Below are 107,663 nucleotides of genomic sequence, written 5' to 3'. Positions count from 1 at the left end.
TCCCCACAAGAATAGCCATGCAAACTTGTGTGTGTGTGTGTTTAATCAGACAGAAAGGGGGGATTAAGGGCCAGGCACCTGGCAGGTGGAGAGACACTCTGTACTCATCAGAGCCAGACTGCCTGTCCTTCTGTCCAACACAATATGTCACACAATCAGAATCCTGCTATTACTGTTACACTACTGTAATAGCAGTGTGGCAGAATCGGACAAATATATGGTTTACTCTGTTACTGCTCGCACAGGATGCTAACGTATTAGCAAGTCTTGTTTTCTATTGTTTTTCTATTGTCTAACCGGGTCTCCTGGTAAACAGCCTCTAAGTAACAAAAACTGCAACCACAAACTCCACCCTTAAAACTACTATAGCCCACCCCAACCCCTGTCCCTGTCCCTGACTCATCCCTCAAAAACAAGTGTGCCATCTGCTTCAGACTATCCAAACACAGTATCTCAAGCAGCAGTGATCAGTGTTCTGTTAGAGCAAACACAGCAATTAGGCTAATTAAGATCCTACAGATTCACCAGGATTTATAGCAAGGAGGAAAGGAGAGGAACCAAGTGGGGTGGAGAGGAAAGGAGAAGAGAAGTGAGGAGAGAGAGAGGAAGGATGGAAGGAGAGCCTCTGATGGGCTGGCTGTGTGAAGCCACGGGAGTAAATGGCTCTGCAGGCCCCTGTCACCGTTGAGGCCAGCATGGGACGATCAGTGATGATGACGGGGGCATGGACTGATGTCAACACGCTGGCCCCAGCTGTCAATCATCCAGAGCTGCCCACTGTGAAGTGGAGAGCCATTCTGAGTGCTGTTCAATCACTGAGAGAGGGAGAGAGAGAGAGAGAGAGAGAGAGAGAGAGAGAGAGAGAGAGAGAGAGAGAGAGAGAGAGAGAGAGAGAGAGAGAGAGAGAGAGAGAGAGAGAGAGAGAGAATAAATGGAGTAAGAAAAACAAAGATGGAAACAAGACAGAAAGAGAGAGAGAGAGAGAGAGAGAGAGAGAGAGAGAGAGAGAGAGAGAGAGAGACAAAAGGAGGAACAGACAGACACGGAAAGGGGACATAGGGACAGAGGGAGAAAGTGTCCAGCTTTGTTCATGAGGAGGACACGACATCTTCATCCACTGGCTTTCACTCTGTGTGACCCTGTTCTTCCACAAGTGATGCTGTGTGAACTAAGCTTAGTGGTCAGTTGTTGTGTTTGTGCTGCCAGAAGTTCTGTGTGTCAGAGCTGGGCTGCAATCTAGGACCAAAAAGCAGCAGCTCTCCGGGGACGCAGAAGAAATGACCAGAGGGGTTCAGACGTAGGGAAAGACACGCAATAACAGAAAGTTTTCTCTCTCTCCCACAGTTTCAAACTATTACATTCCAACAAGCTGTTTTCAATTAGGGTGGATTCTAACTTTAGGTTGACTGTGTTTCTGCTGCTTCAGTTTGGAAACCTTTTAGTGCAGTGAAACGTCGTTTTATTCAGTGTAGTTTAGCGTGACACCTGGCTGTGCTCTTCTCTGTCTCTCTATCTCTGTGTTTCTCTTTTCATCTTCCTTCTTTTCTCTTATTTTTCTCTGTCTCTCTCTCTCTGCTCTTTATTTCTCTCTCTCTCTTTCTCTCTTTTTCTCTGCCCATCTGTGTTCCATGATCTTGCCCACACTCAAAGTCTAGGCCACACCGTGAGCAGCTAGCGTGGACCAGTCAGGTGGACCAGTCAGGTTGTTCCAGTCCTGGGCCCAGCTGTGGCGTCAGGGCCAGCGCGAGCGGGGGTGAGGCGGGCTGGACCTGACCTTGCACTCCAACATCCCAGCACGCACGCAGATGTGGGTCATCTGACATCTGTTTCTCACCAGTGCCAGCCCCACCCATATTCTCTTTAATAACCACCCCTACAATCACAGGGATTACTCCAATATTAGTGAGCCAGCTCAAGTGGCCCCGCCCAGCCCTCTCCCTGCTCTGATTAAGGTACAGTGCTACATATGGTTGTGGAGGCTTGCAGGGAAAAAAGCCTCCAAAAGAGCCAGATTAAAAGGCTAAATGCAAGCCCTCCATAAATAATATTAGAAAATAGCTATGAGGAAAAAGAAGGGGGTTGGGGCCAGCAGAGGGGCCAGGATGACAAAGAGACTGCTGTGTCTGGAGGCTGGAGGCTGGAGGCTGGAGGCTGGAGGCTGGAAGCTGGAGGCTGGAGGCTGGAGGCTGGAGGCTGGAGGCCTGGGGCCGGAGGCCGGAGGCTGGAGGCTGGAGGCTGGGCTGTGTGGAGGTGAGGTGATGAAGGGTGACATTGAATGGCAGCTTGCAGGACGTCGGCCTGTCATCGTAAACATGGATTATTGGCCATAGACAGGCCGTTTAAATAAAGATGGTGCATGCATACACAGGCATTCACACACAAACCTCACCGATATGTGAATTTGTACATACACATACATACACTCACACACACACACACACACACACACATACTCTCACATAGATGCAGGGCTGGCATCATACATGGGAATGGGTTGAGAATGGGTTGAGAGGATTAGCACGCTGTCATCCTCAGCATGGAGAAGCATACTTTTGCACTGTGGGAATGTGCAGGGTCCATTGTTGCAAATAACTGAATATATTATCATTCCAATTCAAGCTGATTTCAGAGGATGAGTCTAAAAATGCATACCTAATCTAGTAAGAAATGCAAAACATTTAATGTATTCATACTCATACACAAAGAAGTGTCTCAATATTTTTCAATCACGTCTAATCTGGGAATTAGTCATTTTTCCTGTCTTTTTCCATCTGTTTTTCTTTTTGTTTCTTGTGAAGTCTATTGCAATTTTTCTTTTTTCCTTCTGATTCTCTCTCTTTTCTCCCTCATTTCCGCTGTCATGTTTCTATTTTTCCTTCCTGCTCATCCTCCCTCTTCCTCCTCATTCTCCATCTCTTCTTCTCCCTGCTCCGTTTGACTCACTCTTAGAAGGCTATTTGTGGAAGTCATGGCCCGCTGCTGTTTACGAGCCTCAGAGGGCCCCAGTGCTGTCATTCTACCCTCTCCCCTCCCTTTCCCTTCTCTCTTCTCCCCTCCGCTCCTACCCTCTCCTCTACCCTACTCTCGTACCCTCTCGTATACTACCTTCTCCCCTCCCCTCCTCTCCTACCCCCCTCCCCTCCTCTCCTACCCCCTCCTCTCCTCTTCTTTCCCCTCATCTCCTCTCTTCTCCTATATCCCCTCCCCTCCTGCTGCCTCCCTCTCCTCTCTTCTCCTCTCCTCTCCTCTCTTCTCATCTCTTCTCTTCTATTCGCTTCTCCTGTCCTCTCCTCTCTTTTCTTCTCCTCTCCTCTCCTCTCTTCTCCTCCTGTCTGCTACAACTTGCCCCTCTCTCCGCTGCAGCTGCATCTGCATCTGCTGTCACCATGGAGACCTTGTTTATTACTTAAACCCCCCTCAGACATACACACATTGCACGCACATGCACACGCACACTCAAATACGCACACATACACACATCCACCCCCCTCTCCGTCTCCTTGTGGACAGAGGGTGAGGCAGGCAGCTCCTTGTTCTGGGTTTCTCTCAGGCATATAAAGCCCCCCGGATAAGGGACCTGCTGGATTCAAGCCCATATGCTGGCACACACATACACATACACACACACACACATGCTATATTAGCACGTAGCCTAATCACCTCCAGACTGGACAGCTAATGACCTTTGTGAGGGCTTTTGACTGGCTCTGGATGTGTGCAGGCAGGCTGGCCTTCACTGACACACACACAGGCATACATTACATGCACACACACAAAGATACACACGCAAATGCACACACATAGAGACGCACACGCACACACAAACAATAGTGAAAGGCCAATCCTAGCGGACGGCAGCAAACGGTTTTCATGAGAGAGGGATCTGTTACGCAACATGTGAGGAGCTGTAATCTGCATAGCTCCTACTAGCTTTTCAAGCCTCTTCCTGGCCAGACCAGCGCTCGGCCACGCTTAGCCCCACACCCAGGTGGCCTTAATGGGCTTAAGAGTAGCCTACAAGTCCCTCTTACCTCCTAACTTCCAGTCACCAGCCGCCAGCCTTCTGTTCCTGCATGTGACAGGAGACCTGCCCGTGAAGAGGTGTGTGTGTGCTTGATGATGCTCTGCTGGGCTTTTTAGACTTTCACTACCTGGACTGAAGAGCTTAGCCCCACGTGTCTGATGCCTTGTCTCCCTCTCTCCATTCACTTCTAACCCCTCTCACCCATTCTTATTTCCCCCTGTGCCTCTCTCTTTCTCTCTCTCTCTCCCTGTTTTGGTCCCTCTCTCTCTCTTTGTAGCTCTCTCTCTCTGTGTTTTAGTCCATCCCTCTCTCTCTCTCTCTCTCTCTCTCTCTCTCTCTCTCTCTCTCTCTCTCTCTCTCTCTCTCTCTCTCTCTCTCTCGCTCTCTCTCTCTCTCTCTCGCTCTCGCTCTCTCTCTTTCTCTCTCTGTGGTGTCTACAAATACAAATATCCGGTGATCTGGGCTGAGGCCATTAGCGTCCATGCTGCCCGTACAGGATTACTTAGCCTAGTAGCATATGCCAGCGCCAGGCTCCAGGTGAGGGGGCCATGCTGCCACGATGCTGTCTAATACCTGCCCTCACATGGGGCCGACACATGACAGGGCTGCTGGCCGGCTGCTCCGAGTAGACTAGTGGTCACTCCCATTGCAGCACAGGTCATCAGAGATTACACCAGTTGGTTATGTCCAGGTACAGTACAAACCGGACTAAACCTTAACCTTATATTTTGTGTTGAGATGTTTTATCTATTTAATCCATTCATCTTTCAGGTGGAAAAAGTTGGGTTTTGTAAAAGGAAATACAGCAACCAGCTGGCCCACATTAGCTGTTGTCTATCAGCATTGTGCTGTTGATGCCTTTGAAAAGGACAGCAAACCGATTGTTTTTTACCTCTTCCATATTTGCTCCCGTTTTGCCTCTCTAAATCAGCGGAATGCTCCAGTCATCCAGATAGGTGCCGGGCTTCACACTCTCTCTGTCATAAGAAACACACTGCCTGCACATGACACCATTAATACTTTGATACCAGACCATTTGTAATTTAAGCAAAACAAACATTAAAGTCATCCTCACAAGAGGTCTTTGTGGCCCATCCTCTCAAAGCAAGACCAGAACGGAACGATTGGTTCCAGATATGACTGCTTGCTCCCTCAGGCATCTAAAGGAAGATGAAGAGGAGGTAAGGGTAGGCATGTGAGAAGATTTAGTAATAAATGAAGAGAAGAGATAGACTGTTAAGGAGAGAGAGACAGAGAAAAAGAGAGAAAGAGAGAAAGAAAGAAAGAGAGAGAGAAAGCTCTGGAACTGGTCGCCTCTGGTCTCCTCTCTTATCTCTTTCTCTCTTTCTCACTTTGTCTCCCTCTATTCCCCTCTGTTGCTCCGTTCTTCCCTCCTCCTCTCCCTCTCTTCGACATCCCTCAAGTGAGTGCTTCATTCTCAAGAGGACCAGCCAAAATGGACCTGTCAAGGGTTTGGCTGGTCTCCAGCTCCTCACAACACCGCCGCACACACACACACACACACAGACGTACACACACCTACACACATCGGGCACACTCCCCATCTAGGGTGATTACATAGCCTTCCAAACTAATTTACACACACAGGCAGTCATGCTGAAAACTAATTTGTCCCAACATACACACAGCAAGACGAGGTCAGGACAGGAGAGGAGGAACAATCAGAGAACACCCTGGAAACATATGTCAACACTTCTGCACAAACAATCTTCCTGAGTCACTGCCATGCTCATTTGACTGGGGTGATAATTGTATTCATTAGGATTTGACAGTCAGGAAATCGTAAAATTGTACAAGACATTCCCAGAACATCTTCAATCGAGGCACGGCCGTCTAGACTTGGTCTTGATTTCCTTCGTAAAAGCGGAATGTATAAATTATGAGTGTATTTCTCCCTTCCTCCCTCCCTCTTTCTCACAGCTCCACCCCACCCCACCCCAGCCCACCCCACCCAGCGCTACCCCTCTGACACAGCCACAGTGCTAGGCAGCTCCAATTTGGCTAGTTAATTAGTCATTATTAGAGTCCCATTATGTGAGCGTGTGTGTGTCTCTAACAAGCCAGCAGATGTATACAGGGAGCGGACACTCTCAGTAGGAGGAGAGTGCCTGTCGGCTGAGCATCCATGCAGGGCGCCGGGGGAAATGAAGACAAACTGCGAGTGAGTGTGTGTGTGTGTGGCAGACAAAAAATGAAGAAGAAGAGACAGACACATCTACAGTTGTGTCCCAGAGATACTTCCTGAAGCCATCTGACACCTCCTTCCTGTTTGGAGAACACAGTCCCCTGAGGCGACATCCAGCTGGGGACACATAACACACACACTCACCTAAACACACACACACCTACACACACACATACACTCACACTATCACACGCACTAGCATGCAGTCACCAGCAGACAGACAGCTACACATGTGTGATGACACACAAGATCACAGACAGGCTCACACACAAACACACACACACACACAAGGAATCACATACGAGGTCTCCTGGGACTTCAGTCTCCTATCCGGTAGCCTTGGTGACACAGTTACACTGGAGACATCCAGGCTCATGGTACGGTTGCATGAGTGTATGTGTGTATGTGCATGTGTGTTTGTTTGTGTGTGTGCATGTGTGGGTGTGTGTGTGGGTGCAAAATGACTTGTGTCTGTGCATAATAGTGTGTGTGCATGTGTGTGCCAAACAGCTCCATTCCAGCAGCGCCTTGTCACTTCAGTGAGACTATGTGCATGACGCCCATAAAAGACCAAGTGGAGTGCTGGAGACAACAGCTGCAGCTCTTGGGAGGAGTCAACAGTCAGAGCAGAGAGAGAGGAAGAGAGGAGAAAAGAGGAAGAGGAAGAGGGAGGGGAGAGAGAGAGAGACAGAGAGAGAGAGAGAGAGAGAGAGAGAGAGAGAGAGAGAGAGAGAGAGAGAGAGAGAGAGAGAGAGAGAGAGAGAGAAACAGAAAAGACAGAGAAACTGTGAGAAACAGAGAGGGGGAGAGAGGGGGAGAGAGAGACAAATAGAGAGGGGGGACAAAGAGAGAGGGGGAGAGAGGGGGAGAGAGAGAGAACCGCAATAGTCCAGTAGACTGGACATCGTAAGATGCTTCAATCAGCTTAAGAGCCCTTAAGCGACACACACACACACAGACACACGCTCACACACACATAATAAAAGCTGGGTATACCACAACACCACAAAACCGTGACATTTCCTTTAGGATTTGCCGGAGGATTTCACCAAAAAGGGAACATTTCACTCAGGCCTACCACTTTGCTGTCAGCACACAAACCCAGCAGCACCACCTGCATTGTCAACCAGTACAGGAAGCGATTAGCCTAGCATAGCATAACAGCCAGTTCTGCCAGTTCTGCCATCCGTGCTCCAGGCCTGGAGGTGAGGAGAGATATGAGAACCTTCAGGACTCTGCTCCCAAATCTTGTGCAGTAGGATTAGACTCTGTTTATACACTAAAGTCTTTAGTCACGGTTCAGGTTAAGAGCACACACACACACATGTTTACGTGCATACACGCACACACTAGCTAGTGCCGACCCAGTTGGTGTGGATGCTGAGGTCTGCACCCATCTGCTCCTGTGTGTGTGTGTGTGTGTGTGTGTGTGTGTGTGTGTGTGTGTGTGTGTGTGTGTGTGTGTGTGTGTGTGTGTGTGTGTGTGTGCGTTTGTGTGTGTAATCTGCAACAGCCAGGCCACGGAGCTTAGAGGGGCAGACTGCAAACACTGCACAGGGATGAGACACCTGCCACAGGGCTAAGACCAGGGCACTCACTTACACACACACACACACACACACACACACACACACACATACAGATGGTTATGTTGTTCGGTCGGTCATGATTAAAATGTGATTTCTCTCAATGTTTGTTTAGCTTGTCCAACTCTCCAGTACACCATTTGCTTACAGTGGATGAAGAAACTTTATGGAGTTGGATAGCAAGAAGTTAGCTATCCTCCTGTGCTCTCGGTAAGAAAGCTTTCGTCTTTGAATCAGACTTGGGAGAGCATCTGTTGTTGGAGTGTCATGTCTGAATTTAGAACGTGTCCATGCACAAGGTGGTGGCTGAATTCAAAAACACCAATGCTCAAAGGAGCCTCTGTCGTGCTTCAGCACGGCATGCCAACTCCGAGCTGGCTAGCAGCTCTCCATAGGAGAACAGATGGCCATTACTATCATTTATAACTTATTAGTGCCTATAATCCTACCTGCGTCAAACACAGACGAAACGGGCTGCTTTTCCCCGCTTAGTTATTCCAAACAATCTCTTGTGCCAAATCATTCACCACGATTTAACGTCACTTTTTTTTTTTCTTGTCGCATTGATATGTATATATGTAGGATAATGTATGGTTATCCTGTCCTTAGATCAACAGCCCACACATGGCCCATGTGTGTTAAGCCGGAAGAAGCCATCATTTCGGAAACTTCAGACGTGGTGTAGCATGTGGCAAACGGAGCCCGAGGTGCTGTAGGAGAATGGATGGCTTCATTACCTCCTGAACAGAGTGCGGAGAAGACTGTGCTAATCTGGGAAGCCTGATAAACTACGACCCTGCTGCATTAAATGAGGGGTGTTCTCTTGTCAGAGGCACTCCCAAAGGGGTATTCACGTATAGAACAATAGTCGAATGGAACAGAATAGAATGGACTAGAATGGATTTTGTTTGCTCCAGGTGTGTAGAACCTTGGTGCTCACCGATAGAATAGAACGGAATAAAAACACAATCGAATCCAAAAGAGTCGAATAAGTTTGAACAAACAGAACGTGAACCCTTTCTTTTGCTTACAGGTATGTGGCTTGCAGAACCTTTAACAATCACCCAAATAATCCAACAGAACAGGACAGGATGGAATGGAATCGCTGCCTCCTGGCTCTCAGTGTGTAAACCTATGATGGGTGCAGCAGCATGTTCAGTCAGCCTGGCAGATGTGACCATCAATGTGTCTGTCTGCGGTGAACACGTTGCATCTGCCATGTGGCCAAGCAGAAATAGCACCAATCAATGTCCCCCCTCGGACACACACACGTGGGCACACACACGTGCAGTCACACCAACACAGGAAGACACACTCGGCCTCCCGTAGGGCAGGATCAATCAACGCAGGTGGACGGGGATGCCAGTCTAGCCTGCACATCTCCCCTGTACTGCTGTGAGACTGGAGAGCTCCACAACAACAGCCTACACTGATATGTGGTTACACAACGCATTCAAGGAAGATGCACAGTAATGGACAGTTCCTATCCATGGTTTGATTGATAGAAAGGTAACAGGCGAGCTGTCTGACAGACTTGGAGAAGGTCATACAGAGCGGTGGGGGCGTGTGTGCGAGCGTATGTGTGTGTGTGTGTGTGGAAGCGGATGTCAAAACAGGTTGTGTGTCCCTGCAGTGGCAGAGAATGAGAGGATGGAAGCAGGAAGCTCTCTGCTGGAGACAGATGGAGGCCCACGCTGAGGAGAAAGAGAGAAGCAAAGCCACAATCACACTAGACTCCCTTCTCCCTACCTATCCCACTCAAGCAGCACACATGGTACAGCACTGTCGTGCGCGCGCTTACACAGACCAACGCATTCTCGCACACAAAATCATCCGTGCGATCCCACTCACACTCAGGCACACACAAACGTTCGCTCCGCACACACAAACACGCATGTGGCAAGTGTCAGGTATGATGACAACCTGCTCACACCGACAAAGAGAGAGAGCTCCCTGATCTGCACCATGGATAGTTGTCATGCCAGGTAGACGTACACACACACAAACACACACATGTACATACTTACACACACCTCCGTGTACAGTTTGCAGGTAGGGGCATGGTAGGTGGGCATGGGAGAGGTGGGGGAGGCTTTTCAGCAGCTGCACTAGCAGTGTCATACCGTGTGTGTGTGTGCGTGTGTGTGAGACACAAAGCAGTAGGGGTGTGTGTGTTACTCAAGGTGTGTGTGTGTGTGTGTGTGTTTATGTGTCTGTCTGTATGTATGTGCGCGTGTGTCGGTGTGTGTGTGAGAGTGCTTAAGTGTACATGGGTATGAAAGGTGTGTGTGTGTGCTAGGTGTGTGTATGTGTATGCTTGTGTGTGCGTGTGTGTGTGTGCGAGGTGTGTTTCACAAGCACAAGATTGCCAACACATTTCTGCTGCCTGAGACCCCCGCAGGAAGACAGACATCTGCAGTGTGAGAGCAGTCCAGCTTGCAGCTCCATCTCCTCAGGAGGAAGTGTATGTGTGCGTGTCTCTGTGTGTGTGTGTGTGTGTGTGTGTGTGTGTGTGCGCGGTGTGTGCAGGTGGTTAGGTGGCGGGGGCGGCTGGAGGCAGGGACATGTTCACAGGAGTCCTCAGAAGTTCAAAGTTCCACCCCCCAGCTTGGGACTGGTCTAAAAAGGGCTAGGAAATGATGTTCCAGTTTTGCAAATGTAATACAATAAGATATCCTTGTGCATGCTCTCAGGTACCCACTCATACAGATGAGCTCTCTCTAATCTCTGATTGGTTCCGAAGACAGGCCGCAGTTGGGTTTGATGTACAACTCGTACATTTGAACCAATGAAATGAGGACTATGATTCTGAGAGATGTGGCCCTCAGGCACAAATATGACTCAAGGATGCGCTTGCTCATGTCATCGCAGTCTGAACAAATAGGCCTCTCTCCATTGTGTAGTCAGAGCTATTCACTCGAGCTTATCTTCCAAAGACATCCGATGGCAATGGGCTAGGCTGAATCTCAAACTATTTGGCCAGAAAAGGCATTCTTTCTGCGACGTGTGTGCCAGCTGAGAAGTCTGGCACTGTGTTCTGATGTGATAAGATACAGTAGAAAGGTTTGCTGCTCATAACGGTGAACAGGCACATCTTCTTGTATTGTGGGACACAGAAAGAGAGGAAGACACATGGACACATGGACAGAGAACGAACTGGGGGAAGAGAGAAAGAGAGGGGGGGACGAGGGAGGGAAAAAGGGATTGAGCATTGCTCTCTACAGCTGGTAGAGGGATTCCCTGAGCCAACTGCCAGTGTTGCAGATCTTAACAACTTCACAGGCCAGAAGGAGGGGGGGGGGGGTTCTGAGGAGAAAAAGAAAGTGAGGAGAGAGACACAGAGAGAGAGAAAGGGGAGAGTTAAAGAAAGAGATAAAGAGGAAAAGAAAGAGAGAGAGGGAGATAGGCAGTCTGAGAGGGTGAGGGGAGCTTGGGCTGCAGAGTGGCAGCTTTACAGAGGCTCCTCGGCCCTCACCACCAGCTGCTGCCAGGGTCTGGAGAGAACACAGCCATAAATCTGGCTGTGCGGGAGTGTCTGTGTGTGTGTGTGTGTGTGTGACGTGTAAGTGTCTGTACTGTAAGTGTGGCTGAGATCGACAATGAAAGAATGAACAAAGGAGAGGGAAATTGGTTTCGTTTATAAGTTCCACATACATGGGCAACACACTCTATGGAGTGTAGAAGCCATTCACAAGAGATAAATTGTATTTACCCTCGAACTACTGCCACTGTTTGCTCATTAAACTCATCAGACATTTGATACTGTGAGGCACCCAGTCTTTGACTATTCTGTGGCCCAGTGACATCTCTGCTGTGGGAAACAGAGAGAGAGAGACAACAGGAAGAACTAGACTTCAAAAGCATGCATATTAGCCTTGTCCTTGTTTATATGTACTGTACATCCAGAGTGCATCCACAGGTCGAATTACAAACTGTCTCAGGCAAATACTTGTTTGTTTGTTGTCTGGCGGCCTTGTAAATAGAAGTGGGAAGTAGGCTGGGGATGATCAAGGCTTGCTCATTATGCAGAGGGTTTAAAACCTCTAATTCAGGTCCACCAGCCTGATCCTCTAAATGCAGATGATTTAATATGAAATAGTAATTGGTTCTTTTCCTCTATTCAGATTCTTAATCATTATTATCCCGCTTTTCAACTAAACCCTGGATGGAGTGGTGGCGGTGTTGGGGGGGGGGGGGGGTGAAAGCAGGATGGGAAGGCGGAGAATGCGGGGGAGGGGCAGGGGGTGGAGGGGTGGAGGGGTGGGGATGGAGGGGTGGGGGTGGGTCAGTTGTGGAGGAGATTCCATTACAGTTGATCTGCGTGTGTGGCGGGACTCGGTCCAGAAATGTTTTCTTGCTCTTTTGTCTCTCTTGGCTTTTCTCCTCTCTCCAGTAGCCTCTCCCTGTTGGAGCGCTCAGATGTGTGCCCCGGTCCAGCATGTTTTCAGGGGTCTCTCTGACAAAAGAGCTCGGTGAGGATCAGAGTCCTTTCCCACCATCACTATGCGCACTAACAGACGGCATTAGCATTTCAAGGAGCCTTCATTAGAGACGGCAAGAAAAGCTGCTCTCCGTGGGGGGAAATCCATTTTGTCCTCGCTCCCAACATCTGTTCCAAACAGAGCAGCCAGAAGGGGAGCCAGATACAGCCAAAGAGGCTGCTGATTTACAGTAATGACATCGCTGACCATCTCTCTGCTCCGAGGCCTGGGGGGTGGGGGGTGGGAACAACATACAAAGACAGAAAACAACTTTGTGTGCTCGATAAGTCCCCCCCAAAGGCTATCACGGTCATATATTTTTTACTTAAGCTGTGTTTTACCTTTAACCCATTGTAAGAACAATATTTTAAATCTGTAGGATTCCAGAGAATGAAACAAATTACATCTCACTGTAGAGCTGTAACGTATGTTCTTGTTTAACTGTAGATGGACATGCAATGCATATGCTTTCAATATCATTGTGCACTGCTAATAATAACAAAATAACCTTGCTGGCAATGCAGAGAGACAGAAAGAGAAAGAGAGGAAGAGAAAAGATAGTGGGAAGTAGAACCTTAATCTCGCTCCCGTGTGGCCTCCTTGGAGTGCTCTCTCCATTTATCTCTCTCCCTCTCTCTTTCTCTCTCCAGGGGGTCCGTGTGACGTGGCTGACCCTAAACCTCCCCGGTCGTCTAAAGCCTGAACAGCATGAAGGTGATTTCTACCAAGCTCCAGCCTGTCAGCCCACTGCCCTGCCAGTCAGCCGGTCAGGTGTCCAAGCCCCTAGCAGGCTTCTGTACACCAGGCGTCTCTGGCCTCCAGAGGCCGCAGAGATAGGGACCTGGGAGACTAGGGTGCTGGGAGACAGGGACCTGGGAGACTAGGGTGCTGGGAGACAGGGACCTGGGAGACAGGGGTGCTGGGAGACAGGGGTGCTGGGAGACAGGGGTGCTGGGAGACAGGGACCTGGGAGACCGGGGTGCTGGGAGAGAGGGACCTGGGAGACCGGGGTGCTGGGAGACCGGGGTGCTGGGAGACAGGGTTCCTGGGAGACAGAGAGTGTCCGGAGTGGAGCTACCTGGTGAGTGCTGCTCTATGCAGGATCAACACTGGCAAAGGAGGCGGATGGCTTAGCAAAAATATTTGATCTTTCCTAATTGCATGTTGCAATATGTTTGGGCACATTGAAATAAATGTTGACGGCTTGAGCAAAGAATAAACAGCACCAGGCATAATGATAGATGTTATTATCTGCTTTCTAAATGTAATACTTGTATTGCTTTGGATAAAAGCCTTTGGTCAAATAATAAATTGTGTTCAGCTGTCTGCGAGCCAGATCTTCTGTGTGTAGAGTCCTTTGCTAGGCTGTGGTGACACGGCCCTGGGGACGAACACAGCACTGCAGTGTCTTTGTGATGGTTACCTATTAGCCTGTTGCTGTGTAACATAACAACACGTACCAGAACTGATAAACACTGCTTTGCTGTATGCAGCCTCATCCACCCATCTGCCTGGCTGGCTGGCCGGCTGATTGGCTGGCTGTCTGGCTGGCTGGTTGATTGGCTGGTTGGTTGGTTGGCTGGCTGCTGCATATCAGTTGGGTAGAGGTGAGCTGAGCAGACACAGAGACAGGGTGTCTGGCTGAGTCTAAACAGATGAGGGCTTGTGCTGAGCAGTGAACATTGAGGGTGGCTTTTAAGCCACTAACACACAACTCATTTACCATAACAAGCTTGTCATGGAGAGTGATGTCATCAAGCCGAGCCGGTGGGTAGCGTGGTGCGGGCGCCTGTGGAGAGCACCTGGTTGCTTTCATGAAGAGAGCCATTATTTGTCAGGGGGGGGGGGGGGGGTACACAATCATTATGACAGCTGCGGTTTGTGTGACTGGAATAGGACAAACAATGAATGCGTCCGACAAGACTGCGTACACACACATATCAAGGCTCTTTTAGGTCCCGTGAAAGCTCCAACTGAATAGAGGATCTCTGGGTAAAACGTAGGACCCCTGGCTGGTGTATGCACGGCTGGTAGAGTGTGCCAAGCCAGGTGCCATCTTGTCTGAGTGCGCTGTCTGCCGTGCGCAGGAGTGGCTGAGTGATGCCGGAGCCTGTGTGGTCCAGACGTGCGGCGTCCGTGCAAGGCTGGCGTGGTGTTTATGACTGGGCTCCATCTGAAGAACATCACTCCTAATGATTATCTTAGGTGCTGGAACACAGAGACAGCAACGCACAGGCTCAGGCCCCAAACAGTCACACGCAGCAGCAACCACACACCTCTATTTACAGCAGGCCCTTGGCCAAGTGTGTGTGTGTGTGTGTGTGTGTGTGTGTGTGTGTGTGTGTGTGTGTGTGTGTGTGCCATCAGAGTAAGTGCAAGAGGCCAGTGCAGTTCCACAGTCAGCATAACTTTAAAAGGAAGGGCTGTGCAACCAAACCTTGTCCTACAGCCCTCCCGACACATCACCACACACATACACACACACACATACACACACAAACACACATTCACGTCCAGATGGACTGCTGTGCTAAGGCTTAGTTTAATGACAAAGGACCCTCAATCTGGACAAGCAGGGAGGGATTTATCTCTCGCTTTAAAGTACATCTGTGAGACGTTTCGACTCAAACGCTAACTGCTCAACCTCCCAGCCTCAGCCCCGGCCTCAGCCCTGGCCTCAGCCCTAGTGTCACACCATACACAAACAAAAATAAATACCCTGACACACAAAGAGCACTACACTAATCCAAACCTGTTTGACTGTTTGCCGTGTATCCATGACTATACGTGACTGGATTCTTACTGTTTGGCCAAGGGGCAGAGTTAGTCACAGAGTAGCATGTGATGCAGCCAGCTACCAGGGACTTGTAATCACTGATCAGAGCAGAACAGAAAGGAGAAGAACAGAGCGAAGCAGAACAGAGCAGAGCAGAGAAGTAGCAGAGTAGAACAGAGCAGCGCAGAGAAGAGAAGTAGCAGAACAGAGCAGAACAGAGCAGAAAAGAGTAAAACGAGATGGCTTGGAGCAGAGTAGAACAAAGTAGAACAGAGCAGCACAGAATGGAGCTGAGCCCAGCCTGGGAAGTGGAGAGAAAACCAGGCAGAGGCAGAGCAGAGTACAGCAGAGTACATCAGGGAGATAGGCAGGGTTGGCAGCAGGGAGATAGACTAGCCACCTATTTATAGCCTGGGCCATCTGCAGAGCTCCCTGTTGTTTTTGGTCATCCTGTTCACAAAGGCCGCAGGCAGATTCCAGCAGCAGCCGACCCATTCACTATTCATCCCAGAGCCGGGGGCACCATATGGATCCGGCCCACTGCTGGGCTCTGGCCGGGGCCAGCCTCTGCCAGGATTGACATGGTAATGAAGTCTTGGTTTCAACCAGCGCCCCCCTGAAAGGCACTGGGCACCAGCTCTCCACGCCTCCTTCACTGCTTTTTTTTTCTCTCTCCAAATGCTCAATCCTTCTATAGAGGGATTCCAGTCTAGCCTCTTCATTCTCTCCTCTCTATCATTCCCTCCCTCCATCCCCCACTCCTTCTCTTGGCCATCTAAATGATCTCATAATTCACTCGGGTCTGTGAGGGGCTAATTTGTCCTTTGGAATGTGGCCTTCTTCTTCATATTATTACTCTCCTTCCATCCACCACGGGAGTCCCACATACAACACCAGCATGCCACTGGCTAGCAAGGTCCAATGACCAATGAGGATCTTTCTCTTTCGATGGAACATTTACAAGCTTGCCTCGTAAATGAGCGGTGGCACAATGAGGTAGCTTAGGTCTGGCAGGGCAGTGAGAGGCCCTGTTCTCCACCATCATGGGGATCTGAGAGTTCAAGCTGCAGCCAGAAGCGTCCGGAACCACCATGTGACAGCAGAGAGGTGCAACTGGACAGGCAAGAGAGGCACCGCCCACATCCCCTTTTCACATCTCACTTCCTCTTTTCCATGATGAGCTGGTCAGCCTGAGATTGCAGCCAGGGAAACTGAGACTGTCATTTAGCACACGCTTTCATTGAATTTACATTTTTATCCCAAGCGACTTACATGGGGGATTTGAACCAGTGGCCTCTACCACTGTCAGTAGTTGGGTAACAGTGTTCTCCCTCAGAGTTTAGGCAAAACGCACAATGTAGTTTTGAAGCATAGTGCCTCAATAAACATAATAGAGGGAGCGTTTAGCAGGGTAGCTGTGTGGTGTGTGAGGGGGGTGGGGTGGGGGGGTGACATGCTTCAGTCTCTGCAACAGTCACCTTGGGAGCCAGCGAGAGCCCCAGGCCCAGGCCAGCCTAGTTAACCATGCATGCTGAGCAGGGCCCAACCTAATTAGGTACCAGTGCAATGTCAACACTGCTGCTCTCACTGATAAAAGACTGGCTTTTATCCCTTGTTTCACACAGAGAGAGGGTTACACTGGGGAGGGGAGGGGGGGGGGGGGTGGGTGAGGGTGAGGGACCCAATACTTTTGAGTGCTTTCGCAAACTGAAGCTAACTTGGATCTATAAACGTTGTGAAATGCAACCAGACTCATCTGGAGGAGTAGCTCTGCCAGGGAACATGCCCCTATAGCTCCTCTCCTCCTCAGCTCTTAGATGTTGGATTTCATGCTGTGTGAATGTTGTGAATCCAATCAAAGGTCTATCCACATAGGCTCTTGTTTCCAACCAATATTTCCCCTTTATCCATGGAGATGTTTTATCCCACTTCAGCATCATTACGCCACATAAACATTTACACAAAGATCTCAATTAGAGCCAATCCAATATGCCTCCCCTGAACTTGCAGGCAGGCGCCGCTTGCTTTTAATGCGTCAAACCATTCCAGTAATTCCATTTATACGGATAAAACACTCTCACAAATAGATTACCTGCTACATGTGATCCTCTTCTCTGTGAAATTGTGGCACAGAGCCACATCCTCCCACTGCCTCTAAGTCCATTAAAATACAGATGAGAGCGTTTTACTACACGGGCCAACAGCAACGCCTCCTACCTAATCCACTAACAAATACAAACATCAAATGAATTATCTGTAATCGAGAAGAGTAGTTCTGGCACGCGCAATGGGGAACAGAAACAAAATGAGGGTTTATTTTGGTAAATATTTGGATTTCATTTGATTTTGCTTTTCATGCACATAATTAGCTAGTAAATATGAAGAATGCTCGAGTTAGGGGTTCTTCCAACTGTCATTTTTGGAAGTGCTGGAAGGGTTCTGCTCCCTGTGAGAAGAAAAACAAGGAAGCTGCATATCTTGAAGGTTATTCTCTACTTTCCATTTTCAAGAGTTCTTTTAAAGTGTGCAGAGAATCTTTTCAGATGCCTCGATCCAGCCGTATCCACCAGAACACCTGAAACATTCAGTAGATGCAGAGCCCAGCCAAACTAGAATGCTTTGACATGCCAATCTATCCTCAGTTGGAATCTCATCTACTTGAAGCACTATTTATTCAGCACACATCCTTTTAATGCCCAGTCTTGGCAAGCGCACATGAAACCCAGCACCTTAATTCCATTAGCTTGTTACTCTAATAAGTTCCAATAATATAAAACTAACAGGAACACACACAGGCTCGTCCCCAACCACACAGACACTGCCTGCATTCTCTACTGAGCATTTTAATATCACTAATGGTCTCAAAAGTTTAATAGAATTGCTGATATGAAGTAGTGCTTAAATTACTGCCTGAGCTAGTCTGCTGGCTTGCTGTGTCTCTAATCAGTCGAAGAATATACAAGTGAGCTTGTTTGTGTGACAATGTCCGACAAACTTCTTGAATATTATGCAAATGTGTTTCGACAATACCCTTAAAGTGCCTATGACAAATAACTGTTGTGATTGAAATGGGGTGTCCAGTTAAATCAATGTCCCTCTGCACAGTTTCCCTCCCCCTTCATGGTTAAAGGACAAGCGGTTAATTGTGACGCTCTTGTGGAGCGAAGCTATTGTTGATAAAGAGACTGAGGCTTCACTTCAAATGGGGTTCATCCACAGAGGCTCAAAGACTGAGATCTTTATTTCAAATGTGACCGTGCTATTGTTGCTCAAAGACTCCAGAGCGCTTTGAGCCCCAGATACCCTTGGTGAGGAAAGGGCAAAGAAAAGAGGGACAGAGACGGAGAGAGAGAGAGAGAGAGAGAGAGAGAGAGAGAGAGAGAGAGAGAGAGAGAGAGAGAGAGAGAGAGAGAGAGATGGTGATGTGTTGAGACAGAAAAGAGAGAGAGAGAGAGAGAGAGAAAGTAATAGGGTGTTGAATGCGTGCCAAAGGAGAAAGGCCTGAGAAAGTGTCTCAGCCTTTCCATCTGATCCTGCTGGAGCTGGGGAAGAGGGGGAGGGAGCGGCGGAGATGGGCGAGGAGAGGTGAGGAGGGGTGAGAAGAGGTGGGGGAGTGAGGAGGGTGTGGAGGGCTGAGGCTTAAGAGGATTAGGTACATGAGACCTGTGTTGTTGTGATCAGATAAAAAGCACTGGCTCACAGTCACCCACCTGATCACCTGAATGTCCCACGCCAGCACTTTGGCTGAGTGGAGAGGAGCAGCGGGAAACCTTGGGAGAGCTTCCGCAAGACAGACGACTAACTGGGCTGTACGTGGAGCTTGCAGCTGGATAGCTTAAGCAGGGTGATAACATACAGGTCATAAAGAGAAACAGATTAACCATCCATTGCTCTCGCTGTATTGCATTAAACATGCTTTCGTCCTCACATTATTCATTGGGGCGTCATGGGATGTTTAGTCAGAGAGGATACACACATTCAAATCACTTCACCTCAAAACATGGTACGAGAACCAAACACATGACAGAAACCAATGACACACAAATGGCGACGAGGCCGTGAATTTGTGTCGGTTTGTCCTGACCTGTTCTCTGTTCCCTGCTGGTCTCACACACAGCCAGGCTTGTTTCCTACATTAACTCTCTCTTCCTTCTGGCCTGTATAAATAGATACCGATTGAGTAAGAGCTACATGACTGCGGGTGAGCCCCAGAAGGAAGTAAGTTGTGCTGCTGCAGAGAGATAGGCTGTCGGGGAAGGGAAGCGGAGACTGGCCTGGGGAGGCTGCAGTAAGACTCCAGCCTAAGATATGGAGCCGGTTACCGCAGTATCCACAAAGGGCGGGACAGAGGGTGAGGCAGAATCACAGGCTGGTTTCAGGTCTCATGCACACTCTCAATTCCCCTTGGAACAGAGGAAGTTGAGAGGAGACATCCTGGGATTGAAATGACATCGGCATCACAGATTCACCAGGCAGATACTAACGTTTGGGTGCGCTCATGTCAGGAAGGTGACAAGACAAAGGTCACGCAGGAAAGGTTGTGGTCGTCACCACCATTGAACCCACGCAACTGAAAGAAACCAGCGCACACATAAGACACACGCGCAAACGCAAACACAAACACACACCAGCACACTCGCGCCAGGCCTGAGAATTGTTGTTATCAAGCTTCGCTATCTCTCCGTTCCTCAGACATCCCAGCAGTGTGCCAGTAGCAGTGAGGATGTGAAGGAAGACTCTCGAGTCACTCAGGGGCTGGAGTGGCCTCTCCAGGCTCAGCCAGAAGGCTGAGCCTCATGAAGCCAGGGGCCTTTTGTCTCCTCTCCAATCTGGCCACATGTCTGCAGCTCTGCTGCGCTCAGAGCATCCTGCCTGCCTCTGTGTGCTGCCTGCTGCAGGCTCTCACATGTCAATGGAGCCAGGCCTGAATGGCTGGTCAAACAGAGACCCCCAGCTGGACCAGAGAGAGAGAGAGAGAGAGAAAGAGAGAGGGAGAAAGGAAGGGGGGGGGGCGGAGAGAGAGGGGGGGTGTCTTTTCCAAACCAGCAGCTGTCTCTATGGAGCTACAGGTCTGCTTTCAGAAAGAGAGTAGTGGAATCAAATATCATTGGAAAGCAATGTGAGTTTACTAAGTTTTATTTTTTTCAACTTTGAAAAGGATAGGGGGTGTAGTTTAATTGTTAATTGCCTGAATGATACTGTTCCTCATACAGGAGACACACATTAGCCATATGAGAATCCTAAACTGCTGATTTAATGTATTTGAGAAAAGCCAACAGTCCCGCCTTTTTCTTTAAATTCTCTTAAAAGCATCATGCGCGTCACACGATACTGAAGCTACTGAAGTTTGAGGGTACTTGGGGTAATACCCTTTTTTATAGGTCGAACAATAGAAACACATGAAAGCCCCGCCCCTAGGGTCGATGTTGCTACAAGAGTCGCGCGCCACTGTTTTATGTACACTGCAGCACGCGACAGGAGCGTGGTACCCTCTTAACCGACAGCGCACTATGATTTTACAGGCAACTTATCGTGAAGGGGAATGAAACTTATTCGCAGCAAACCGGTACCGAGGGGAAATGGATCCACATTTCAGTAAGCGATGGGAATGGAGAATTTGTTCAAAGCCAGTCAGCTCTGGTTACTAATTCGCGCTGTCGGGATGAATGAACTAGGAGTAACAGGTTTTGAACAAAGGCACAGCTTAGACTTCCTGAAGTCTTGACACATTTTGAATCAGGATTAGTTTTGAGTATTAAATTGTATATAAGAACTTCTTTAAACAAACGAATTATTCTAATATACTTGATCTATAGTAATATGGTAAGTGTGGCCAAAAGGTTCTTTAAAAAGACTGGCAACTATTCATGCAGGTAATCATCCTTCTCATTTCAAAACTTGTAAAAGTAGGCTAGTGTATTCAGTCAAACTTTAAGTAAGATGCAGACAAAATAGCTGTGCATTTAGGTCTCCCAAATGAAGATATACAAATTTCGGACCTCATCTTATATGAGGGTATCTGAGTGAAACAAAACGTTTTGGGAGAACATGCTAGTGTGGTCGTGTAGATAGTACAGCTGCAAGGACGTGCAGCTGCGAAGAGCTGGATCAACAGTTGAAGTAGGAGGCACAGACTTTCCGACGCCGGTCTGCAGGGCTCACTTCAACTAGTTGGCAAGCTCTCTTTGTTTCCCAAAACCTTATCTCTTTAACCCAAACCCATAGGTTTGTGACCGAGAGATGAAAGTTGAAACTTCAGCTTCGGTTTGTTTTAGCGCGGTGGGAGAATACTTTTGGGAAGACATGACAAATAGCCTACTACTTCAGTCCGAGGGAAAATGGCTATATGCTAATAGCCTATTTATTAAAATAAGCGGACATTAATTTGCTGTCGAACTCTCGAATGTTGCAGGGATTTCTTTTAAAAGTAACTTTTATGATTTTGCAAAAGAAAAAAAAAACTGCACTGATCTAAACGGGACAGCAGTTCTCCTATCTCTTAACAACTTTGTTAGGCTACGCTGTAGGAGTAACCTAACTGAGCCTGTTTATTCATACACATCTGCAAAACAAGGAGATACTTTTCCAAGCAAAGTGAAACTTTAGACATGTTAATCGATGCAGGTGTGCGGGGCCCGGAGCACAGAAAGACCGAGGAGACGAATCAAATTCCGATCTCCCAGTGTTCGGCCCCATTGATCAGCGGAGACCTTGCGCTGACTGACAGCTCCCGTCGCCATGGTAGCCGCCTGAGCGGCGCCGTAAGGACTGCCCGGAGGACTGCTGTGAATGGGTGACGTCACGAGGCAGGCGCCAGAGAGTCTGCGAGAGTATGGGCTTGCGGCGCTGCTCTGTACTGCCGCCCGCTTGGTGCCAATTCATCACCTGTCAGGGATCAGTCAGGGTGTCATGCGAAATGTACACAGCTGGGGGGACAAAAAGAAGAGGAGAGAAAATGGAAAAATCCGATTGCACCAGATGTGGACACCACTGGGAGAATTCGTGAACACATTAGAAATGCATAGAGGGTGTCAAATAGGCAGACCAGTGTCTGAAGCTGCAAAACTGTTTGCCACTCTGTGCGTAAAATTGGACTGAAGGACTATTCAACTGCGGTCTAAACCCGAACATAACCCACCCGTTGTACAGGGCGTTCTCTTTGCAAGAGATATAAATTCAGGCTACTGTATTTACATTACAATATTAGCCAATTATAGGCTTATCAAGTCTGCTATTCTTTCTTTTTAGGCGAACAGTGTTTTGATGGCAATAACGGTTTGTCTTATTTTCTGCAAGACGCAAAATTCGTCTAAAATGCCCGTAGGCACACTAATGTACAGTGGACCAATACGTGTATCTTACTCTGCCTACTACATAATTCAACATTGACGCTTATATTACCCCGATGAGCACCAGATTTCCCAGTAGGCCTTTGGAGGTTTAATTTTGCGACCGCTCACGTCTGCTGTAGAAATGCAGTTTGTTATGAACGCATTTCATCCGCAAAGCAATAAAAGCATCATGACAGACCGAAACAGCCCTGGAGCAACCGGAATGTGCTGCATCCATTCGCACTCCAAGGAGTCCCGATGTGCGCCGCACCAGAAAAAGAATGCAGCGTGTAATTTATACGAATAACAATGCAGGGTCAATGGTGGCCAATGTATTCCCATTGTGAAACGTAGCCTACAGAGATGGAGGCCATTCTTTCACATATCCGTGATGTTTCCAAACCATGACACTTCCAAGTTGCTCTAAGCACACAATGTCGTTCAATCATGCCCATATTACACCCTTTTAAAGATAATTTTAGTGATATCCTGTCACCTTTTCCAGAGCCGGATGATACATTACATTCACTCCGCAATCAGTGGTCCAGATGTGTGGAGAGCCATTTATTGTTCCCAAATCACGCAAATCATCCATTCAGCACACTGATAAACAAACTTGTCAGAAGCCAAATTTAAGGCTGAGCTAAATAATTAAATGAAAACAACATATAGGCTACAGCTATTTTGTAGATGCACTAGTCATAGTCTACATAGTTTTGTAGTCGAATAAACAGTTTTCAGATTAGAGACCAAATTATTATCGATACAGCGCCATTGCACAACCACACACGAGTGTTTCACTTAAACTAATGGAATGTTGGAGGAAGCCGTATTAATCTTGGTTACATTTGCTTCAATTACAATTTTACTAATCACATAAATTAATCAGTGGGTAGTGACTGGCGTATGGAAGCGTAGATGTTATTCTTTTTATAACTTTCTTAAAAAAATAAAATAAAAAAGGAATCTGCTTTTGAATTGAACTTTTCCACCTTATCTTGAAATTCCATCAGTCTTCCGGAAAGTGCACGCTCCGGCTTGACATTCGCCTGGTGCAAAATTAGGAATCATTAATTTTCTTGATCAGAAACAGGTAAGGGCTCAATTTTCCGTAGATAAGGGAGGGATTTTACGTGTCGAGCACGATAAGCCAATAAGGCAGCTTGAGAATGGTGACTGACGTCGTCTGTCCATCCAATCAAAATACTCGAAAGCCCTGCGTAGCGAGCCTGAGCGGTTGCTATATAAAAAGCAATGACAGCGCTGAAAGCCAGTCAGTACGCTGAACGATCGTCTGGAAGGAATAGGAACGAGCATTGATACAAACCTTTCAACGCCAGCACTGACAGCCTTGTACGAAGTGTCAACATGAAAGCAATAAGCCCAGTAAGGTCTTTCCGGATAAACAGCGCGAATCTGTCTGATCACACGCTCGGAATCTCACGGAGCAAGACCCCCGTGGACGACCCGTTAAGCCTGCTATACAATATGAACGACTGCTACTCCAAGCTGAAGGAGCTCGTGCCCAGCATCCCCCAGAACAAGAACGTGAGCAAGATGGAAATCCTGCAGCATGTCATCGATTACATTCTGGACCTGCAGATCGCACTTGACTCCAATTCCGCAATAACAAGCCTCCATCACCCACGGCCGGGGCAGGCGACGTCCAGAACACCGCTGACAACTCTTAACACAGATATCAGCATCTTGTCATTACAGGTAAATCTATCTAACAAAAACATACGATGTAGGTTGTTTACGGTGCACACATTAGTGGCTCAGTTTTCCTTCAATACAAAGGACCTGAATATTTTAAATGCGTTTTGTTCTGGTCTTATGAGAGAATGGCATCTTGTCGATCGACGTTGAGAGGCGGAGACATTTTCATTGTAGCCTACATGATCACATACATCTTCTAATGTAATGCAGTTGTTTATAAATTAACGTTTGTTTGTTTGTTTGTTTTCAGTCCCCGGAGTTCCCGGGAGAGCTGCTGACAGATGACAGCAGGACTCTTCATCGTTAAAGCGGTAAGTAGGCTGTCCTCCTGTCCGCTCTGTCTGCCCAGATTCTCGTCTGTCAGCCCCCATCGGGCACAATAATAGTACATAAATACGTCAGTTCGCCGAATGTGTTTCCATCTTTCGATGCTAATCGATTCAGAATGAGCTATACGTGCATTGCAAATGAATATTTTTGCTTCAAAGAAGGCCTCTTGTTTTATGCTCTGTATATGAAAATAATCGTTATCTTCGTCGTAATAGCGCCATTAGACGGAGCCGCTCCTGTTTCATTAGGCCTATAGCTTCTGTAATAGAACACATAATAATAGTTGTTTGGATTATACTAGATGTCTGCAAATAATTGGTGCAAGAAGAGGGTAGGCGCCGACTGAGCAGCAATTACGCAGATTCTTTGCCAGATTGTAGGCTGAAGTTGTGAGAGAGTGCCCAGTGCAGCGTTAGTGTGTGTGTGCCTGTGTGTACATCTGGAGCCCAGGGTTTGCTCAGTATTTGAGTGTTTGGTTAAATGTTAAAACTGCGGCTTCCTCTCTGGCGCCAGCCTGTCCGGATCTCTGCCCTGTTTGCATTTTCTAAACACGCCTCTCTTTCTCAATCTTTTGCAGGTGTTTGGTTAAGACGCAGAACACACGGGACCTGGGAACAGGCCTTTTCTCTTCAGTTTTGGTCCTCGGGTCTGGATTTTTTCTTTAACTCAATCAAGAGACTTTGCTTATAAAGGACAATCTATGTGATGTGTTTTCTGTTCGGGCACTCATATTATTTATCTTAAGACTTTTTTTTGTCCTTTCTTGAAATGGAAGGCGTGCTATATTCCCGAGAATGGGAGAAAACAGAAGAGATTATATTGTCACAAGGATTTCCCCCCTCCTTGAAGTCTTCGCTTTTTTTGCGGAGGTGGAACGTGAATAGAATACAAGTTGGTTAGTTGCTGTAAAAAGCTGAGTCTGTCTTGTCAGAATTGTTACTCTTTTGGCACATGAAGGACTGGACGTTGTAAAAAAAAAAAAATGAAAAAAAAAAAAAAAATGAAAAAGAAAAAAAAATGAATGAGTGGAACCTTGTTAACTCCTCCGGAGTTTTATCTTGTATCGTTGCAGGAATTGCAAATTTCTGCAAAAGTGTAATGCTGTACTTAATTATGCTGAGACTTTTTATAAAAGTAATAATGTAAATTGTACCTTTTTATACAAAAAAAATAAATCAAATGCATTATTTGAGCATCTCATTGCAGTCCAGAGTCTTAAGAGAAAGTGAAGAAAATTGGGTTTGAGACATATCCTGTGACGAAGGATAGTCTACAATCAAAATGTGATGACAGTATCCAGTACGTAAATCATCATGCGTTCGAATTGCAGAAGTGACACTATTTTCTTATTAGTCTACTGTAATTTAAGATTCTTACTGGCCAATATAGGCTATGCTTTATTATTATCTCTTGAGTTGCGCTGGACAAAGAACGGGTCGACTTCAGATCTACGGGAGGGGACATTTGATAGGGTTCTTAATACATGAAAGGTGTTGAATACATGAAAAGTATACATGAAATGTCTTCCACATTTCACCGCAAATAGTGATGGGCAGCAGGTAAAGTCTTGGTTGATATCTGACAGAATGCCACCCAGTGCCATGGCAAGTGTCAATCCTGTTAATTCTGGGTGAGCATCAAAGCTGATTGTCAATGCAGGCCTATACTCACTTCTGAAAGCTCTCAACGCACTGAATACATCGATTCTTAGATCCTTCGCCTCAATTAAATATAAAGCTATTTGTACTCAGAACCCATAGGCCGATGTAGGAATGCCATTTATGACCCGTTGTCAGGCTGTTGCCTCAATGGACATGAAATAAGTGGCGCTTTAAGTTGGAGGAACAACCAGTTTGTTCTGACGAGGTCAAGAAAGCTATAAAGGGGGGCTACCTTTTCATTAGTCAAGGCACACTAGTTGTCCCTCCAACTTTCTTCTTAATCGGATTACCCTTTTAACTACGTCATCAGAAACTATTGCTCTTAAAGCAACAGGGGATTTTCGAAACGACTATCACATCTACAGTGACTTACAATCAGGTGCATTCATTTCCCACTAATGGGTCCCTTCAGAAAAGTTCAAAGTCACGAACTCTGCGATAGATGGGGCATTCGTATGTCACAGATTTGACCTCAATGCTAACAACTTGTGGCTAACCCCAAAACAATGGTAATCACTTGCTGTTCGGGGAATACTTTACGCAAAACAAACACAAAATAAATGGTGACAATACCTCACAATCATCCAAAGCTTCCATCCTCACCGACATGCTAAAGTTAATACCCACGACGACGATCCAAAACCATCTACAGTTGCCGGCCTTCCCGTCTATCACGGGTTTGTATGGATAGTCTGCCACCTACTGGAGAGAAAAGCATGTCCCTAAGAGCATACCACCCCTCTCCAAGTTGTGTGAGCCGTTTGTTGACTATTAGACATAGTTAATACACTATATAACAATGTCGTAAATACAGTATATAGTTGACTACACTTATTTCGATTTAAATGAGCCTTCGATTTAAATACGTCTTCTCTGTAATCATGTGTGTTCATGGAAGTTGATGTTTAAAAGGATGTTGACAGTTATTCAACCCTTGTCAGCAACACTGTTACGTTATGTGCCTTCTGTTATAGGAGTAAGAGATCAACTGTAGATTGTATCTGGAGGTCCAATAGGTTTATTTTCATTCACAAAAAAGAGTAATCACATTGCACCTTGAAGAAAAGCACTGTATCAGTCAGGGCACTGTATGAAGAAACCCTTGTGTTTTCTACCAGTCACAGTAACACACAACACCACGGTTTACAACTGAACTCCCCATCTTCAGCTGTCTAGCACAGCACTAGCAGCAGATCTAGTTTCATTTGAGTAACAAGGTGGAGAAAGGTGTCGCAAGAAAAAGATGCACATTGCTAGACTACAGAACATGACCATTTGAAATGGCACTTTTTTCAGTTGATCTTTTTGTCAATATTTTGTTTGCAGTAGTTAGCAACACATGGATCAAATGAAGCACAACACACTGCACAACATGCACACCACTGTACATTTACCACTAATGCATAAATCCACAAGCCACCATGGAAAACACAGCACTCCACAAAATGTTTTCTACAGATACACCACAACATTAAATTGCAAATGTGAACTTGACAGCAGAAGGGCCAACTCAATAACTAAAGTTTGAATTTAGAGATGTTTCTAATTAATATAACCTCCTTGGTTGTTAAACTTCATTAACTTACAATTAAATAATCAAATTATTTTAGTTTTAGGCTTTTTCACAAAACAGGCAGTTATTTCTTCATCCCCAAATTAAACATTTTCATGTCAGACTGAAAAAGAAGGGACATTTTCTCTGATACCAACCATTACTGCTTTTTTCTGATTAAATTGTTTAAAAGTAGCTTACTTCCACTTAATCAACTTCAGATACATTTTTAATAATCTTAACATTCAGGAACAACAAGGGGGGGGGGGGGTCCTACCAATGTAACTGCTACCGATTTCTCTACATCCACACTTAGAAACACTTCACAACATCCAACATCATCAACCCCATCAACCCCATCCTACAAAGTAGAACTCCCTGCCTTCCTTACAGGACGCTCTCTCTTTCGTCCCCCAGGGCCTCATCCGTGCCGAGGCCCCTCTTTAGAATGATGCCCCTCAGGTTTTGGTTGCGGAGGCCCACGGTATCAGTGCTGGAGCCTGAGGTGATGATGACCGAGGGGTTGAGGGGTGAGGAGGTGGTGGACGTCTCCTGGTCTGGGATGATGGCCTGCTGACTGGTGGTGGTGGAGTTGTTGGTGTTGTTGTTGAGCGTGGTGTTGCTGGGGGTGCGGTTCAGGTTGGTGAGGCCTCCCCCAGGCGTGGCCGGCCAGGTCTCGTCGGGGCTGCTAGCCATGAGGCTGGCCTCGGAGGCTGCCTCAGAGCAGATGGACATGCGGGCCACGGCTGGGTCCTGGAGCCCACTCAGGCTGCTGGGCAGCAGGCCGCGCTTCTTCACCAGCCCCTCCAGCTCCAGCTCTATCAGACTGGGCTTCACGGCTTCCTCCTGCAGATCCTCTTCCAGGGAGTGGACCGAGGAGCTCTCCTCAGAGCGCACCCCAGAGTCGGAGGAGTCCTTCTTATCCATGGCTAAGTCGGGGAGCAGGCTTACCTTGGCCAGGGGACTTGGGGCCTTGGTGGTGGAGGAGGGTGTGTGTGTGCCCTGGTGGAGAAGAGGGGTGCTGTCAGAGGACTCATCTGGCCCAGAGTCCTCATCGCTGGGCAGCTTATGGTAGAGGGGCCCAGCCCCCTTGGCCTTGGAGCCTGGCTTAGAGGAGCTGTGGTCCAGCTTCTCGTCCTCCTCGCTGATGGGGTCCAGGGGGAGGCCGTCGGCTGCACAGGGGAAGTCTGGAGTGTCAGAGGGCTTGGTTCCTCGCTTGGGGAAGGGTTTACGGCCCTCCTGGTCAGCACCTTCCTTTGCCTGAAGAAGACACGAGTTAGAATTTCTCCACGCCTCAGATGTGAAACCAACACATTAAAAGAGTAGACAGACAGAAGGTACTAGATCAAAATCAAGGCAAGATCATTAAGCTAGTTATTACCTGTCTATATAAACACCTAGACGCCTTGAACCCCCCCCCCCCCCCCCCCCCCCGCTCCAAACACACACACACACACACAAGACCCAGTGTATTTATATGGCCTTTTATAGAATCGAAACCTTCCTGATCACAGGCTGTCTGCAGCCACCTACCTTGTCGTCGGGGGCTGGGTTCTGGAGGAACAGTCCGGGGAGGGGCAGGACAGGCCTCTCCCCCCCGCTGCCGGCCAGATCCAGCTGGGCCATCTGGGCCACGTATTCCCGGTAAGCGTCACGGTACTCAGCCTGGTGCTTGTCCGTCAGCTTGCAGATGTCGTTGGACGACTCCTGGGAATTGAGACTGGACATGCTGGAGGTGCGGTGGCCGGGCGCCTGGGAGAGAAGGGGGAGGAGGGGAATGGAGAGCGGGGGAGGGATGGAGGAATTATTTGATTTTGATGTGGGATGTTATCAGGGGGGTGGGGAACTTACATGTATCATTTGTTTGGAGTGAATTAATTACAAGTGCTGTGCACTGAACATGACCTCACCATACAACCTACTGTGACACTGAGTTGTTCTTGAGAATGTGGCCTGGTTTGTGTGTTAAGACAGTTGAGAACATAGAGGGCAAAAATAACAAGCGTGAGGCTCTCTAACACCTTGTCTTTTGGTGGTTGGTGTTGAGTGTGTGTGTGTGTGTATGGGTGTGTGTGTGTGTGTCGGTGTCGGTGTGTGTGAGCAGGCACGTCCAAGAGCTCCATTAACTTCCTGCACCCAAAGAGGTCAGTGCAGCCATGTTCTCATATCTGCCCAAACCACATGCTAATAGGCTTCTGTTGAGGTCACAACCACTGACTAAAACGGGTTCTAGTAACTGCTTGACTGAGCGTGTATACATGTGCGTGTTTAACTGCTTCACACTACCCCGGGCCGACAAACCCGGAGCAACTGTGCGTGCCTGTGCGTGTGGAGCCATATTTCCGTGCAAAAAACGTGTGAGCTGGTAGTTCGCTTTATGCAAATGTATATACTTCTGCAGTGTGTGTGTGTGTGTGTGTGTGTCGAACTTCCCCACCGGCCAGTGTGTGTGGCTGGTGTTTCGGGGGGGCTCCTCCAGGCCGGCGGTGCTGAGCTCCTCGAAGCTGAGGTTGAGGCTGAAGCCCGTGTCGTGGTGGGGGGGGGGCCCCGGAGCGCCTGGGTCCTGGGTCTCCATGGAGCAGGCTGCTGCCCTGCTCGCTGCCCGCCCGAGAGTCCTCCTGCAGGGCCTGGCTCTCAGCCTGACGCAGGTCCATCACCTGGAGACACGCACAGGGAAAGACACACACTCAAACACACTTGGTTGTGACAGCGTCGCTTTTTGTAATTGGCCGAAAACAGACCGGAGATATGAGATGTAAAGGGGAAAGAGCAGGGCAGTTATAGAGCATGTGACTGCAGATCCTGGGGTTGCAGGTTCGAATCATTCCCCTGCAACATTGCTTTGGGTTGAAGCGTTTGCCTCATGAATACATTATTCTATGATTAGGATTAATGGTAATGAAATAGGTGCGTTTAACCCATGTGGTCAAGAGGTGAAAGTTGCTGGTTTTAGCTAGGCCTTGGGGAACCTGCAGTGGAGCCGACACAGGAAGCCAAACAACTGCAGCGATGTCTGTTCTGAGGAGGCAGACAGGCAGTCACTCGTAAAGTTAAGAGTGATTCAGATCCCTGGGCTTGGGAGGTTGCTCGCTCTTTTCCCCTCTCTCCCTGACAATACCCCTCCTTCATCCTCCTATCAGCCATCTTGGACCAGATGGCCCGGCTCGCCGCATCCTGGCAACACAACATCGTCTTGTAGAGGCACAAACGGACATCTGATCAACCCAGCTACATGTGCTCCTGATTTCAGGGCCGCCAGCATACCGCCTTCTCGTAATGCGGATTATAAAATCTCCTTATAACCCCAGAGGGATCTGGACGGAGACGATCGCAAGATGACGGATATTTTGGCATGAAAGAACAAAATAAAAAAGGAAGGACACAACCCCTGAACTGCACACAGATATTACGGGTGGTGAGAGATGAGAAGAGGAGGAGGAGGGTAAACACACATGGGAACCAGGACTAAAGCTTCAACAAAAGAGGGGGGATGTTTTTAACGAGTTGGGGGGGGGGGGGGGGGGGTGGTGGGGGGTTTCTTACCGTGGCTCTGAACAGCTGCCAGTCCCCAAAGTTCATGTCCATCTCCTTCTTCAGCTCGTCCAGGTTACACTGGGACAGAACGCGCCCATTCACGTTGGCCTGGGCAGGAGAGCACAGGTTCAGAAGACGCAGGGACATGTTAGCGGCTCGTGGGTCAAAGGTCATACAGTGACAAGTGTGGTGGAGAGTGAAGGCAAGACGCCGGGACAAGCTAGGATATCGATACAGATCGATTGTAGGCGGATCTCTCACATAGGACCTTATACTGAGTAAAAAAAAGGTGATGGGGGGGAAGTGTTTCCTCTGACGGACAGGGAGAGAGCCCCACCTTCTTGATGGTGGTGGTGTACTGACACAGCATGTTGGGGTCCATGCCGTCTATCTGCTTGACGCACTCACACACCGCGTCCACGTTCAGAGAGCTCAGCAGGACCACGGGGGCCCCTGGCACCCCGGAGCCACCCTGTCACACACACACACAGACACACACACACACACACAGAGTAAGACACTGAATTACAAATACCTTTGCGTTAATGATTTAGTCAGGTTTTCCAAGCTTAAAGTCAAACTGTTAGAACACTGGGAACAGAACAGTCTGTTATGGGCTCCTAACCAGAACCTACTCACTACAGTGACATTCAGCACTTCTGGTTTTACAGGCGGGGAACAAACGAGGCGGCGCACCACTACAAAACCAACAGCCTTTGTGAGAGCAAGCACCTGCGGAGAGGACCTGTGTGTGGGGACCAGCACCAGGTGTGCTGTCTGCAACAGACTGCCGTGGTTCGGATTTGAATTCCCTTCAATACACATGTATTGATTTATTGACCTCAGTGTGTGTGCGTGCGAGAGTGTGAGGCCTGCTTTCACTCTTAAAGGCTGCCGCTGTCCTACAATTCAACTTTTCTTCCTTCACCCATCCATCCATCCATCCGTCCCCCCTCCCTCCCTCCCTCCCTCCCTCTCTCCCCCCACGTGGTAATACGACATGGAGACAGTCTCAGCCTGGGCGGCAGCTTTGTTTGTTGACTCAGGCCAGACTGCGGCGGCTTAAGGGACAACTTCTGTGCTCCCACACTTGTGGCCGTGCTGTGAAGCTTGTTGGGGGTACAATAGGCTTCTCATTAGTGAGCAGACGTGGTAATCTGTTTTCTAATGCATGCTGGGTAGCGGAGGCAAAGGATGGGTTAGTGCTGGTGGTTGAGTGACGCATGGGAAGAGGAAAGAGAAAGATGGATGGAAAACCCACAGAACTCCATGTGTACCTGCTTGGCTTTGTGAGGCAGCAACTTGAACTGCTTTAGGGGAAAGAGATAGATGGAGAAACAGAGACAGACAGACAGACATGAGCGGGACATTAGGTCACATGCTGAACTCATCATCCGAGCTCGAACAGGAGACATATTGACATCAGACCAGACCAGCCCAGAGCACACATAAGACATTTATCTGTACACAGCAGGGAAAAGCTCTTTTACAGCTGAACGACTTGAGGCTATTTGACGAAGAATTACGACAGAGGGAGATTGAGCTTCTCTGGAAACAGTGAGCGAGCATTCAGAAGATAATCTTTACAGAGAAAGAGAAAAGAGCAGAGCCGAGAGCATGATATTTGGAGAGGGAGAGCAACAGAAAGCAAAGAAATGGAGTTCAGACACCCCCCCCGACACACACACACGCACACAAACAGACACACACACACAGACTCCCCCCCCCCCCAAAAAAAAAAAAGCAGAAGTTTCCATTCTAAGAAAGCCTTTAAACGAGTCCTCCCCCCAGACTGCCTGTGTGATAAGGCTGTAATTACAGCTTGCTGCGGCGACAGAGTGGAGGGATGGGAAGGAGGAAACAGAGGCCAGGGAGGGAGGAAGCGTCTCAGGGAGGAGATAAGCCCTGCCTCATTGTGCCCTACCGCCACACACCCTCCCATGCTAATCCTCCCTGCCAGAGCAACACACACTCACACCATCGGCCAGCCAATTACACTGGGCCGCCCACTGCAAGCACACACACACACAGAGATACATACAGAGATACACACACACACACACACACACAGATACACACACACACACACACACACACACACAGATACACACACACAGACAGAAACAGACGTAACTATACCAACATACTGGGAGGGTGGGATTCAGACAGAGGAAGGGCGAGGAGATGGGAAGAGACGAGAGAGAGAGAGGAACAGAGTGGGAAAAAATGGAGTCAAAGATGGAGGGAAAATGGAAGAGGAGACGGAAGGAGGTAAGGAGAGATTGACAAAGCACATTGGGAGAGAAAACATTTTGCCTGAACACTTTGCCTCCCTTCCCAAGTCCTTATAACCAAGCAAGTAGTCTGAGAAGGAGGTGTGACAAAGGTCTGCAGTGAACCCAGACTCCCAGAGAGCTCGGTCTGTGGGTCTCTCTGCACGTGCTGGGGCTCTGGACAGGGAACCTTCTCTGCAACAGATACCCCTCACCACAGCACGCCATGTGAAAGGTCCTCAATGTCAAGTCCCTTCACACCGACCACAAGGAGCCCCTGTCAGACAGTGCACCTCTTTTCCAGTGTGTATCCAGTACTGATGACTGTGTTAATGACACCTGGGTTCACACTGGCTCTGCTGTTCTAAGGGTGTGTCTGGGCGTGGGCGTGGGGTGGAGGGGGAGAATGGGAGCAGTGGCACTCTGTGTGGCTGGTTCCCTCCCAGCATGCTGCCTCCACACAGGCCACAAGCTGGAGGCCGTGGCTGGGATGTGGGGCTTGGGGGGTTTACACATGCTACATTTCTGTTGTGTGTAAATGTTGAGATAGTGTTATGGTGAGGCGTTAGTAAATAGGGGAATTCATGCATAATCGGTTGTGACAGAAAGTCACGACAGCTGAGACGATAATCTTAAACTTCACAGCTGCCAGTCCAGCCAGTGTGTGGTTCAGTGTTAATTCACGGGGATGCCGGTCAGTCATTCAGCTCATACAACGGTTATCTGGGTTGCTGTGTGTTTTGTGGGTTAGTTGCGTTGTGCATAGAACTAATCACAGAGGAACAGAAGCAGCAAAACACACAGGACACTGCCGGGCCCGTTAGAAACTTCTAGATGGCCAGTCCACTTCAAGTCCAAGGCCGAGAGTTAGTGATCTACTGTGTGTGAGCTGGCAGGGTTACCATGTGGGGCTCTTGGGGGGAGGAGGGAGAGGGGGGGAGCTCCTCTCTGGCATCCTCTGGAATAACATCCTGACACAGGGCCCAGGGCCCGAACAACACAGAACGGGGCAGAGAACACAAGAGAAGGGGGCAGAGGCAGGGTGTGGGTTTGGCTGCTGGCTGCACATTGAGGGCTAGGCTAATCACAACTAGGGTTGACAGGAAGTGGACCACTGGGATGATAACACATGACTTCATCCCTTCTGGGGGAGGGGGGGGGGGGAGAGAGAAGGGGATAGTGCATGTCATTTAGAAGGTTTTCACCATGGCCTGTGACATTGTTAAGAGTCGGTATTATAATCTTACAGTGACCCTGAAAGGAGACGGACACAGTTCACAAGACTGTCAATCCTTAACTGTTCACGTGGCTCATTCGAGGAGGAACAAAGAAAAACAACAATGTCGAAAGTACAGACCTGCTTAATTAAAGCCATACAAACAAACACAAAGTTGAAAGAAAAAGACCAGATGTAAAGTGTACATGTGACTGTATTGACTACTACAGCTACCATCTAGAGTATCACTACACATGACCATGAACACTTGTTTGGCTGATTGACACGTCTGTACTTACAAGTCCACCGCTGGCTTCCCTGGGCTGGCCGGGTTTAATGAAGGGGCGGGAGGAGGGGGCATGGAGGAGGGAGGGGCCGGCGCACTGCCTTGGCAGGTGATAGACATGGTGGGGGAAGTATGGCTATGGGGAACACAGCCAGGACAACACAACACAACCAGGGAGAGGGTTAACAACCACAACAACAACACCGCCACTACATGCCATGGAGGTTGTATGAGAGAGCTCGCACACACAGAGAATCATTCACAGTGAACCATCAATGAGCCATCACTCGATGGGGAAGAACGTGAGGTAGGTTCGTTAGTTTTTCTACGTAAGGACACTGGACCCTAGTCCACGGTGAAGCATAATGAAGTCTAGTGTCTCACAAGGGAGCATTGTAATGTTAACCGTCATTGGGGAACATTCTAGAAGGCGTTGTTGTTTCCAAAAGCCACCCGGTGCTTAGAGGAGTCTTACATTATGACTAGGACACAGTGAGCTACGTTCAGGAGCAAGCGGGGAACTATCTGAGGCGGGGTGCTGCTGAAGCCCTGCGGAGCGCCTCACCCGGTTGTAGAAGGGGTGCTGGGGTCCGGTCATGCCACTGAAATAGCTGCTGTGTGGCTGGGGGGGCATCACCCCTGGAGGGGGCATGGAGCCCACAAAGGAGCCGGTGGGGGAGCAGGCCGACGAGTGCTGGCCGTAGATGGAGGGGGCGCGGGGCGGGGCCTCCTGCAGGGGCATCGTGGGATAGGTCACTCCAATGTGCATCTGCTCCCTGGCAGCGCGGACGTCTGGAGGGAGGGAGAGAAGGAAACGAGAGGGGAGAAAGAGATGGAGAGAATGAGATGGAGGGGGAAGAATGAGGGACAAAGAGAGGGGGAGAGGGAGAAAGAAGGAGGGCGAAAGAAGGGAAGTGAGTGAAAGAGAGAGAATGAGAGAGAAAGAGAAGAGAATGAAAAATAGTATTTCATGTGAGACGCCGATGTTGATCAGAACTTGGCCAGAACTATAAAGCCCCTCAGATCCTCCTACTCCAATCTGATTTAGAAGAACAACTCATCTGATCACTCTGCTGAGGGGCTTTAAATCACACAACAGACAAGCTTGCACTGAACTGAGATTTGAAGGAGGACTACAGGGAGTTAAGTGGAAAAGAACAACGCCAGCATTGTTGTTAGCAGCAGAATTAAACAAGACCATTTTTTGGTAGCCGTCCAGGAATGATTCTACTCTGAAAACTACTCAGCTGGATAGACATAGAAATGAGAGTAAGCCCATCTCCTAAACGTTTAGTCATAATTGTTTTCTTCCGTCTCCCTGTTGAATGGAGCCCGGCTGAGTGGCAGAGCCAGCAGGACAGACTGGATCTGTGTGGCCCGTTAGGAACAGGCACCAGAATGTCTCAGTCAGAAGTGTGTGTGTTGAATGACGTGCCGAGTGAGACCCAATCCTGCCGTGAACACAATGAGGGCTTTATGACTGACTCAGGCTCAGGGGCGGGTATCACTGACTGGGCCTGCCCACTGGCTGGGCACTGGGCTGGATGACTAGGCAACCACGCTGCTCACCTTCTGCTGAGCTCACAGACCTGCACACACACACACACACACAGACCTGCATACACACACACACAGACCTGCACACACACACACAGACCTGCACACACACACACAGACCTGCACACACACACACACACAGACCTGCACACACACACACACACACACAGACCTGCACACACACACACACACAGACCCGCACACACAGACCCGCACACATGCAGACCTGCACACACACACACACAGACCTGCACACATGCAGACCCGCACACACATACGCAGACCTGCACACGAGCACATGCAGATAAAAATACCTTCCTGCAACCAGATATGCTAACGGTCAAAAACAAGCTAGTATGGAGTAATGCCACGCACACTCATAAATACAGTCTAGCTCCTCTATATTTACGTCTGGTCAGAGGCCTTGGTGAGTTGTATTTTCTGTGGTCAGCATGACTAAGGCCTGGACTGGTGAACAGACGGCATGTGTATGTGTGTGTGTCTGTGGATCTGGAAGTGTGTTCTCTGTGGGGGACAATAACAGCATGGTACTGCAATCACGCTTCAAGTCACTCACAGTTCTTTTTGACACATGTGACATCCCCGCTTTGGCCCATAAAAATATGGTGGTTGTTATGTCACACATACACACGCGCACGCACACACACACGCACTGTACTACAAGTTTGAAACTATGAGGATAGTGTTTGATACTTGGAAGAGGATTTGGGAAGCGTTAAACAGTGACATGCAGTTGAATAGTCATGTCATCACTTCTGTGTGACTGTGAGAGGACTGTGATGTTTTTACGGACGGATGTGGCCTTTGAGGTAAAAAGAAGAACTGGATGACAGTTGAGATGGTAAGTGATAAAGTGTGCGCGCGCGTGTACATATGTTTGTGAGTTTACGTCCACGGGTCTGCATCGTATTCAACGTCTATGTATCTGTGTTGTAGTCGTGTGTGTTGGTGTCCGGATGTGTGTGGTTGCATGGTATGCAGTGACTGTGCCTATGTTGTGGTGGAGAGTCTAAGCATGTACGAGGGGCGTATGCGTGGGGCGCGCGGAGCGGCGCGTGGAGCGCGGGGGGCGTGTGGAGCGCGGGGGGGCGTGTGGAGCGTGGAGGGGGGGGCGCGTGGAGCGGGGGGGGCGTGTGGAGCGCTAGGGGGCGTGTGGAGCGCGAGGGGGCGTGTGGAGCGCGAGGGGGCGTGTGGAGCGCGAGGGGGGCGTGTGGAGCGCGAGGGGGCGTGTGGAGCGCGAGGGGGCGTGTGGAGCGCGAGGGGGCGTGTGGAGCGCGAGGGGGCGTGGGGAGCGCGAGGGGGCGTGTGGAGCGCGAGGGGGCGTGTGGAGCGCGAGGGGGCGTGTGGAGCGCGAGGGGGCGTGTGGAGCGTGAGGGGGCGTGCCCCACCTGCGATGATCTCCCTGAGCTTGGGGTCCAGGTTGACGGTGCAGGGCAGGAACATCTCCACGTCGCGGGCCGTCAGGACGGGTGTCCGGGAGGACAGGAAGACCTCGAAACTCCGGATGTCTCCGTCGATCTCCAGCAGGGGCTCCACGTCCTTGGTGGTAGGGATGTTCTTGGAGATCCTGCGGGTCACAGAGGAGGAAACGGCAGAGGGGCTGTTTAGATGGCAGAGATTACCTGAAGTGTAAAGGTCAGTTCCAAGGAGAGGAGGCGACGCGGGGAGAGGAGACAGAAAGCAGAGGGGAGAGATAACTCGATTAAAAGAGGGAGATAAGCAGAGTGCCTTATCTTCCCTCTGCAGCAGAGGAAACATGAAAAGATGACAATCAGGAATGAGAGCGAGAATGTGTGTGTTTGTGCGTGTGTGTGTGTGTGTGGGGGAGTGCAAGCTAATTTGTCCATCTTCAAAACGGAAGCTCAAAAGAGACAGCTGCTTTTAGTTGACAAGGTTTGTGTTTGCGCACTCTGCATAAACATCCGGGCTTGAAAATGGTTTTGACAAACACAGTTTTCACTTCTAAAAGGTACATTAACAGCATTCACACATTACACTGTGACAACTCCACTGTGTACATATTCAACAGATCTTCATGCACGAGAGCCCAAAAAAGGGCCTACTATGTTTCCTCATAGTTTCCCTCTTTAACATGCTGCTTCTGATGAGCGGCTCCGATGAGAGGGCGTTGCAAAACCCTATCATCCACATCTAAATGACGTTCGCTCGGAAATATGAAAGGAAGCAAACAGGAACAACACGTCGCACTAATCTGTAGATGCGACCGTGATAATCCTCTAATTCAGACATGAGCATATGAAGCAGTCCGATTTAGGGTTTAGGACATTCATCACTAGGGTGGGCCGGTCTTATCTGATGAAGGAGGGGACCTCTCCAGAATGCAGACATTTGGGGCTTATCGCCTCTCGCTCTTTACATCTCTCAGCCAGCTCCAGCTCTTGCTCTCTGCGTTTCTGTCTCTTTCCCCCCCCCTCGCTCCTCTGCCCACTGCCTGTCCTTCCCTCCCTAAACTGAGGGCAAGCTGGAGGTCTGCTCCCTTTCCTGATCGGTTTAAGAGGGGACTTGAGACCAACACAGCACCACACTAGCCCAGGCTGCAGTATGATACCAGTGATCTTGGATCAAACTTGAGAGCTCGGTCTATTAGGTCAGTGTGTGCTACCATGCTCACCTAACTAGGACAGGGTGTGCTGCCATATTAGTGAGGTACCTAGCTAGACCAGGGGGAACGACCTAATGAGCTGGTGTGCTACCATGCTACTAAAGTAATGGACTATCGTGCTAGTGAGCTACCTAGCAAGGCCGGGGTGAGCTCAGCACCCAGATCTAGGGATCAGCGTGCCGCTGGGCTAATCAGATTTATACCGACCAAATGGCCTCAATTTAGAAGAGAGTTTGACACAATGACCCTCAGATTCCTTAATGGCCAGCTGAGGTAGATCTGCAGGGTAAACAAAATGCAGCAAAGACCTTCGACTCTGAGGGCATCACACATGCACCCACACAGTACACAGTGTTCCAAGTGAAAATATACCCTTATCTGCTCTTATAACCAGGCACTTATCTGTCAGAATCTGTTTCCTAGGGAAGCTCATGTGCTGACACTGAGAATCGAGAGAGGAGAGAAGAAGAGGAGATGACAGGAGAGGAGGAAAGGAGAGGAGAAGAAGAGGAGACAGAAGGAGAGGACAAAGCCTCCTAGTGTGCTGCAGCACAACCATCTATCAGAGGGTCAGCCAGGGCTGCTGGGAAATACCGCCATGTTGACTGTTAACTGACCTCTCACATGAGGAGCATTACACACACACACGCTAGCCCAACACCTGGCCAGTGAGGATGGGGATTTCCATGGACGAAGGGCTGGCTGTGAGGGAGTGAGGCTGACGTTGTGTTTCCCACGCGCTGCAGCAGGCTTGTGATGCGCCGGAGCTCCAGCTGTGTGCTTGTTTATTTGCGTGTGTACGGAAACAGACCAATAAGAGACAGGCCCAGTTCACGCACGAGCCAGAGCGCGCAAACGCAACAACAATCTATCCGGGAATTTCCTCTGTTGGCTATCTACAGAATCTAGACTCTTCATATGGAAAACTCGTACAGCCATAACTCAAACGGCTGTCTTGATGGGTCCCAAAAACAATTCCATAACACTGGCCATTAATAACACAATCTGATCTAATCAAAATCTCAAGAAACAGATCATGTCAGGTTTTATTTAATCAAAACATCACAACACTCCAGGATTCCTTTGCACAAACAAAGTCTGGATTTATGATTAAATCATTTAATTGTATGACTCAATTAAATGACCGAGTTTGTGCTGTCCTGTCACTTTGAATGATGTGTATGACCTTTCACTACCAAAATGCCATAACTAATTCACCGGAAAGGGACAAATGATCCAACTGTTCAAAAAGGAGGCTGGTCGAAGACGTTTTCAGGAAAAACACTTCAAAAACTATAGTTTATGATGATATATGCCTGTGTCAGAATCATATAGAATATACACACACGCAAAGATTGATGAAGCCTCTGATGTCTCATTCTGGTGGGTTACATAGTATAATAATGGTAAGCATGTAAGATTGACTTCTAATATCCCAGCTACCATTTAACCTGGGCTGGCCAAACCTTTGTGTACGTGATGATCCATCTACTCCCCCTGGTATGCAAACACACAGTCACATTAGCGCTTTCCAAAGACAACTGGAGCGCAGAGTGGAGTTAGCATAGGCATCTATCAATGTGGCACCCGGACGCCGTGAGTCCATTCCTAACATTCACGTCAGCACGGCCGGTCAGAAACATCTGCAGGCTCCGTCAGATGGTCGCCCGAGGCCTGACTGGTCCAGATCCAGAATGCAGGACATCCCCTACGTCTTTATTACCGGCTTTGTTCTCAGAAACAGACACAAGGCTGGAGGTCACTCCAATCCCATCCATTTAAATGATGCTAATCAAGAGCCCAAGCCCATCAATTGGTGTGGTGTAACAAAGTGCTCCCTGTGAATGACTTCTCTTGCCAATGGCGCTCAGCCACTTCAAATGACAGCTTTTTGGGGTCAATTGATGAGAAGAGGCTGGTAATTGTCACCAACAGCCTCCTCATAGTGAAGGAGATAAAAGTGAACAATGAACAAAGTGAACAACCAACAGCCATCCTTCTCCTCAGATGGGTTTCCCAGGACTGCCTGGCCGATCCTACCATTTAAGGAAGCTGGTGTGCTACTCCGTTTAAAAGGCAGAAGGGCAGTGGTCTCTTCTCATACAATAGTCCCCATTGATGAAGCTGGTCTCTGCTAGCTGGCTAGCGGCAGAGAAGATAATGATACTGCCACAGTGTGTGTGTGTAAGGCTGCTGGGTTAGCTAAGTGCTCAGGAGGTTTCTGGACTTCTCCATATGCTAATGACTTGCAAAGCTGGCTGGGTTCAGGCCTTTCTTCTCCTCCAACACTTACTCCCACACACTGCAGCTGACAGGAAGAAGGAGAATGTATCCCCCTTTTTTCACTCTTTTCATTTTCAATCCCTCTCTCTTTCTCTCTCTGTCCCTCTCTCTGGCTGAATGCGCTACTTGAATTTGCTTACAGCCACCCTCTGTGCAGCCGAGCGCCTTGTGTATTTGTCCAGGCTTGCTTCACAACAAGGCACTGCTGACCATGTCCATAAACGGCCTGGAGAGGGCTGCCCAGCTAAATGCCAACACATTTGTTTTCAGAGTCTCATAAAGAGAACCAATGTTCCTCAGTGCGAAGAACAACAGAACGTCACAGTTCGGGACCAGCTCCGGCACATTCCGTGGGTGAACCCAGCTGGGGCGCTCTCAGGGCCAATGCCAGGCTGGCTGACGTGCAGACAGTCAGTCAGGCAAGCAGGCGGGTAGGCACTCGAGGCAGGCAGGCAGGCAAGCAGGTACTCGAGGCAGGCAAGCAACCAGAGAAGGAGGCTGAGAAGCAGGGAGGGAGAGCAGGCCAACATCGGGCCTCCGTCTGGCTGGCATGGACCCCAAGCGTCAACACTCCAAAGTGAGAGGGTTATTGTAGAGGGAGGGGAAGCTGCCAAACACTCAGCAACCCAAAGGCGGCCCGAGGAAATATGGTTCCACTTTAGACTCCCGACGCCATGTTCTAGTCTGCTAAAAACCAATGCCGTTCTTGGAGCGAATGCTTCCAGTTACACTCTGGTCTCGTCTTCTCTGTGCCATGCCAGCGCACATTAAAACAAACTCTGCTTCCTGTATACAACCATGGCCGGGCTGAGGCCAGTAATTGTCATTCCTAGGTAATAAACTGGACTTTAGCATTGCAAGGGGACCACAGACCAATGCTGAGTAATGGGAACCATATCGTGCTGCTATAAAGTAAAGCCGACGGCCTCAGAGTGGCCTCTCTGAAACACGGCTTGTACATTTCTCTAAAATGATGATCAAACTCATGTGTAAACAACCCCCGGCCGCCCAGAGTCCAAAAGCCTCAGCTGAACTACACTCAGAGAAGCTCAATCCTTGGAGCTATGCTGAGGAGTGGGGCTGGATACTTATGGATGGAGAGACAGGTCTGACTGAGGTCGGGATGAAGAGAGGTGTCGGTCGTAGTCGATGTGGGGTTGGAAGATTCATGGATAAGAAGCTGCCTGAGGAGTCCCTCTACTGCTGAACTAAGAGAGAGGTTCAGTCACCCATGGAGTCCTCCCAGGTCAGTACAGGGTGTTATTTAGTAGCATACAGAGAGGATGAGACTTGTAATCCTGCCCTGAAACTCATAGAGGGGGTATAGAACACACACTGTAGAAGGAGAGAGCGAGGGAGAGAAGGAGAGAAGGAGGAAGAGAGAGAAAGAAAGAAAGAAAGAAAGAAAGAGAGAAGGAGGAAGAGAAAAATACAAATATGGAGAGCATTCTGTTTCACTTCAGTTTCTCCTTCCTGCCTACAATGAGAAGGGGAGTGACCTATTGTAGGGTGATAAAGTTCCTGAGAACTACTTTCAGAATTTAGAATGTGTCATTCAAGAAGTCTTGTTTAATCTGATAGGAAAAAAACCTCTCCATAATCACCTTTAGAATTAAAAGCTGCTTCTAAGGAGCTGTGCAGCGAGAAAGGAAAGGACGACTTCTCCTTGACGCCTCAGAGATAATTCCTTTGTCCTGGCTGTCGAGGGCTTTTCCACAGGAGAGCTCTGCTTTCAGCCAGCTTGGCATTTTCATTTGTAACCTCTCACTTTCCACACGTGCACCCCTTTTAATCTCTCCCATCGCTCCCTCCATCCTTTCCCCATGTGCTGACTTGACCCCAGTTGACCTTCATGGGCCCTGGATGGCACATCAAAGTCAGTGTGGGGACCAGTGTGGCCTGGGTCCCGTGACCGGGTTACCAGACTCTCTGTCCACTTAAAGGTCACTGCTGACCCCTGCAGCCTTACCATGCTATTTATACCCTCTTTACCCACACACCCACACGCCTCCCAGTCAAAGCATGAAGGGAAAATAGAAAGACATCACTGATATGCCTTTAGGCGCATCCAGTGGCAGCTTTCTGTGTCTGACTCTGTACATTGCCCTCTCTCTCTCTCTCCATCTCGGGGTCTCCCTCCATTTCCCCCAGTATTTCTCACCCAGACTTGCATACACCAATTTTTCTCTCTACAGGAACAAAGTAGTCTGCTTCTCCTGTTTCAAAGTATTTAACCTAATCCCTAAACTTCAGCTTATTAAAAAATGAAAGGGCTTAAGGATTTGGTAACAAGGAATGCTACATAACGTTCTTTTTTCCCCCCCATCACATGCTTGACCACAAAGGCACACACACACACGGGCGTACACGTGGGATGAAACTGGGTTTGGTGGACAGTGCGTGTCCATGTTGCTGGAGTAGCTGTGGAGCTTGCGTGGTGGATGGGGTCCCCTGGGACTCCAGTCTTAGATCATGTCCCACACCTGAGGAGGGACCTGAGGCACGTTAGGCTTAACGAAACACACACACACACACACTTACCAAACACACACGCAACTTCAGGCCCTAGTCGTCTTACTCAGCTACAGTTAACAGATTGGCAGAGCCAGGACAGCCCAAGACCGCTACCTTTGGACAAACATGACCATATGAAAGGCACCAGGGTGGAGGAGGGAGGTGTGTCTATGTGTGTTGGTGTACGGGTGTGCTCATGAGCACCACCTGGACAGACTACCACCAAACTCCAAGATGCAACACCCGAGGCACATGACAACATGTGGACACTCCAGACAATGAACTACACAATCTGTCAACATTCATCCCACCCTTCTCTCTTCTTCTTGCTCTCTATGGCACTTTCTCTCCTTCTCATTTGCCCTCTTCTCTCCAATCCTAACCCCATTATTCCTATCTGCAGGTCAGACCGTTTGTCACGGAGTATGTTGACTCAATAGAGCCCCCAATCACAGAGAGAGAGAGAGAGGAGGAGAAGAGGTGAAAGAGTGAGATAGTCTTCACTGTGGGGAAAATAGAAGGCTTTTCAGCAGCTTTATCATTTAGAGAGCTTTAGGGCCTCCTGGTAAATAACGACAGCAGCTATTGAATTACAAGTTGTCTTGTTCCTCCCAGCGAGCTGGCTCCTGGAGGATTTAGCCGAGGGACAATGGCCCTCCTCTGAGGAGGAGAGGCGACGAGAAACGGCACCACTGTTAACCGCCACTCATCGAGATCGTACAGACAAGTCTCGTTCGTACGTGACGGAAATACAGATAAACTACAGAGGCTACAGAGAGAGAGAGAGAGAGAGAGAGAGAGAGAGAGAGAGAGAGAGAGAGAGAGAGAGAGAGAGAGAGAGAGAGAGAGAGAGAGAGAGAGAGAGAAAGTTGTTTAAGACTTCATTGCAGGGTGAAAAAGTTCAGAAGTATTCTAGGGATAAAAGAGATCTTTTCTTTCGAGGCAAAGCATTTCAGAGCTTATTAGGATTTTACATAAAGGGAATCACCCACATGCGCTTCAGAAAACGCTTCTGTTTCAACGCGTAATTGAGACCAAATTACAATAATTGTACCAATTAAAGTAATCCAGAATGAACAGTGTGTCATCTTAATGTTTCAGTACTTGGGAAAAGAGTCTACCTAATTAGACCAAATTGCCTTGCACGTATTCATTTCAAGTGTCATTAGTTAAAAGTTTTGAGGTGGCCGTGGAAGGGCTTGTAAAGCTGAAGAGAGAGCGAGACAGAGAGAGAGACAGAGAGAGAGACGAACACTGAAAGAAAGGAGAAAAGCTGATTGTTCTCTGGATGAATGCAGGAGGGACACCGAGAGAAAGCAAGGGCCCGAATAGACAAGTTATTTCATCCCTCACTAGACACTCCAGTGACAGCACACTGATAAACATTCATGGTTCCATTTCTGAAGCCAGAGTTAGTACAGTGAAATGAGTACAGTACTCATGTAGCTGTTACAATGCAAGATATGACTTCAATCAAATCAAACTTGAAATTCCAGTAATATTAACGTCAATGTTTTGTGAATATCTGGACATTAACACTAGCCAATTGGGAAAGCCATGACTGTGCTGTCAAGCTAAAGGCCCAAACATTTTGCAGACCCATTTGGATGGAATGAGACAGTCGTGACCGGTGATCTACAGCCAGCCCACTACAACCATATGGTTAGAGCTTAGAATAAGTAGCTAGAGAGGAAAATAATTTCTCAGGTTCTACCAAGCCTTCTGCTTCTTCAGAGGAGTGTGTGTGTGTGTGTGTGTCTCACATCTCAGGGTCTGATAAATTACACTGATACCTAGAGGAGCAGGGGGTGACATATGCTCCTGTGCCGGAGTGAGAGCTTGAGGTGTGTGTCAGGTGTTGGTGTGTGTGTGTGTGAGAGAGAGGTGTTTGGAAGTGTGTAAAGTATGTTTGTTTGAGCAGTGTGTGTGTGTGTGTGTGTAAGGAGCGAGGTTCAGGTACCGCGCCAGGCACACACGCGTACCACAGAGGGGCATCTTGGCACAGACAGGGCACCAGATGTCAGAACCAGACCAGAACTTTCTCTGCGAACCAACAACACTTTTCACGCTGAAAATCTCGGATCTGAGCTCCAGAAATAGACTCCCCCGAGGCCCTGACAGGACTCATCCTGCCCCGAACATCCTGACCAGCACCTGACCGCCAGCCAGCCTGAGATCTCTGCTCCTCTTTTCTCTGTCATCTCCAAAGCAGGCTGTGTTAGCGCCCCTGGTAGCAGGGACAAGGTGGAGGGTGCGAAGACGCTGAGCGCTGACGACGTGAAGTGAATCCTGAAGTCAAATCTGGTTTTATAACAGCATCCATACAAAAGTACAGTATCTACACTTCTAAAATATAATATTTAGTGAAGCATAAATGTACTTGTATACAAACCACGGGGGTAGGGAGGCTTTGACCTTTTGTCACTGCGTCACACAACTCTGGACTCTTAAATTCAATTGACCCAAGATAGAAACGACAATTCCCACCACCGTGTTGAGCGGGGCTCTACACCTGACAGCTAGAAATGCAGAGCTCTCCGTAACACTCGTCATCTGTTTGGCTTTCAATTTGTCTAAGTGTGTTAGGCAGCCCGCTTGTCTGGCTCCGTGCTCGAGGTGTCATTTGTTAGTTTTCCCTGAGGTGCAAGTGAGACAAACAAGTTAGCCGTGCTGTGTGCGTGTGTGTGTGAGAGAGTATACACTATATATAGTGAACATGTGTGTGATTTGGACCAAAATCCCGCACAGGACATAGTCATCTTTGTTTGACCAAAAAAAAACCTCACCCATTAGACCATCTTGGCAACACCGTCGGACTGTTAATGGCAAAATGGCTGATATTATTAGCAGATTATACACATTCTGTATCAGATTAGACGGAGGGCCTATTTTGGCAGGGGTATAATCTGTACAATTCTCGCTGTGCTCTGAGAATGACACTTCCAATATTTCACACACGCAAGCTGCTGCCACACAAGTTGCTATAAACAGCTTTTGACTGCCTGTCGGTGTGAGATAGAGTTTGTATTGATTTCGTTTTCTGCTTGGTACTTGTGCAAAGCGGGGCTACACTCAAGTCTTGTGGTGGGGATGGATGGTCTTTTCTCTCCCGTCGAAACAAATGCAGCGACGTCACCGGCTGGGCCCCGTCTTTGGCTGCTGTCTGATGTGGTGGGAGAGAAAGAACGAGAGAACGAGAGAGCGAGAGAGGAAGAGCGAGAGCGATTGGTCCCTGTGACTGAGATATGGGTCGACAGTTGACCTATAAGGGGCTGACTCACCCATCCACACACTTCATCAGTAATATATTCCCTTCTTAGTGCTGGTGGCGGTGGGAGGAGAGAGGCAGGACACTGGTGTACACATAAATGAACATCACACCCCCCAGCCCGTTTCTCGTGTGTCGCACTGGCAACAACACGTCCCACTATAAGGCTCTGGTACAGCACAGAACACGCTACGGGGAGCTGGCCTCGCACGCAAGGGCAAACTTAGAAGTCGAGATGGGGTTATTCGATTAGGCCTTTGACAACTACCTAAATGACCATGGTCTGACAGGCATTAGAACAAGAAGCCTGGTGCACAACTGGATCAGAGAGGGGGATCTGGAATGAATGGGAAGGAGGGGTGGGGGTGCAAAGGGGAATGGGAGGTCAGGTGGAGTTACATGCTGCCCGCAAGCAGACCGTTTGGAGGGGAGAAGCCCCTACGTCCTGCAGCAGGCACGCACCATCAGGGCCTGGGGTCGAGGGAGGCGGGAGGAGGTGTCTGTCCGACGCAAGGAGACCCATGCAGTGTGAGTCACACAGCCAGCTATGAAAAGAGGCTGATGGGACCACGTGACAGAACCCCAGCTAGGGGAGGAAAGAACAGCAACAAGAAAGAGAGGGGGTTGGGGGGGGAAGGGGAGAGAGAAGGGTGGGGAGAGATAGTCGAGGGGACGGATACAAAGAGGTAGACAAAGAAAAGATGGAGACCTGGAGGAAGATGCAGACACAGAAACAGAGAAGAGAGAGACGCCTCAGTGTTATCAGGGAGATGAGTCCTCCAGATAAACACCTCTCAGCACTGCGTCTACATTCATCTGCAGCTTCCTGTCTTCACCTAACTATAGATACACCAGAACACACACACACACACACAATAACACTAGTGGGTGGTGGTTAAGTCGGCAAGGACAATGCCACTATGCCTATATTTGACCAGAGACTAAGCCAAACAGGATCCACTGTTTTACTATGGCTGCTGAGCCGATGAGTGGGATGTTTCTGACTATATCAAGTCCCTAGTATCTACCATCATTCATTACAGCATTCATAAAAGGCTGAATGTTCAAAGAAAAAAACAAAACAACAAACACATTTCTGTCTGCATCCAGCCAACAGCAGCCCTGCAGCAGGCTAGGATCTGCTAAGTGTCTTAGCCAGGCCAAGTACTGCTGTGTGGTAGGGCTAGCTCAGGCACTGCTGTGTGGTAGGGCTAGGCTAGGCACTGCTGTGTGGTAGGGCTAGGCTAGGCACTGCTGTGTGGTAGGGCTAGGCTGGGCACTGCTGTGTGGTAGGGCTGGGCACTGCTGTGTGGTAGGGCTAGGCTAGGCACTGCTGTGTGGTAGGGCTAGGCTGGGCACTGCTGTGTGGTAGGGCTGGGCACTGCTGTGTGGTAGGGCTGGGCACTGCTGTGTGGTAGGGCTGGGCACTGCTGTGTGGTAGGGCTGGGCACTGCTGTGTGGTAGGGCTGGGCACTGCTGTGTGGTAGGGCTGGGCACTGCTGTGTGGTAGGGCTAGGCTGGGCACTGCTGTGTGGTAGGGCTAGGCTGGGCACTGCTGTGTGGTAGGGCTGGGCACTGCTGTGTGGTAGGGCTGGGCACTGCTGTGTGGTAGGGCTGGGCACTGCTGTGTGGTAGGGCTGGGCACTGCTGTGTGGTAGGGCTGGGCACTGCTGTGTGGTAGGGCTGGGCACTGCTGTGTGGTAGGGCTGGGCACTGCTGTGTGGTAGGGCTGGGCTGGGCACTGCTGTGTGGTAGGGCTGGGCACTGCTGTGTGGTAGGGCTAGGCTGGGCACTGCTGTGTGGTAGGGCTGGGCTGGGCACTGCTGTGTGGTAGGGCTGGGCACTGCTGTGTGGTAGGGCTGGGTGACACTGAGTCCTACTGACACATCCATGCCCCAGGAAGGCCAGGCTCTTGTGGACTGTAGCAGGGGCCAACCTTTAAAGGCCAGCTTTAGATGAACAGCAGCTTCAATCCTAATGACTCAGATTTAGGCTCTCCTCCTCCACCCTTCCTCATCTCATCTTCCTTTCCCTCTCACCTCCTCCTTCTTTACTTCCTCTCCTCTTGCTTTAGGCCTGAACCTGGTCTGAAGAATCTAAGCACCACTCATTGTTACTTCCTCATATCGTTTAAATTTTAAAACGGTCTCTGACCCATTTATCATGGATAACACTAAATAATTGAATGCACGAGAATAACTTAAGATACGCTACTTTTCATTTAAATCCCCTACACAACATGATCAAGTACAGAACTCTGCCGGTATTGTTGCTCAGTGGTTTAGAGAGATGGTTCAGTATTCCTCGTCGTAAGAACGTGTAAATGAAGATTGCCTACTGCCATCTAGTGGTCAAAATCATATGTATAGAATATGCTGTAGTGTTCTCTTATCGACTCTTTTTGTCTCATGCCCTCTAGAGCAACTCCCTTTAATAGCTGTGGCTGCCTATTTATTCGCCATCTTGATCTACACCAGTCAATTCATGCAGTGAGAGAGTGTGTTTTGTACACGTCGTTTGCTGACGATACGCGAGAGTCTTCGGCCTGAGTTTGCTGACCTCTCGTAGATGGTCTTGAGGGTGATTTGGTCAGAGATGCCGTCTGTTTCCTCCAGGAACAGGATGAGCCAGGATGTCCTGTACGGCCACTCCTCTGTCAGGTTGATCCACGACGCCAGGCGGTCCCAGTTAAAGATGATCTGATTGGCTCTCAGCAGGCGACCTGGAATCACAGCCAGTAGCAAACACTGATGCACCGTTGATCTAGCGATAGAAATCTGCACTTTGGAACTTAAGCTTCCCTAGTTCACATTGTACTTTACCTTTAAGTCTATTGCTAAGGGCTTGAGAGGAGACCTGCATATAATGTAGCTCCAAAGAAGTATCGTGGCCTTTGAGTAATACAAAGCATTTTTCTTTGGATGAAAACATTTGCTGTCGCATTTAGTTATTTGGCCGTTTATTTGGAGGAGTATTTGGTGTATTTGGATTACTATTTGGAACAATACTGGAAGCAGTGTTTCGAGGAGTCTCTGAAAAGTACTTGAAGGTGTATTGAAGGAGTATTTGACAATAAAAAGGTCCAAGTCTTGATGTATGTTGCGCAGTGTACCTGTGACAGAGACGATGTTGAGAAGCCTCCTCATGGTTTGGGGGCTGATGTCACTGAACCAGTCCTCCGTCACCAGCAGCTTGGTCAGGTCAAACGACATCTGTCTGGTCACCGTCCTCTGCATCTGACGACGACGATACGTGTCCTGCATGTAGGCACACACACACACATGCGTTCATGTCACCAGGACAGAGTTAGAGGTCAGGGTTACACCTAATGGTTCTTCTCAGTTTGAATGTTCTGAGATCCGGCATTCATCACAACACCAGTATTTGTGTATAATAGCTTTGGCCTCATCCCCCCCCCCTGTGATCTGCATTCCGGTTGACCCTGACTGAGTTAGTGACCATGACATCATTGCTGCCTGCTGGGGGCTCCAGCATGTGACAAGTCTTCTGAAACGGAAATGTTGTCTCACATTAGAACAAACTCATCCCCCCCCCCTCCTCCTGCTCCTCTCATCCCGTCTGCCACCCTTCCTCCTCCCCTTCCTTCACCCATCTCATCCCTCCCTCCTTCCCTCCCTCGCCAGCACGCCGGCAGGGGGTTACCACAGCCAATTACCACGTGGAAGCACACGCTAATGTGCAGGAAATGACCATATTTGGACATAAGGACACACTTGTAACCATTGTGGATGACAATGAACCCCCTGTCTGCAAGGCCCCACAGCCATCAGCACACTATAGGTTGTGGACAATCAAAATGATCCGACAGAATGAAAGGCCCTGTTGTGTACCAGCGGACACGCTGACAGTTTATTCATCCTTGGTTAGTACTCATCATTCGACGACAACAGCTGTGATTGCAAAAGGGTATTCCCATAGGAATTATCCATAGCAAAATGTTGCTGATAAATGAATAAATGATAAATCTATTTATCAGCAACATAAATCTATTTCTTTCATTGCTCATTTATTCATGTGACATAAAAAGGTTTATTATAACTGTAAACTTCCAAAAGCCTGGAATTTTGCTCTGCTAGTAAGAGCTCTAATTGATACAGTTTAGGTGTCACATTCTACTGGGCTACAGTAGACTAATCTCCAGTCAGGTTACCCAGGCTCCAGTGTGTGTAGACTGTGAGCTGTCTGGAATCCAGGGCTGGCAGGTACACTCATGGTACAATGGGAGAGGGCTCCCTGAGTCACGGGAGGCTTTAGGCTGTCTTGGAAGCTGTAAAGCCTGCCTTGTGACCTACCTCTCTGCCCAGCCAGGATGGCCCTCGGGGCCCCCACCAGCACCGCCAGCTGGACTGGCCCTGAGTCAACTCCCCTACTCCGGGCTCTGACTGGGCTCTGCATTATATGGTCTCATCTGGGGATGGATCTGGTTGTCCATATTGTGCTGTTTGAAGTCAACATGCACAGCATCGGAAGTGCTGACGCAGTTCAAGTGCTAACGCAATTAGACTTCTCACGAGTTCACATCAGGCTAGAGAGGAGCGCCCAGACTGTTTACAGCTTCCCTCCTCCTCTCTCCTCCATCCATCCCATACCATTGAGTAAAGATAGACTCTGGTGCGGCAATCAACGACTCTACAATTAAAGGATGCTTCCCTCCTCCGCTGTTAAGCAGTGCTCATAAAGAGGCTCCGCTGAGGCGTCCTGCGAACGCCGGGGAAACAAAGCCCTTGCTCCACAACGCAGCCACACAGGCCACGACAACAGACCAGAAACGAGGGGATCTAAAAAGAAGGCCGATAAATCAGGAGCTCCCAATAAACAAACACGGCAACAAACAGGCTAGCTGGGCGTCGCGGGGGGAAGATAGCGAGCCACTTAGCCTCCTGCCGGCAGACCTGGTGCCAGTGTTTTGTCACAGGGACCACCGCTGCTCCGCCCTGTCATTAGGCAGTGGCATCGCAGCAGGAAGGATAAACACATATTACATCAATTATCCAGGCTCCTCTGGGACATTCTCTCTCTCTCTCTCTCTCTCTCCCTCTCTCTCTCTCCCTCCCTCTCTCTCGATCTCTCTCCCTCCCTCTCTCTCTCTCTCCCTCTCTCTCCCTCCCTCCCCCTCTCTCAGTCTCCCTCTCCCTCTTTGTTACTCCCTCCTCCGGCTCTCTAACCCTAACCACACTTACCACCGCAGTGCCGGGGGGGAACTAGGGCTGGTGTTCGTAGTACATTGTGTCATCCATTATGTGTCGAACTTATTACATGAGGCCTGTTCTGTGTCACCGTGGGAAAATCGAATCTGTGTTTCGCTGAAACTAGATTGGGAACTTCTGAATTATAGAGCTGGGCATTTATTTTAACCATCCGTCACTGTTGGGTGAGCTGGGTGTAACATGCAGGGAGAATCAAAGAGTAATAGGGGGAACATTGGGAAAAGCCAGGGAGGGGTAAGATGGAGACAAGGGATAAGAAGGAGAGGATGAAAGCCTAGTTAGAAGGGATCTTACCCTACGGTTGAGGGCATTCTTGCTGCCAAACTTGGCCTGATCTCCCAGGCTGTTCTGGGACAGCTTCCTGTCAAAGTCCTCGTTCCAGCCTGGACAGAGAGCAAAAAGGAAATGACACACAAGAGATGAAGGTCTTTTTACACATTGTCTAGTTTGCTTTCTTTAATGAATCACTGTAACTACTATAGGCTGTACCTATCCCAATATGTCTATTTGTGAGTATCTGTGTGTGTGAATGTGTGTGTGAATATGTGTGTGCACGTGTGTATGTGTTTGTGTGTTCCTGTCGTACCCTCTGCTCCGGCCAGGTCTCCGTTGGTGGAGGCAGCCAGACACAGCTTCTTGGCAGTGCTGAGGCCCCTGCTGTTCAGGAACACAGGCAGGTGGACGATGTTCCTCATGTAGTCGTGGCCGTTGATGTTGGAGTCACGCAACACGCTGTTCAGGTTCTGGTTGATGGCCTTGATGATGATGTGGGGGTCGCTGGCAAAGATGGAGATGAAGGGCCCCTTGGAGAACAGCACCCTCACCTGGTGGCGGAGGGGAACAGCAGGTTGGTTTGGTACAGGGGTGAATTAGGACAAAATGCCTCCAAGTCAAGAAAACTTGAGTAAATTTGTTGTATGATTGGGGCTGCCTGTATTCATTGGCTGGTCAAGGGACCAAAGACTGATTTGAGTTCCTTGATCATTTCATTAATTAACTCTATTATTTGTTAATGTCAAACAATTGTGTAATAAATGAAGAAAAATATGCATTGACGAATAGTGTGCCAAGAGTCCCAAATAACTTGACAGCTGCTTAACAGACCCGGTGTTTCCAAACGACATGACTACACTAGTGCACACACTGGGGGTTTTCCACATCTGTGAATCCAGATCTAGAGGGAGAAATGAGGAAGACTGCAGAGGGCTGAAGGGCAGTGTGAGTTATCCAACAGGGGACTCTTTCTTAGGTGGAGGGAGGGAGGGTGGGGGGAGGGAGGGGGGAGGGTGGGGGCTCATCTTGTGGAGAAAGAAGATTGCATTAACACACACATCAGGCAGCCAAACACAGGGGGATTACCCCCTTAAAATGACATTTGGACGAAAGGAAATTCTATTTCCCCAAGCTGGGGTAGAAGAATCTTAGTGAGGAGTCGTAAGAGGCAGCAGGCAGGGACAGGAGGGCTACTGTGTGGACTGTCTTGGAGAGAAGTCCCTTTGAGAGGCGAGTCCTACTTTCCCCCCTCCCTCAGCCACTGTAAAATCACCAGATGGGCACTTGACCATTTAAGTTTGAATATTGAGTAAATGAAAGATGCCTTGTGTGTTTTGATAAGTGATAACGGCTAAATTGGCCATTTCCCCAGTCCCCATGGAAGCGTACATGTTTTGTGTTCTGTTGTGGCATCTTATGCATGTGCAGACACACACACATCCACACACACACACCGTGTCAAGCATCTGCAGAACTTTGTCCTGTTCGCAGGCATCCAGTCCATCAATGATGACCGCCATGCGTGTTTGGTTCTGGGTGAAGCCGTCGATGGTCTTGGCCATCTTGGACATCAGCTCCACCTCATGCTTCAACACCTGGAACAGGAACACCCCATGTCAGTCCATCTAAACATATCAATACAGATTGATTGTTGTATCTATCACATGAAGAGCGCTGTAGAGGGTGAGGTGACAACAGTTCATACTATTTCAGATAAATGTCTGTGCACAGTGGGATTTCTTGTCCTTGTCATGTGGTGTGGTGTGCTGTGCTGCGCTGTGGTGCGCTGTGGTGCGCTGTGGTGTGCTGTGCTGTGCTGTGGTGTGGTGTGCTGTGCTGCGCTGTGGTGCGCTGTGGTGCGCTGTGGTGTGCTGTGGTGTGCTGTGCTGCGCTGTGGTGTGCTGTGGTGTGCTGTGCTGTGGTGTGCTGTGGTGTGCTGTGGTGTGCTGTGGTGTGCTGTGGTGTGCTGTGGTGTGCTGCGCTGTGGTGCGCTGTGGTGTGCTGTGGTGTGCTGTGGTGTGCTGTGGTGTGCTGCGCTGTGGTGCGCTGTGGTGCGCTGTGCTGTGGTGTGCTGTGGTGTGGTGTGGTGTGCTGTGGTGTGCTGTGGTGTGCTGTGGTGTGCTGTGGTGTGCTGTGCTGTGGTGTGGTGTGGTGTGGTGTGGTGTGGTGTGGTGTGGTGTGCTGTGGTGTGCTGTGGTGTGGTGTGCTGTGCTGTGCTGTGGTGTGCTGTGGTGTGCTGTGCTGTGCTGTGGTGTGCTGTGCTGTGGTGTGCTGTGGTGTGCTGTGGTGTGCTGTGGTGTGCACGTAGACGTGAGATGGCGAGGTGTCTACCTTCATGAAGCCCTCGCTCTTCAGCTTGTGCATGTTGTTGGCGGCGCTGTGCAGCCTCTTCCTCTGGGAGTTGAGCACCGAGTCAGCAACCTGCCACCAGGTGCGGAGGTTCAGCACCAGCGCCAGCCCCACCACGCTCGCCATGGCGATGAGCACGGCATTCACCGTCAGGTTGGCACCGTCCACCTGTGAATTTATATTAAAACAATTGAAATATCATGATATATACACACACACAAATGATTGTATTCAAAAAAGACATGGGGATAATGTATTGAGATGGTGGGTATGGCAGAGTGTATCAAATGGTCGTACTTTGAAGATGGCGAGGAGGGCCATGCCTGTGATGAGACAGCCCAGGGTGACCACGAAGAGCACGAAGGACGGAACGCAGCAGGTCTTCTTCCACTTCTTACCTGAAGAGAGAAGAGGGAGGGAGATAAGTTAGGTGGGCTGGGGGGGAAGGTAAAATAGGCTTTACATGAACACTGTGTGAGGAAAGGATAACAGTACCTTGGTTCTCATCGTTCTTGAAGACTCTGAAGAGCCTGGTGGCCATGAAGCCAAACTCCCTCTCACAGGCATCTGAGAGGGTGGCCACCATCTCTGCCATGGACGTCTCCCCTCCCACACTGGACAGACGGTTGTAGTCTGTGAACAGGAATCTGACACACACACCACCCACACCATTAGAGACAAACAGAGAAAGAACAAACTATCCCACATTGTGTAAGGCAGTGTTTCTCAGGCCGTTCTTGTTCTTTTCTGGTGTACCTGTGTGTGTTTGTGTGTTTCTCTAGTGTGAGTGTGTCCTGTATCCTACCTGACAGGCAGGGCGCGGGTGGTCTGCTCCGGCAGCTCGGGGGCGTTGACAAACATGAGCTTGAGCAGCAGCTCCAGGTATCCCACTTGGCGAGCCAGCCGGGTGCTCAGCACCCAGGCCCAGTTCCAGCTCTCGCCCTCCCGCCGGCCCCCGAAGTACACCAGCACTGGAGACACACACACACACAGGGAGAGAGGCTTCCAATAAGCGCCAACAACAACTAACAATGACACACGTGACAGAACTAAAAGGGAGCTATCGCACCCTGCGGTGTCACCTTGAATGTAAGCACACCCCGGTTGAGGTCTGAGGGGCTGTGTTACTCTCAGGAAAACCAAGGTGTTGTTGTAAACAGTCACTCTAGCTGTGTTGAGTGGACAGGTGTCTGAGCGAAGGAGCGGCCGGTTTCTCACCAAAGAAGATGTAGATCAGGGCCAGGAGGCTGAGGGAGACGGCGATGGTCAGCTTGGGGTCGACGGTGAAGCCGAGGACCAGGGCCACACTACCGCACAGGAGCATGGTGAGGAACACCACCAGCCAGGAGAACTGGAACAGTGGCTCCACCTGCTGGCCCGCAAACGTCTTCATCTCATCTGGAGGAGGAGGAGGGTGAGGGTGGGAGAGGAAGAGGAGGGGAGAGGAGGAAAATAGAGGAATATGGAGGATGGGGAAAAGGAGGGAACAAAGAGACAATTTAAAAAAAAACCTGACCTTTCAAAATTGACGTTTTTCTCCTTTTCTACAAAACAGAGGAAAGACTGGGTACACGGTTTTAGCAGTCAGCAGGGATGCCAAAGGTGGATCTATACACAAAGCCAGTCAGCACGACTCTCTCACCCTCCAGCTTCTTGAGCAGGAAGGACTTGCCGCTGCCCCACTGGGCGTACAGGCCCACGCAGATGGGAGGCTGCATGGTGGGCTCACTCAAGATGTCCGCCAGGGCGCTGCTGTACAGGTCATACCCCAGCATGTCCCCATCAGACTCAGAAGGAGACAGGTGCTCTGGGAGAAGGGAGGGATGCAGACAGAAGGGGAGGGGGTGGACAGAAGGGGTGGAAAGAAAGACAAAAAGCAAGAAAGAGTGGTGGTGGATGGATATGGAAAGACAGAAGACAGGGAGAAAGAGAGAGAGAGAGATTTCATAGATCAGTTGTGAGGCCACAGACTCGCAGGCTGAAGTGGATAGTGGAAATGGCAACACTTGGTGGTCTGATGCATTAAAGAGTCATGTCTCACTGGCTCCAAAGATCTGGGTGAGGATGCTCTTCTGGTGGGTGCAGTCGATGTTGTAGGGCGTCTCCCCGGCCTTGTTGGGCCGGTACAGCAGACGGCCATCTTTAGGGTTACGCAGGAGGAGCTCAGCTAGCTTGCGGCTCCGCCCCCGGATGGCGATGTGGAGGGCCGTATCTCCTTTCTGAAGTGGAGGAGGCGGAAGAGGCGCGGGAAGAGGAGTTGGAGGAGGATTGGAGGAGGGGGAAGATTCATTCATTTTGAATTAGAAATGTTACAATAACATGGTAGTTCATGTAACCTTACAGTCAAATGTTGCCATAACCGTTTCTTAATGTCATTCATTTATACTAATGTTATCCATGTTGGTCATTTTCAGATGAAGGTGATGGTTCTCCACAATACCTTGTCCACAGCGGATACCTTGGCCCCTTTGTCCAGGAGCAGCTCCACAATCTCAATGTTCCTCATCTTGGTGGCTTTGATCAGAGGGGTCTCTGCATCCTGAAAACAGAACCAGCATTCGGGATCAGACTTCCAAGTACTGAAGCAGGTAAAGCAGAGATTCTTTATTTTATCTTTTACAATTCAAACCCTCCACATTGGAGATTGATGGCAGGTGTTTGGAGTGGACAGCTCCAAGCTGCTGGGTTCCTCACCTTGGTGCAGCTCTCAGTATCGGGGTTACACAGCAGGATGTCTCTCACCATGGTGGCGTTGCCCTTCTCCACCGCCCAGTAGAGGGCAGTCTTACCATCCTACAAGACAGAGTGTAATGTCATGCGTTTGTTTAGGAGACACTTTTATCTAAAGCAACGTACAGGGGGAAATTTGAACCAGCATCCTCTTGATCTGCACTAAAATGCTCTACCCCTACCCATCCCCAGTCAAAACATGCATAGCAATCACTGGCAATAGATACAAATGATAAACTATATATAATTGTGATTTCATATTTACTTTCATTTAATTATTAATATTATCCAACTAAAGAGCCAGTGTTTGGCCGGCATGCAGTGTTTGTTCTCAATACCGGTACGGCTCAAGACTGTGGTTTCATGTTTGGAGGATATTTGTGCACCATCTGATCTGCAGCTATCCGATGTGGAGAAACAGACACAGGGTAAGCTGAGATGGACCACTACCTGTCCTCTGACGTCAATATCGGCGTATTTGTTGAGCAGGGCTCTGACGATCTCCACATGGCCTCCTCTCACGGCTCCGATCAGCACAGTTTCTCCACTCTGGGAAAACAACACACACCATTAGCACACACAACACACACACACACCATTAGCACACACAACACACACACACACACAACACACACACACACAACACAGGGGAGAATACTGTGTCTACGCAAAATCTTCTTCGAATATATATATTTTCTTTATCTAACACTAACAAACCCTTGACCCTGCTGAGAACTCCTTTAAATTGGGGTTTTCCCCCCCCCAGACCCAGTAACATGTTTCGGACCAATTCAAAGGCCAAGGCTAGCCCAATGAGAGCCACTGTTTAGATCAAAAACAGTCTTGACTGCCTGGGTAGCAGTGCTTACCCTGTCTGGGATGTTGACGTAGGTGCCTGCGTCCAGCAGGTCCTGCACGATCTCCGTGTAGCCCTCTTTAGCAGCGATCATCAGGGCTGTGTTGCCGTCCTTGTCGGTCATGTTGACGTTGGGGTTCCTCTTCAGAAGCTCCTTCACCACCTCAGTGAAGCCCCCCTTCACCGCCACAATCAGAGCCGTCATCGAGTTCTGAAAGGATTACCAGACTTGCTGACTTGGGGAGAAAGGATGTTCACCCAGTGCTATTGACTGACAACCGTGGCCTTTTTGTTTTATATGACAGTGCAGGTCAACAATGTGTCAACAATAAAGCTGGCAGACAACTCCTGCATTTGTTATAGTGTAGATAGTTTTGTTTGTGAAGTCACTTAGGATGACAGGATGAATATCCCAGGTCATGTATGAGAGAATGATGTCGCAGGTCACGTATGAGAGGATGATGTGGCAGGTCATGTATGAGAGGATGATGTCCCAGGTCACGTATGAGAGGATGATGTCCCAGGTCATGTATGAGAGGATGATGTCACAGGTCAGCACTGACCGCTCCCTCCTGGTCCACATCTGCGCCGTTCATCAGCAGGTGCATCACACTGTCATAGTGACCCTTCCTAGCGGCCCAGATCAGAGGAGTGGTGCCGTACTGAGGGGGGGGGGGAGAAGAATGGACAGAGATGGAGGGAGAAAGGAAAGGAAGGGAGGGAATAAAGGGAGAGAGAGGAGGAGGGAAGAGAGACACAGGGACTTAATCATTCCATTGAATAAACACTAGTCAGGTGCTATGGTATCTTATTTTTGTCTTTAGATTTAGGAAACACCAACTATAAATTTAGGAAAACACCTACTTATCCTTACATTTAGGAACCACCTACTAATCCTTACATTTAGGAACCACCTACTTGAATTCAGGAAACACCTACTACCTACTTTGTCAGAGCAGTTGACCTTGGCGCCGTACCGCAGCAGGAGGTGGACGATGTCCGCGTGGCCTCGTCCTGCAGCCCAGATGATGGGGTAGACACTGTACTGCTGGGGCACAGGGCGCTGGTCAACACACGGCCCCAGGGAAAGCTCTACAGCAGGGTTAGATAAGAGCAGTGCACTCTACCGTACTTTACCTGGCCAGTGATGTTGGGGTTGGCTCCCTTCTCCAGGAGGATCTGGGTCACGGTGACCCGGCCCTTGTAGGCCCCCCACATGAGGGCACTCCAGCCCCCCTGGACAGACACACACACAGGGACACATACTTGAAGTATGAATATGCATACTTACTGTAGGCAGAGCCAGGCCGCCAGGAAGCAAGCAAACTAGTTATCCATACAGACAGGAGAAGGAACAGCTGCACGCACACACAGAGACTCATGGAAAAACAATGCCCACTCATATGCACACAGGGAGGTAGGTGATATTCATACTTTCGTATTTATGGGACTACAGATGTGAATTGGTTTGAAACTATAATCTGGTATGGTAAATTAAATGGTTACATTTATGTTTTAAACAACATGGTCCTTTTTAAATTTAAAATCTATATTTTTTGAATATATACATATATATATATCTTTCCCTAACACCATGGAGTTATATATACTGCATGTCATACTGCCCCGTGTAATCTAATCTAACAGCACAGTAGCCAACCTGTGGCTCTAATCTCATCTGTCATTATAGATAGTACAGACAGACAGGCTGGCACCAGGACAGCTTAGACACACAGTTCTGTCCTTACTGTCTGCCTACCAGTCCGACTAATTGACTGACAGGCCGGCTGGCTGTGTCTTTCCTGCCTTGACTCCTGCCTGAGTCACAGTTTAGGAGTATGAGGTCCTAAATAAGAACATAGGCTAGTATATTAGTCTTTTTCAGACTGCTGGCCTTCATCAAGACAGCTTTTTCCACCGGGAAGAAATGCTGTACTGAGAGTGATTTTAGTCGTCGAGAGGACTCATTCACAGTCTGCATACAGAAGTCAATAATAGGTTTGAATTCCCCTCCTGTATAATTCACATAAAATTCAAACTTTCAACCGTTTGAGAGAGGGATATACTGACGTTTTCCTTTCCAGAGATGTAGAATTAGCCTCACTCATTAGCATTTACTGAAAACAAAGCACTTCATGTTCCTGAGTGGGCTAGCATATAGATTCAAGTTAGAACAAACTAATGGATTCATGCAGTCAGCCATCCAGAGAATGGCAAATGCAATTTCCTAAGTAGAGGAGACATCATATTGAAAGTAATGTGATTTGTGTCTCTTGTGTATCTCACTGGCTAATGCTTGATTCACTACAATCCAGCCTAGACTGAACAGACTGAACATGTGCACTATTCCACACAGAGGGAACATAATATATCGCATCCTGTGGAGACCATCTAGGTCCGATCGACAGTCTCCTATCTTACCTCCTTTCCTCCCTACTCCTCACCCTCTCTTGTCCTTATCCTCTCTCCTTCACTCCCTCCATCACCATCCTTCCATTTCTCCCTTCTCTTCCTCAATCCTCTCAACAGGTACGGTACTTTCACCACTTCCCCCCCTTCTCCACCCTCCTCCTTCTCCCCCCGTCCCAAGCCCCTCTCACCATGTCTCTGTGCTCCAGGTTGGCATGGTTCTCCAGCAGCTCCTTCACCACCTCCACGTGTCCTTCCTTGGCAGCCGAGATCAGAGCCGTCCAACAGTCCTGTAGCACACCAAAATAACACCACCACTTGGTCCGTTACCACGGACACTCCAATCAACGGGAGCGCACGTCGCCGTGGACGACCACCAATCACAGCACTGTCCTGGTAGGCGCTGTACCTACCAGCTGGTCGTACCAGGTGCTCATGGATGCGGGGTAACGGAGGCAAAGAGACGTGTGAGACAGAGAGACTGTACGCTGGTCTGACTGTCTTCTCTCACTACAGGCTAGTGAGAGTCACAGTGGGTGTGTTTGGGAGATGTAATAACAGGTTGACTGTGGGTATGAGGTGAACAGAGTTTCTTTGTGTATGTGTGTGTTTTGATGGATAAAGGTGTGTGTGGGGTGGGGACAGATTGAATACCCTGTATTTACACCAAACTAGTGGCATATGGCCCTCAGAAGGTGATCATTATAGAGATAAGTATCAACCCACAGGGGTGAGTTCAGCAAGCTAGGAGTTCTAAAGCCTATTGGTCAGCATGCCCCCCTCTATACCATGCGTCTACAATGACCCTGTTCTAACCTGCGGTGTTGTGCTTTGTGCATGAAAAAGAGGAGAGCAGACAAGATTTTAAATGTTGAGCTACCTGACCTGAGTAGTCCTGAACCTTGTGGTTGTGATTGGGAAAGTACAAGGTCTGACTCTCAATAGAAAAACAAAGTCTTAGGTTTGGTTTCATTTTGGGATTGTCTTTTGTTTGGTGTGTTGTGGTGTGTGTCTGTGTGTGTGTGTGAGCGTGTGTGTGCATGTGTGTACATGAGAGAGAGAGACAGTGTGTCTGTGTTAGCATGTGTGTGTGTGTGCATGTGTGTATGCTCACCACGTCATCCAGGTTGACATTAGTTCCTCTCCTGATGAGCTCCTTCACTATCTCTATGTTTCCTTGCTCTGAAGCCACCATCAGAGGAGTCTGGCCGTTCTGACAGGAGAACAGAGACTCCATCACCAATCACACCTCGCTCATAAAGCACCATATGCAATATAGAAAGCTGTCCCATGCTGACAATGGTTTAACACAGAGAAAAGTTACCATTCAAACTAGAACTATATGAAGTGATAGTGTACAAAGCCATTGTGTGGTAGTGTAATCTGAATTGGCCTATTGATTTGGTGTACTTGTAATCCCAGAGAAAGGCACAAGGTGCACCATCTCTACAGGGCCTCACCTCGCTGCGACTGTCCACCTCCCGGAACTTGTCCAGGTGGAGCTTGATGGCGGCCAGGTTCTCATCTTCCACGTAGCTGAACAGGCTCTGGATGGCCAGGGTGGTCATCTTCAGAGAGGTTGTGGTGTCCATGATGACGGCAATGGGTCACCTACCCACCATCAGGTACAGAGAGGATACAGGGGTTTTGTTTGGAAGGGGGGGGGGGGGGGGGGGGGGGGGGGGGGGGGGATGAATGAATGAGTAGTCTTAAAAAGACATGTTTTCAGTCTGGTCCATTATGTGGTGCAGGGACAACTTCCCGACCAACGTTCTAATGGTGTTTCACATGTGTTTAGTGTTATTTTCTCTTTGATGAGTTGGGCTTTCAGATAAAAGGTTTTCCCTATCCATCAGATCTGAATCAAGTCATGCATATGGCCCTGTGAGTTAATAAGGACTGAGGCTACGTAAATACAAGCAGAGCAAAGCAGTCACGTAAAGTCGGGCTGGGGGACAAGACACAGAAGCAGACAATAGGCTAGGAAGAAGGCAAATGACTGTCCTCATTTTGGAGCTCTAGACTAGATCTAGTCTAATCTAATCTATGGTAAGAACAAAGATTAGCCTAGCTATATAATTGGTGTTAAGGCTAGGGCAGTGTATATGCTCCCGTAGTCTCATGACATGGCTGAGCCTAGTTAACTATAAATTGGACTTTTATTGGAAGATGCACAGACATAGGCCATCAGACTGAAGATAAGTTTGTCAATGGTTCAGTACATCGTCTTACAGCAGGGGGCAGTATGCTGTCATTTAGACAAAAAAATTAGAGGAATAAGAACATTGAGCTGTCGGGAGATTATGGGATTCTTAGGGCATCGTCAGTGTTGAGTTCAACGGGTCAGTAATCATAAAATGAAGGTTTTGGATCAGCCTAGACATTTTGATTTCCAGAGAGATGGGTTTGGTTTGACATTTTATCCATATGGCAGATGCTTTTATCCAAATCAAAATACAACATTATCTTGCATATAGTGCAGCAGAAGATCAAGGATGAGTGCAAAGTTCTCACAGTGCTTTGGTGGTCTAAAGGACAGGCTTAAGCTTTTAGATCCATCATTTGATCATGCTTCTAAGCTATCACAATAGACACAGGGCTATCTTGGCTAACTCATGATTATGTCTGGCTAGGCATCCAGACAATGCCTTACTCTTTGCAAGACATCATCAAAGATTCATGAATGGTTTGCTCATGTTAGGCCAGTTGCCAGCTACACTGCTCATCATCACTCATCATAATCTGCAAACTCTCCTGGTCCTCAGCCAAATTTGCCATAATATTCTGAACTGCGATTCTTCAATTTATTACAAACCTCTTGCAAGAAAAGTGCATTCCTCTCATGACAGAAGTATTACAACTCAATCAAATCACTGTGTCATATTGAGGCGAGGAATATTTTAAAAGAACGTGACAGCAAGAATGGAGGTCTCTCCAACCGTTTCCTTTAGTTCACAGATTAGGTTTAGCAGAGAGCCAATCAAATCCATCAAAGCCAATCAACACTGACAGAATCAGACAAGGCTAGTTTGCAGAAACATATGCCAGTAAACCTTGACCTCAACATAGACAACTGACATTAACTAAAGCTCTCATTATCTCTATGTGACAAAGAGGCTCTTCTGAAAAATCCCAAATCAGACCAATCACAATGGGCACATAACATGAACCCAGTGACACACCCATGTCTGTGTCCTTACCGGTCTCAACACAACTCACTGGACAAAGACCATTCAGATTACAGTGTCATCAATAAATCAATCGATCAATCAACCAATCAATAATCCTGTCCCCTCTCTGCTCAGCATTGATCTGAAGGACGCCACACTTACACATCAAACCTTTGATACAAAACACACAGTGAGGATGCACACACACCACCAACAAAGAGAACAGCTGAGATGGAGCCAGTGAGTAAAGGAAGCAATAATTCAAGCACAACTAACATAGCAAAACTCTAGCAATCAACATATTCATGTGAAGCTCACCTCCGCAGATGCGATGTCTGAATTGGACTGCACTGAGTGACACTGGCTTGTTTTTCGATTACTGTCGCTCAAATCGTCTGTAGGATCAACAAGCGCTCCTGGGCTACACATCCCCCTGCCTATAATGAATAATGGATGAGGAAGAGGCAGAACAACGCCCCAACCCACTCCCCCAACCCACTCCCCCAACCCCCCCTCCCTCAACACAATAGAGGCACACAACTAGATTACCAGACATAAGCCTTTACGTGTTCAGCTCTTGTTGCTTGACTGTTTTATTATAAGCTCAAGGATGAGGGAGTTGTTGGAATAAGTCTGGGCAGTGTAGGGCTAGGTGACAGGGACCTTTTGTTGGACTGTACAGTGCTAAAAAATTTGTTGATAGGTAGCCCAGCTTTAAAGTACATCTTTGAGAGCACTTTGGTAGTATTTATGCGAATAGACTGCAGGGTGATACCTAAGGGGGGGCTCAGATCCAAGACGGGTCTCTCCACACTGTTGACAGCAACAACGTGAAATTCAATTCGGACTTTTTATTGGGACTTTGCTGGGGGTACATTGGGTTTAGTACTTATCTCTAAAATTAAACAGTCAGCTCGTAAAACATGCGGGTGTGAAACTGCTGAGAACACATTTCCATGGAAAGAGTTGGTCACAACAAGGTGGAGTCTTAATTTCAGTAGCTAGCCTGTACATAAAACAACAGAACAAGCAATGGTGACAGGTCACGTCTGTTTCAATGACACTGACGCAAGCAAATATATACGCAAATCACTAATACTAAGCTCAATACCAAAAACATCAACTTACGTCCTATCCATATTGAATGATTATATCAGACATACATTGACAGCAAGTATTTAAGTGCAAAGCCTGGCCAAGAGTCATAAAACACCTGGTACTGTAGTCCAAATTAATGGGTAACGCGCGTTAGCTCGAGCGACCACAACTTTTTATTTTTCAACAAGACCCCCCAAACTATAGCATTAACAAGTATGTCTAGACAGTTAGGTATGGATTCAACTAAGCATTCGTCAGACATCGCAGCGAAAGTCTAGCTACAGTAGCTAGACTATCTAGACTATCTAGCTACCACTGTAAATTAGCAATTAAGCAAACAAGTAGCAAGCAAAATGTTCTGGGTAGACTAGCTAGCTAGCTACTAGTTTCGCGTTATTGCTTACCTTTTTGGTTTAAACTTTTAGAAGTTAACACAATGGCGTCACAAGTGCCAATGCTGTTTGCATATATGTTTAATAACTGGATTAATAATGTCCACGACATGTGTTAGGTGTCCTCTTCAAGCCATCGTGTACAATGTGTTTTTGCCTGGCAGCTACACTGGCTCGTACTAGCTGTTGATTTGATTGGTTTTCAAACCCCTCCTACCTAAAAAGGCCGTGCGTGCCATGGGATTTGCCCCACACTACAGTATCTACAACAATATATTCAGTCATATCGAATTTATAGAGGTCTTAACAAAGTGAATAGAGAGAGGTGTAATGTTGGACTTTTCAAACTAAGCCCATGATATCTATTTCTCAGTAACACACACAGCTTCTACATGTATCACTGTGTAGACACATTCCCTAAGTGCGTGACAAATGAGGCAACTTCTGTTTTCAAATCTCTCTGTATTAGTGTTTAAAAATAATTCTCTTTATTTAACGACATAAATCAGATTTCAAAGTACTGTTATACAAATCTTTCCATAAGTTTCCTTCTGACACAAAAATAACAGTTTTTCTTCACACAAACATAAAACATATATGCGCCATTTATGATATGGCACTTTGGACATATGGAGCAGTTTGCATTGTTCTGCTGGTTTGGGTGGCCATGCAGTGCAAAAGTTGCCATGTTGGTAAAATGACATTCCTTCCCTTCGTCTGGGCTTACATGCCCTAGCTACAAATACAGTGTACTCTGACACCACACCAACATCTAAGAATCACAGAAATACACACAATTATGGCAGGAGTATGCACATGTTAGGAAGAAAAAGGTAAAAGTTTTCAGTTAGAACAATTGTGTCTGCTACTTTGCTGTTACTCTTCATTAAAAAAAACTTCCCCCAAAATGGTTGATATAGACTGCCATCAGATTCACTGCCTCATCTGCTCCTCTGACTGCCCAAGGTTAGAATAGTGTGCTTTGAAATCCAGAAAAGCCTCCCTAATATCCCTCTTTTGTGTGTGCCAGAATACTGAGGCCAGGAGTAGTTTATTTTCCCTAACAATGGTTTTTGTTACTATAGAGGGTTATAAGGTGATACAGAAGGCGATAGGGTGTTTGGGTCACAGTACACAACAAGACTAGGAACCTGTCTTATCTTACACCACAGGCAGTCCCAAGAGATGGTTACCTACCTAACCCTAACATAACAAACCAACAAACAGAGCAAATTATATACAGCAGGTTTCCCCACAGCCAAATTGTTGGCATAAAAATCTTCATTTTATGTTTCTAGTCTGGCTGATGAATGACTTCACCTTGACAATATGAATGTAAGTCTTTATCATTGACTTTGTTATGAAGCGGTAAGTGACTAATTTTTACATAGATGTTATAACACATACATGTTATAACATACTGTGAGCCACATCCCACATTCATTTACTCATACAGTATGGTTACATATCATATGTTCATCTCATGTCATCATACAACTCAAATTACACAACCAAACTGTACATAGACTTACAGCTGGATGTTATCAACAAACAGTATTTAAATACTGTAAAATCATGTTGTAAACAATTATTTATCACCCTGATCATAGCCTAAATGTAGATTTTTAAACAAGTGTAGCTATTCACGATATTTGATATTGCAGATTATTGATTAATAAAACATTTGAACTAAGAGGAAACCTACTGTTTGTGGAAGAAGAATAAAGACAGAGTATTAACTTCACCTAAAAGCCCTTCAAACAAATACAAAACTAAAACATAAAAAGCAACTGTCCCCATAATTACCCTCCCTTTCGAGAATCAATTGAAAGCAGCAGATATGAAAAACAGATGTGAAATCTCCACCCAAAAATAAGTAAATTGAAACTAATTTTAAAGTAAGTTTAGAGTGTCCTAAGGCCTGTTTGAAATTGGCAACTGACAAAAAATGGTATATTTAATTTGCACACATTTTTGTGTTCCGCCTCATTTAGAGGCTTTCAGACAATGACAAAAACCCTCTACTGTACCTTGATCTACAGTGCCTGTCTGTCTGTATAACCCCAACTATTCCACTGTGGTAATACTGCATCACATTACCTAAAGCTACAAGCCACCCGATGCCCTCCACAACCACCACACCCTGAAATATCTGCACCAGGCCACTAGCCTACTTCTGAGTACAGAGAGGGTTTAAGGCAACTTCAAACATTTAGCATTCTTCTGCATCCTTTCATTTAACAACTCCAGGCTCAATGTAAGTATTATTCCACATATCCTTTTATAGGGCTAAAAAACACCAGTCTAAATGATCCTTTCTCTGTGTCCGAGTGATTGCTGTTGTCCTTGCTACTGGAAACATGTTGTAGACGCCTGCATGTTGAATCTGTTTATTTGGTTCTCTGGGGGTGAAAGAACCCACAGTCACCACACTTGTCTCTGTGTCCGAGGTCTCTGACTGGCTCAGCCTGTGTCAGCCTGTGTCAGTGTCTGTGTGGCACGGTGGGCTGCTGTCCGTGCCTCATGTGCTTTTGTGTTTCTGGTTGCAGTTCTTGTCTGTGGCCGAGTGGTGGTTGTGTTTCCCGCTGTCTGCCTGCTGGCTGTCGCCTTCCAGGCTGTTGGCCTGCTGCTCCTTGGCCCTCAGGTGCCGGGGCTTCACGGGGAGGACCAGCACCAGAAGCAGACAGAGCAGGTGTATGCAGAAGTACCAAGACCTGAGGGGAGAGAAGAACGGACAAGTTTAGTTCACTGAAGGAAGGCTCCGTGGTGAATATAAATGAGGAGCTGTTTGAGGTGGAGAAATGAGATAGTGCCCATCTGATGTCATTCTTTACTGATTATTATGAATGGTCTGGTTCAAAGGAGAAGGTCATCCTGTCATTGACAGCCTCAAATATAGAAGCTAATGCCACAGTCTGGAGATGAAAGGTCACATTTTACGCAATCTAAAATCAATGCCAGTTAATCCCATTTACTATGCATCCAGTCATCACATAACCCTGCTTATTATGGGATTTTAAGCTTTCCCCTCTGGTCGCTACCTTGGAAACAATGTACTGTGTCCCAGAACCTACTGGCCTAGGTCCCACCCCCTAACATTCCACCAGCCGGCCCCCTTCATTCTACCTTCTTTAACGAGCCTGATTAACGAGCAACCCAGACAGGCTGATTTAATAACCACACCCCCATCCCAACGACCCCATAGATCTGCCTTCAGTCCACCGGAGCACCTCCTGCACATGTTTTATCCCTGCTCATGAACGGTCCCTGTCCCCGAGTCGTTAAACTGCCTCGTTAACCGTTTGAGGATGAGGTGAAGGCAGTTGAATAATAAGACAGCTCGTTTTCTCTCCGTTTATGCCATCCTAGTTTTCCATCTTTACGGGCATTGAGTAATCCCTCTGTTATAACGACAGGTGTTTGGACATGGCTCTGCTTCTGCGCCCAGGGCCGTATGCTGTGGTCGTCCACTGGGATCCATTGAGATGCATTCTTTTACGTTCAAGGTCAGTTTTGGAAAGATGGACAGACGTGAGACTTGTTGACCGTTCGTGTGACGTCCGTGCAACTCACTTGTAGAACTTTAGGGACGTCTCCACGGCCAAGAGGACAAAGGGCACCACGGTGTAGCATATGGCCACCTGCGTCCCCGCCCACGTGATGACGTCATAGATGCGCTGGTGTGTTAGGGAGCCCTGGAAGTGGGGTCTAACGTTGTGTCTTATCTGTGGAGAGACAAAGGAAGATGAGGTGAAAAACATCATGCTGTAAAGACGTCCGTTGGATGATGGATTGGGAGTCAAGGGCAGGACAGTAATAATGACCATGAAAATAAAACACAAACTTTAGAGTTTAGAGAGCAATCGTTAGCCATCAGACATCTTAAGTTTGAGGAAGTTGACTGACCCACTTCTCAAGAAAAAAGCAGAAACTACCAATTACTAGAGAAGTAAAGCACTTAAACGCAAGTTTGAAGAAGAGATATCAGGCCTCATTTATACTAAACTAAACTCCATTAGCTAGAGCTTTGGCTTCAACCCATCAGACCTTTTCAGAACACATTCATTTATTATCGTTTCTGTCACAATTATTCTTGGAAGCGAGAGAGAGAGGAAGAGAGAGGAAGAGAGCGAGGAAAAGAAAGAGACTGAGGTAGAGATAGGGGGAAAGACAGGGTGAGCAAGAGAGATAGCGAGGAGAGAGAAAGGGAGATTTGAAGTCCTAATGGCACTAGACAGACCCTTAGGAGAACAGGGTCAGTGCCCAGTGGTCTTGCTGTGTCTCATTACTATCCTCCTTCCCTCTACCACAGCAGGGGAGCTGTGCTCCCTCTCATCCTGAACTCGACTGACAAATTCACCCATTCTCGGCTCTCCTCATTTACTCTAAGTATTCCAGCAGTTTACAGTATGTACTTTAGCTCAAGGTGAGATAGAACAACTCACTGCGCGTGCGGCCATCGTCATGGCAATGCCCGTGAGGAAGGTGAGGTAGTACCCAGGATACACTCCGTGCCATATGGCTGACAGAAGGAAGGTGGCCGCTGTGGGGTTGATGGGACAGCGTTCGTAACACACCCTGAGGAGAGGTCAGTAGGTACCCAGAGTTACCATAACAACCAGATGTTATGGCGGCTACACACTTAACATCCGCACAGCTCTAGCATGGTTCCTCTGCTGTTTGTCCTGGTTGAGTTGATCTGTTTACCTTTTGAGCCAAAGTGCTGTTTGGATATTCCAGTTGTCCAGGAAAGTTTTGAAACTGGTGGCAAACTGGAATTAGAAACGGAGAGATTGTTACTGGTCTTACTGTCAAATAATCAGATTGAAAAGTGTGATGTATTTAAAAATTGTACAATAACTGACTTCAATGTCCATTATTCTGAGGTTTGATATGCGATCCCATCGCGGGACACCCTGTCTGGTGTAGCCATTGAAGCCGAAGCCTGCAGCGTTATTGATGGCATCAGCTGTATGAAAGAGAAAAGACCACTGAGTCGACTGAAAAGAAAGATATCTTCCCTTCATTCTACATATTACCATTCCGTATCATGCTAACATCACCATGCTGTTGGAGTGAGTACAGACTGACTGGTCCTGTAGCTGTCTGAGAATGTGCTAGTTCCTAACACACCCACTAGAGGGCAGTGTAACACAATCTACTGCACAAACTATGTCAACTCTCAAAAAAATAAAGAATATCAAACAATAAAGAGAGGGATTCTGTATTTGCATCGTTTCCACTGGTGTTCATGAGTGGCCAGCCAGGGCCCATTCCACTCACCCAGGGTCCAAACAAAGAAGTACTTGGGCCGCAGGGAGAGCATGGACAGGTAGAGGTAGATGACCTGCTGGTAGAAGGGTGTGGAGGAGATGAAGCTGTCGTCTATGGAGCGCTCCACTGGGACCATCTTGTAGATGGACAGGTAGACGCCCAGAGAGATGACACACGTGCACAGCTTGGAGATCACGTCACTCTGAGGAGGGAGAAGGCCATTCAACGATCAGATCTCAATATGGATCTCAGATCTTATAATTCAATTCAGTTCCACTCTATTCCCTTTATTAATCCTAGGACGAGTAGAAGAACGGTTAATGCACTCAATTGGATTGTACACAATAGCAGCAATGAAACATCTATTCAGGTTTGTATCGACCAGTAACAGACGCAGTGACAACCGAGAACGCAGATACAGCTATTGGGATCAAACGTGATGGAATATTCCGGTAAAACGTCTATTATCTTTGACAGCAGAAGTCCCACTTTCTGTTCTGTTGAGCCGTTAAAGCTAGCATCTCTCACACAGCATGGGGCTGCGGCCCGTACACATCTCTGAGCTCAGACGCTATCTTTAGCCTTGCCTGGATTCCTCTTCTCACAAGCTCCTCACTGGACCCAGCCTGCTGGAGTGAGACATCCATTATTGATGACTTGAGAAGTAAGAGAGTGTGGAAGATGTGTGGATGATACACAAACTTTGCAGCATTGCTCACGACAGCAGAACACCATTCAAAGAAAAATTGGCTGGTAACAAAAAAAAGATGTACTAGCCTGCCATGAACAGAATAATGATAAACATGAAGATACTTCTCAAAGTTCCAAACGATGCAGTCCAACAGATTGTTGTGGGCCTGGCCTTTGATGAATACACACATCCAACAGAGTTGCCCTTCACAGAACTAGTCCATTGAAAGCGCGCAAGCAGGTTGCTATCGTGTTTTATTCAGCATGGGTTCTCTGGTGTCTGGTGTTATTGTGTGAAGGCTACAGGCTAATTGGCATGCAGCAGAAGAGATGCGTCCTCTTCAGTCTAGTCGAAGTAGAGATAAGAGCATCATGGGAGGTGCACCACGAAACACTGAATCATCACTCTGGTGTGTCATTGAAAGCTTTCATTGGTATCTACTGCATTATTTATACAGCAGTGACACGAGTACTGGATCTCCCATCCAGAGGCGTTCCCACAATAATTGGAAACCATTTAGTATTCATTCTCCTCCACCAAGAGAATGTCTTGGTGGAGGAGAATTGCTTTTTCAGGAGCCTTTGGGATGACAAAGTAAAGATGTACAAAAGCATTTATTTATCTGCTCAAGCTCCTGAAGCTCAAGTCGTGGCCACCAGAGGGTGCTCTAACAGAGGCATTGCCGAGGTTGCCACAGTAACTACATATTGCCATCAGAGCAGAGTCTTAACATTTACATTTTTCAAATATAATTACAAAAATGATTGTAACCATTAGACCTGTCAACGGTTCGGGTCATCGAACCTATTCTGTGAGTAACATTGGTCATTAGGTAGTTCCAGGGACAGCAGTAGCATCGCTCCAGTGTATTAGCCAACAGTACCTTAGGAGAGGGGTGGTTGATCTTGTACTTTCCGTTCTCCTTGCCGTTGGCCTCTGTGATGCTGTGGTAGCCCGTGCCCTCCATGAAGGCCATGTAGTCGTTGTAGGAGCAGGTGGGGCCCGCCAGGATCCCCATGAAGTTACAGCTGTAGCTCAGGTACTCCAGCAGACTGGGCATCCTCCTGGCAGCAGGGAAACACCCCCCCATACACACACAGGAGAGGTGGAGAGAGGGGGAGACACAGAGAGAGAGGGAGACACAGAGAGAGAGGGAGACACAGAGAGAGAGAGGGAGACACAGAGAGAGAGGGAGACACAGAGAGAGAGAGGGAGACACAGAGAGAGAGGGAGACACAGAGAGAGAGAGAGAGAGAGAGAGAGAGGGAGACACAGAGAGAGAGGGAGACACAGAGAGAGAGGGAGACACAGAGAGAGGGAGACACAGAGAGAGAGGGAGACACAGAGAGAGAGAGAGGGAGACACAGAGAGAGAGGGAGACACAGAGAGAGAGGGAGACACAGAGAGAAGGAGACACAGAGAGAGAGGGAGACACAGAGAGAGAGGGAGACACAGAGAGAGAGGGAGACACAGAGACAGACAGACAGACAGAGACAAGAGACAGTTAGATAACTAACCCTTGGAATGATTAATGGTCTAAAATCACAATTGGAGACATGCAGTTTAAGATGGTCAAATATGAATCTAATACATGGTTAGATGGGATATCCAGAAGATCATAGATCATGATGCCAAGTGAATAGGGCGGGTGCTTTGAGCTCAAGGGATGTTTTTTTCCTAAATGTTTGTGGCGTCTTAGATTTCTGTCTCCGTGTGAGTCTGGAGAGGGTCGCTTGGCATTCTCTCCGTGCTAGCTGTACTCTGATGGATATGCCCCGCAGCGTGGTCAGGGGAACATGGTCTGATTGCTAATTTCCCACGTCCCGTCACTGCCTGCTGCTGAGTGGCTCACCCACAATGACCAACCCTTCTCTGTTGTCTAGTGCAGGGCTGGATCTCATAAGTGACACTTTAGAAAAAGAAAATGAGGGCAGTGCAGATCAGCCTCTTGCACCAGAAAATAGCTTGATGTTCCTGTCCAGGATGACTTGCATAAATTCAGTCCTGTCTAAAGTCCTGTTTAATGGCATTTCCTTCCGTATTCTTGAAGTTAGCTTCCAGAAATACAGTGCAACCTTCTACAAAACAAACAAGTGAGTTACATGAGCAACACTTAGCTCATTTCAGTGTTGTTTGGCTGAGTGTTTCAATCCCTCTCCTCCCTGCACTCTATTGTGTGATTCGCTGGTTTCTGACAACTTCCTGTCTGCATTAGTCACAAGGTAGAGTGTGGACGTGTGGTTGCCTGGCAACTGCTGGGAGTCCTTCAATAGCGGGGTACATATTCCTTCACAGTGCAACACTGCAGCGTGAGCATACTGGGGCAATATGCAATGGTTGTTGAATAATCAAATCTTATCACACTTATATGAAGACAACCCTGATATCTAATCACACTGATATGAAGACAACACTGATATCTAATCACACTGATATGAAGAATACACCGTTCACTGAGGGACAAAACAATGAAATGGGTTCAAGCTTCTGCCAATGCTCCATCTCTCAGAAAATTCTGTTTCAGCTTTTTGAATAGTACATACATGAAGCAGGATTTTTTTTTATTAGATAAAATAATTCAAGACTCGCTGCCACGGAACATAAGGCCAGCATCAACTTAGATGAGAGGCTTTGTGGGGACTGAGGAGAAAGTATAGTTTGCAGGTTATCCAGGTGCAGGTGTACAGATAGATACATGGCTCCATCATAGTGCAGCATAACAGCTGGTCCTAGGCCAGCTGAGAGAGTAAAAACATACCTGAGTCACATACCTGACAGCTAGGTATCTCTGACTGGAGCTCAGCTGCTCCTCCTTCTTGGCCAGACCTGAGTGGGATGGTGGGAGGATGGGAGGGAGGGAAAAACAGAACGAGTGAGAAATAATCATCAGTGGTAATCTGTGGTTGAGTGGTCTTAATCTCTCAAACACAAACGCTCCAGCAAACATACTGCACAAAACACAGGCCTCAAACAGGGAGTCAGACATGGAAATCCCATTTTGTCTCTGAGCCACACCACATAAGGGTGGCCAGCTCACGTGATTCCTGGCTGTACCTAACAACCAGTTATAACAAGTGTCAGGGGTCATTTTCATGGCAAGAGGCAGGGTCAGGGGTTAAGAGGAGTCACTGACTGTCAGCCTGGACTGTGACAATGACGAGATCCTCCCTGCATCAGTCAGTAGGGGCCAGGGAGGAGGGGCTTCTTACATAACCTCAGAACTATGAATGATCACACACAGCATGTTAGCCTTTTTGGCCCACAGAGAACCAAAGCCTCAAGCTCACTAACTATAACAGTTACAGGAGCAGTAACAGTGGCAGTAGCAGTACTGTAGAAATAGCCATATCAGTAGCAGTAACAGTAGGAGTTGCAGCAGCAGTTGCAGTTATAGAAACAGTGTCAGTGCCAGTACCAGTATTGGTGCCTGTAAAAGTAACAATAGCAGTAGGTCACAGTAACAGTAGCATTAGGTCACAGTAACAGTAGGTCACAGTAACAGTAGCAGTAAGTCACAGTAACAGTAGGTCACAGTAACAGTAGCATTAGGTCACAGTAACAGTAGGTCACAGTAACAGGAGCAATAAGTAACAGTAGCAGTAGGTCACAGTGACAGTAGCAGTAGGTCACAGTGACAGTAGCAGTAAGTCACAGTAACAGTAGCAGTAGGATTAGCAACGGCTGTATTAGCACTGTGACAGTCCACTGAGATGGAGGATTATGGTCTTAAGAGGGGGATCAGTACCCTATGAGAGAATTCATACACCAAACACACAAGGATACAAACAGACACCCACCAAGTCGCATGCAAAAACCAAAACACTTTTCTCAAAAATAAAGAGTCTGGTCACCCTCGCCTTTTTCTTTCACTCATTTATTCTAATCCACCAGTCCCATCGCCCATGTTCCCTCCTTCCCTCCCTCCCTCCCTCCCTCCCTCCCTCCCTCCCTCCCTCCCTCCCTCCCTCCCTCCCTCCCTCCCTCCCTCCCTCCCTCCCTCCCTCCCTCCCTCCATCCCTCCCTTCCTTCCTTCCTTCCTTCCTTCCTTCCTTCCTCCCTCCTTCCTTCCTTCCTTCCTTCCTTCCCTCCCTCCCTCCCTCCCTCCCTCCCTCCCTCCCTTCCTCCCTCCCTCCCTCCCTCCCTCCCTCCCTATCTCCCTCCAGCTTTAATTAGTTAGTGTGGCCTTTTGGCTGCATCTGGACTTGTAACACAGGCACGAGAAGCAGTCAGAGGCCTGAGACTTCAAAGGAGACTAAAGCTTAGTAATCTTCTGCACTCCTCCTTCCCTCCTCCCCCCCTCCTCTATGTGAATGTGCATTATGGATGCTATAGGCTAGACAGGCACGCATGGAAGGGGGTGGGGGAGGGAGAGAATGTCACAGTCTCTATGTAATGTCCATTACATAAGGGTGTTATCACCCTAGCCATGCTCTCTCAACCGGAAGACCAGTGTCAAACCTGCTCGGAGTAGAAGCCCTGAGGCTTACCGCATCACGACAAAGATTGTTAGGGAAAAGGGTTGTTTCTGAATGACACTCGAGCATGGCTAGATAAGCAAACATAAAGTGATGTAACAGGAATGTGCCTGGCAGGCCTGGTAGAGTAAAGGTGTGCAGTGTGTCTTCTGTTCTAGATAGAATCTCTTTGTTGGATCAAACGGCAAATAGGAAGTGCTCTTATCTGCTCTCAGATTTATGAAACGCACAAGTGCACACGCACGCACACACACTCCAACTTGAGCTCACCATCGTGTATCTCAAACGCCAGGCTGGTGATCTTTTGTGTGATGACCATCATTGGTCTGTGAGAGAAAACAGGAGAGAGACATGGTGAACTTTTAGTGGGGCCGACTTACCCTCCAACAAGTGCTTCTGTACAGACAACTTACATTTCTGAATGTCTATGACAGAAATAAAAAGAGAACGTTGAGAAGAGGATGCAAATCAGAGGGCGAGAGAGAGACATAGATAGAAAGAGAGACACAGAGAGAGACATAGATAGAAAGAGAGACACAGAGAGAGACATAGATAGAAAGAGAGACACAGAGAGAGACACAGAGATAGAAAGAGAGACAGAGAGAGAGACACAGAGATAGAAAGAGAGACAAAAAGAGAGACACAGAGATAGAAAGAGACAGAGAGAGAGACACAGACGGCAGGTGCAGGCCTCTCAGTGTGGTTGCCTAGCAACTGGCCACCTTCGCCCCAGCCTGATTTGCTGTCATTCATCAGACGGTCTAAAGGAGAGTGAACTAGGAACTGAAGTCTTGATCAAAGTAGATAATACTATGACACTGCCTCTTCAGTTTGATTCAATATCCAGTATCCAGCCGTGCCATGTGAATGCTATGAACTTACCCAGTGAAATCTGCAGAGTACATGCTGTAGTCAAAGACATAAACACGTGTTATCTGACAGAAGCTGAGGTAACCCAGAGCCACCACAAAACAGTACCTGCAGGGAGAGATAGAGAGATTATGAGGAGGAGAGAGAGAGAGAGAGAGAGAGAGAGAGAGAGAGAGAGAGAGAGAGAGAGAGAGAGAGAGAGAGAGAGAGAGAGAGAGAGAGAGAGAGAGAGAGAGAGAGAGAGAGTGAATGAAGGGGGAAACAGAGAGAACGAAATAAGACCAGGAGAAACAGGGTCAATATTTACAATTTGAAACAAAATGCGACAGATTCTCATATCCATGACTTGAGCACATGTGGTCACTCTCATGGGTATCAGAGGACCTCTTGTTTGTTGTCAGGTGGGTCATCAAGAGCACATATGTTATGGCACCACCGAGTCCATCTTAGTGTGTCCCAGTAGCAGCCAGCTCTGGAAGATGACTGTTATCCCTTTCTTATCTGCTGCCCTGAGCAGTAACAAGCTGTTCCTGTTGCGAGGGAGGACACTGGGCCCAGAAGCAGGCAGACTCACTCAGGGATGTGAGGAGAGGAGGAGGAGAGAAGGCGAAGAGGAGAAAAAGGAGAGGAGGAGATGACAGGAGGAGATGACAGGAGGAGGAGAGGAGAAGGATGGGAGGAGAAGAAAAGTGTGCAGTAGCCTGCTGTAGTCTGTCAGTTATAAGAACACAGATCAGTGGTTGAATTAGAAAGGCTTAGCATGAATCTACTCACCACTACAGCTGAGGCTGTGGAAGCCTAAGAGGCTAGAGGACATTGTATGACTTTTTTCAGACACAAGACAGACTGTCAGTAAGAAACTGTGCTTAAACAAAACCTGTCCTAAGTTCAGTTTGATTACAATAACCTTCAACAGAGAAATCGAAATTCCTTTTCTCAATCAGCACCCACTTTAAGAAAGTTCTAGGATGTGACCTCAAGGATCAAATTGAACACAGAGGGTGAAAGAAGTTACCAGTATTCTCTGACCAGCAGCAACCAAAAGAGGCTTCAGCAGCTTATCAAAGCTCATGATTTGGCCAGCCTCCCAACTGACAGGCCTGCTTTAGACCACAAACACATCTGCAAACATTTCAAAGACATTCTGCCAACCCTCTGACAACACTGTCACAGCCTGCCTTTCTCTGTTGCTCTTTGTTTATAATGTGCGAGTACGTGTGCGTGCGCGGGTGTGTGTGTTTCAATGTACTGCTCATGTGTGTATACAAGAATCTCATTGTAATACCGATGCTTGGTCTAAGAGAGGTACAGCAGCAATAGTCTCTTCCCCCCGAGCGCTCAGCATTACAATAGGCATCTCAGAGCAAATTGTGCCCACACTGGTCATGGTGCAGGGTACCACTCTGCTTCCAACACTGGACACTGGTTCATTGTTCTCTATTTGCAGTCAGTTCAGAGAGAATCCTGTTAGAATGTTGTCTTCACTGCAAGAGCAGCCGTAGGGTTTACCAAGGCAGGCTGGGGCATGAGTTCATGTTTGTCTACTTAATGTCCTTGCGTTGTTACCCATTCTGAGGTGGAAAGTTTCGAAACAGGAGTGAGGAAGTTGAGAGATAGGGAGAGGGACACAGAGCACAGAGGGAAAGAGAAAGAGAGAGAGAGAGAATCACTTATCACACCCACTCAGTCTCCTTGTGCTCACAGCAGTATGACAGCAGAGGAGGTTATCAAAGTCGGTCAGAGACTGTGCACCTCCACAAACACCCACCCCCATCCTCAGCCCCCACCCCCACCCCCATTCTCAGCCCCCACCCCCTATCCTCAGCCCCCACCCCCTATCCTCACCCCCCACCCCCCATCCTCACCCTTAATGACGTCAAAGCCAGCCAACGGTCCCTGGGCCACCTGAAACATGAATTTGGTGGTGTTTGACCTTGGGGGAGTCAACACCATAAGGGACTTTCCTAAATAGCCACCATCAAACTACCCAGCAAGGAAATCTTTTCTGGCCAAAGCCATCGTTATAGCTCTCAGAAATCTCCTGCGGTATTTGCAGTCTCAGCAGCAGTCAGGATATGAAGAGCGTGACAGCAGGATATATTTGAAGCAATCCTATGGGGAAGTCTGTCGTTCTAATGTCCTTTGTGTTTGCAATATTCTTTTTTTCCTGTAGAAGAGGAAATTCATTTGTTTCCTTTCTGTTCTCGGTCAGTTAGCCTGCAGGCCTCAGATGCATCCTCAGACTCAAGGAGCCTGGCTCCCCGCTGAGGGAGCCCTGCAGACAGGCCAGCATGCAGACCGCTGGCCCGAGGGGAGGCCCAGGTGGGCTTCAAACACTGCAGGGAAACTAGAGAAGAGTAAATAAAGGTTTTATTCTGGCTCGAGGGATCCTGACCTATGCTTCACCTCTCTGGATACAAACACAAACATTTGCACACACTACCATTGTTGTTTTTAAGGCTTAGTTTTTAGCAAGGCTGCCAGAATCTCATGGCCTTATCGGTGTCAAATCTGCCTACATCTACTTACTTATCGCACACGCTATGTCTCTTCTAGAGTGTTTGGCATCACACAGAGACAGTCACACAAACACACATTATAATGTAATGTCATGTATTCATGATTATGTAAATAAATTTGAAAACTCACACACACACACAGATAAAGTGTTCATTATTCAGAAAACCATGTTGGTGTCTTGCTGCTCTGTCGTGTGATTCAGGGGCGGAGTCGGATCTGCAGGGTATATGAGACATTAGGTGCGTTCGACTTCATGCAGCGCCGGCGGCGCCGAAAGCCGGCGGCGCCGAAAGCCGGCGGCGCCGAAAGCCGGCTGCCTTGAAGCTGAGAATGCCATTTGCTGCTTCAAGTCAGTCGGGCTGCAGGCGGCTACAGGCGACGCCGGCGCTGCATGAAGTCGAACACACCTATTGACTGATTGGTTGTGTCAGCTGGGGATGGTGTGACCACTCCCCCTCCTCCACACATCAGGTTCAATCAATCAGTTTAGACAGCTGGTCAAACAGCCATGACTTGCAGCTCAACCATTGGCTGGCTGATCTGGAATGTTTAGAAGCTACTGTGGAGAGGTATAACACTTCAGTTTGAAGTAGGATTGGAACAGACTCTGATCAAGTATCGTAGGTAAACTTTCACTTTAAACAACAGTTTTTGTTTAAATGCCTGACCCCAGTCTGTACTGAAAACATCTACAAGTCAAATAGTCAGTCTGAGGACTGTGGAGGTGGTTTTTCCACCACAAGTAGGAGGCCCCTGGATTACATTGGAGACCAGGCCATACTCTCTAGATTAGAGCATTCATTGATTCATTCAAGGCAACTGTTCATCCACTGAGAGACAGTTAAACATTACTCAGAAGGACATTACCCTGCTCTCCTAGACAATGACTGACAGGAGGTATGTAGCCAACCTCTGAACAGGAAGACAGTTTGAGAATCCTGTGATCCGCTGTGCCTGGCCCACACTCTGGAACACTCATCACCTCCCTTCAGCTGTCCCTCACAAGCAGGTGTCCTCAGCCAAGCTTTACCATGTATCTGACATGGGTCCACTGTACACCTGTGGCCCGCAATAGAGCTGTGTTTTGCCCAGTTGCTCCCCATTGCATGGCAAGCTCATTTTTTTAAGTGCCCTCCACGAGAGGATGAGCAGCTAGCTACAGTGTAAATACATATCTGTTCCGCTCCATTTCATCTCTATGGATGGGGAGGGGGGGGGGGAGACAAAGAGAGAGGGGAGAGGAGGATGACTGAGCAGAAAACAGAAGACGGGCCATCTGCAATTTCAGCACATACAGCGTGAGTTGAAGCTCAACCCCTGGTCCAGATAAACAAACACAGATTCCCACACATACACAGTTACATAAACCTCCCACCTCCCTGCGGTTCAATGCCATTCCAGGCTAATTATGACTCAGCACAGCCCCCCCACCCCTCTCTGTCTCTGATCTCCGAGACTGACCTCTGACCCTTGAACACTGTGGCAAGGTTGGCATGGCTTGGAGGGCTGTCAGCTTCCTTCAACTACAGTGAAGGCAATGTGCTGACCTCGTGTCTACCAGGAACACCAGAAACAAATTACCTCGCTGCTACAAACACAGTATTGCTTTGAATGGTCACGTAATTGTTTTTTACATTATTTATATTATTTATATTAATACATATTTAAATATGTGTTGTACAGCCCCTATTACAGTCACAAAGGGCTTCACAGATGCCTACAGTGCAGCATCCGTAACCAGCCTAAACCCCAAGAGATGAGAAGGGAAAACTCTGTGTGTACATGTGTGTGTTTATAAGTGTGTATGTGTTAAGAGTGTACATGTGTTGATGAGTCACAAACACAGATGGAAGCCTTGGGGGGGGGGGGGGGGGGGGGGGGGGGCAAAGCCATCACTATGAGGAGTCTACACTCTCCAGCCCCAACACAGCAACGCGGCACGCAGCAACGCGGCACGCAGCAATGCAGCGACGCAGCAAGCTACTACCACTGCTCCTGCTGCTACAACCCTAACTCTTCCAGTTCTACTCTTCAGCGGCCCGACTTCATGAGGCACCCTCGCAGAGAGCTGCCTCTCCAGCTGGAGGAATGGTGACCTGGGGAGAGGGAGGTAGATACTCACTTGTGCATGTGCTCCAGGCCAGCGAAGATCATGATGCTGTAGGACAGCCCACTCTGCACCAGGAAGTGTAAGGCATACCTAGAAACAACAACAGCAGGAAGAGGAGTTAGAAAGATGGAACATCTTATCATTTATATTGATAGAACCCCTCTAATTTTCAGCAGGGTGGAACCCTGAATGATTATTTCTGACCTACACAAGAGCTCTGTCTTGGTCTTACAGGCGCAGGGAACATTCTGTCAGGAAGCTGTTTACCAGACGGTTCTATTGTTGCTACGTCTGGTCCTATAGACAGTATTGCCCTTCTTTTGAAGAAGACATGTCTCACACCCTCATCAGACCCACCAGCCTGTGAGCTATGAAGGAGGTCTGTGATGATCTAACACTCCCTTCCGGGGGGGGGGGGGGGGGGGGGGGGGGGGGGGGGGGTTATATTGAGTTAACAGCAACACGACAGCAGGGGGTGGGGGGTGTCAGAGGAGGAGCAAGAACAGGGTGTGTAAAGAGGGGCAGGAGGTGGGGGGTGTCAGAGGAGAGGGCGGTGGGTGGGGGGGGGTGTTTGAGGAGAAGCAGGGGGTGTTAGAGGAGGGAGCAGGTTCTGTCAGACACAAGAGGAGGCCTAGTGTTGCTGGAGCAGCTGGAGGTAGGAGTGCCACCTGCAGATCAGTCGTCTCTACAATATGCTAATGGAGGGGACTGCTCATGTGACTGTCACACTTGAATATATGTCTCAGGCTTGATCCTGCAGCTAAGACAATGCCATTCTAGCCCCCTAAGCTAGGCCCAGAACTGCATACGCCTGGAACTCAGGAGAGACTGCTCCTCTCAAGAATGATATGAAAATATCCTTGTGAGAGGAGGGGGTGCAAAAGATCCTAAAATAACCCTACAGAATGCAGCATCTGCTGGAGAGATCCCCCAGGGCTGTGTGTGCCCTCTGAGGAACACTAGTCACTGTGTGTGTGTGTGTGTGTGTGTGTGTGTGTGTGTGTGTGTGTGTGTGTGTGTGTGTGTGTGTGTGTGTGTGTGTGTGTGTGTGTGTGGTGTGTGTGTGTGTGTGTTTGCTTGCCTGTGAGCATGTGTTTGTCGTCACCAAGGATCTTGTACAGCACAACTTATTGAGTTGGTACTTAGTATTACAGACATGAATGTGTGCTTATAGTGGGTTTATAGTGTAGACTTGACTGTCGCCATTTATGTACTTTTGGCATTATAACCTTTTTTATACTCCCTATTTTACTTCATGTGTTCACTGTTCATGCAATGATTTGTGGTTTTGTAGAGCCTGTCAGACAGCCAGAGTCTGCACCTCTAACCACATTGCAATATCAACTGACCACAGCAGTCTAAATATTACCATGTACAATACAGGTCCATTATCTATATAATCTATCAGACTTGCAACTGTGTTGGAACAGTGACACAGGTACAACATCCCAGGGTTCCTGTTTCACTGTTATATCCAGACAGGGAGATCAATAGCTGGCTAGCGTTTTTATTGTCACTCACACACATATACGTATCCATCCTCTGCTCCCCTAGAACAGAACAGTCTGTCTGTGAGGCAGCAGGCCAGCCAAAAGCAGACCGTTTATTACAGGGCAATGAATCTCTAAATAAATATAAATTACACATGCATCGACCTGTTTACCTTGGCCAAGGGTGTACAGGAAGAGATGGGGGACTAGGGGACGGGGGAGGACGGGGGGTAGACAGAGAGGGGGAAAACGGAGGGATGGATGGATGGATGAGAGAATAAAAGGGTCACAATAAAATTAAGGACAATTTTAGGTTAAAGGAGTTGGAGAGGGCTAATAGGGGAGAGAGGAGAGAGAGGAGAGTAGAGAGAGAGAGAGAGAGAGAGAGAGAGAGAGAGAGAGAGAGAGAGAGAGAGAGAGAGAGAGAGAGAGAGAGAGAGAGAGAGAGAGAGAGAGAGAGAGAGAGAGAGAGAGAGAGAGAGAGAGAGAGAGAGAGGGGAAGAGTAAGATGAAGGGACAGAGAGGGAAGGAAAAGACGAAAGACAGAGAAAGCTGCAGAGAGAGCGAGAGAACGACAGGAAGGAATAAAGGAAGGGAAAGAGGAAGAGAGAAAGATGACGGGAGAGGAAGCGACAGAAGAGAGAGACTCACCAGCCGAAGCAGAAGAGAGCCAGGTAGAAGCCCAGCAGCGTGGCCACCACGTGTCTGACGAAGGTGCTGGTCTTACTGGGGTGGAGGTACAGGCGGAACCACACGGCCGTCAGCAGGGCAAACAGCTGGCACACTACAAAGTTCACCTGGAGAAGAGACAGAGATGGGGTTCAAAAAGGGCAGGTCAGTTTCATTCTCATCTTGAGTAGGACAAAATATTCTAAGTGAACATATGATCAAAAAGTATAAGATGTGTTCATTTAGCAGACGCTAAATCATCTTTATTATTAACTAGATATTAATGTATGGTGAACAAAAATACTAATACTACAGTGCAATAATGACATCTCAATTCCTCAAGTCCAGACTTCCTCTCCATGCTAGGTTCCTGTGCAAGTAGACTCATAGAAGCAGGAAGGAGTCTGAGAGAGGACATGCTATCAGTGGTCCTCCAAGCCCCTCTCCTGTCCCCTCTTTATCACACAGAGTATACAGGGATAACTGTACACTCACTGCTATACACAAACACACCTTCGGCCCACTGAGATGAACTCCTGTTATAAAGATTCTGACACCCACACTACAAACACATACACAACAATGCAAAGGCTCAGAGAAGCCAAGCTAATGTCGAACTTCTCTGCACAGAGCACGCCCTCAGTGCTGAGCAGTTTGAATACGTATCAGCAATGCATTCTTTTGTGTGTGTGTGTAGTCTGAGTGCAGACCCACAGATTGTTCCCATGGTGAATCTCATTCATTAGCATGGGCAGATTAACAAGCACAATTTCAGCAAGGCCAAAAGGCATTTGGATGTTATTCCTCTCTACTCTCTACTTCAGATGAGACATCTGTTCTTATACAACACCTGCCCCCCCCCCTCCCCCCTGAGCCACTGTGAGTGTATGTGTGCGTGTCTGCACGTTTACGAGGGTGTGTCTTGCTTGTTTGTTTGTTTGTCGTACGACGGTGTTTACTCCTCTAATCACCCTGAGCGGTTGCTTACAGAAAAGTTGGCGATGCAAAAACTGAGTTGAGCAAGAAGCTAGATGAGGAACTCCACACAATCGTCTGCTGACTGATGAGTGAGCTCATGCAGTGCTACACTGGGATCCATGGAGAGCTGGGGGGAGGGGAGGGGGGGGTCACATCCTCAAATCCCTAGTCAGGTGACTCCTCATGTCACCAGTCTCAGAGCCATCTCTGGTCCTGGGTGATACAGAGAGGCCCTGACTTCCATCCACATCTGGAGCCATTAAGTGCTTTGGTAACGACCACGGCGAGCGCTGACCCACGACAAGCACTGCCCACTAAGGCAGTCTACCAGCCTGCGTGTGTGTGTCTCTATCAGAACCCGCGGCACGGACACACGCAGTAGGCCAGTCTGAGATGAGTCAGCAGTGACAATTGTAGTGGCGTCCTCAGTGCTTTACACACACACATATATACCCCCCCACACACACACATACACACACACACACAGCCTAATGCTGCCAGACTCATTTCACTCTCAATTTCCTCTTTAATACACTTGCCTCCCTGCTTCCTCTCTCGCACAAACACCAAACACACACACTGGTCAGTGCAGACACAAAGACTGTGACACACACTAAAGTAATGGAGTAATATTGAGGAGCAACAAAATGAGGCCTATCTGTGTATTTGGGTCACTTTAACACATCTACTGTGAGACAGAGGGAGAGAGACTGAGAGATAGCAAACACATAACAAATGTAGCAACAATTAGCCCCTGCTGCTGTTTGACATTGGCAGCAGAAGTCTGTGTGCGTCATATCAGTATCTGCAGCTTGTACAGACATCCTTCAACTCAAAGACACACAGAGTCCCACAGTGCAAACAAGCAGATAATAAATTCAAGGTAAGCTAAGACAAAGCTTACTAGGCTACAGGCCAGAAACAAAGTCATTTTGAAGGAAGAAGAAAGGAAATATGCATAGTTGAAGGCAGACTGCTGTTCATTACAGAAAGAATTAGGAGGGAAAGGGAGACAAAAAGGAAGCGAGACACAGTTGAATAGGTACAGTCCTTGGTAGAGGTACAGTACAGAGAAGCACCACTTGGTCTGTCACCATGTAGGGGGTTTCCACACAGCCCCCGGCTTCACATGTGTTGGGTTGCTATGGGCTGATTGTCGTCATCCAGCTGTGAGTTACAGGTCATTGCAGACCCACAGCAGCTGCTCACTGCTTCAGCTTTGTGGCACAACAGTGCGAGTGTGTGTGTGTGTGCTGTGTTTCCCACACATAGACTTATTTGTGGCGGTGCGCCACAGAATCAACATCGGCCGCCACATATTGCGTTTAGTTATAAAAAAATGTTTTTTACGTTATCTTAAAACTGTAAATTGCTATAAACTTGTGTTCACACGCACACACACATATTTAGGTAAACATCTTCAAAAGCCTGGGCTTTATAGTATGCAGACATCCCAACCTGCAGAGACTCATTTCCGGGAGGTGGCTCCCCCTTCCCACCCCCCGGGACGCAATCCGCACTCCCAGAACTTCCGGGAGACTTGGGATGTCTGAGTATGGGTTTGTTATTCTATGTCAGCCACCAAAGCGGCACTTTGAATTGGTCTACTGTTCTATGGGTTTCAGAAGTCAGGCTAGCCAGCTTGGAGTCAACATCAATCACACAATAAACTAAAAGTCAAACAGAGAGCAGCCCTGTTTTCACCCGCTAGCCACACTTCAAACACACTAAATTGACTCCAGATATCATTTGATGCTTCAATTACTCTGAGCTGCTTTCTTAACTAAATGGCTACTTTAGTCCGTCTGTCAGGCTGTGCTGACATAACATGCTTTGGTTCAGCATTGACTTATCTGGGCCCTGCAGAGGTGAAAATAGCAGCTCGGCGGGCTAACAGACAGCTGCACAGACAACAACAACAACAAAGCCTTGGTGATGACCCACCAATGTTGAGGCAACGCGTTATTGATCAGTTGGTGAGTACGATGGGACTAGGAGGAAGAGAAACAGGAAAATGAGGAGGATGGTGAGGAAGAGAGAGGAGGGAGGGGGGGGGGGGGGGTCGTGTCAAGGAACAGCTGCCAAGCCACACAGAACATGGCCCACACAGAACATGGCCCTCACAGAACATGGCCCTCACAGAACATGGCCCTCACAGAACATGGCCCACACAGAACATGGCCCTCACAGAACATGGCCCTCACAGAACATGGCCCACACAGAACATGGCCCTCACAGAACATGGCCCTCACAGAACATGGCCCACACAGAACATGGCCCTCACAGAACATGGCCCTCACAGACTGGGGCTGGGCGGTATGACGGTATATACCGTGCGACGGTAGAAATGTGTCTACTGGGAGAGATTTGGCTATACCGTTTCAACAGCGGTGTACATACATTTTAATTGAAGTCAATTAAATGTCTGGTTGTTGTATTGTATATAAGCCATCATATAAATCGCATTCTTGCAATATTTTGAATTGTAGTTTAACTTTAATTTGATTTACTATTTTCGTTTGACCTTGAAGCACATTTGCGTTGGTCTGACGGAATTTTCGATGTGGAGTGTATTTTGTCTAAGCGGACCACATTCATGCCGATGCTAATCTTGATCTAGGATGACTAGTGAAGGCTAACTACTTACTGAGAGTGAGGTCATGCCGGCAAATATCAAACTGAGGCTTTAACGTATCACCCGAGCTTTAACAAGGTTGATACGCCGAAACCAAAGTTAGATATGGATAGTAAAACTCAGACTGATCGCTTTTGCTCATTTTGACATTTTCGTCGGAGGGCATTACAGATCCACATTGACCAGTGAGTAGGTCACCACACAGATGGTATGACTGTGCATCAGCCAATCGGAACGCTTGTACTATCGTTGCCTTTAAATAATAGCCAGTAACGTCTTGTAGTACATGCAATACCGTGATATATACCGTAACCGTGATATAAAATTACTCATACCGTGATAGGAGATTTTGGCCATATCGCCCACTCTTACACAGAACATATCCCACACAGTATTTGTGTAGGTGGCAAAAGAGCCACCAGAGTGGCTGTTGGAGGCTCTGAGGTAGAAGGCCATGCTGGGTATTGTAGTCATGGTCTAGTCTAGAGTTTAACACAAGCAGGTTTCCCCCTGATCTGCTGACAATGCTCTAAACACAAGCCCTGTTGCTATGGCAAAGACCAAACGTCCAACTGACAGTAAGAAGATAAGGTTTTCTATAACAGGCCCTGATGAAAATGCTGTTTTCCCTCCCGCTGCTTGACTTGAAAACACCAGCGGTATGGTTCACTGTTGTGCATTCCGATAAGAAGTCAGCCCCTTCCTGCGTATTGCACATTGTTTCCTGGAGGGTGGAATTCCTTCACGCTGACTGTAGCTGTGTGAAAAGGGTGTTGGTCTGCTTCAGATTTCTGTTGTTCCAAGGTAGACCTTTAGTCCAGGGTTCAGCACAGCCAGCACACATTCTGGAAGATGGCTCCTCCAACATTTCCCTCCAAGCAACGTGCTTGTTGTGGAAACGCTCCTTTGAAGGAACACGGTGGACAGAGAGAACCACCGCTGTCAGTCCCTGTCAGGAGAAGTGTCAGTAGAAAACCGAGTAAACTATTTGCCGTTCTTTTTAGGCTTTGTTGTGTACGCAACTCCCCGCCCCAGTTTTGCGGCGTGCATAGGATTGTGACAGGTAGCTCGTTGATAGCTCAGTGATGCCGCCTGTGGCAGCCCCTCCAGTCCTGGATGAAAGCTTTGCCCTCTGCAGTAGTTTGACCTTGGGAGGAAGATGGCTAGAGCTGCTGTTTGTTACAGGGATCTGAAGACCGGAATGGTGGAGTGGCGTCTTCAGTTTGCCAGTCACAGTCACAGCAAGAGCTTGAGTGATTTCATCCTCACTATGTTGAGGTAATTATTATGCTTCAGCAACACCACAGGCAATCTGTACGTCTGGATGGGATATACTTATACTTGTAAAGAATTGTTGTTTGTAGCAGAACTGAAAGACATGTCTATTATTTGGCACAAATATATTTGTTCCACTCTACCCGAATGCATTTCTAAATATTCAAAGGACCAGTCAGCAGCCAGTCGATAAGATTAGCAAAGCCTCCTTTCGATTCATGAGATGCATGAAAATAATTCTCTCTCACCATGAAACTGCCAGACTGTTGTCCTCTGGGCTGTGCTGTAATCACACCTGTTGATGGCCGGCTGATATAGCAGTAATTTTGTCTAGGCTAGGAATGGAGGCCAGACAGGGAAATGGAGGGCATAAATGAAATGTAACATGTCTGTCGAGTAGCGAACGAGGCTCTTATCACCTACTCAGGGTTCAAATTAGCACTCTTTACTCTGGCAGGTAGATTTCGTTTTTGGCGGGTAAATTATGGAGATTACACGCCACACTGGCGGGTATAAAAAAATCTTCAACAGTACACGATAGAAAACTGCTGGTTTGCTCAGTTGTGAAAATCTGCTATCAATTTTGGGGGGGACAATTATTTTTCATTTTCTCACAAACTATTCCTGAGGGGGACACCAAAATTACTGCTGTAACACATAGCCTACATTGTAATTCGTTAAACGTATATTACTAATATTTTTACATTTCCTTATGTTTACAGTGTTTTATTGGGGGGGAAATCATATTTTTCCCAAGATGGGGGGGTCGTATCCCCCCCTGTCCTCCCTGAGATTTCCGCCTACGACTGATATACCTGAGCTAATCCCTGTTCAGATAAGGCCCTCCAAGGAAGACTGAAGACATCTGACCTTACATCTTCCTCTTAAGATGATGCTTAGGCAACACCCAACACACACACCCCCTAAACACACACACCCTACACACACACACACATCTTCAGGCATCTGTCATCACTCTGTGTTTGCGTCACTTGAGCTTGGCTGGCAGCTTAGAAGATAATTGCTTAGCGCAAGTGACACCAGTAATTGAATTCATAAAAAGGCTCCACACTAAACTCAAGTGGCCATCAGAAAGGGGGGAGCATGTCTTGCCAATATCAAGATCACATTGTTCTGCTGAGAGGGAGTTGAGCTCTATGTCACGATGGCACCAGCAACACATAAGCATCATCTGAAGAAGCACCCACTGTGAGAGAGCGCATCTCTCTGACTCCCCCCATCCTCTCAGGAATGTCTTTTACGAGGTTGGAAGAAAGTCTAATATATGTTAATTAATGGTACTGTAGAACAAACATGCTGTACTCAATAGAATCCTCGGTCGGGGTGCATTAAATCTTCACTATTACTTGTGAATTTGAACCAGTGGAGCTCATGCCAGGGTGCTGAGTTCTCTAGTCAATTCCATCAAGATAGACGTTCCAGGCAGAACTAAGGAACATCCAGGATGGGTCTATGTAGTAGAACAGTCCTAATAGCAGTTTTTGGGGACTGAAAGACAGTCATGTATCCAGACAGACGGTCAGGTAGTCACAGATATACAGGTATACAAGCAGTTTCACAGTCAGACAGGTATGAAGAGAGACAGGTATGCAGTCAGACGGGCAGTCTTTTAGTCAGAAAGACAGGCAGTCTGCAGAGAAATTAGTGCTGAGTAGTTGAGGTTCTGGTTGGTAGGGGAGACTCAGATAAGAAGTTTTCCTGAAACTCATTATTGGAACCACAGGAGACAAATGCTCTACAGCCTTCCCCAAACCCCTCAGGCTTCGCCAGCTAGAGCAGTGCTCAACTGCATCACTCACGTATACTCCATTCTCCCACTCTGCTCCTCCCTCTCCTTCTCTCTCTTCTTTCCCAAGCAAACTACTCTCCTGTCAAATGGGAAGACCATTTGACAGGATCCAATTCAGCGTTCTTTGTGCTTCTATATGTTCTAGTTTCTCCCACCCAATACTTTCTTTCTTCCTTCCTTCATTTCTCCATGCGTATCCCTGGTTCTGTATTTCTTTCCCACAGTGGGTCACAGTAGATTCTCCAATGATTTCTCCTCCTTTTAATCTCCATCCCCTTACTAGTTCCCTCCTCTATGTGTTTTAGTCTCCCTCACTCAGGTTTGAATTGAGCTCGTCAGCTGGAGTTGTCAGGTAGGAGGGGTGTGGAGCCAGATGGCTGGGGTGTGAAGGGAAGGGATAGAGGGAGGACACAGAGCACACATCTTTCCTCTCCTCCTTTCCTGCACTCTTTCATGCTGTCTCTTTCTGTCTGACAGAGGTGATACCAAAAAAGTATCAGGTACTAGGCACCAGGTGCCCGATGGAAAACCAGAAAAAGGAGAGTCTAGCAGGTACGATTAAGTGGAAAAGCATCATTTGTTGCGAGTGCAAGAAGATGCCCTGGCAGGCCGATGCATAAAACTGGCCTGATGAGTGGAAGTTCTCTCTGTGCTACAGTGTGGTGCTCTCGTTCCCGTGGGAGGCTGCCCATGAGATACATAGACACATGTAAACACAAAAGTTGCAACAGAACTGAATGCCACCCATAGCTCTAAACACACACACACACACCCACATACACCTCTAGATATATTAAATCATCCCGAAAAGTGCCTTCTCCCTCATAATGTCCAGGATTAGAGCCCACCGAACAGAAATAATCTCTTTGAAGGAGGTAGCGCTCCCCCCAGGACTCAGCTCATTTTACAAGTAGCTGTCAGGGAGTTAAATATAGCACCTCATTAGCATAAAGCTGCTCCGCCATGTCATCCTAGTCTTACGTCATCTGCCCAGAACCCTCCCTCCAAGTCAACTCCTCTCCTTATAGACTCCTGTTCATCATGACTCATACACAATACTTAGGCTAATACCTTAGTGGCAGTGGGGGAGGTAAGGATGGTCTACTGAGTGACAACATCTAGACATTCATCTGCTAGTCGACCGAGAGACAGAGAGAGAGGTGAGGAGATGGAGAGGTGGAGAGAGTAGGGAATCATTATCTAGGTAGCCTGATTATGTTATCTGTCCTCTGTAGTTGTATGCTCCACCTCTTTCCTTCGCTCTCCTTCCCCAGTGTCCAAAGATTCACAAAGTGACAGAGAAAAGACAGAGAGAGGATAATATATATATATATACACCTGCACCTGTGTGTGTGTGTATATATGTATATGTATATATATATATATATATATACACACATACATGTGCAGGTATATATATATATAATCCTTTCCTTCACTCTCCGTCTCTCCGTCTCTCCCTCTCTCCCCTCTCCCTCTCCCTCTCTCCCTCTCTCCCTCTCTCCCTCTCTCTCTCTCTCTCTCTCTCTCTCTCTCTCTCTCTCTCTCTCTCTCTCTCTCTCTCTCTCTCTCTCTCTCTCTCTCTCTGGTGATACACAAATAAACATGAAAGCAGTGCAGAGAGTCAGGGACTTGGGGGCCGGGCCGTCACTGCTTGTTGCAGTCTGCAGAGACAGAGATGTCGTGACTTCCCAAGGCAGTCTCTGACTGACACCAACACTATCTGGGAGGAGTAGGGCTCTAGGAATATGTAATCTTCTAATCTGCAACTTGAATTCTAAATTCTGTGATTTTATTCACGCACTGTGTTTGCGTGTACACAACAATGCGCCAGTATAAAAGGAGGACATAGAGCACTACCTCAGCTCAAACACCCAAGCCTGGTAAAATACTGACAATATCAATGCAGAAAAAAAGAATCCAAATGTCAAATGTCTGGACCAAAACAGAGCATTCCACTGACATTTGGGCTGCTGTGGTTTAACCAGAAAATATCTCTCTGGAGCCTGAGACAACAGCAGAGGAGCACACCTGTTCCCCTGGAGCAGGTTAGCAGGCTCCCTCTCTCTATCCCTTCCCTTTAAACCCTCTCCTTTCCTCTCTCTCTCTCCACATCCTCTCTCACCCTCTCTCACCCTCTCCCCTGTCATGCTGCATCTCTCTATCCCTTCCCTTTAAATCCTCTCCTTTCCTCTCTCTCTCTCCACACCCTCTCCCCTGTCATGCTGCCTCTCTCTCTCCCTTTCTTTATTTCTCTCTCCCTCTCTCTGCTGAACCACATATCCCAGACAGGCTCTGCGGCCGGGCAGGCTATTAATAGCCTGACAATCAGGCATTCCTCATAGGGTAGCCAGCACAGGGTCAGGTCGGACACAGACACACACCGAAAGGGGTCATCAATACTATAACACAAATTCCCTCCACTCCCAGCTCCCATTGGCTCATTATAAACAACACACATCCTCTATCATCGTACAGCACATCACCTTTGATGTGGCAGACTACATGTAACATCAAGCTAAGCCAAGAGGAATGATAGGCCATACAGCGTGATGGCTACGCTGCTTGGTCTGAAGTGATGTCTCTCATGGGAGGATCCACGGGACGTCAAGCCAGGCTGCATTATAGGCTAGCCCGAGGACGGACGGACGGATGAGCATTCGGCTTGGTGTATACACGAGTGTTTCTATAGTGCCCACTGTGCTACCATGGCAACGAAGAGCAAACACCGCCGCTGAGAGCAACACATCAGGAAATGAGACATAGAAGGAGAGAAAGAGAGTGAGAGACAGACAGAGCCTGGAGAGAGTGGCAGATTACCAAGTGATGAAGACAGAGAGCGAAAGAGAGCAAATGAGAGGCAGAGACAGAGAACAAAGAGAGAGATTCTTCTGTGGGTTGCTTCAAATTATATTCCTTCCTTAACATAGATGGACAATGTGTTTGTGAATGTGCAGTGTGTTGGTGTACAGTGGGTAGGCTTAGTGGGGCCCACAGAGCCAAGCACAGTCGGTTCAGATGCAAACAAGTGTGTCTGTGTACTTGGTCAATATCCCTCTTTGTCCTGTCTGTCCCCTCCAACAACTAGCCTTCCTCAAGCTGCAGTTAGACAACCTCTGAGCTAGAGCTGTGCTCGAAGCAGAAAATTCTCAGAAATAGATTATATGATTTACTGTACTGACACTGATCTAGTCCACTAACTGGCTGACAGCTAATGCAGACAGTAAACACAAGGAGCAGTAGAGAGAGACTTTGACTTTGAAAATGTCTTTATTGGGCAGTCAAGACTGCCAGCTACACCAGAACAACCATTTTGGATTCTACTTACTCATATTGGGCCTAGTGGTTTTACTGTTTGAAGTTATTAGCTGTGGTAGGGATGGGGGGAGAGGTTAAAGTTCTTCCGAGTCGCCCTTGCTCAAATCATCCCCTCACAGTCAATGCTGTGGAACAAAAATCCCATTACACGTAAGAAACAGCTGGTTTCTTTGTGCTAATGTTTGAAATACATAACCCCGGTTTTACCACACACTTTTCACTCAGACCTCTGTCGTCCCCATGAATCCTGGTAGTGAATCAGCAGAGTGGTACAAAGGAGGGCCGTTTGGCAGCAGTGCCTGCTTTCCTCACCCAGCAGCCAGTCGACCAGTAAAACTGCTCAGAGTTCAGTCAGGCCTGACCATCTGGGTGGTCATTTACACTCCCAGAGACCCAACCAGCTCTTCTTTCTGGTCGTCAGAACAGAAACCACAAGCCTTTCTTGTCCTTCCTTCCTCCATGCAGATCTCTGCTCTCAGAATCTTGCTTCAGCTCACTCCGTGACCTTGCAGGAACCTGCATGCGACTACTACTCTGGGTAAGGCTGCAGCTGGCTGAGCCACACAACTTTGTGTGTTTGGCTGATTTGTGTGTCAGGACGGCGATATGCAAAAAGGCTTTTTCCTAAAGCAGACAGGCAAATCCGAGAGCTAGTCAGTCAGAAGTTGTTGGAAGGTGGGAATTGGTGTGGGTTAAGATTTGCATGGTCTGGGCTTCAGCCAAACCCAACACACACTACATCACAGACAAGTCTCAGGGTTTAAGTATTTAACTAACTAGGATGATCGCAAGCAATTAGCTCAGGGTGGATCAGTCAGACTGTAAGACCTCTTTAATGAGAGGGCCGTCAGGGCAGAAGTAGTATGGATTTAACAACCATAAGCCTGAAAGAAACTGGTGGAGGCCCACATAATCCTCCAACTTTAAGATCAGCAGTTTACTTACTGAAAGTGCAAACTACAGCATCATGGATTTAGAAAGAGAAGTAATATGATATTGTCATATTTTCACTCAGATCTCACTCTTGGATGAAGATACATCCAAGCTCTGTGGCTGGAAGGTGGCAACAGTTATCACCAGACATTCTCCTTTTTCAATCGCACAACCATCTCACACAGCCTGACACAGCACAAGAACACTCACTGAGTCCTGAGCACCACACACTCTGGAAACCATCCATTAGCACAGATGATCTGCAGAATGCAATGTCTCTTTGACAATGTTGAAGGGGTGCTGAACCTCATGGCAAAGTCTACTGTAATGTCATGATTAGGCTGTACATGGTTAAGTTATCTAAGACCATTGACCAACGGAAGTTTGCTCTAAGGGGGAAGGTTCTACATTTTTTGCAGTTCACAAGCAGATCTGTCACTACATCCAACCGAAGCACAAGCCTTAGAATCTTACTCAGAATGTTATTTCTGCACAGCCATGCGGGATGCAAATGTTCTCCTTTACTGCTCAGGTGACTAAGTTCAGTTGAGTCAATGGAAGGCTGAGGTACAATCACCTTCAATTGATTTGACACAGCATGTATAAAGTTTTCAGATGACGTTGCAACTTGCACTTAAAGGAATCGATACTGAGATTGACTTGCTATTGGTGTAGAGAGGCATTACAGGGACCTATGTGAGTAGGGAGAAACCTGGACGCACGTGTGAGACCTGGTCGCTTTCAGGGACTGCTGCATCCAAATCAGCTCTTTAAACATCGACACAATTATTTTTTGAATATTCATGTGAATTTATAGCATTGAGTATCCTACATCTTCAGGTGCCTTTTAATCTGAGGCAAGGTGAGTCAGCAAAGACATATCGCTGGTGTTTGTACTTTCTGTCGCAAAAAACACTGGGCCTCTCAATGATATATCTCTCCAACACCCCTGGGTTGACCATAAGTAAGAATGAAATATAGAAAGGAAGATATAGTACAGTTGAAAGCAGTGAGGGGCTGGTAACACGTGTTCAATCTACTGCCAGCTGACCGAGGGACAGCCCGGCCATGTGGCAGCTGGCAGTATGTGTCACGTGTTGGACGTGTTTAACTTCCAGCTATAGAGAGGCGTTGAGAGACGACCATGAGCAGGTGCTGCAGAACCACAGACACATTATCTCCTCGTGATGGGGACGGAACACGGTGGGACCCTTCTGGTCCAATCAAGGATCCATACATCACATACAGCAGATGTGGGTCTGATTGACTCAAGTCTGCAACAGACTCAAATAGCAGATGAGGGTCGAGGACGGATTCTTTCGTCTGGCACGCCAACACTTTACAGTGGGCTACAGTGGGCTTCAGTGACAGCTTACACAGCAGTGAAGTCTGCATTCCAAACCCAGAGCCAGGGGGATCTGCAGGCCATGGACACCCAGCACATGGGTGGCGGTTTGGATATCCATTGTGAGGGGCAGGGCTAACACCTGAGGGGGTAATGAGAGGAAACTTAAAGGCCTATTCTGCATTAGAACGAGTGCTTGTTCATTCACGCGACATGAATGAGTTGGAATTGGTAGAGATAGCGAGACGAGATCTCACAATGAGTTAAGACATTTTAGCATGATTTAGCTTAAGTTTAGCATGATCATACATAGGATTAAGACAAGATGTGCGATGTTCCTGCTGAGTCTCAAAAATATAGAGTAGTAGTAGACAAGTTCAAATCCCTTCCTGAGCCAGGTCAACCTTGTGAAGACAGCAGAAACATCATGAAACATGGCAGCAAGCCATGACCAACTGATTCAGGGCAGCAGCAGAACAAGGATCATGTCCGCCTTATGTATTGGTCCAGGGCCTGATCGATACAGGTTATTTGATCTCATTCCCAATAGATTGCCCCTAGTGCAACAATGATGTTTGCTTAGAGTAAACACAAGCTTGCCCTTTGAAGTTAGACTACTTACAGATTCCCAGAACTAAAGCATGAAACCTTGTCGGTTCGGATTCTCTTACTTGATGCCAATGCACAGTCCACAGATCTCATTGCATCTTAACCATCATTCCATCATTGGACTCCCTCCACCTACTTCATTATGACCAAGTATCCATACTCCCTGAGGTAATCACACTTGCTCATCGCAGCGCTGTGGTTCATAACACACTGCAACTGGGAATCCACAGGGATGAGAAATCAATTGGAGAGAGAGAGAGACTCCCCAGAGAAGTGCCAATTAAAAAGAGAGGATAGGGGCACCCCGGTGGCTCACCGGGCAGAGGGTGTACTACATTGGTTGAGGCCTTGTCGCAAGGGCCCGGGACATTTCCTGCAAATCATCCCCCCTTTCTTCCTGCCTCCAACACATGACAATGAAGAGGAGGTTATGAACTACAGAGGGGGTGAGTGGTAAGTGACAGTAGGAGGACTGTGGTAGAGATATGTTCCAGTGATGTGATAGGAGCAGGCAAACCAGTCACAAAGTCATGGAAGTAATTGGTCAAATGACTCAAACAGGGAGTCACAGTCTAATGCTTCTTTATATGCTACCTATAACCGGGTTCTCACAAGTACCCAAATCTTTTACAATCTACAAATATGCAATCCAGTCATGAGAAAAGTACTAGAAAAGAAAGGTGTATGGTATGGGATTGAAATCTGATCTTAGTTTTATGCATGGGTAAAACTTTCCAGTCTGACTGGTATCTTTACAGACGTTCTATACCCCAAATGATACTGCTGAGACTACATATACACACACACAAAAGTCTAGTTCAGTTTGAATGGGAAAAAAAGAAAGAAAGAAAGAAAAAGAAAGAGGCAGCACTGGTGAATTGACTAGTCTGCTCAGATTACACAGCTCCCATTATAGCTCCCACACAAGCCAGTATACAGGCCCAGTCATATAGGGGACATACCGTACCAATGTAGGCATCCAGTGTACAGTATACACAGACACATTCAATATGCATGCAGGCACACACACTAACACACTTTATGAAATCAACACGTTTTCCTGTCTGTAATTGAAACAGAAACAAGCATGTCACCAGTTAGTGCTTTATTGATTTATGTCACATTAACAGTGTTGCTCACACTGCAGGGCACTATGTTGGCATGGGTACTAACCATGAAGGGTAGCCCCTCCTCCTACACCTCAGCAGGGAGTCTGGGTAGGTGATGTCATTGGCCCATAGTACATATTCATGTGCTTTCCTGTAACTGAAGTGGACTTTTGGTCACTTGCCTCCATAAAGGAAAAGGACAAGTAAAGGGTACGGCAGAGTTTAAACAGAAACAAGGTAGTGATTCAAAGTTTACTGACCTCTGACGAGATGTACAGGAGAGATAAGTCAATTACAAGCATGAGGCTCAGACAGCCAATCCCAATATTTACTTAAATAAAATATAACAGCAACACCTCAATGCAGATGGTTTCTACTTTCTGAACGATGTGTCTGCTGAACGCCATTCAAAGACTGGATCGTTTCATTCAGAAGCTCCAGCGAAAGGCTAGAAGACAACTCATTAGTAGACTGAACTATAACACTGCTCCAAATCAATGTTCACTTTGTTCCTTTTCAATATAAACATGTGATTATCATGTTACACACATGGCACATTAGTTGCCATGGCTTGGGGTTCCACTCCCATGAGCTGACATGGATTTACATTTTACATTTAGTCATTTAGCAGACGCTCTTATCCAGAGCGACTTGCAGTAAGTACAGGGACATTCCCCCGAGGCAAGTAGGGTGAAGTGCCTTGCCCGAGGACACAACGTAATTTGGCTTGGCGGAATCGATCCGGCAACCTTCTGATTACTAGTCCGACTCCCTCACCACTCAGCCATCTGACTCCCGAATGGATGACATCCTAGCCACGCAAATGTCTACGGCCTACAGAAGAAACAGAAGTTGCTGGCATTCCAGTCATGTGTGTAGGAAGGAGGGACTGGTATGGTATCTGGAGATAACTTATGACCCATGCTATTGTGGTGTGACAATGGAGAAAGTTACATACAAATGAATGAATGGTAGTTGCACAACTGTAGGCCACCTCCTTAAAATAGTATTATGGGATGCAGTGTTAAACTGAGTCACCATGGCAGCCGATCTGTCGCCGGTCCGTTGTGAGATAAAGGTGTTTACAAAGCACACTGATCTTCTCCATTAGCAAATAGTATCCCAGAGAGAAGGTAAGATAGAGAGGAGTGCAAACACACAGGGGTGAACAACATGGAAACTCTCTCAAACACCTTCACGGTCGTCCTTCTTCTGGAGATAACTTGTTGCAAGAGGATGAGAGGCAACACTTTATGTTACTGGAAGTTTAAGTTAGAGAAGTGTGATATGAATCATTAATGGATTATGCCAAGGTTTACACATTTTATGGTACAGCAACAGATATCACACAATTAAATGTGAATGTTACCAACTTATAAATGTTTAAAATGATGCAAGCAACCTGATAGTCACAAAGCCAGGACATTTTGAACAACTGCAGTTAAAATGTACAGTGTTAATAACACATTCATTAACTTAGGTTTTAGTCTTTGGCCGATTGGCAGGCCTCAGGGAAACTTTCTCAAACTGAAGTTATAACTGACACAAGAAAAAATATCAGAACACAGAACACACTTACAGAGGCTATCTACCCTTAGAAGCTCCTTGGAGAGACAGCTTTGTATCATTACTGAAGGAACTGTGTGTGCGTGTGTGTGTGTGTGTGTGTGGGGGGGGGGGGGGGGTCGTGAGCAAGAGAGAGGTGAAGAGCAAGTTGTGTGTTATATTGTAAAAGCACGAACAAACATGACTGCATGCAAGAACATGTAGGTTTCCATGTATGTCATGGGGAATCTGTTTTCATCCAAACGTTCATTTTTTCCTGCAAAGATTGTCCATGGACCACACCTCGTTACACAACCGGGAACAGGCTACGTCACAGCTCCTACTGAGAGAGAATTTATGGGTTTAATAATCTGATTAAAACGAGAGGTGATTAGCTGCAGGAGACGACGGTATCAGTTTAATTGATTCGCGGGAGGACAATGACATGGATGAGCTATGGGTCTAGGCTTGAGACAGTTTTCCATAAGTCCTCTTTTCGGCTCAAAGCAAATTCATAACAGAGTTCAGAACAGCAAATCTTCACTTCGTATGACCACATCAGCCAATTTAAAATGGTTTAGCATCGTGCGTGCAACTCGTAGGCAACCCGGACGCAGACTGCCACCTTGAAAATGAATGAAATTAAGTTTCTACAACAAAGACATCTCGAGGTAGCTTCGGAGTCGCTGCAGCCCATTTTAGTTAGTTGACATTCTATAGTCTGATTTGCTGCCTTCACGTGACCGAATGTACAATGACATAATATGCGCAATCCGAATGAAAAACAGACATGACAGTTTAAGTCTAAATTGCTCTAGAGCCCGATACACCCATACTACTGAGTCATTTCCTTTACTGTGGGCCTTTTATAAAACCTTTCAGGACCCCATTATAACAGCAAACGGAGCCAAAAGCCTGCAATTATTATCGTTCTGTTGATCACAGTGGCGCGTGGTCCGTCACCATGGCTAACCCCTCTGAGTGGCATCTCAGAGGGAACATACAACTACTAAATAACCAAATTATGTTATGGCTCAGAGACCATATCCTACCTGGTCCAATGGGAGATTAATTATATCGCTAATCGGTTGCAGTAAAGTAGAACCAGTGCAAGTCGACGCTGTTTCAGTAGCCATGGCTGAGTCTATGAGTTCTCGCTCCGCGTCGCCGTCCCCGTTTCTCCTCCGCAGATAAACCGCAGGCTGCTGTTGCTGCAGGCTACCACACCAAGCAAGTTTGAAGTCTATCCTCCGCGATATAGGACCAGTGAAAGCCACATAGCGCGACAACAAAGATTATGTGGGCGGAGAGATTCCCCATCCTCTACAACGTCCCTCCATCTCGACCTATAGTGTGGAGAAAGTGTTTTCTACAAGCCAATAAGATACTGCAAGACAACAAATTAATGATGATTTACAGTTTTTGAGACAAATCATATTTGAAACGTCTGATGTTTGCTCCACCCACATTGATGACATTCCTTTCGCCCAAGAGCTCTGACGTTGATTAAAGGGACAGTTCACCCCAAAATCGAAAATACATATTTTTCCTTTTCCCTGTAGGGCAATCTACATTGTTTAGCCGGTATGAGTTGAGATGCCACTTTGTTTGTGGTGCCCAAAGTCCACAAAAATACATTTGAAAAAATCAACAGTAATGTCTCTTTCCAGAAATCATGACCCGGTTACTCAAGATAATCCACAGACCTTATTGTGAGCAGATTCATTCATTTTTCTTTCTACTGAACTACACCTGTCAACTGTATCACCTCGCAGAAGGAAGCGGGCATGAGAAGTAAAGTGTGAACTGTCCCTTTAAAACAAAGATTCTACATTTGGTGTTATTTTATTTGATTAAACTTATTCAGAACAAAAACATTTCACGAGAGAATTCAGTGGACGGGATGTTTGAGAGTGTGAAAGTGTAGTAAAATACCATGAGGGCTACCGTATTTTATTGCTCTCAAGCCGTGTTTGAGGTTGTATCACTCCCCGTATGGTCTTAGTATTTTTCTATGATGGGTTGTCTAGCATTTTTCTAAAAAGCAACTTAAATTTAAGTTTACAGTAGGCTACTTCGACGGACTCTTTGACAGCCATATTTTTGCAATCTAAGAGCGTCACCCAGTGGTTGAAAGCAGTCCTAGCCGGCCAGGCCCTTACTGTGTTTAGCCACTCAAGCCACCAGAGGGCACTGTCTGTGAATGTTTTGTTATCATTCCAAATAATAGATTTTCTATTTTTACCTATTGCTATAAAATAATAACACACAAATTAACGTAGCCTAATTATGCACTATGCAGTAAGTAACATGTAGATCCTTAGTCTCCAACAATGACCTGAGCCTGACTCTGTGTACAAATGGGCTGCTGACCCCTTACTTACGTATTTTTGCTGTTACACCTCATGATGTTTTCAAAGCCCTATAGTTTGATAGTTATCACCCACTATAGCAGAAGGCATCACTACTAGAATCTGCATTCAGACAGACATGTCTGGCAGAGCTGGCTGGCTGGCTCAGTGGCTGATGTATCCTAGGAACTTAACCAACTGATGGAAAGGGGGCATTTATGCCAGTCACCCATGTCTCCACCCTTAAATGAGGTAATGTGTTATATATTTATTTATGCGGTATCTCTTAATGGACCTTGTTTAGCATGGATTGGTTATAAAATTGACTACCTTAGTAAACTATGAGAATTTCTGACTTGGGCCTCCATCTGGACACGAGATTCTGCTCTTTCTATCCTTGTGTCAGTCAGAGTCACAAGGACGCCACTCTAAATGACTCCTCAGGCTTCTTGAGTGACAGTGATACTTTTTTAATGAATTGATGATGAGCATAATGAGATCATTTGCTCCAGCAACCAATCTCTATTATCACACTCTAATTTGAAACATCTTAACAACATGAACGGTGTAAATAAATTGGGAATTGTTTTAGTGTCTAGATTAATTATTTAAAATGAAGTCAAAATCAATTTTCCCCACCCAGATATGTGCTCCCTTGTGAGTTTGTGATCAACTTCCTGTTGTACTACAACTCCATAATGTTGAGACAGACAGAAAGACAAACAAGAGAAAAAAGGGACAAAGAAAAAAAAAACTAAGAAGGAGACCAACACCATCTATTCCTGTCAGTCCAGTCTGCTATTGTTTTTTGTCTGTGTCTATCTTAGGAACATAGGAAAATCTATCAAGCAGAGACACCACGTTAGTCAAGTTGGCATCACCATGGCAACACCACCAAGCCCCATGCTGCACCAATCGCCTTCAATGCCTTTGAGTGTGTTTTTACATACTCTTCCTAAGTGAGAGAGAGAGTGAGAAAGAGAGGGGGGGGGGGGGGGGGGGTTGACTCCTCAACTTCAAAAGGCCAGACCATGGCATGTCAGAATGATGAACGGGCTACACAACAGTCCCACTCAGACTCTCACCCACACAATAGAATGAGGACACTGATGTACAAGGCTGAGCTCCACACCCTGACAAAGAGCTAGGAGCTTATTTATTTCAGAATGTGTGTGTCTGTGTGTGTGTCTGTGTGAAAGTGTTCATGTTTATGTGTGTTTTACTCCCCATCATCAGGCCTAAACTCCAGCCACAATCTCCTATCAATGGCCCATACTGTGAACATGCCTGTGCTGGACTCTCATGGAGGAAAGAGGTTGTTCACTTCCAGTCCTTATATAGTAGTAGTTACAGAGAGGTTTTCTGGCAAACCCAGCCTCTCCAGGGGAATGGCTTTTTATAAAGATGAGACAGGAAGTGTCTTTGTGTAGGAAGGTCGAGCCAGAGTTGACCAACTGCACCTCATATGGAAATAGACCAGAGACAACAGATACGGACACTCAATGTTTATTTACAGTTTGCATCCCTTTGACTGTTATGACTTATGCATGTGTTTACTCATCTCCTAACCCTATCTCCCTCTGTAGCTCTGTCTCACACCCCCCCCCCCCCCCCTCTCTCTCTCTCTCTGTCTTTCACCAACACACAGACACAGCAATGATGTCACCGATTGTTTAGTACTGTCTCTCTGGCTGGCCACTCTAATGGTTGTTTCATCTCTGAGTGGATTTTAACCCAATCACGATCACTTACATTTTTCTGTCTGACCTCCAGTAGCCAATTGAACCTGTCAGGGAAGTGTCATCCAATAAAAAAGCTATTTGTTCACTAAATGATGCTACTTACATGTGCTACATATAATGTAGCATGATTATGTCCAGTACAGCAGCTGGCTCACTGTGAATGTAACATTTGATAAGAATGGATATTGTTGCATTACCTGAGACGGTTTGAAACCTAGTTCTCCTGTCTATCTTTACCTTGTTATAGCATTTTCTTCTCACAGACAGGGAGGAGAAAGGGAGAGGATTGGAACACTGAACCTCATCATTAGCATGCATTCCCACACTATACAAAGAGCTTGAATACACCCATTTCTGAATAGTCAGTCAGATCCATAGTTTATACCAGCATCTATTTCTGCGAAGGAAATATGAGCCCTTTCAGATCTTTGTTTCTTGGCTTCTGCCCGTAGTGTTCAGAGGAAGGGAAGGGCGTTTACTTTTCATCAGCCTGAATCCTCTCCCTTTCTCTCTCTCTCCTTCTTTCTCCCTCTCCCTTTCTCTCTCTCTTTTTCTCTCTCCCTGTATATCTTCCAAGCCTGTCTCTTAACCTTGCTAATTCAATAACACACTGAGTGTCTTTTAGCCTTCCCAGGAAGATGTGTTCTCTGTTCATGACTACAAAGAGACAAATCCTCTGTGTGATGCAGTATTGCTGCTACTATTACTACTACTGCTTTTGTGAGAGTACCTTTAAATACTAAATAGATTCCACCTCTGCTTGTTTTACAGACTGTGTGTTCAGTGTGATAGTTACAGTAATGAGAGTTCTGGAGAGTGTAGAGTCCTTTGCAGCAAGTTATTGAGGTGGTATTGGTCAAGTTAGTGTTATCATAGAGAAAGATGAAGAGATTAGGCGAAATGACAGGTTAAATCTTGTCTGAGGTGACTTCTAACAAAAAATCAATGAACAACTGTGGTCTATCCTACAAAATCTACCTTACCTTAACTTTCGTGTTACTCATTGAATCAATGGTTTTAACCTGATACAAATATTGATTGTCAAACCAGATTCTTTCAATTATGAAGTAATGGATACTGTGAAATCTGTTATCTCCCCAAAATCTGTCTTAATCCTTCCACATTATCAATCTCCTGCCTGCCTGCCTGCCTGCCTGCCTGCCTGCCTGCCTGCCTGCCTGCCTGCCTGCCTGCCTGCCTGCCTGCCTGCCTGCCTGCCTGCCTGCCTGCCTGCCTGCTTACTCATCGAACCCCACCTTACTTTGAATGCAAGACTGAACAAACCCCTCAGTGATCCTTTTCACCGAGAATTGAAGTGGAAGTGGATGCCACAAACATAATGCAGTCCATAAACACCCATGGTATTGTAAGACAACACAGGTGACCTTAGTAAAGTGGCAAATGCATGACTGACGCTTTTCCTAGCAGTGCTACCCTATCTTGTCTCAGATAAAAGAAAATCCCCCAGAGGTACTCATATCATCTTTCATCTCCAACAGCCATCATCTCTTCAGTGGATCCAGTAGATTAATGCTCCCAGTTCAAATGCATGTCAGTCCTCCACTCCTTTTGTAGTGGCAGACGTGCTTACTGGAATTTTCCCTGTGACAGGAGAACGCATTTAGGGGGTTCACGGCACTGTCAATGGGCTGATGTCAGGTCTACATGCTGATTCTGATCTTGTAGAAAGTGGAAACCCAGAAAGCAATCCACTTTGAATGGGTAACCCAGGGTTACATCAAATTAAGGTGAATGGCTGCCATGGTTTTTCCCATTAGACCCTGTGAGTAGAGTCCCTCCCTTAGGTCTTATCAATTTCTGCAATTGGTTGCATGTTAGCCAACCGACAGTATATGAAAGGGTCTGTTCTCAGGGAGCCCTGCACTGCTGCACTGGCACGTCAGCCCAAACCAGGCCTGATGGAACACAGAGATGTACTACTTTGTACGGATGCTTCAGTACGTGACTAGACTTCTTAGCTTCTGCCTGTTCAATCTCTCTGACACAGTACATTACCTTTGACACTCTGAGTGCATGAATGTTCCACTCTTCGAAAAAGCATCTAATTGATTGGAATGAAGAGAGCAAACAGGATTGAACCTGCTTCTCCCCATTTCTGTAAATACATCCAATGTGCTAAGAAATGGTTTAACACAAGTATGTAGTTTAGACATCTTGGAGGATTGATGAAAATATGAAAACTGAATAATGACTCTTCTAAAACAATTCATATAAAAACATATTTATCGACACACAATAAAACACATTTCTTGCATGTGTGTTAAATCGACCTACTCGTGGATTAAGGAATACTTTGTTTGTGTGATGATCCGTGTAATTTCCGTGACCTCTACATTTAAATGCACTGTCCTGACTGTCCTTGTGGATGTGTACACATCATGCTGTCTAACAGGTCAATCTATTACCTGAGGGCCGATGAGAAATTACTGAAATAAATGAATTTATAGCGACATTCGAGGCACAAATGTAGAGACAGAAAGATAGGCAGGCTGGCAGGCAGGCTGGCAGGCAGGCAGACCGTTTATCTTTCAGTGACACTGAAAGTGACCTCTGGAATGTGACAGGGAGAAAATTGAGTTTTGCTAGGTGGTAAATGGAATAGAAAAGTGTTTAAGAAACCAGACCCTGCGTTACTGATCTGTGATATTTTGTTTTATATTACATTAAACGCTTTTCTTTATTATTTCATTTGATAACATATGATGTTTTTTGTTGTTGTTGGGGCTTCTTCCGATGGCTAGGAAGCATTGAGGCATAATAACATTTGGGGGGTGACTTTTGGTATGTAACTAGGAGACCAGGAGCTGATTAGGTGGGCTGCCATGTCTAGTTGTTGATAATAATGAAACAAACAGAAATTATATGCTTGGGAATGTAAGGGCAAATCCTTAGGGAGGTTGAAATTCTATTTCAAATCATGTGGTTTCTGCACTTTATAATTGAATTTGTATTAAAGACCTGACTAGCTACAACACCTGACCTCTGACCCTATTGATGTTTTCACCTTGGCCAAAGAAAACATATTGATTCCTCAATCCTAGAGTACATTGAGCTAAAAAGCAGAGACATTGGTAATGATGAGCCAATGACCTCACATGTCAGACAGCTTCTGTACAGGTACATACTGTATGCAGCTCATTGATTCCCACATTCAAACAGGCCTATTCTCTCCAAGGCCATGTTACCACTCAGACTCATGCATGCCTCTTAGAGAGGCACAAGACGAGAAATCAGAGTCAGCTGCATTTGTTATGAATAACATTCATCTCTTAATTTCCCTTGGTGGTTGTTATGTTCTGCCATGATTGGTTTCAAGATTGTCTTTTAAATTTGATTGTACAGGACACACTCGGAAGATACATACAAATAAATCATGATTATCAACAGATACATTTACATTACAAAGGTTCCAAATCAACTGATCGGAACAGATGGGAAATATAAGAAATGACATTTTCTGTGGTTCTTCCACCTGTTACACAATACTAGGCATGAAGTCATGGCACAAGAGTTAGGAAAAAGTGAGTGGGAAACCACCTTCTTTCTTAGTGGTCTGGCATATAGTGTCTGTTTCCAATAACAGGGAAGTGCCAAGTCAATAAAAGCTACCATATTGGATATATTGGATGTATGTGGCTTTTGGTTGGACTAAACAAGTCTAAACTGTACTGGAGAAGCCCCACCCAAAGTCTTTCTTTACAATGAGTGTAACTTTCAATGCAAACAATACCCATATTTTCCATAAGGTCCATCTTTTGCAACTTTCTAGATGTCTCTCGGTCTTAGCCTCTATGACCATTCAAATGGTTGTAAGCCAAGGAGTGTAGAAAGAAAGAAGTTAGCATACAATACACATGCAATGTGCTCTTTTATTTCAATTCAACAAAATTATTGTCCAGCTTTGCAGAACTAATTTATGTCAAGCATTGTTGTCTGCAATAACAAATAGAATTGGGCATGATGTTGAAAGGAGTCTTAGTTTGCCATGGTCCATTTCGAGGATGCCTGCTGACTCACAAACAAGCTGTTTATTAGCCAGACTGACAGCTCAGTCTGCTCTGGCAATTCTTTATGAGCTGTGGCACCTACTTTGCTGTAAAAGAAAACACATTTAACGAGTCTTAGTATATAATGAAATAATATGCAT

At 47.4% G+C, this 107,663-nt stretch overlaps 3 protein-coding genes across 3 annotated transcripts; 1 reads left to right on the top strand and 2 right to left on the bottom strand.

Annotated features, from left to right (window-relative positions):
- The first annotated feature begins 23,539 nt into the window (after positions 1-23,539).
- id2a (inhibitor of DNA binding 2a) lies at positions 23,540-25,648 on the top strand. Its single transcript, XM_047018312.1, has 3 exons — positions 23,540-24,123; positions 24,374-24,434; positions 25,031-25,648. The coding sequence occupies exons 1-2, from the start codon at positions 23,773-23,775 to the stop codon at positions 24,428-24,430; spliced, it is 408 nt and encodes a 135-aa protein (XP_046874268.1). The 5' UTR covers positions 23,540-23,772; the 3' UTR covers positions 24,431-24,434; positions 25,031-25,648.
- Positions 25,649-27,750: 2,102 nt separating this feature from the next.
- On the bottom strand, positions 27,751-65,949 carry kidins220a (kinase D-interacting substrate 220a). Its single transcript, XM_047047528.1, is given in 33 exon segments — positions 27,751-28,926; positions 29,200-29,418; positions 30,104-30,206; positions 30,208-30,323; positions 31,210-31,308; positions 31,538-31,672; positions 32,478-32,510; positions 34,989-35,111; positions 35,541-35,767; positions 37,942-38,120; positions 49,801-49,963; positions 50,354-50,498; positions 52,764-52,852; positions 53,056-53,293; positions 54,197-54,337; positions 55,074-55,259; positions 55,389-55,489; positions 55,587-55,738; positions 55,897-56,062; positions 56,310-56,489; positions 56,734-56,898; positions 57,133-57,310; positions 57,532-57,630; positions 57,786-57,884; positions 58,272-58,370; positions 58,691-58,888; positions 59,241-59,339; positions 59,624-59,725; positions 59,815-59,913; positions 61,278-61,376; positions 62,201-62,299; positions 62,547-62,697; positions 65,759-65,949. Coding segments are annotated over 32 exon segments (5,136 nt in total). The 5' UTR covers positions 62,679-62,697; positions 65,759-65,949; the 3' UTR covers positions 27,751-28,053.
- A 262-nt stretch (positions 65,950-66,211) lies between these two features.
- On the bottom strand, positions 66,212-100,833 carry mboat2a (membrane bound O-acyltransferase domain containing 2a). Its single transcript, XM_047015119.1, has 13 exons — positions 100,455-100,833; positions 83,828-83,973; positions 81,699-81,776; positions 77,069-77,164; positions 76,457-76,512; positions 74,483-74,537; positions 72,595-72,775; positions 71,030-71,222; positions 70,612-70,715; positions 70,454-70,518; positions 70,192-70,324; positions 69,320-69,471; positions 66,212-68,460 (listed from the first exon to the last, which is right to left on the bottom strand). The coding sequence occupies exons 1-13, from the start codon at positions 100,536-100,538 to the stop codon at positions 68,268-68,270; spliced, it is 1,536 nt and encodes a 511-aa protein (XP_046871075.1). The 5' UTR covers positions 100,539-100,833; the 3' UTR covers positions 66,212-68,267.
- Positions 100,834-107,663: the final 6,830 nt, after the last annotated feature.

This window comes from Hypomesus transpacificus, chromosome 3 (assembly GCF_021917145.1).
Source record: "Hypomesus transpacificus isolate Combined female chromosome 3, fHypTra1, whole genome shotgun sequence".
In the NCBI taxonomy this organism is placed as follows: domain Eukaryota; kingdom Metazoa; phylum Chordata; class Actinopteri; order Osmeriformes; family Osmeridae; genus Hypomesus; species Hypomesus transpacificus.
Note: the sequence above shows the minus strand (reverse complement) of the source record. Positions and strands in the feature narration are given on the sequence as shown.

Bases quoted from the DNA above. Each gene is read 5' to 3' on its own strand.
- mboat2a (XM_047015119.1), bottom strand. From the start codon at position 100,538: ATGGCTACTGAAACAGCGTCGACTTGCACTGGTTCTACTTTACTGCAA. The intron at 70,716-71,029 runs GTGAGTGGAATG...TCTTTCATACAG, and splicing joins CTTCTTTGTTTGGACCCTGG to CTGATGCCATCAATAACGCT. The intron at 70,325-70,453 runs GTAAACAGATCA...ACCTCTCCTCAG, and splicing joins ACAGCACTTTGGCTCAAAAG to GGTGTGTTACGAACGCTGTC.
- id2a (XM_047018312.1), top strand. From the start codon at position 23,773: ATGAAAGCAATAAGCCCAGTAAGGTCTTTCCGGATAAACAGCGCGAAT. The intron at 24,124-24,373 runs GTAAATCTATCT...GTTTGTTTTCAG, and splicing joins TCAGCATCTTGTCATTACAG to TCCCCGGAGTTCCCGGGAGA.